This window comes from Microcaecilia unicolor, chromosome 13 (genome assembly GCF_901765095.1).
Source record: "Microcaecilia unicolor chromosome 13, aMicUni1.1, whole genome shotgun sequence".
Lineage (NCBI taxonomy): Eukaryota > Metazoa > Chordata > Amphibia > Gymnophiona > Siphonopidae > Microcaecilia > Microcaecilia unicolor.
The window spans coordinates 34,691,717-34,835,895 of record NC_044043.1 but is presented as its reverse complement, the minus strand read 5'-3'; positions in this window follow the sequence as shown (position 1 = coordinate 34,835,895).

Here is a 144,179-nt window from a genome sequence, read left to right as displayed (position 1 = left end):
GAGCTTGCTCTTGGGCCTCCCATAACGGGGGAGAGGAGGACATGGGAGGGGGCGGTCCAGTTCAGAGGGAGAGGGGGGGGAGTGAATGTAGGGCGAGATCAGGTTCCCGGGGTGGGGGGGAAAGGAGCTGCGGAGGGACAGGGAGTGGGAGGTGGGGAAGGGTTGGGGGAAGGGCGGAAGCGGCAGGACGGGGCAGATGAGGGTTGGACGCGGGTGTCAAAAAAACAACGGAAGGTGACGGGGGTACGGGAGGAAGGGGGAGGGGAGGCAGGAATGGGGATAGAAGTAGAGAACAGATTTAGGGGATTGGAAGATGAGGGAGGGGGTGACGAACTGGCAGGAGAGGAAGGAGAGGATGGGATGAGCCGGCAGGATGGGTTGGAAAGCATGGCAGACGCTGGAAAGGGAACAGCGGGTAAAAGGAAGAAGAAGAAGAGGGAGAAGGTTTTGAGGGACGAAGAGGAGGAAATGGTAGTGGAGGAGGTCGGGGAGGTGGGGGGCAGATTGGGGGGGGCTGAAGGGAGGGTGGGGGAGAGAAGGAGGGTAGGACAGGAGGCAGGGATGAAGGCAAGAGAGGAGAGGGAGGATGGGCTGGAGGCAGGATTGATGGAGGGGGTCAAAGAAGGGGCAGAAGGGGCGGGAGAGGAGGCAGGGGGGGAGGGTCAGTGGACGACTCCCAAGGAGGGAGGGAGGTGGGCGAAGAAAAGAGGAAGAAGGGGAGGAAGAAAGTAAGGAAAGGGGGGGGGCTTTTTGAGCTAGGGGTCCGGGACTGGGCGGACGAGGAAGGGGAGGGTGAAGGGGAAGGGATCCCTGGAGGTAGTATGGAGCAGAGGGAAGGTAGCCAGGAGGGCGGGGGGTATGGAACGGCACAATGATGGCTGGACTGCTGTTAACATTCGCCACACTTAATGTGGCTAGTGTCGCCTCCCAGAGGGCGAGATGCTTGGCGTTCGATGGCCTCTCTGCCGTGGCGGTGGACTGTTTTCTTCTGCAGGAGACCAGGCTGCGAACGCTGGAGGAGGTTCGGCGGGCAAAGCAGGCCTGGAGATGGGGGCCCTCTATTTGGGGTCTGGCAGGGGAACGGTATGGGGGGATAGGCATCCTCTTCAAAACATTTAAAGTAGAGATCCAGAGGGTGGTGGAGCTGGGAATTGGGAGGTGTCTGGTGTTAGATGTGAGATTGCGGGGGGGGTGGCTTTGCGGGTGATTAACATCTACGGGCCGCAAAGCAAACGGGGAAGGGCAGCACTGTTTGGGAAAATTCGGCCGTACCTTTACACCTCACGGCAGCTAGTTTGGGGGGGGGGGATTTTAACACAGTCCTGAGGAAGGAGGATAGGGGGGGGAGGGCGGCGCAAGTAGGTTACGATGGGGTACGGCTAGCAGGGATCATGAAGGGAGCGGGATTGGTGGACGCGCACATAGAGTTTGGTGGTGGGACGCAGGGTTTCACTTTTGCCCGGGGCACTTGTAGAAGTAGAATCGACCGGTTTTTAGTTCGGGGAGGGGCGTGTGGGAAGGCACCAAGGGTGGTAGAGGTTGATTTCTCAGACCACAAGATGGTGCTGGTCGAGCTGGGGGGAGGGGGGATTCACGGATTGGGGAAAGGATTGTGGCGTTTAAATCAGAAATGGTTGAGGGAGGGGGTGTTGTACCAGGAGTATCTGGAGTTTCTGGCAGACCAGGTATCCATTCAGGGTGTCTTCCCTTCCCTAGGGGACTGGTGGGAAGTTTTGAAACACCGCACCAGGGGGTTCTTTCTCCGTCAGGCGAGGAGGCAGGGGAGGGAGGTCACCCGGCTAGGAACTGCTCTGAGGAAGCGAAGGGACAATTTGATTTCCAGGGGAGGGAAGAGGGAGGACATTGAGGCCTTGCAGCAGGAGGTGGAACGGGTACAATACAATCGGTACTCTTCCCTCGTCTATGAGCGGGACTTCGGGAAGCTGCTCAGCCCGAACCCTTATGACTGCTGTAAGGAAAGAAGGGAGAGGAGGGTGGTAGAGGGGTTAAGGGATGAGGGGGGGACGCTCCAGCAGTCTAGGGAAGGTATCTTGCAGGTGGTGGGGACCCACTTTGGGCGGGTCTTTTTGGACCAACGGTTGGGGGAGGAGGCCATGGCGAGGTACATTGAGGAAACCCCAGGGGTGGGTAAGGGGGGGCCTCATCTTCGGGCCTTGCTGCGGCCGTGGACGCTGCGGGAGGTACAGGAGGCCATTGGGGCCTTGCGGCGCAGGACGGCGCCGGGGCCAGACGGACTCCCGGCAGAGTTCTACCAGCGGTTTAGGGATCAGTTGGCGCCAGTCTTGTTGGCAATCTGGGAGGCGGCACGAACAGGGGGATCCTTGCCTGAGTCGATGGGGGCATCAGCTTTGGTCCTCCTTAGCAAAGGCAAGGACCCCCAGGATGTGGCAAATTGGCGGCCGATTGCACTTCTGAACACCGACCGGAAGATCTTCGCTCACATGCTCCTTGCCCGCATGAGGAAGATCTCCGGGGAAGTGCTGGCAGCCCCGCAGGGGTGTGGGGTCCCGGGAAGGGGGGTGCTAGAGGCAGTGGCCTGGGTGAGGGAGGGCCTGGAACGTAGTCGGGTGGGAGAGGGCAGGCTGGTCGTGGCCTTGGACCAGGACAAGGCTTTCGACCGAGTGCAGTGGGGTTTTTTATGGAAGGTCTTAGACCACTATGGATTCCCGGGGGAATGGATCGCGCAACTTCAGTTATTGTATGCGGGGGCGCGATTCTTTCCCCTGGTGAATGGATGGAGGGGGGCGGAGGTGGGGATCTCGGCGGGGGTGCGGCAGGGGTGCCCGTTGAGCCCCCTGCTGTACGCTTTCGCCATTGATCCCCTGGTGAGGAGGCTGGAAGGGGGGGGGGGAGGACGGGCTCAGAGGAGTGGAGGTAGGCAAAGGGAATGTGTTGCGAGTCATCGCCTATGCGGACGATATCACCGTCTGGGTGGCGGATCGCAGGGAGGGGAGGAGGCTGCAGGAGACCCTTGCAGCATACTCCCAGGCTTCGGGGTCTCGGGTAAACCTGGGCAAGAGCACCAGCTTGTGGGTGGGGCCAGAGGGACGGCGGTTTAATTTAGGTGGAGGGTTCCCGGATGGGATAGAGAAAATGAGGGTTTTGGGAGTGTATTTTGGGGGAGGGGATTACGGGCGGGAAAATTGGGAACAAAGGATAGCGGAGGCGAGGGAGAAGGTGGACCGCTGGAAGGGGTGGCGGATGCCCATGGAGGACCGGGTCCGGTTGCTGAAGAGCCAGGTGGTCCCCATGTTCCTGTTCCTGAGCTACATCTGTCTCCTGCCGGAACGCTGTTTCACGGCAATTTACAGCGTGTTCTTTCAACTCCTGTGGGGGAACAGGATGAACCCAGTTCGACGTAATTTCACTTACCGGTCGCGGGAGGAAGGGGGGGTGGGAATGGTAAACCCAGTTTTGCTATTCTCCTCCCTCTTCATCCAGTTTAACCTGGGGCGGGCGGGGGGTCTGAATGCCCCAGGATGGGTACACAGTGTTGTCCAGTGGTGGGAGGGATTTTGGGGTCCTTGGTTGGGGGGAGGTAGGGTGGGACGGTTGCGGAAAGGGTTCCCGGAGGGGGTAGGCTACTATAAATCTTTGGTAAAGCTGGTTCGGCTGTGGGACATTACATGGGAGGAAGTTAGGGCAGGGCAGAGGGAGATCTGGGTGGAGCGGGTTCGCTCCCAACGCTTCTCCTCTCCCCTGGCTCTTAGGGATGCTCCGGAGCCCGTGCTGAGGCAGGGCCTGCGTTTTATTTCATCCAAACGCATCCCACACAAGTACAGGGACATTGCTTGGCTGTCCCTACATGGCAGGTTGTATGTTAGGGCAAACCTTCGGTGTAGGAACCAGCAGGACCGAGACTGCCCGAGGGGGGAGTGTGCTGGCCGGCTGGAGACCATGGACCACTTCCTGAAGGAGTGTCCATTCTCCGTAGCGGTTTGCCGGAGAGTGGCTGCCTTGCTGGCCATCCCCAGCTTCACGTCCTACACCTATGCGGACTGGGTGTATGGGAGGCAGGGGGAGACGGGGCGGCTAGAGCCAGGTACCGCCTTTCTAATCTCAGTTATCATCAGATACTGCCTATGGATGGCTCGCTGCGGGGTGTCCCTGGGCCAGGAGTGCAGGTCTGCTGAGCAGGTCTCCTGGGACGTTGTCCGAGCTGTCCAGGAAGTGGCCCGATGGGAACGGGTGGAGGTGGGGGTAAAGACCTTTGGGGTTTGGTGGAAGCATGTACGCTTGAAGTTGAGTTGAATGTTTGGGGGGGGGGGGTTGGGGGGGGACGGTTTTTTGTGTAAAATTTGCATTTTTGTATAAAAGTATAGAGGGGCTGGCTTTATAACTGCACAGTGTAATGTATTGAAATTTGATTTTCCGCTTTCATTTAATAAAGGAATTCTCCAGTCTGCCGAACAAGATAACTCATATGTGCTACTTTTTGTGTATACCTTACCTTGATTTGTATCTGCCATTGTCAGGGCACAGACCGTAGAAGTCTGCCCAGCACTAGCCCCACCTCCCAACCACCAGCCCCGCCTCCCACCACCGGCTCTACCACCCAGTCTCGGCTAAGCTCCTGAGGATCCATTCCTTCTGAACAGCGAAGGTGACTCAATAAAATGATGATGCTGTATGTGATGTAGAAGATTTATTGGTCAACAGTAGTGACTCGACACAGCCGTGTTTCAGCCCACTGGCCTGCCTCAGGAGTCTATGCATAAGAACATCAAAATTACATAAGAAAGATAGAGTAAAAAAACACTGCTTTCATTTTTCTTTCTTATGTAATTTTTTTTATTCTTATGCATAGACTCCTGAGGCAGGCCAGTGGGCTGAAACACGGCCGTGCCAAGTCATTTGGTGCTGACCGAGAGTCGTTATTGTTGACCAATAAATCTTCTACATCACATACAGCATCATCATTTTATTGAGTCACCTTCGCTGTCTCCTTTGTGGTATCATCCCCACACAACCATATTCTATAATTCCTTAGCGTCCCTCCGGACCGGCTCAGATTGTGACTGATGAGTTGTGCACACCTTCCAGCAGGTGGAGACTGAGATTACTGGGCCAGTTCGGAGGGACTAAAGGAAAGCAAATTAGCAGGTAAGGTCTAATTTCTCCATAGTGCCCAAAACCCGGTACCAGAAAAAAACATTGCTAAGCACTGTTCTATAAAGAGTGTTTGAGCTTTATAGAATAGCGTTTGGAGCGAATTCCCACGCCCAGCTCTGGGTGCAAGACATACACCAACTGAAACTTGGTGTAAATTCCAGCACATGTTGGCATGGATTCCCCATATGTGAAGCGTCTGTTCACGCTTTCCAAAAATACTAGGACTAGGGGGCATGCGATGAAACTACAGTGTAGTAAATTTAAAACAAATCGGATAAACTTTTTCTTCACCTAACGCGTAATTAAACTCTGGAATTTGTTGCCGGAGAACGTGGTGAAGGCGGTTAGCTTGGCAGAGTTTAAAAGGGGGTTAGACGGTTTCCTAAAGGACAAGTCCATAAACTACTACTACTACTACTATTTAACATTTCTAGAGCGCTACAAAGTGTACGCAGCGCTGTACAAACACAGAAGAAAGACAGTCCCTGCTCAAAGAGCTTACAATCTAATAGACAAAAAGTAAAGCATTTAAATTTAAAATATTTAAGCAGTCAAGCACAAGAGAACAGTCACAGAAGGACAGAAGATGTTGAAGGGTGGTCAGTGTGATTAGGTGTAACTCTGGTTGGAGTAGTGGGAGAAGGTGATAGAAGAATAGAAATGGGTGAGGTAAAGTAATGAGTGGGTTGATAGGGAGGTTATATAAGACATGTCACTCTAGGGGTGGGTGGGTAGAGGGGTAGGGTGGGTGGAAGCAGGAGAAGGTATTCTCTGCAGCCTATCTGTGAGATGGAAAATGCTCTCTGAAGCAGGGTTGCCAGGTGGAAAATTTTTTTCCAGCCCACTGGAGCCCAAAAAACAGCCCAAAAACCGCCCAAACACAAACCCCGCCCCTGACACCCCCACCCCCGCGTCATCACCCCCGCCCCCGCCGTCATAAACCCCGCCCCCGCCGTCACCGGCCCCGCCTCCCACGTCACCGGCCCCGCCTCCCCGTCATCGGCCCCGCCTCTTACGTCATCGGCCCCGCCTCCCCGTCATCGGCCCCGCCTCCCCGTCATCGGCCCCGCCTCCCACGTCATCGGCCCCGCCTCCCACGTCACTAACCCCGCCCAAAACGTCATTAACCCCACCCAAAAACGTCACTAACCCCGCCCCCCCCGCGGCCGAAAAAACCGCCCGAAGCACAAAAACCAGCCCAAAAAACCGCAACCCGCCGCGGGCAAAAATTTCCCGCGGCGGGTCGCGGAAAACCGCCCAATTGGGCGGTAAAACCGCCCACCTGGCAACACTGCTCTGAAGCTGCTGCTATAAGTTGTTAGTTTTCTCTCCCTGAAAGAGATCCAAGCCACACCCACGAAGTTCAAAGGGGAGGAAATGGCAGTGCTTGATGAAAAAGAGAGCTCAGTTTGATAGGAGATATACTATAGGATGTCATTCTGAGGCCAGGCTAAGTCTAAAGCAGGAGAAGGTATTCTCTGCAGCCTATCTGTGAGATGGAAAATGCTCTCTGAAGCTGCTGCTATAAGCAGGGTTGCCAGGTGGAAAATTTTTTTCCAGCCCACTGGAGCCCAAAAAACAGCCCAAAAACCGCCCAAACACAAACCCCGCCCCTGACACCCCCACCCCCGCGTCATCACCCCCGCCCCCGCCGTCATAAACCCCGCCCCCGCCGTCACCGGCCCCGCCTCCCACGTCACCGGCCCCGCCTCCCCGTCATCGGCCCCGCCTCTCACGTCATCGGCCCCCGCCTCCCCGTCATCGGCCCCGCCTCCCACGTCATCGGCCCCGCCTCCCCATCATCGGCCCCGCCTCCCACGTCATCGGCCCCGCCTCCCACGTCACTAACCCCGCCCAAAACGTCATTAATCCCACCCAAAAACGTCACTAACCCCGCCCCCCCGCGGCCGAAAAAACCGCCCGAAGCACAAAAACCAGCCCAAAAAACCGCAACCCGCCGCGGGCAAAAATTTCCCGCGGCGGGTCGCGGAAAACCGCCCAATTGGGCGGTAAAACCGCCCACCTGGCAACACTGGCTATAAGTTGTTAGTTTTCTCTCCCTGAAAGAGATCCAAGCCACACCCACGAAGTTCAAACTGTCAGTGGGGAGGGTGAGGGGAGGAAATGGCAGTGCTTGATGAAAAAGAGAGCTCAGTTTGATAGGAGATATACTATAGGATGTCATTCTGAGGCCAGGCTAAGTCTAAAGCAGGAGAAGGTATTCTCTGCAGCCTATCTGTGAGATGGAAAATGCTCTCTGAAGCTGCTGCTATAAGTTGTTAGTTTTCTCTCCCTGAAAGAGATCCAAGCCACACCCACGAACTGCTACTAAATGGACTTGGGAAAAATCCACAATTCCAGGAATAACATGTATAGAATGTTTGTACGTTTGGGAAGCTTGCCAGGTGCCCTTGGCCTGGATGCTGGGCTCGATGGACCCTTGGTCTTTTTCCAGTGTGGCATTACTTATGTACTTATGTACTTATATTCTATAACACTGCACCCATATTTTAGGAATGCTCGTGACCGGCTCATGCCCATCCCATAGCCACACCCCCTTTGGGTTGTGCGCTATGGGAGTTGGGTGCCCAGTATGTGCACAAATCCTAATGGCTGCCAATTGAAGTCAATAATTGGTTGTTAATTATTGTCGTTGATTACTTCATTATCCAGTTAGTTGTGCGTGCATCTTGGATCACTGCCCAAATGTGGGCACCATATATAAAATCTGGGCATTAGTATACAGTTAGCACGCATTAACGGGCTACCACACAAATGTGTTAAGGGATTGTGCAGTCATTTATCTGTTACTGTATGTTTAAACCACTTGTTATTGCATTTTGGGAATTTTTCTATTGAGGGAGCGCGTCATGGACGGAGAGTGGGCATGGAAGCTTTAGTCAGCTAGCACATTAACGTTAGTGCACTCTTAACTGGCAAACGCAGCAGGGCCACGGAGAGGGAGCGGAGAAGGGGCAAAATTCCCCGGGCCCAGCCTCTAATGGGAGCCTGGTGCTGGGGTCTGTCTCTCTCCTGCTCCTGTCTGAACCTAGATTATTACGTTAACGCGATAACCCTGTCCCAGCACACAGGAGCAGGAGAGAGACAGACCCCAGCACCGGGCCCTCCTTGGAGGCTGGGGAGGAGCAGACACACTGATGCAGGAAGGTAGGGGTGGGGGAGGGCGATGGCGCCCCGAGCGAGCGAAGCGTGACGGTGACGGCTGTGTCCTGAGTGGGGGGGGGGCTGCGATGGCCCTACCCTGGGTCCGGCTCTATCTCTCGGTGGGCCTATAATGCAGAGTTAACGCAGAAGCACTCAGTATATAGTAAGTGGTGCTGCATAATGTCCTACAGGTACTGTGTACTAATGGTTACAAAAAATGACCTCAAAAAATAGAGAGAACACCCCCAAAATTTGCCGTATTAAATATGGGCTTAGCATGCTGTAAAATCCTGCATTATTATTATGTGTTAAGCACAGATTTTAACGTGCTTTAGTAAAAGAGCTCCTTTTTCTCTGTTAAAAAAAAAAATCTGTATTGAAGGCCTATGGCATTCCAACAGCGGTGAAAACCTCAAGGTATTCCCAGCAGGTTTGAAATACTGCTTTTAAGAAGCAGTGTGCAAAATCATTATCTCTCACAACACTGAGAATTCATTTCCAATTTCACTATCAACGAAAAATGACAAATGTAGGTTGTAAGCAAAGACAGATGGACTCTCTGAATTACTTACACTGTAGACAGATTTTGTGTGACATATCAGCACTCATTAAGTCTAAAGGGAAGAAAATGAGTTTTTGACTACATTTACTAAACCAATAAAGCTGGCAAAACACCAAGACAGTTTTACTGGATTAATTGTTTTATAACTGTTTTAATTAAAATAGCTCACTATCTGATTAACCTAAAAGTTTTAATTTCTGCAAAACTGCCAGACAGATGAGACATTAATATTTTACATTAACCATGGAAATGTGAGCAACTGCCCGCTTTTAATGAAGTAAATAGTGCTGAGGGAATAGGTTGGTGTAAGGTCTCTTCCATGGGAGGAAAAACCCATGACTCAGAACTGTACTGGAGATGGCCCAGTGCTCTGTGTTAATCCCCTTATCACTGTGGGGGAGGGGGTGAGTAGGGATCCCTACATGATCTGGAAGAGGAGAATCACCAGGGCTGCAAACTGCAAGCCATTGATGAGAGGAGGCTGATACTTCCTGCAAATAAACTGTGCAACCTCAGTCTCTTTCTCCATATGGACAACTGCCATAGGCTCAGCAAAGAACAGTCTTGGCTGAGCTTTTAATAAGGATATTAGGCACCTTAAAACAAGCCATCACCCCCCCCCCCCCCCCATAGAGGCCAACCAAATTTCAGTTTTGGTTACAGTGCCAAAACTGGCCCCAAATACTTTTTCTGTCTAGTTTTGGTTTTGTTTGAAAGGTTGCGGTCGTGGTTTCGGTGTCAGCTAAAACTGACTGTGTTTTTTTTTGGTGGAAGCCGAAAATTTGTGCTTTGTCCTGTTTGTCTCCCTCCTTCTCCTCCGAATAAGAGTTGCCATTCCCCCTGCCCACCTATAGGTGCTCCCCTTGAGCCTATTTTACAATCCTTGGCTGTGTAGGGGTGTAGTCAGGGCAGGAGTGATCCCCAGTTGCTCCTGCCCGTGCTGGCTGTACTCTCAAAATGGCTGTCGCAAGAGGTCAAGGCAGCCATTTTGAGAGTAGAGCTGACATGGGCAAGAGCAACTAGGGATCACTCCTGCCCTGACTACACCACCAGACCACCAGGGATTGTAAGGTAGTCTGGGCGGGGAGGGGGGCTTCTCTTTGTATTTTTTTGTGTGTGTGTGTGTGTGTGTAATGTGATTGCAAGTAATGCAGTTATGATCATCCATAGTAGTTTAGATGGTATATTGAGTGCTCTAAATAAATGCTTTTGATACAAAAGTTTAGCAGGAATTTGTCTGTGCATTTGGAATGATAAGCTCCTTAGGAATTAGCTTCTCTCTGGAGATATAGCACAGCTGTCTCTCCAAATGCGGCACAAAATCAGCCATTGTAAAAGCACTGTGGCTTTTAGTTTTTATTAGGTGAGGCCCATGTATGCAGAGGCTGTTTTGCTTAGAGGTAAAATACGGTCTTTCATTATTTAAATTTCTGGCTTAGATACTATTCTGGTGATTCTAAACAGTTTACAGACTCTGGTGGGTATGATGAAGATGTAGCATTTCAATCAAACTGGTGGCGTGAAGAAGCTTGATTCAATTTGAAAGGAACTTGCAGTGATTGTTTTCTAGCACAAGTACTGGTCAGCTTATAGTGTTAGTAGGGAAATAATATGATGCAATGACGCTAAAAAAACATCCCGCACATTCCTTAATCTTCACTTCCCCAACTGCAAAGGTCTAAAGTATAAACTAACGCATGCATCAACCTTTTCCTACTTGAGCATACAATTCTGGAACGCGCTGCTGCGTAACTTAAAAATGATCTGTGAACTAACTAACTTCCGCTAACTATTGAAGACCCATCTCTTCAACAAGGCACACCACAAAGATCAACAAATGTGAACTCCTACACATTTATCCAGAACTGCCTTACGATATTTGCTGTTATACTATCATCATACTTTATCATTATCACGTTTCCCCAAGATCATTTTGCAATACTAAATATCTATTTTCTTACATACTTCCACTACTCATGATATATTGTAAGCCACATTGAGCCTGCAAAGAGGTGGGAAAATGTGGGATACAAATGCAATAAAAAATAAATATTAAAAATCTATTTGAGAAATATATTGCTCTTGATTGTAATTTTTCAGAGCATGTACTTCTCGCATTCAGTAACTTCAATGTGCTTTTTAAAATTCTAGATTGTGCATCTAGCATGTATAATGTCCACAGTGTAGACCAGTGTCTGGACTCCCTTATCTTATTTTAGTAAAAATATGTATTATGCTTGTTCTTAATCAGTTTTGTAACATCTTAATGCTGCTTTCTCTTGTTAGTTGTGCAAGTTACTTGGGTAAAGTTATGAAAAGCTAATAATCATGATTTTCTTTACATGTTCTCACAAAGTTCCTGTCTCAGAGGATATTTAACTACATCTGCATTGTCTTGGGAACCTAAATTTGCCCGATTTGTTGAGAAGTCCTTGTTAAAATGTCTGTGCCAGTTATCAGACTGTGCTTGCAGTTCCTGGGACTGGATGGTAATAATCTCCTGTGGGTTTAGCTCTGACAATCCCCACTGAGCCTCATTCACATTGAAACAAGCAAATTTTAGTTTTCGACTTGAAACCAGGTGCTAAGTTTTGGTATCAGTGTCGGTTTCAGCCGAAACTGGAAAAGGCAGTTTTGGTTGGCCTCCACCCCTCCCTCCCATTAATCTTTCAGAAATAGCCCACTTTCCCTATGAGACTTTGATAATTTAATTCAACAATCATAATTACTTCAACATCACCCCTCTCAGAACAATCACATATTGTAAAAACACATATTGTCGGGCCGATATTTTCAAAGTGATTTAACTGTCCATAATTGACTCCTGACTGGTTAAATCAGTTGTTCGGGGCCAACCAGTCATATTCAGCAGCAGTTGACCAGTTAGCACCCAACCTAAAACCAGCTATTTTGGGATGCGGGGGGGGGGGGGGTGTTCTGGGGGTAGAGTCAGCACTTGGCTGGCTAACTACCAATATTCAGCACTTAACCGGCCAAGGTAACCACATAAAAGTCAGTCCTATCTTTATGTGGTTCACCGTAGCTGGTCAAGTGCTGAGTATTGCAGTTAACTGGCTATGTTTTCGTTGGCTCCGTAAACCCGTAAATTCAATGCTGGAGCCCAGACATGGCCCTAGCATTGAAATCCCAGGGATAGCGCCAGTGACGGTCAGCAAAACGCTGAGGACTTCCGGCTGAATATCTGCTCCCACACTTTTGAATATTGAATTATGTTTCTTTGTTGTATATCAAACATATAAACGGCGAGTGACCATACTCACTCGCAAATGCGCAGTAGAGACTTCCCTCTCTGTCCCGCTCCCGCGTCAATACGTGATGATGAGGACGGGACAGAGAGGGAAACTGCGCTCCCCCCCCCCCGAGGTCGCCGCCACTGGTAACCCCCCCACCTTGAGTCACCGCCGCCACCACCCCTCCACCCGAGGTCGCCGCCACTGGTGCCCCCCCACCCGGAGTCGGCGCTGCCGCCACCCCTCCACCCGCCCCGTCTCATCCCTATTCAACTTACATCTCCGCAGCAGGCAGATCAGCTGAGCTGCCGTTGGCCTTCCTTCCCTGCCTGTGTCCCACCCTCGCCGACGTTACGTCACACGAGGGCGGGACACAGGCAGAGATCGAAGGCCAACGGCAGCTCAGCTGATCTGCCTGCTGCGGAGATGTAAGTTGAATAGCGATGCGACGGGGCGGCGAACTCGGGGGGGGGGAGCGGACAGCGGCGACAGCCCGTTTTAACGGGCTCAACAGCTAGTATATATATATTTTCTCCGAGGACAAGCAGGCTGCTTGTTCTCACTGATGGGGTGACGTCCTCGGCAGCCCCTCCAATCGGAATCTTCCTAGCAAAGTCCTTTGCTAGTCCTCGTGCGCCCGCGCGCACCGCGCATGCGCGGCCGTCTTCCCGCCCGAAACCGGCTCGAGCCGGCCAGTCTTCTTTCGTCCGCACTCGGTACGGCTGTGTTTTTTGTCGTGTCGAGCCCCGGAGAGTCGACCTCGCGCGTCCGTGTTTTATTGACGTGTTTTTCTTCGGAAAAGTTTCTATATCTGTCGGGAAGTGCTCCGAAAACCCCCTGGGGTTTCATTTTCCCCTTCCCGTATTTCCAGTTTTGCCCCGGTAAGTTTTCTTTCGTCGTCGGGGTAGGCCTCTTTTCGGCCTCGGTCAAGATTTTTTCTCCCTTAAAGTTTTGGTGCTCCAAATTCGTCATTTCGGATTTTGACTTCGCCGGCGTGATTTTTCCGCCCATGACATCGAAGCCTTCCAGCGGCTTCAAGAAGTGCACCCAGTGCGCCCGGGTAATCTCGCTCACTGATAGGCACTCTTCGTGTCTTCAGTGTCTGGGGGCCGAGCACCGTCCCCAGAACTGTAGTCTGTGTTCCCTGTTACAAAGGCGGACTCAAGTAGCGAGATTGGCCCAGTGGAACGTTTTGTTCTCGGGCGCTTCGTCGGCATCGGCACCGGAGGCATCGAGTGCATCGACGTCGTCAGCGTCCGGACCATCTTCCTTGGCTGCCGCTCCATCGACTGCATCGAGGCATCGGACCTCTGCATCGGCGCTGAGGCATCGGGCGACTGCATCGACGTCGGTGGTACCGAGACTTCGTCTGCTGATGTCGTCGGACGGAGGTGCATCGTCAGGAGTGCAGGTGAGGGCTGTCCATTCCCCTGCTGGTGGCGGTGAGCCTTCGGGTGGGTCTCCTCCTACCCTGAGGGCTCCTGCGGTACAGCCCCCCCGGGATCGACCCTCTTCGGTCTCGGCCCCGAGGAAGCGACGGATGGATTCTACGTCCTCCTCGTCGGTGCCGGGGAGCTCCGGTGACATGCTTCGGAAGAAGTCGAAGAAGCATCGACACCGGTCTCCTCCCCGTGTCGGCACCGAGAGCTCTGGGTCGCCGAGGGATTCGGCACCCAGCAGGCATCGGCACCGAGAGGACCGCTCACCCTCTGTTCAGGAGGTGTCGATGCGCTCCACTCTGGACAGCCCGGAACAGCCTCCTCGCCCGGAACAGGTTCTGACGTCGACGCCTGCATCGACCTCTCAGCCTTTTTCTGCAGCCACTCTGAACGAGAGCCTCCGGGCCGTTCTCCCAGAGATTCTGGGAGAGCTGTTGCGCCCTACCCCTCCGGTACCGGCGGTGCTTGCGCCTCCGGTACCGTCGAGCGTGGCGCCGGCTGGTCCATCGCCCAGGTTGAGGTCCCCGACGTCGGTACCGCGTGCGGTGCCGACCGCGGCCACCTCCCAGGAAGGCTCCCCGACTACGTCGGCGGAGGGAGCTTCGCCGATGCGGGCGAGGGAGTCTACCTCTCGACGCCCCCATCGTGGACGTGGCTCCACGGAGTCGAGCCGGGCGAGGTTGCAGACACAGGTCCGTGAACTTGTGTCTGACACCGAGGGTGAGGCCTCGTGGGAGGACGAAGAAGACCCCAGATATTTCTCTGACGAGGAGTCTGAGGGTCTTCCTTCTGATCCCACTCCCTCTCCTGAAAGGCAGCTTTCTCCTCCTGAGAGTCTGTCTTTCGCTTCCTTTGTCCGGGAGATGTCTACGGCCATCCCCTTCCCGGTGGTTGTGGAGGACGAGCCCAGGGCTGAAATGTTTGAGCTCCTGGACTATCCTTCTCCACCTAAGGAAGCGTCCACTGTTCCCTTGCACCATGTCCTGAAAAAGACATTGCTTGCGAACTGGACCAAGCCATTAAGTAATCCCCACATTCCCAAGAAGATCGAGTCCCAGTACCGGATCCATGGGGACCCAGAGCTGATGCGCACTCAGTTGCCTCATGACTCTGGAGTTGTGGATTTGGCCCTAAAGAAAGCTAAGAGTTCTAGGGAGCATGCTTCGGCGCCCCCGGGCAAAGACCCTAGAACCTTAGACTCCTTTGGGAGGAAGGCCTACCATTCTTCTATGCTCGTGGCCAAGATCCAGTCTTACCAGCTCTACACGAGCATACACATGCGGAACAATGTGCGGCAGTTGGCGGGCTTGGTTGATGCTCTTCCCCCTGAGCAAGCCAAGCCTTTTCAGGAGGTGGTCAGGCAGCTGAAGGCGTGCAGAAAATTCCTGGCCAGAGGAGTTTATGACACTTTTGATGTTGCGTCCAGGGCCGCTGCTCAAGGTGTGGTGATGCGCAGGCTCTCATGGCTGCGTGCCGCCGACCTGGAGAATAGACTCCAGCAGCGGATTGCGGACTCGCCTTGCCGTGCGGACAACATTTTTGGGGAAAAAGTCGAGCAGGTGGTAGAGTCTCTCCACCAGCGGGACACCGCATTCGACAAGTTCTCCCGCCGGCAGCCTTCAGCATCTACCTCTACAGGTAGAAGATTTTTCGGGGGAAGGAAGACTGGTCCCTATGCTTCTGGTAAGCGTAGGTACAATCCTCCTTCCCGACAGCCTGCGGCCCAGGCTAAGCCCCAGCGCGCTCGCTCTCGTCAGCAGCGTGCGCCTCAGCAAGGCCCCGCGGCTCCCCAGCAAAAGCAAGGGGTGAGCTTTTGACTGGCTCCAGCAGAGCATAGCCGACATCCCAGTGTCTGTGCCGGGCGACCTGCCGGTCGGGGGGAGGTTGATAGCTTTTCACCAAAGGTGGCCTCTCATAACCTCCGATCAGTGGGTTCTGCAAATAGTCCGGCAAGGATACACCCTCAATATGGCCTCAAAACCTCCAAATTGTCCACCGGGAGCTCAGTCTTACAGCTTCCAGCACAAGCAGGTACTTGCAGAGGAACTCTCCGCCCTTCTCAGCGCCAATGCGGTCGAGCCCGTGCCATCCGGGCAGGAAGGGCTGGGATTCTATTCCAGGTACTTCCTTGTGGAAAAGAAAACAGGGGGGATGCGTCCCATCCTAGACCTAAGGGCCCTGAACAACTATCTCGTAAAAGAAAAGTTCAGGATGCTTTCCCTGGGCACCCTCCTCCCCATGATTCAGCAAAACGATTGGCTATGCTCTCTGGACTTGAAGGATGCCTACACTCACATCCCGATACTGCCAGCTCACAGACAGTATCTGCGATTTCAGCTGGGCACACGCCACTTCCAGTACTGTGTGCTACCCTTTGGGCTCGCCTCTGCGCCCAGGGTGTTCACAAAGTGCCTGGCTGTGGTAGCAGCGGCACTTCGCAGGCTGGGGGTGCATGTGTTCCCATATCTCGACGATTGGCTGGTGAAGAACACATCCGAGGCAGGAGCCCTGCAGTCCATGCAGATGACTATTCGCCTCCTGGAGCTACTGGGGTTTGTGATAAATTACCCAAAGTCCCATCTTCTCCCAGTGCAGAAACTCGAATTCATAGGAGCTCTGCTGGATTCCTGGACGGCTCGCGCCTATCTCCCAGAGGCGAGAGCCAACAACCTGTTGTCCCTCGTCTCGCGGGTGCGAGCGTCCCAGCAGATCACAGCTCGGCAGATGTTGAGATTGCTGGGCCACATGGCTTCCACAGTTCATGTGACTCCCATGGCCCGTCTTCACATGAGATCTGCTCAATGGACCCTAGCCTCTCAGTGGTATCAGGCTGCTGGGGGTCTAGAAGACGTGATCCACCTGTCCACGAGTTTTCTCGAATCCCTGTATTGGTGGACAATCTGGTCCAATTTGACTCTGGGACGTCCTTTCCAAATTCCTCAGCCACAAAAAGTGCTGACCACGGATGCGTCTCTCCTGGGATGGGGAGCTCATGTCGATGGGCTTCACACCCAAGGAAGCTGGTCCCTCCAGGAACGCGATCTGCAGATCAATCTTCTGGAGTTACGAGCGATCTGGAACGCTCTGAAGGCTTTCAGAGATCGGCTGTCCCACCAAATTATCCAAATTCAGACAGACAACCAGGTTGCCATGTACTATGTCAACAAGCAGGGGGGCACCGGATCTCGCCCCCTGTGTCAGGAAGCCGTCAGCATGTGGCTCTGGGCTCGCCGTCTCGGCATGGTGCTCCAAGCCACATACCTGGCAGGCGTAAACAACAGTCTGGCCGACAGATTGAGCAGGATCATGCAACCTCACGAATGGTCGCTCAGTTCCAAAGTAGTGTGACAGATCTTCCAGGCGTGGGGCACCCCCCTGGTGGATCTCTTCGCATCTCGAGTGAACCACAAAGTCCCTCAGTTCTGTTCCAGGCTTCAGGCCCACGGCAGGCTGGCATCGGATGCCTTCCTCCTGGACTGGGGGGAGGGTCTGCTGTATGCTTATCCTCCCATACCTCTGGTGGGGAAGACTTTGTTGAAACTCAAGCAAGACCGAGGCACCATGATTCTGATTGCTCCCTTTTGGCCGCGTCAGATCTGGTTCCCCCTTCTTCTGGAGTTGTCCTCCGAAGAACCGTGGAGATTGGAGTGTTTCCCGACCCTCATCACACAGGACGAAGGGGCGCTTCTGCATTCCAACCTCCAGTCTCTGGCTCTCACGGCCTGGATGTTGAGGGCGTAGACTTTGCCTCTTTGGGTCTGTCAGAGGGTGTCTCCCGCATCTTGCTTGCTTCCAGGAAAGATTCCACTAAGAGGAGTTACTTCTTTCAATGGAGGAGGTTTGCCGTCTGGTGTGACAGCAAGGCCCTAGATCCTCGCTCTTGTCCTACACAGACCCTGCTTGAATACCTTCTGCACTTGTCTGAGTCGGGTCTCAAGACCAACTCTGTAAGGGTTCACCTTAGTGCAATCAGTGCATACCATTACCGTGTGGAAGGTAAGCCGATCTCAGGACAGCCTTTAGTTGTTCGCTTCATGAGAGGTTTGCTTTTGTCAAAGCCCCCCATCAAGCCTCCTACAGTGTCATGGGATCTCAATGTCGTTCTCACCCAGCTGATGAAACCTCCTTTTGAGCCACTGAATTCCTGCCATCTGAAGTACTTGACCTGGAAGGTCATTTTCTTGGTGGCAGTTACTTCAGCTCGTAGAGTCAGTGAGCTTCAGGCCCTGGTAGCCCAGGCCCCTTACACCAAATTTCATCATAACAGAGTAGTCCTCCGCACTCACCCTAAGTTTCTGCCGAAGGTTGTGTCGGAGTTCCATCTGAACCAGTCAATTGTCTTGCCAACATTTTTTCCCCGTCCTCATTCCTGCCCTGCTGAACGTCAGCTGCACACATTGGACTGCAAGAGAGCATTGGCCTTCTATCTGGAGCGGACACAGCCCCACAGACAGTCCGCCCAATTGTTTGTTTCTTTTGATCCCAACAAGAGGGGAGTGGCTGTAGGGAAACGCACCATATCCAATTGGCTAGCAGATTGCATTTCCTTCACTTACGCCCAGGCTGGGCTGGCTCTTGAGGGTCATGTCACGGCTCATAATGTTAGAGCCATGGCTGCGTCGGTAGCCCACTTGAAGTCAGCCACCATGGAGGAAATTTGCAAAGCTGCGACGTGGTCATCTGTCCACACATTCACATCTCATTACTGCCTGCAGCAGGATACCCGACGCGACAGTCGGTTCGGGCAGTCAGTTCTTCAGAACCTGTTTGGGCTTTAGGATCCAACTCCACCCCCCGAGGGCCCTGTTTGTTCTGTTCCAGGCTGCACTCTCAGTTAGTTGGTAAATTTTTTAGGTCAATCTCAGTTATGTCCTCGCCGTTGCGAGGCCCAATTGACCTTGGTTGTTGTTTTGAGTGAGCCTGGGGGCTAGGGATACCCCATCAGTGAGAACAAGCAGCCTGCTGTCCTCGGAGAATACCTTCTACAGGTATGTAGCATTCGCTTCACACACACACATAGATATAGATACCCGAGTAAATGGACTATTTGAAAATTTCACCTTCTCTGTGCAACTGTTCTTTGAGTTGGTGTGGCTGTAAGGATCTATTGTATTGCATTGACTGCAGCTGGTCTTTTCTCGTCCCGTCCCCCCACCCCAACCCTCTGATGTTGCTGCACTGGGCAAACAGCTAGTCTGTCTAATAGTGAAGCCAGCCCTGAGCCTAACTTTAGAATCCAGAGGGGGCTATTTGTGCAGTAAATCTACCTTCTCATACCTCTGTACACAATCATGGAATAACCTACCGAATGCTATAAAAACAGTACACGACTTGACTACCTTCTGGAAGTTGCTAAAGACGCACCTGTTCGAAGAGACTTACATAAAGAATTCTCTTTAATAACTTCACTCCAATCTACACCAGAACCAACTTATACTGATCCCTTTAATTCGATTATTTTTTAATCATATTATCATCATTGATTATTATATCTTAACCTGCTCTCAATTATATGTTATGTATTATCATTCTACTGTCCCTACTTACCTGAATCTGTTAAAGAGATGCCTTTGCAGCATAATATAAGCCACATTGAGCCTGCAAATAGGTGGGAAAATGTGGAGTACAAATGCAGCAAATAAATAAATAAATATATTTTCACTATACTTCTGAAGTAAATCTGTACACCTTCCCCCATGAGACAAAAAAGTGTGTAGCCGTTAATGGACAGTTTGTGGGCATTCTGAAATGTATTCACATAGTTATAGAATATAGCCCACTGCGTAAACCTATGCGCCGGGATTTACGCCACGTTTTCACTGGTGTAAATAGATGCGCATAGATAGTTCTAGGCACTGAAAGTTCGACTAAACGTATTCTATGATTGGCGCCTAAACCTACGCAGCAGTTATAGAATACGCTTTGTCAGTGCTGATTTTTTAGGCACCACATATAGAATCTCCCCCTACATTTCAAGGGCAGTTCTATAACAGAGATCTACCTTCTTCCACCTCTTTTCTGGAAACTCTTGCACCAGGCTATGAGCAGGGCCGTGCCAATACGGTAAGTGAGGTAAGCATGGCAGTGGGGCGCCGTCATTTGGGGGGCGCCGCCGCACCATGCTTACCTCCTTGCCCTCCCACTCCCGTTGCCCAACTGCCCGCGCTCTCTTCTCTCCTGCCGCAAATCCCTTTTTCTTTTTTTAATACTTTTAATTTTACCTCCGTCCGGCAGCGCAGCGTCAGTGCAGGAGGCGGCGCTCCCGGTCTAGCATTCCCCTTCGCTCATGTTCCGCCTTCTTCTGACATCATTTCCTTGACGTCTGAAGAAGGCGGAACATGAGCGAAGGGGAAGGCTAGACACGTCGGGAGCGCCGCCTCCTGCAGTGACGCTGCGCTGCCGGGTGGTCACGGAGGAAAAAAAAAAGAAAAAAAAAAGAAAGAAAGGGAATAGTTGCTGGAGAGCAGGGGAGAGAGAGGAGCATGCAAGGGCAGGGTTCATGGAAGGGAGAGAGAGGAATTGCTGGATAGGGTCAGGGATGAATGGAGGGGGCAAGGGACAGATGGGCATGGATTGATGGGAGGGTAGGGCTCAGGAAGAGAGGGGAATTGTTGGATAGGGATGAATGAAGGGGGCAGGGGACAGAGGGGTATGGATGGATATGGATTGCAGGGCAGGGCTCAGGGAGAGAGGGGAATTGCTGGATTGGGTGAATGGAGGGGGCAGGGGACAGAGGAGCATGGATGGGCATGGATTGGGAGGGCAGGGCTCAGGGAGAGAGGGAAATTGCTGGATAGGGTCAGAGATGAATGGAGGGGGCAAGGGACAGATAGGCATGGATTGATGGGAGGGTAGGGCTCAGGGAGAGAAGGGAATTGCTGGATAGGGATGAATGGAGGGGGCAGGGGACAGATGGGCATGGATGGATATGGATTGCAGGGCAGGGCTCAGGGAGAGAGGAGAAACTGCTGGACATAAAGGGGAGGGAAGAGAGATGAAGGAGATGAAATGAGGGAAAAGGAAAAGAGGAGAAAAATTGCACATGGATGAAGAAAATAGGCAGAAGCTGAGGACCAGAAATGAAGAAGAAAGGAGGAAAGGAAAGAAATAAATGAAAAGGAAGCCCTGGAAATGGAGTTAAGAGGACAGATAGCCGCAGAATCAGATACTGGGCCAGCATGATCAGAAAAAGAAAGTCACCAGACAACAAAGGTAGAAAAAAATCATTTTATTTTCATTTTAGCGTTTGGAATATGTCCACTTTGAGAATTTACATCTGCAATCTTATTTTGCAATGTATAGCAATTTGTTTCTAAGAATATTGCTGACAATTCCTGTCAGTGTGGTAAGTGGTGAGCGATCATTTTCACCGGGGGGGGGGGGGGGGGGGGGGGAAGGGGGGCGCCAGAGACCCTTGGCACGGCCCTGGCTATGAGAACCATCACCTTTCTCCAGATACAAATTGTGAATAAGGATCACTGGTAACTCTTTATGTTTAAAGCAAAATAGCATCTGCACAAAACATGACGATAATCTCTAGGTGGTGGTGACATCGTTTAACCCAAGAAGGAACAAGGTTTCATGCTACTTAGCCTCAGGATAAACAGTGGCTTTCCTCAGGTCTTCCTTAATGATGGTTTATAGACTTCACCTCCAGGAATTTGTCTAAACCTTTTAGGAGTAAGTTCCTGTTCTTAACTATGCCTTGAGTAAAAAAAATATTTTTCCTGTTTCTTTAAATGTACTATACAAAAAAAACAAAAAGGCACACAACTGCTTACAAAACAGTAGATAAAAAACAACAAAGCAGTGGAATCAAATGCATTTATTGGAACAATACCCGACGTGGCCACGTTTCGCCCTCAGGCTGCGTCAGGGGTATAAACTATAAAAACAAAACACAAGTATAAAAACATGTATAACCATACATATTAACAATGTCATAAGCATGATTCAACTAATAAAAGGCAATTATATAAAAAGAGATTTAACATATATAAAACAATCCTTTAAGAGTTCTAAAAAAATATTTATACATGATATCATCTATAAAACAAAATATTTATAATTATCATTAAAATCATACATCACATAAAATTTTTATCAGAACATCTACAATTACTCAAATCACATTTATAACTCTCAATAAAAAATGTTAAGATCATACAATTAGAATCAAAACATTTCAATGAAGAGGGGAAGAAATTTCTTTATACATACCTATCAAAGTGTATGTAAATATATCATACACACTAGTAGTTCCAAAAATCTAGTTCTACACAGATATAAAAACAAAAAATAAAAATATCATCAGACAAGAAGCATATCTAAATGTGCACAAAACTTTTAAAAGACTCTAGACATTCTAGTTTCTCCACTGGTATTCTTAACACAAAACCAAAAAAACTCCTTAGAAATAACCAGTCCACATTACTGCTAGAGGCAGGAAACAGGAAACAGTTCACTGAATAAAAGAGTTCTCACAAAAATATAACAACAGAGGAAGCACTGCAAGCACTCAATCTTAAAAACAACATCTAGTACATCTCCACCAGATCACAGCTAGACTCCCTACATATTCCAAAGATGTGCAAGATGAACAGAAATAAAACAAACACTTACCCACTTATCTGCTACTTCCAACTAAACTGATATGCATTAGCATTACTAGCTTCTGAGACCCATGACTCATATAGCATCATAAGGTTAAAGGTCATCTCTAAACACATTGCAAGTATCTTAAAGGGCCAGATAGCTATTTTACATTGGAGAGCCAGATTTTAAAATAAACAGTGCTTAATTGTGAAATGTTCATAAAGGTTACAAAACTAATGATCTGAATTAATAAAAGCTTACAAATGGGTATAAACACAATGCTTTCAAAACCGAAAACTCTAGGAATAAATAACCTGTCCACATTTCTGCTAAGGCAGGTAACAATTCACTGAATGAAAAACTTCTCACAAAAATGTAACAGCAGAGAGTGCTTGCAGTGCTCTCTCTGCTGTTACATTTTTGTGAGAAGTTTTTCATTCAGTGAATTGTTACCTGCCTTAGCAGAAATGTGGACAGGTTATTTATTCCTAGAGTTTTCGGTTTTGAAAGCATTGTGTTTATACCCATTTGTAAGCTTTTATTAATTCAGATCATTAGTTTTGTAACCTTTATGATGCTATATGAGTCATGGGTCTCAGAAGCTAGTAATGCTAATGCATATCAGTTTAGTTGGAAGTAGCAGATAAGTGGGTAAGTGTTTGTTTTATTTCTGTTCATCTTGCACATCTTTGGAATATGTAGGGAGTCTAGCTGTGATCTGGTGGAGATGTACTAGATGTTGTTTTTAAGATTGAGTGCTTGCAGTGCTTCCTCTGTTGTTATATTTTTGTGAGAACTCTTTTATTCAGTGAACTGTTTCCTGTTTCCTGCCTCTAGCAGTAATGTGGACTGGTTATTTCTAAGGAGTTTTTTTGGTTTTGTGTTAAGAATACCAGTGGAGAAACTAGAATGTCTAGAGTCTTTTAAAAGTTTTGTGCACATTTAGATATGCTTCTTGTCTGATGATATTTTTATTTTTTGTTTTTATATCTGTGTAGAACTAGATTTTTGGAACTACTAGTGTGTATGATATATTTACATACACTTTTGATAGGTATGTATAAAGAAATTTCTTCCCCTCTTCATTGAAATGTTTTGATTCTAATTGTATGATCTTAACATTTTTTATTGAGAGTTATAAATGTGATTTGAGTAATTGTAGATGTTCTGATAAAAATTTTATGTGATGTATGATTTTAATGATAATTATAAATATTTTGTTTTATAGATGATATCATGTATAAATATTTTTTTAGAACTCTTAAAGGATTGTTTTATATATGTTAAATCTCTTTTTATATAATTGCCTTTTATTAGTTGAATCATGCTTATGACATTGTTAATATGTATGGTTATACATGTTTTTATACTTGTGTTTTGTTTTTATAGTTTATACCCCTGACGCAGCCTGAGGGCGAAACGTGGCCACGTCGGGTATTGTTCCAATAAATGCATTTGATTCCACTGCTTTGTTGTTTTTTATCTACTATTTAAATGTACTATTACATAACTTCATGGTGTGTTCCCTAATCTTTGTACTTCTGAAAGAGTAAACAATCAATTTGCAGTTACCTGTTCCACTCCACTCAGGATTTTATAGATTTTTGTCATCTCAGTCCTCTCTTCTTCAAGTTGATGAGCTTCAGTTTCCTTAGCCTTTACTTATATGAGAGGAGTTTCATCGCCTTTATTGCTTTGGTTGCCTTTCTCTGTACCTTTCTAATTCAGCTTTATCGTTTTTTTGAGATGCGGTGACTAGAATTGCACAAAATACAGAAGATGCAGTCTCACCATGGAGTGATACAGAGGCATTATGATATTCTCTGTTCCTTTCCCAATTCCTAACATTCTATTTGCTTTTTTTTTCAGCCACCGCCACACACTAAGCAGGAGATTTCAATGTATTATTCATGATGATACCTAGATTCTTTTCCTGGAATGCCTAATGTGGAACCTAGGGGCCCCTTTTACGAAGCTGCGGCAAAAGGGTGCCAGCGATGGCATCAGCATGTGTTTTACATACGCGCCGAGGCCCCCTTTTACCGCAGCTGGTAAAGGGGAAGTCTCGACTTCCTGCAGGAAATGGCCGTGTAGCATGTAAAGCACTTGCTGCGCAGCCATTTCGGTTGGGAGTCCTTGAGGTGGCAGTAAGGGCTCCTGCGTTAACCCGGCAGTAACCGGGTAGCGCGCGGCACTGCCTGATTACCGCCGGCTACACTCCAGTGCTAGAAAAATAAATACATTTTTGTAGCGCTGGAAATGACGGTGCACTAGAGGTGGGAAGGGCTGCTGCGGTAGCCCGGCAGTACTTCCTGTGTAGCGAGTGGTAAGCCCGCATTGGGCTTACCACCGCTTAGTAAAAGGAGCCCCTCGTGTCATGTAATCGTAATTTGGGTTATTCTTCCCAATGTGCATCAGTTTACACCCATCCATATTAAGGGCCTCTTTTATTAAGCATTGCTGCACGGGAACCGCTAGCGCAGCTTGATAAAAGAAGTCCTAAATCTCATTTGTCATCTGGATGCCCAGCCTCCCAAAGTCTTCCTACAGTTTCAAACAGTCCAAATGCGATTTAACAGCTTTGAACAATTTTGTGTTATCTGCAAATTTGAAAACTTTGCTTGTCATTCCCATTCCCATATCATTTATGAATACGTTAAAAAGCACTGGCTCAGTACAGATCCCTGTGACACTTCCTCAAATGAGAAAATTTGCCATGTAACCCTACTCTCTTTTGGCCAGGTCCCAGTTCATAACAGGACATTGCCTTCTACCTCATGACTTTTTAATTTCTTCAGGAGTCTCTCATGAGGGAATTTGTCAAAAGCTTTCCGAAAGACCATGTACACTATGGGAGTGATTCTTTAATAGGGCACCTCCATATAGACACCTCAATACTTGCAAGGGAAGCTCCTATTCTAAACTCCAATTTTGTTACAGAATACTAGCGTAATCCTGCATTAGCACACTTAAATTTAGGCATGATTATTTACACCAGATCTAAGGCTGGCTCAAATGGCCACACCTACTGTGCCAAGGAACAAACATTTGATGCTCCAAGGCTCATCGAATAACAAAGGCCTAATGCTGCTTGATGAATTCCCCTCCTGCAGTGGCAGCCCAAAGCAAGATGCCGCATGAGGCAGGGCTGATATGCCCCTCCCCCACCCTGGGCCAAGGTCTGGCATCTCCCCTCTTCCTTTCTCCACCACAATCCCCGATTTTACCTTCATTTTATGTTTTTAAAAAGCCAGTGGCAGCGATTCCCTTATGCTACCCTGCTGCACTGGCCTCTTCTCTACTGCGGCCACCTCTGAGGAAACAGGAAGTTATATCAGAAAGGCGGCTGCAGTAAAGGGAAGAGGGCCGACATAAGAATAGCTTATGTTCTGGGCTTCCAAAGTGGTATTTTTAAACAACATCCATGCCTGATTTAGGGGTCCTTTTACTAAGCTGTAGTAAAAAGTGGCCTGCGGTAGTGCGAGCTTGTCTTTTGGATGGGCGCTGGGCCAGTTTTCACTGCTTCTAGAAAAAGAGGCTTTTTTTTCAATGGGCTGGGAAAAGGGCCTGCGGTAAAATTGAAACCAGTGCGTGCCTATTTACAGCCTGAGCCCTTAATGCCACCCATTGATCTAGCGGTAAGGGCTCACGCACTATACGCTCGGTGACCGACCAGCGTGTGCCAACTGCTGTTTAACGCTGGAAACGCCGCGTGCGGTAGGAAATTAAAAAAAATTAATTTGTCCAGGCGTTATGGGTGCACACCAAATCTGAAATTACCATCAGGGTTGCATGCTAGCCTGGCGGTAGCCTCATTTAGGTATGCGCTGCGTGTATGTAGAGCCTACCGCACCTATGTAAAGGGGCCCCTTAAAGTCTTAACCTTTGCATCTGAGCCTTTCAGCTTTATTTTTTAACCATTTTCCTCATTTTATCATAGTTACCATTTTGAAAATTAAATGCTGCTACTGTAGATTTCCTTAGTGATTGCACTCCAGTTATTGTTCTGTCCTCTGACAGCCTCTCACTAGTTTATAATGTGACCCTGAAATGTGTTCAGTGCCTTTACTGTAATTCTCACTTCTAAGGATCTTCATCGCTGCAGTTCCCACTGCAAAGATACGTGAGCAATGCATTGTGTGTAATGTAGTTCACAGGCAATGCAACCACACTTGCCTATCTGTGTAAGAACTGTTACTATTGGTTTGTGCTACTGCCTAGACCTCCTCTCTTTCTCAGCCAAGCTTGGCTCCTTTGTCTACCTGCTGTCATTTCCTGGTCATTCTTACTATCTCTGTCCTGAGAGGTCAGCCAGGTATGACCTTTCCCTCCAATCGAGGGCCGTCCTCTAGCACCTCCCTCGCCAACTGGTGGCAGGCTCTGTCCCTATTGGTCCTTACCTCCTCCTCCCTGAGCCTGTGTGAGGCTTCTTGACCTCCTTGTCCGTTTCGCCATGAGGCATTCTCCATCTTGCTTCAGACCAGCACTTGTCCTGCTTCCAACTCCCTGGAACGAACTAGGTTTTTTACCTTGAAAATATCTCCTCCCTAATGAGATATCACACTCTCCAGTCACCCAGCTTTGAACCACTTCTATCTGCTCAACTATTTCTCACCTCTGCAATAAAGCTATCTCTCTTCAGATCTCCACTTCCACCCACTGAAACAGCTCTCAGGATTACGGAGTCTCTGTGCCCTGGGGCAATACTTCAGAACATCTGACTGTGAGTAAATTATCTGTGATTTATTCAATAAAGAAACTTCAGAAAAATAATAGAGACTTCAGGTATGTTCTGGTGTTCCAAGGTTATACTCCAATTTATCAAGACTTTACAGTAACAAGTTTTTGAGAGTCTTGACAGTTATTAAGTCAAATTTGATCACGTTATGATCACTGTTTCCCAGTGGACCCAACACTGTTACCCCTTGTACTAAGTCCTGCATTTCACTAAGGAATAGATCCAATACAGCCGCCCCCCCCCCCCCCTGTTTTCAGTTCCTGGACCAGTTGCTCCAAGAAGCAGTCAACTAAGAATTTTACCTCCCTAGCACTCCCTGATGTTAATGTTAATCAAATTAAGGTTTATTATAAAATTGTATAGTAGAAGTAAACAAAACATAAATGTGTTTCTCTTATTTTTGACACAGACAAATGAGAAAACCATTTTCCCTTGATTCAGTGATTATTTCTAATGATTAAGGATTCACTACAGGCTGGTTCCTTTATTGAAAGAGAAAGATCTCAATTTATAAAATTCAGAAAATGGTAGAGAGGGGTGGAAGAGGAGAGGGCCTGAGAACCATCTTAAAAATGGGACTGAGGCTGGCCTGGTAGTGTAATTGCCCTGCTGCTGTGCAGGAGACCCAGCCTCCTCGTGCTCCTTGGACTGAGGTATATCTTTGAGGTGGGATTCACAGTTCTTGGGACATTGTGTTCCAGAACAGCACTTATCAAACTTTCTGCGGTCACAACCCCATTATCATGGCCACAGAAAGTACAAGACCTCCAGAGGTGCAGGCCGATGGCATTTCTATGAACAGACATTCAGGTTATGACCCCAAATGCATGTTTTGCGACCTTATTTGGTTGCAACCCACAGTTTGGGAAGCCCTATTCTAGAAGGAGCCAAGCATGTTCACTGTGCTGGCTTGGTTAGTTAGGAGGAGAAGAGGGTTAAATTGGGGTGGGGGAGGGGGAGCAATAAAGTACCTACAAAAAATAATAACGGGTTGTGTGTCACACTGGAGGATATTTCCTATTGCATTGAAACTCAAATGATCAAGAAGAAGATGCCGAGCCAAAAAAATAAAGAAAAGTAACAGAAACGGTCTCTATTTAGTGACATAACTATGTGGTAATTCTAAACATGTTGAGGTTTCTAATTCTATTTTCTTAGAAGGAAAGAGCTGGGCTATAAATTTCATCACTGCTTGGGATGATGCATTAAAAACACAAGCCTTAGAGCAGCCGTCCTTAGAGACCTGGTGTTATGCGAACATCCTACAAAGGCTTGTCAGTCTGTCATTGCTTAATTCCAATTAAAAATAAATTTAGTAGCCTGATTTAGATAAATTAAGCCTGTCGGTAAATGAGGTGGACACAGAAAGGAATTATCCTATCTGTATTTTGTTGTTACGTTAATATCCAGCTGTTTCCAAGCTCCAGACACCTCATCTGGGAGACGGCCTAGAGGGGATATTTATTTTTGGCAGCTACTCTCTCTCTATTACTGTGTGTTGTATGAAAACACTGTACAATAGTACCTCAAAACAAGATCCTCTTTCAGCTGATACTTGAATGTGGGCCCATCTTCAGTAACTTTGTGCTGCTGTCGACATGAGAAAGTACGAATATGTGTGTGTGAGCAGGGCTGCCAAGAGACTGAATCGGGCCCAGGGCAGGGCTGACACAGTTGCCTCCCCCCACAATTGTCGCCGCTGCCACCCCCCCCCCCCCCCAGATTGCTGTCGAAATACCTTGTTGGCTGGCGGGGATCCCGAGGCCCCGCCAGCAGAACACGTCTTCTGCCAATTGCCTGCCCTTGCGGCTGCTTTTTCTCCTGGGGCGTGCTCGGTTTCAAAACCAAGCATGCGCCCTGAGAGGAAAAGCCGCTGCTCAGCTGGGCAGAAGAGCAGCGCTGGAGTTGCTCCTCTGGGTCCTCCGCGGTCGCCAAAGGGGGCCTGGTTACGTCGCCGGAGTTTTCTCTCTTCTGCTCCTGTCGGGATGCAATCACTTGGTTCACGGAAAGAGAGAGAGAGAGAGACCCCGGCGTGGCACCGGGTCCCCCTTGGAGGCTCGGGCCCGGGGAATTTTGCACCCCTGCCCTCCCTCTTGGCGGCCCTGTGTGTGAGAAGAAGAAGGCAGGATATTGATGTAGTGGAATACAAGGGGTAAACATGATGCTGTTGGCAGAATGTTGGGTACTGTGGTAAACCTACAGTAGTTCAGGAGGAAGGGCTCAGGGAGAGGGGCAGAGCAGGCGGATTCTCTCCTCAGGGTCTCAACTACAAACCTCCGGCTCCTGAGGGCAGAAAGACCACTCTTCCTCAGAGGTACAGGCAACCCAGGATCCCGGGAGGGGACAAGGACTACAGTTCCCAGAAGTCCCGGCAGCCACCAGGGGAAGCAGGGAGGGAGGAGAAGGAGAATTACAGGTCCCAGGAGGCTGTTGGGGAAAAGGAGGATGGGAGAATGGAAACTAATGAGGCTAATGGGGAACAGCTGGGGAACATAAAGGGCGAAGAGCTAATGGAATGGGAGACAGAGCCTGGAGGAGGTGAAGGAGCCCAAGAAAGAGAAGCAGGGGAAAATGAGCCCATGGATATCTCTGCTCTGGCTCAGGGACAAAAGAGGAATTTAAAAGGCTTTATAGGCCACTTTGTTGAGCCATTTGAAGGGGGCTTGGGGGAGAGGTTGGCCGCAGCACAAGGAGGCTGTGCAAGCCAAATGGCAGGGAAAAAGACAGATAGCAAGCAGCTCCTTCTGTCTGGGAGAAAGGGGGGAAGGGCTGAGTTGAACTGGAAAGAGGACTTTTTTGAGAGCAAAAGAATTGTGTTTCAGGTGCACTGAGAGGGGAGAAATAAAGGGCTGTGTGAGGAGGGGAGGTAGAAAATCCTAGGTGCAGGCATGCCAACTATAAAGATTGCAGAGACTGACTGAAGCCTGGGGGAACCCTGCCTTCATTTAAGGAGTGACACTGGCGGGTGTGGAACTCTAAATGGGAGAAATAGAGCAAGTCTCAGTACAGCATAAAGAGAAAAGGGAGAGAAGGGTCCTGAAGGTAAAGGGATTTGTGGAGCTATTCAAGGACTGCATGGAGGCCGCGGAGTGGAACTGAGGAACCCAGCATTCAGGAATGGAGGAGAGGAGCTGGAGGGGGGGGGGCCACTGGGGCAGCGTGATGACAGTACTAACAATGTAGTAGGGATTGATATGTACTTTGCACTATTTGGTTGTAAGCCCAGTGATGCTTGCTTTTGCATTGGTATTTGTTCAGATAATAGTATTTTCCAAAGAAAATATAAGTACCTACATTGCTTCCTTAACTGTGAGATTGTCAGATCCTCAATAAGCTCTTCTGACAAAACACTGTAGAATATAATATATGTTGCTGCAAGTATGTTTTGAAGAGGGAGACAAAGTGCTTCTGTGGTATTTCTCCCTTGAAAAAGCCCGAGGGCGAAACGGATCCCCGTAGGGAGTCATGGAATTGGGAGTTATGCAGCCGGATCAACTGTGAAAGCTAAGTGACTCTATATATACAATTTTGTTTTTGTATTAATTTTTGTTGAGCATTTAAAAAGAACAAAAATATATTTTTGTAGGTTTTTGGCCAGTGATGATATACGTGCAGCACTCAACAGGCCATTATATCAATTGAGCAGCTGGGTCTTTTTGAGGTCTTTTCCTCCTTTTTCTTCAGCAATGTATATAATATTCTACAGTGTTTTGTTAGAAGAGATTTTTGAATTTTTGTAGATGAGTTTTTTTTTTCTTTTGAAGAGATCTTCGGTAAGGACAACCATAGGGACAGGAAAGGGCAAACATTTGTTCCTTAGCATCCCTCCGGACCGGCCCAGGGTTGGACTGATGGGTTGTGCACGCCTTCCAGCAGGTGGAGACTGAGAAACTTCTGACTCTAGAGAGCGCCATAGTTTGGTAGTTTCCCTTGATTTTTGGCCATTTTTTTTGTTCGCTTCTCACATTTATTTTAATAAAAAAATATTAAAGGATATTAAAACGTTTTAATGCTAGATAATCAACTCAACATATGTTAATTCACAGGTTAATGCAGGTTAAATCAATGTAGCTTGTACTTTAGGCCCCTAAATAAATAAATACAGCAAATGGGAAAAGTAATGCAAAACATTTTAACATGTAATTTGTTAGCTCATTTTTCCCACATTAAGGGCTAGATTCTATATATGGCACAAAAAAAATCAGTAAGGCACGGTTTATAGAATTAACTAGCCGTTAAGCCCGTTAAAACAGGCAAGATTTCCAGCTACCCTCCTCGCCACCGCTCCCTCCCCCCTCCGTGCCGGCCCCCCTGCACTGACCTAACAGCGCCTCTCACCTCCGTGTGAAAGCGCTGCAGGCAGCAGCAGATCGCTCTGCTGCTGCCTGCAGCACTTCCACACGGAGGTGAGAGGCGCTGTCAGGTCAGTGCAGGGGGCCCGATACGGAGGGGGGCAGGAGCGGCGGCAGGGATGGGGGGAGGGTCGAGGTTGGTGCGCGCGATGTTCGTTTCCAGGCTCCAGCGGCAGCGTCCGACAGTCCGACTCCGTTTCCCTCTCTGTTCCGCCCTCTGACGTCATCACGTCTTGACGAGAGGGTGGGACAGAGAGGGAAGTCTCTACTGCGCATTTGCAGGTGAGTCAGTCACTTGCCATTTATATGTTTGATGCTTAAGCAGACAGGTCGCAAGTAAACGTAGGCGTTGCCATTAGCACCCATGAAAATGTGGTGCAAATGCCCATAACTCAAAACCACCTTCATGACAGGACAGACATGATAGAGAGGGATATGGGGTAGAATTACAAAAATGATAGTAAAGAGGGTGAGGATAAAACAAATAGAGAGGGTCCTGCAAATCAGGCTAACCCTGGACTGAATGATCGGGAATGGACCACACTTATCCAGCACACCATTCTCAAGGGGTCTCTGATTTATATAAGGGCAGGCAGTACCACGTTAGCCTTCCCAGCAAGGGGGATGCTCTAACTAAATGTTACACCCCCCCTTTGTATTCTAAGTTGGTATGATCCTGAATACAGGCACACAGTGGACTACAGAGGGTCCTGCAAGGATCATTACACTATACTATAGGAATGAAAACTGAATTACCACTGCTTTTATTATTTTTCTTCTAGACAACATTTCCTGCATTGTTGCTGCCATAGTTACATATTTATGTGAGTTTTAAGGTGACTTTCAAAACCATACTTTCTAGTATTCTTGAGAAATTGCTCGCAGTATTTACCCTGCTAGTTGAAACATGCCAGACCATCTGTTCTTAATTACATAAATGCATTAAATTCAATTTCAGACTCTGCTTTAAATACTAGGGCTAAAATTCATCCTTTGGAAAACGTTCATTTGTGCAGTCTAAATTTATGACATGTAGGCATTATTCTCCCCCTCCCTCCCTCCCCCTCAACCCCCTCAAATACATTTTAGAACATCATATTTAAAGTTTTTGATGTGAGAGTGCAGGAGTTATTTTAAGCTGTTTCTTTATCAAAACAGGTAATAAATAGAAAAAAAACAAAACATGGGAAAGAAAATAAATTGATACCTTTTTTATTGGACTAACTTAATACATTTTTTGATTAGCTTTCGAAGGTAACCCTTCTTCTTCAGATCAGAAATAAATTCTTTTCTTTCTATTTACAAAACAGAAAGGGACCCTTTAACTAAGCTGTGCAAAAAGGTGGCCAACGCTATAACTAGTCTGTGGGTTTGCCTTTATGCTGAGGCCACCTTTAGCGCAGCTGAAAAATGGTTGAGTTTTCATTTCCTCAATTAGGGGTCCTTTTACTAAGGTGCGCTGAAAATGGCCTGCCCTAGTGTAGGCAGGTGTTTTGGACGCGCGCAGATCCATCTTTCAGCGCACCTGTAAAAAATGCCTTTTTTTTGGACTGATAATGGTTGTACGGCAAAATGAAAATTGGCGCACGTTTGGGTCTGAGACCTTATGACCACCCATTCACTTAGCGGTAAGGTCTCGCGCATTAACCAAGCTGCAATGTACAATGCCGATTACCACCTGGTTAGCGTCATGCGTCGGAAAATAAAATTAATTTTTTCGGCACGTATAGTGGACGCCTGAAAAAAATGAAATTACTGCCTGGGCCATGCGGTAACTGGGTGGTAGTTCTGAATTGGTGCACGTTGGGCTCACATAGGTTCCTGCATGGCTTAGTAAAAGGGTCCCTTAATGACCACACGCTAATTTCCCAATATGCATGTCCACAATACGCGCCTACAGTACCGCAGTCCATTTTTCATCCCACCTTAGTAAAAGGACCCCTTATTTATTTATTTTTAAATTTATCCTTTGAAAAGAACTCTAGGTCTGATCCAGAAAGCTATAGACTGTGGAGCCTTATATCAGTGCTGGGCAAAATGGTAGAAGCTATTCTAAAAAAAATAAAGGGGCTGATATTGAAAGTGGTTTAACCAGCCAGGAACTGCTCCTGGTTAGTTAAATCACTTTTTCAGATCTAACCAGTCATTTTCAGTGGCATTTAACTGGTTAGAGCCTCCGGAAATAACTAGTTAGCACCTAAAGCAACATCGGACATTTTGGGAGCCTTACAGGGCAGAATCAACATTTGGCCAATTAAGTGATGATATACTTTGAGTGGAGGAGTGGCCTAGTGGTTAGGGTGGTGGACTTTGGTCCTGAGGAACTGAGTTCGATTCCCGGCCCAGGCAGCTCCTTGTGACTTTGGGCAAGTCACTTAACCCTCCATTGCCTGCCATGAGTGGGAAAAAGTGTGGGGTACAAAAAAAAAAAATTTGTACTTAACTGACAATGGTTTAGCTGGATTCGGGAAAAAAGAAAATTCAGTGCAGAAGCCTGGATATGTCCTGGGATTGAGTTTCTGGGCATAATGCCGGCGGCAGTCACCAAAATGCTGAGCGTCGCTGGCTGAATAAAATTCTGACCATGCACATAGACATGGCTTAGTGGGTTTAGCTACTGTAGACATTTTAGTCTGGAGAAGTGATTGTTGAGTATATATTTACAGCGTGTAATACTTCTCGCCAAGTCTAATGCCGACGACGGATTGTAGGATTCTAGAACATATACTCTTGCAGCATTTTCTTTATCACACGGACAACATTAGGAGCCTTTCATGTACAGACTCCTAAGGAAGGCCAGTTGGCTGAAACATAGCCGTCTCGTGTCTTTGTTGTTGGACAATAAACTTTTAGACTGAGTCGTTGTTGTTGTTGGACAATAAACTTTTTGACTTGAGAGCATTGTCTACACATTTCTTGAGCTGTTTTCTGTGTGTTTTCAAGTCTGCGAGGACTTGTGTTCTTCTGTTTCTACATCAAAACCCATTTCTAACTCATTTCTAAAAAACAAACAAACACTTTTTCTATTTTTTTTTTTTTTCAGATTATGTTGCTATTAGCACCCAGCAACTGAAAATATGAAAGTGAGAGCACTTACCACTTCCTATTTAGGATGAACTAAGTGCTCCTACGCTAACCTCACATTAACCAATTAGCACACGGTAATGTGGCTATAATAGCTGGATAATACTTCTACGCCCATTCCCACCCACTCTCCGTCTATGACTCGACCTCTGCAAAAAATAATACAAATAAATAAACATTTCGTAATTAGCACATTCAAACAGGAAACTACTACAAAATGCTTTAGTACATCCTGCAGTAATGGACCCTTTTACTAAGATGCTTAGGCGCCTATGCGCGTAGAGCGCATTTCAAATTTAGAACTACCGCCTGACTACCGTGTGCCCCAGGCGGTAATTCTAATTTCTAACGTGTGTCCAAAACGTCTGGCAGAAAATAATTTCTATTTTATACCGCATGTCGCTAACTGGGCGGTAATCGGCAGTGTACGCGTGCTGATTACCGCCTGGTTAATGTGTGAGACCTTACTGCTAAGTCAGTGGGTGGCGGTAAGGTCTCAGGCCAAAAATCGACGTGTGATTTTTATTTTGCCGCACGTTTGTTTTCGGCAAAAAAAAAAGACCTTTGCAGGTGCGCTGAAAAATGGACCTGCGCACATCCGATACACACGCCTACATCAGCGCAGGCCATTTTTTCAGAATGAAACACCTTAGTAAAAGGGCCCCTAAGTGTTTTTCGGTGTGCTAAGTCCACATTAGGCCTTAGTTCACCTTAGTAAAAGGGCCCTTTAATTAGCAAGCTTGTATTTCTATTAGTGCTCTTGATTCTGTAATTTATACTGGATGCATTCAGATATTTAAGTACTGTACTTTTATGGTGGTATTTCAGAATCCATTGATCAGTTTAATTCTATGTAGAACTAAAATAGTATTTTAATTTGTACTTTCACTGCATTTAGTAAAGACATTTGCATTGTATTGTTTATGCTGACTTTTGTTACATCATATAAATAGCAAAAAATAGCGAGATCAACACGCTTTTCTTTTTGCTATTTATATACTTTTTTCCACGTAGTGGATGTAGTTTCTCCACTTTTGTTGGTTTTTTTGTTTCATCATGAAATGTATTGTTGTAGTTACTTAATGTTTGCATTTTTATTTGTCATGCATCGTATTTTATGTTGTTGCTATACACTGCTTAAGGCCTTTTTTTTTGTTATGCATCAACAAATATAAGAAATAAATACTAAAGTTGGGTGGGTCCAGAGCCTTATGAAAGTTGGGTTACTATAGTTTTACGGTTTTTGAGAGGGTAATTATATCCAGGGCTGTGCCAAGGGTCTGTGGGTCTGTGGCGTCCCCCTGCAGAGGATCAGTTGGCGCCCCCCCCCCCCTTGCAGACGAACAGTTGGCGCCCCCCCGCAGACAAACAGTTGGCACGCGCGCGCCCCCTTCCCCCCCGTGAAGGTGATTACTGCCCTCCCATCCACGCCTCTCTCTCCCCTGCCCTCCCGCTCCCATGTCCCAACTGCCCACCTTCTTCTCCCCCCACAAGATCCCTTTTAAATTTACCTCCATCCGGCAGCGAAGGCGCAGCCTCAGTGAAGGAGGCGGCGCTCCCGACGTCTCTACTAGTCTTCCCTTCGCTCAATGTCCCGCCTTCTTCTGACGTCATTTCCTTGACGTCAGAAGAAGGCAGAACACTGAGCGAAGGGAAGACTAGTAGAGATGTTGGGAGCACTGCCTCCACTGACGCTGCGCCTTCGCTGCCGGACGGAGGTAAATTTAAAAAGGATCTTGTTGGGGGGGGGGGGGGGAGAAGAGGGCGGGCAGTTGGGACATGGGAGAGGGCGAGGTAAGCATGGCGCTGCTTACCTCACTTACCATATTGGCACAGTCCTGATTATATGCTAAGGAATTTGATTGTTTTGTTTGCTCTCATCCTGGCATTCCCCTCCCAAGTCTTAGCAGGCACCCATAAACCTAATTTAATAGTCCTGGTGGTCTAATGACTGTCAGGGGGGGGGGGGGGTAGGAGAGAACTCCACTCACTCCTGCCTCTTGCGGTTTCCAGTCCCATGTGCACATCCATCTGGTGTACTCTACCCTGTTAGCACACATTATTTTGTGCCAGTCCTATGTTTTTACTGTTTGGTCGACACGTTAAGGGGTCCTTTTACTAAGCCATGCTAAAAAAAAAAATGGCCTGCACTATTTTTAGCAGGTGGGTTTCCCACATGCTGAGGCCACTTTTAATGCAGATGTAAAAAAAAATGTTTCCATTAATGGCCACGTGCTAATTTTCCAATTAGCGTGTGGCCATTAGCGCGGGAGCCCTTACCGCCACCCATGTACTAGTAGGTAAGGGCTCCCATGCTAATCAGCAGCGTGCAGCAATTTGCCGATTAGTGCAGGGCGTTCCTCCCCCAACATGCCCCCCGCTTAGTAAAAGGGTCCCCTAAATTTGCTAAGTGCACAGCTGTAACACAAGCTTACTGCATCGAATCCTGAGTTAGCTGAAGATGTCACTTTACTTGCTGATTAAAGTTTATTGCTTATCAATTATTATTATACTGTTTCTAAATTGGCACACATCGAAACGGTTTACGGTACATCGATAAGCAAAAAGAAGAAAAGAATTCCATTAGTTGATAGGAAAGAGCAAGCACACAGACAGACATTCAGACCAGACAGAGAGAGCCAGACACGATTCAGTACAATCCTCTTCAGTAGTTCATCGTTATCTCACATCCATCCTTACAATATACAGTGTCCATTATTCAGAGGCAGTCTTGCTCGTCACAGGGTCAGTTGAAGGATACTAGTTTTCAAAAGCCAATTGAAAAAGGTAGGTCTTTAAAGAGGCACGGAAAAGAGTATAGGACTTCTCAAATCAAAGATGCTGTGGAAGGGAATTCCACAAGACAGGTGAGAGGAAGAAAAAAAAGTAGAGGATTGAGTTGACTGCCACCTCGCCTTGGATGGATGGGGCAGGTTTTTCTGAAAGGTGATGCTGTGAATTAGCACAAGTTATTCCCTGCGCTGAGATCAGTCTGCACCCATCGAGCTGTTGAAGAAATTCAAACACTGCTTCATTTAGCTTCCCAGGGTGAGTTCTCTGTTCACCCAGACTTTTGTTCAAGTGGTGAGGAGGACGTGTAAAGCTGACAGATACATCACCCAATGCAGCATGATAGGCCATTAGAAGTGCAAGAAATTACACAGGCAATTCAACCAGACAGATGAAATTTACACCATATGCTACAGTATCATCAAATATAGGATCCATATGCTTTTGATGAGCAGGGAAACGCTCTGTTATCTCTTGAAAAAGAAAGTGTTTGTCCATTTTCTGCAGTTAGTTTGCTGCTGCCAGAGTGATCGTAAGAGTGTTAAAGGTCTATATCTTAGACTCCAAAAATTCTTTTATTGGTTTGACAACTTCCTCATGCCCTTTAGAGCTTCCTACTCAACTGGAACTGGTCTTAACACACTTTTTGGCAGGGTCATTGTCAGGTCAGTGCCGTAGCGAGGGTGGCTGACACCCTGGGGCGGGTCACCGCTGCGCACCCCCCCCCTCCCGGGTGCAGCACGGTGCACCCCCCCTTCCGGAGCGCTTACCACTACCATAGAAAATGGGGCAGGCGGGTGGGAGGGCCATTCTGCCCGGAGTGCACGTCGCTGGGAGCTGTGTCGGCTCCACTGGTTCCCTGCTCTCTCTGCCCCAGAACAGGAAGTAACCTGTTCCGGGGCAGAGAGAGCAGGGAACCAGCGGAGCCGACACCCCCCCGGTGGCATGCACCCGGGGCGGACCGCCCCACCGCCCCCCACTTCCTACATCACTGAGTGAGGTACAATAGGTACTTTCCTGTCTCCATAGGTTAAGTCTAAGGAGTGGAGTAGCCTAATGCTGCTGCTCCTTGTGATCTTAGACAAGTTACTTAACCTCCCCATTTTCTCAGGTACAGACTTAGATTGTGAATGCTCTTGTGGACAGAAAAATATCTCGGGACCTGTTTACTCAGGTGCAGTAGCGTTTTTAGCGTATGCTAAAAATTAGCGTGCGCTAACTGTATAAGATGCCCCATAGGAATATTAGCACGCGCTAGTTTGCTTATTTCTGCACATTAAACCGTGTGTTACTGAAATATTTAGAATTATTCAGTCAGAGGGCATGGCATGGGAGCAAAGAGTATGCGTGGAAGCATTAGCCAGATAGTGCGTTACTCTGGCTGTGTGCTAACTAGTTAACGCAGAACCACTTACTGCTGCCTGAATAAGAGGTGCTAAGAGCTTCCGCAGGAGCTGGGAGCAGATACTGCAGGTTAATTTGAATATTAATGCATGACCTGCAGTACAAAATAGTAGGAATGCTTCTTCAATTGCAGCATTAATTTTGGGCTTGCTGGTTGTTAAACTTCTGCATTAGAGCTCATGAAACCCAAAACAATACATAGGGTTGACAACTAGATCCAGATTCGCCTGAGAGGGTTGATCTAGTCCTGGGCTTACCCCATTGCATGCAGGGAATTGCGGTTCTGATTCCCCCATTGGATTCCCTAAGAAAAGCAAGGTTACAAGTCCCTGCATGCATTGGGGTAAGCCCAGAACTGGATCAATCCTGTCGGGCGAATCTGAATCTAGTTGGCAACCCTAATCTTAATAGAAGGGCATGTAAGTCTCTAGGAGGCCGATATTCAGCCCGCGAAAGGCAGCCCACCTAAGTGCTGCGATCTGCACTGACCCCGGATATTCAATGCCAGGCCATTTCAATGCTGGACCAGGGTTTTTTTTTTTGGTTGCCTCAAATTTATCCAGCTATATCAATATTCAGTGTTGGCCGATTTCGTTAAGAGAGACAGCTGATCATAGTCTGTTCAAGAAGTCCCTAAAGACTTACCTATGTGATCGATCTTACTCCTCTGCTGCTTGATTACCTGCAATCCCGTATTCCTCCTCCTGCTGTTTCCCTCCCTTCCCCTCATCTATCTTATTCTCTGATTTGTACTACAATTATTATGTTGTTCTTTTCACGAAATGTTGTAAGCCACATAGAGCCTGCCTTAGAGGGATTATGTGGGATATAAATGTTCACAATAAATAAAATAAATAAATAGCGGCGAAAGATAGAACTGCTGTTTCTGATTTTGGCTGCATATTGCTGGTTATCGAGCGATATAGCTGGTTATCTTTTCAGCGCTAAACAGCAATATTCAGAGATAACCAGTTACCTTGCACTGAATATTAGCGGTTAGGCACTGAAATGCTGTTTAACCGGTCAGCAGCCATATCGGCTGGTAAGTCTTTCATTGACGTAAGGGTTTTGTGCTTCATTAGGTGATCATAAGTGTTCTATTTATTCGCTGTGTGTGCTTGTACGTATATTGCTATATCTTTAGTTTGTGCAGAGCTGCCAAGGTACCTAGTTCCGGGAAGAAAACATTTTCACCACTGCTGGTTTTAAACCTATATCCCAGAGCAGTGTGGTATTTGTAGTCCCTTATTCTGCTCATTGAAATCAGTTTCGGGTCCCTAATACTTCAAAATGAAATTTTCAGAAACCCAGGACTGATCTAAAATCTCCCTCCTAGACCTGGGTAACCTGGAGGTTCTTATTGTGACAATCACATCTCCCTGGGGATGGTGCAGGGAGAGCTGAGTCCCCTGGAAGTGCCCAGAATGTCAGTAGAGAGGGCTACCAGGAGGAGTGCAATTATGAGACGAGGAAGCAGTCTCCCTGGGAAATGGATAATTTGCAGCCAAAATTGCAGTCTTACCTAAGCACAATTTATTTTGCATTCAGTGGGAGACTTTGCTTTGCAGGTCATCTCCCATATTCCCACTAGAGAGCAAAGAACTCCTGATCTGCAGCCTCCCCTTGCACCAGCAGCAGGATATGTGTTAATAAGATGTCATCATCTGCTGCCAGGGGACCAGGCTTGAGATAACCACTGCAACATTTCACAGCTGTTATTGTGAGACTGGTCCTGAAGCAGGAGGAGTTGACATGTTATTATAGCATCTCCTGCTTCCTGAAGGGGAGATGTGTTAGGGTTACCGCTCAGGTATGTCAGGGGGTGAAGCCAGATGGTGTTGCTACCGCTCAGGTATGTCAGGGGGTGAAGCCAGATGGTGGAGAGGGTGGGTCTGGGGACGTGCTTGTGGGGAGTGGGCAGAAGAAGGGCATCGCTTAAAATCTACTCAGTGATCAGATGCCTTGGCAGCTCTGCTGCAGGGAACTGAAACCTGACTGCCTAAAGCAGTTGGCTATTTCTTCAAAGGCCCACAGTTTGGGTTCAAAACACTAGTTGCCCTATGGTAATCATGGAGTTGGGAACCTCCTTAGAGCTATAAACTGATATAGTTTCAAGTTCAAGTTTCAAGTTTAATCAGTGCTTTCTATCCCGCTTAATATTGATGCCAACTAGGCGGCTTACAATCTACATAGTAAAAGGAGAAAGAAAAGGAAGGGAAATGAAAAAGAGAACGGAAGAAGAGGGGTAAGGGAGGATAAACTACAATATTCATGATAGGAAAGCAGGAGAATAGGGGCACAGACTAGGTAAGGGGTTGACCAGAGGGCCTACGGTACCTGTGTCTGACATTAGTGGAATGATTCCTGGAAAAGGTAGGTTTTCAAATCAACCTTGAAATGGTCCAGGACAGACTGTATTCTGAGGTGTTCTGGAAGCTGGTTTCATAACTCAGGGCCTTGCACTGAAAAAAATGCAGCAACTTATCTTTGCATGAGTGACTTCTCTAATTGTAGGGATGACCAGACGTTGCTGTGTCAAGCAACCAGTGGAACATCTTCAGAAAGGAAATTACATGGTTATAGTTGTGGGTGCAGTGTATAAGTTTGGTGTTCTGGATAATTTGAAGATGGTAGAGATCCTTGGACATGAGACATTTATAAAGTGAATTGCAGTAGTCAGGCTAGCTTATAATTAAGGAATGGACAAGGGCATTGAGTACCAATGGCTGGAGTAAGTAACGGATAGAATGGATCAGTTTTAGCCTATAAAATGACCAGTGGATGACAGTAGAGAGTTGCTTGTGAAAGGTGAATTTGTCGTCAAAACAACTCCAAGAATATGGACACTGGAGGCCTGAGTAATAGGAGTGCCAGAGAGGAGTACAGGCGAGGCAAGAGAGTTGCCATTATTACAGCCAAAAAGAAGCAGGGTAGATTTCTTAGGATTCAAAGCCAATTTATTTTCCAGGAGCCAGTCGGTGATCTGAGTGAGCTTAGAATTGACGATTGAGATGTATGGAGGACTTGAAGGGTCTAAAGCAGTGGTTCCCAAACCTGATCCTGGAGGCACTCCAGCCAGTCAGGTTTTTGGGATATCTACAATGAATATTCATGAGAGTGATTTGCATGTGGTGGAGGCAGTGTATGCATATATCGCTCAAGGATATTAATTGTGGATATCCCAAAAACCTGAGCGGCTGGAATGAGTCCGGGACCAGGTTTGGGAACCACTGATCTAGAGTATAGAGTAGTTGGATGTCTTCTGCATAGACAAATGTATTAAATCCGAGAGAATGTGCCAAGAACAGAAGAGGGGCTAGGAAAACATTCAAAAGTAATGGGGACAAAATGGAACCCTGTGGTACCCCAGAAGCAAAGATTGTATCAATGTTAAACTTCATTGCTAATTTATGTTGAACAAAAGGATTATTGTCTGTTTATGGATAAATTTAAAGTCTTAAGAGGTAAGAGGTTCTATGTGGTTCTGGGATGTGAGTACCAATTCACCTACCAGTGACTCTGTAGAAAGATACAGATATAAAAGCTTTGCTTGTATTCAAGGTTCCTTGTATGACTTCTGAGTTCTTTTCAGTTCAATAAACCTTTCAAATACAACTGCTGTTCATTTTTTTAAATGTGAAAATAATATTTCTTTATGAAAATCATAATTAAATTCTGAGACAGTAAGTACATTATTTAGAAATGTTGCCTTGGTAGGTATTTAAAAGCCAAAGAGGCCTTGGCTAAAATATTTTATAAGCTAATTTCCTGCAGTCCAATTTGGTTAATTAAATTTTGAAAGGTTAACTTTATTATACAGTAGCAGAATATACAAAAATAATATCTCTTAACTTCTGGGAGTGAGTAAGTGGAAGGACGTTTCCTGTTAGACTCTACTAGGACAGGATGCTGGCTTTGACGATCCAGCATGACATTTATTCTCTGTCTGCCCTCCACATGTTGCATGCCCAGCTGACAGAGGATTTGTTTTTCTGGTCCTGGGCTGGAGGGAAAGTGTCCTCCTTAGCCCTTTGCCATCTGGGGTTGATCCCGTGGTTACAGCTGTGTTCCTCCCACCCGGGGTCATCTACGTCTCCTCTGTACAATACCCAAACCCTGCCGGCCTTTTCAGCCATCACATACAAGCTTGAATTCTCCGGGTCCCCTGAGCCATAGGGGTGACCCTGTTTCTCTACTTGTTTAATAAGAACCCTGATCATACAGCCTCTTCCCAAAAGATCTTCTACACCTTGTGAGCTGGTGGAAGTTATTTTTTGTTACATTTGTACTCCGCGCTTTCCCACTCATGGCAGGCTCAATGCGGCAGGCAATGGAGGGTTAAGTGACTTGCCCAGAGTCATAAGGAGCTGCCTGTGCTGGGAATTGAACTCAGTTCCTCAGTTCTCCAGGACCAAAATCCACCACCCTAACCACTAGGCCACTCCTCAAGGTCTTAGAGGCCCCTTTTCCTAAGGCGGTAAGTTTGTCCATCAGCGCATGCTACTCCCGCGATAACATTAAAAAATTTTGTTTTGCTGCAGGAGGCGTGTCTGTGGGCAGACAGTAGACATGCCTGTGGTAATTGGGCAGCACGGACACATTACTGCATGCTACCCGATTATCATGGGAGTAGTGTGGGAGCCCTTACCACCTCCTAAGTAGGTGATGGTAAAGGGCTCCCGGCGGTAATGGCCATGTGCTAATGGGAAATTAGCGTATGGCCATAAAAAACCCCAAACACAGCCATTTTACTGCTGCACTAAAAGTGGCCATAACACACAGGAAACCCACGTGCTGACAGCAGTGCTGTTCACTTTTTAGCATGGCTTAATAAAAGGACCCCTATATTTGGTACAGCAACACTAGCTAAATTGTTTGCACTATTTAACGCTTAGGGGTGAATTCTGTATACCAGGGGCGTAGCCAGACTTCGGCGGGAGGGGGTTCCAGAGCCCGTGGTGAGGGGGCACATTTTAGCCCCCCCTTGCGCTGCTGACCTTCCCCCGCCGCCACCACCAACTTTGCCTGCCCCCTGCCGACGACCCTCTGGACCCCCCCTTCTGCCGCCAACCCACCGTCGCCTACCTTTGCTGGCGGGGGACCCCAACCCCCGCCAACCGAGGTCCTCTTCTTTCCGCAAAAGGCTTCCTTCTGTTTCTGATGTCCGTGCAGGACGTCAGAAACAGAAGGAAGCCTTTTGCGGAAAGAAGAGGATCTCGGCTGGCGGGGGTTGGGGTCCCCCGCCAGCAAAGGCAGGCGATAGCAACGGCGATGGCAGGAGGGGGGGTCGAGAGGGTCGTCGGCAGGGGGGTCCAGGGCCAAATCTACAGGGGCCCAGGCCCCCCCAGGCCTCATGTAGCTACGCCACTGCTGTATACAGTGCTGAAAAAAATCGGTGTCGAAAAAAGCACTATTCTGTAAGCCACACTTAAAAGTTAGGCATGGTTTATAGAATAGCGCTTATGCCCGGGAATCACGCCTAACTTTAGGCAGGGCCATTTGCACCAGCTAAAACATGGTGCAAATGTAAGTGCCTGCATTAGGCATGTATAACTGTTATTCTATAACAGCGTGCAGAAATACTTGACTCTCCCATGACTCTCCCATGTCCACACGCCCCCTTTTGAACTCACGTTAAATTTAGACACAGATTCTGCGTCTAAATTTACATGCGTATATTTCAATTAAATCTAATTAGTGCCAATAATTGGTTGTTAACAAGCTAATTCGTTCATTCAGTTAAATTGCGTGCACAAATTGGGCGAGTGTCCAAATTTGTGCATTGCAATTTGTAGCGACTTTTATAGAATGAGGGGATTAGTATGCAAAGTTGCGTGCACAAATTATGGAATAGTGCCAATTATATGCATAATTTAATTGTTAAGGGGCCCTTTTACAGAGTGGCAGTAAGCCCAGTGCAGGCTTACCACTTGCTCTTTCGGGACTACTGACGGTCCAGTGCTGCTGCCGGCAGTAGTCCTGCCCCGAGTGTGTCATTTCTCGGGGGAAAAGAACCCCCCCAGAAATGACTTGCGTGGCAGTAACCTGGTGGTAATCAGGCATCGCCGTGCGCTGCCCGGTTACTGCCAGGTTAGCGCGGGAGCCCTCATCGCCACCTCAGTGTATGGCGCTAAGGGCTCTCTGTCGCATGGCCATGCGGTAAGAGTTCTCATACTGCATGGCCACGTGTGCCTGGGGGCTTTTTTTACCCGCTGCGGTAAAAAGGGCCCTGGCGCACGGGAAAAACAGCCCCCACTGCCAGCGAAGGGCTCTTATTCCCGCAGCTTGGTAAAAGGGCCTCAATATTAACTGTTAGTTGGTGTTTCCAAGTTTATTAAAAAAACTTTGTATCCCACCGATAAAAGCACGTCAGAGACAAGAGTCTTTCTTCCAGCTTAGAGAAATAGAGAGGCAGGTATTGTTTTCTTACAAGTAATAATGCAAATCCTGCTTTAGAAGCATGCCAGTGACTTCTGCAAGGTTGTGTATGTTTCTGTGAAAGGAGCAGTTGCCCTTTATAGGAGATGATCTGCTGCACATAAGAGCTTCAATGAGTACCGGTCAAGAGTAGGAGATAAGATCATGCCAGAGTGTGGCAGTGGTGGTAAAAAGCATGCTCATAGCTTAATCTTTTTTTTTTTTTTAAAGCTATTCATTAGAGATCTTGGACTCTAGAAATGGAAAATGTATCTGCTTTTTTGTGCATAGATGTTGTATGGAGTCATTCTGGGCAGGGATAAAGTGGTCTGTCAACGGTACTCCAGTATTGTTTGAAATATGATTAGATGCTTTCTAACCCTGATTTGTAAAACATAGTGGGAGGCCCATAGAAAGATGCGGTGGACATGGAATCCCAGCCTGTTTCTTTGGCGAGTTGTATCAGTGAGTGGATGCTGGTGGGATAAGACGCCTTTCTGCCTGTTTCGATGTTTAATGAAGTGAGGTTTGTGATGTTAAAAGCTCAGTTCATTTTTGGTACAGGGAAATAAAAGGGCTAGAGCTACAAAAATAACACATGTCGAGATTAACTGGTGAGACTGCACGTGCTTAAAAATGTAATAATTTTCTGCAAGCGAAGGTAAGGTTTGCATCTAATATGTAGTATCGTGGAATTTCTCCCCATTTTTGCTGTGTTATTTTGGCATCTATTTAGTGGTGTAAATCTAGGCACTTTGAACTTGATTTTTTAAACAAGAGACCTACGAGGAATTCAGGAAGCTGCTTACTTTTTAAAAAGACAGTAGAGGCGCATATGTGCCTGAAGCTGTGTAAATGAGTGTGTTCTGTACATGGGTACCCGCATATTTTGTAAAACACACATGTGATTCACCACTGTGCCCCTTGGAACAAACGCAAGTTCAAGTTCAATTTATTTGATGTACTACAAATCTGTTGAAAAATAGAAAAAAATTCCTTGTCATCAAGCAGATGAATCCATTACGAGTGGGTTGTGTCCATCAACCAGCAGGGGGAGATAGAGAGCACTGAAAAACCATAGTGCCTCATGGCCAGCTAGCTCCATCTGCCTCTCAGTATTCTCTATCTCCCCAGCAGGGTGGTTGCAGCTTGTTCAAGCTCCTTCAGAAAATCTGCCTGGGGTGGCTCCTGTGCTTTTGCCAGTTGCAGCCAGGGGTGTTGTGGCTGATGGTGCCCACTTTAAAGGCAAATAGGTTAGCCCTTTCCCTGCCTTACCCGGCCCCCGATGTGGAAGTAGACAAATAGGCAAGCCCTGTCCATGTCTTTGCCCACGCTGTGGATGCAGGCACATTTAGTTCGCCCTTTCCCTGCCTTTCCCACGCTACTGATCCTCCGGAGTTGGAAATTTGCCTCTTTCGCTGTTGCCTCAAGCTTTCCTCACAGCGTTAAAAAAAAAAAAAAAAGTTGCGTCGCGCTTTGGCGCTGCAATCCCAGAAAAGAGGTTTTCTTCTGATTGTGCAGCGTGACCGGAGCTCGGAGACTCGGTCTGGTGAGGTAAGAGCATTTTGTAGCTCCTCCGGGGAGGGCCCGCATTTGTGACAATTTTGGCGCGAATCCGCCATTTTGAATTTCCGCCGTTTTCGGCGATGGCTGCTGAGAAAGTAAAGCGCTGTTCTGTTTGTGGCAAGCACAAATCTGCAGCGGGGCTCTGCAAGGCATGCTTTTCAGAAGGTAGAGCCGGCCCGAGCATGGCGAGCGATGTTCCTTCCCGCTCCGTGGAGCTGGCAGTGGGCGCCATTTTGGAACAGCATGGCGCGACCCTCGCTGAGGCGGAGGGGTTTGAGCCTGGAGGGGCGACTCATTTAGAGGCTAATAAAAGAGCTGTTGAAAGTCGCCAGGGCTATGGGGCAATTATACCCTCTAAGTGAGGAGCATTTGGCGCGCCTAGCAGTGCCTAAAGTGGATGCCCTAGTCACGGCTGTGACAAAGAAAACTACCCTCCCAGTGGAAGGAGGAGTTGCCCTGAAGGACATGCAGGACCGTCGCCTGGAGGCAGCTATGAAACTGTCCTTTGAAATTTCAGGCCTATCCTTACGGGCGTCTGCATGCAGCTGCTACGCTGCAAGAGCCTGCCTCGCTTGGTTACAGCAGGCAGTGGAACAGCCCAGAGATGGAGCGGAGCCCCTTACAGAGGTGGCACCGCGGATGGAGTCGACCTTATCATTTTTACCTGACGCTCTTTATGATCTGGTCAGAGCTTCGGCTAAACAGATGACTGTAGCGGTGGCAGCTCGCCGTCTTCTGTGGCTACGGCATTAGGCAGCTGACATGGCCTCTAAGCAAAGGTTGGTGAAGTTGCCCTTTCAAGGCCTTCTCCTGTTTGGTGAGGAGTTGGAGAAAATTGTGAAAGGCCTGGGGGATTCCAAACCCCAGCGCTTAACCGAGGATAGGCCGCGGCCTTCTTCCAAGGGTCAGGCGGTTCCCTCCTCTTACAGACCTCGCTTCCGTGAAGCTAGAAGGTACCGCCCTGGGCGTTCTGCTGGGTTCACTTCGCGTGCCTGTTTTCAGCAGAGGAACTCCTTTCGCTTGAACAAACGTTCCGCAGCAGCAGGCTCAAGACCTGGAGTTCAAGGGCGACCCTCTCAATGATGGTGCGCTGGCCCCCTCCTCGATTCCTGTGATAGGAGGATGACTTTCCCTCTTTCTCGAGGAGTGGGCCAAGATTTCCTCAGATCAGTGGGTCTTGGACCTGATCAGAGAAGGCTACAGAATAGAATTCAATGCCCCGATAAGAGATGTGTTTGTGGAGTCCCGATGCGGTTCTGCCGCCAAACGGGCGGCGGTAGAGGAGACCTTGCAAGGCTTGATTCACATTGGGGTGGTCTCCCCCCGTGCCTCCCGCCGAATGCGGCTCTGGCCGTTACTCCATTTACTTCGTGGTGCCGCAAAAAGGAGGGTCTTTTCGGCCTATCCTAGACTTAAAACAAGTCAACAAGTCTCTGAATGTGCGACATACCAATTTGGCCCCGCACCAGAGGTTTCTGCGTTTTGCAGTGATGGGAAAACATTTCCAGTTTCAGGCCTTGCCTTTTGGCCTCGCCACAGCTCCCCGAACCTTTTCCAAGGTAATGGTGGTAGTAGCTGCTTTTCTCAGGCGAGAGGGTATTTGGGTTCACCCATACCTAGACGACTGGCTCATCAGAGCAGACTCTGCAGAAGAGAGTCATCAGATTACATCCAGAGTGGTCTCAGTACTGCAGTCTCTGGGCTGGGTCCTCAATATAGCCAAAGGTCACCTGACCCCCTCTCAATCTCTAGCATATTTGGGGGTCCGGTTCGACACAGCCTCGGGGATGGTCTTCCTACCTGAGCAAAGGCGGTGCAAGCTTCAAAACCAGGTCCGTCTGCTCCTGAGGATGCCTCGCCCGCGAGCTTGGGACATAGTCCAGCTGTTGGGGTCGATGACGGCCACTTTGGAAGTGGTGCCTTGGGCGAGAGCGCACCTGAGACCTCTGCAGTGTTCCCTGCTTTAAAGGTGGTCTCCAATATCTCAGGATTATCAATGCAGACTCATGTGGCTCCCTGCGGCCCGGCTCAGTATGGAGTGGTGGCTCTCAGACAGCATGCTGCGGTGAGGAATGCTGCTAGCGCTCCCCGATTGGTGCCTGGTGGTAACAGATGCCAGCCTGAAGGTCTGGGGTGTACATTGCCGGGGAAGCCATGCCCAGGGTCTTTGGACACCCGAGGAGTCGGAGTGGTCCATCAATCGCTTGGCGTTGAAAGCGATTTTTTAGGCGCTTCTGGCCTTTCAATTAACCCTGGAAGGATTGGCTGTCAGAGTTCTGTCGGACAACACGACAGCAGTGGCCTACATAAATCGCCAATGAGGCACTCAGTGCATAGCACTAGCCGCGCAGGCCGCGCAGTTTTGTCCACTGGGCCGAGCTTCATCTGCAGTTTCTGTCAGCAGCTCATATTGCAGGTCAGAGCAACGTGCAAGTCGATTATCTGAGCAGGAATCAAATCGACCCAGTGGAATGGGAACTTGCAGATGAAGTATTCCTGTAGATATGTACCAATTGGGGAAAGCCCGTAATGGATCTTATGGCGTCAAGCACAAATGCCAAAGTCCCATGCTTCTACAGCAGACGGAGAGATCCTCGTTCGGCAGGGTTGGATGCCTTGGCTCAACCCTGGCCTCAGGGCCTCCTGTATGTGTTCCCTCCGTGGCCCTTGATAGGGTGCGTGCTCCTGCGGATTCGGCTACACCAAGGAGAGGTGGTTCTCATTGTCCCGGATTGGCCCAGGAGGCTGTGGTATGCGGACCTCTGGCGGATGGTGGTAGAGGACCCCCTGCCATTACCTCTGGTATCGAACCTGTTGTCACGGTGACCATGGAGGTCGCCTGCCGCTTTGGTCTTACAGCATGGCTATTGAGAGGGCACAATTGAGAGACAAGGGATATTCCAGTAAAGTCATTTCCACTCTCCTACAGGCCCGCAAGCGTTCCACTTCCATGCCTTATGCCAGGATTTGGCGTCAATTTGAGGCTTGGTGTGCTTCTAAAGCGATTACACCCATGCGGGCTTCTATCTCGCCGATACTTGACTTTTTGCAGGATGGTTTACAAAAAGGCTTGGCCCATAATTCCCTGCGTGTTCAAGTGGCAGCCTTAGCATGTTTTTGAGGGAAGGTCTGTGGCTTTCTCTGGCTGCTTGCCCAGATGTGACACAGTTTCTTCGAGGGCTGCTTCGGCTCCGTGTCTGGCCTGGAACCTGGGGTTAGTTTTAAAGGCCCTTCAGTGTTCGCCCTTTGAGCCGCTTAGGCGAGCTTCGGAGAAGGATGTGACCTTAAAGACGGTCTTTTTGGTGGCCGTGACATCGGCGAGACGAGTATCTGAGCTCCAGGCGCTGTCCTGTCGAGACCCATTTCTGCAATTCTCAGAGTCCGGAGTAATGGTATGTACGGTGCCTTCCTTCATGCCTAAGGTGGTTTCAGCGTTTCACCTAAACCAGCCTATTTTCATGCCCTCCTTTTTTAAAGAAGAGTTTCCAGAAGCCTACGGGCAGTTGCACCTTCTGGATGTGCGAAGGGCTCTTTTGCAATATCTGCGCATGTCAAATGCCTTCAGGACCTCTGACCATCTTTTTGTTCTTTTGTCAGGTCCGCGCAGAGGGTCTCCAGCGTCTAAGGCCACTATAGCCCGTTGGCTCAAAGAAGCTATCTTTTCAGCATATCTGCTATCTGGCTGGCCTCTGCCTGAAGCCTTTAAGGCACATTCCACAAGAGCGATTTCCTCTTCTTGGGCTGAAACTGGAGCACTCTCTCTTCAAGAAATATGTAGTGCAGCTACTTGGGCTTCTAAGCTCTCATTTGCCCGACATTACAGGCTGGATGTGGCTGCCAGGAGAGACGCGCATTTGGAGCACAAGTGCTGGCGCATGGTGTGGTTTGTTCCCAGTCCACCCTATCTAGGGATTGCTTTGATACATCCCACTCGTAATGGATTCATCTGCTTGATGACAAGGAAGGTAAAATTAGGTTCTTACCTTGGTAATTTTCTTTCCTTTAGTCATAGCAGATGAATACATGAGCCCTCCCTCTGTGGTTCATTATGTGATTCATGTTAATTTTATGTTCAGTTTTTCCTGTAGATATGTTCCCTCATTGGGAGAAGTTGGAAAATAGTCTTCAGGATTTCTGTTCAATTACAGGAGGATGAGTCCATTCCCTCCTTTGACTTATAGCTCCAGTTTTGGGGCGTTCATCCGCTGTGAGGAAAGTTCATGTTATTATGCTTTGCGGTGTAACACTGCTTTGGAAGCTTCAAATACTGAGAGGCGGATGGAGCTAGCTGGCCATGAGGCACTATGGTTTTTCAGTGCTCTCTATCTCCCCCTGCTAGTTGATGGACACAACCCACTCATAATGGATTCATCTGCTATGACTAAAGGAAAGAAAATTACCAAGGTAAGAACCTAATTTTCCCATCTAAGTGGTTTACAAAAGTAATGCTAAAAGTAACATGGAGGGAGTAATTAAAAGAAACAGACCATTGCAAAAACTAGACATGCATAAAGACACAAGAAGGCAAAATGTGTCAAGAAAGCAACAGAAAATGCAACACTGCCATAAAAGGGACACATAGAAAGGAAAGATTACAGTATCTACCAAAGGGAAGCTTGGGAAGGAGTAACACAATAGGAAAGTTTGGGACAAGAGTATAAATGTAACCTCTCAAAGGGAACAGAGGTTCCTTTCCATGATGACCTGAAATCATAAAGAGACCCTTTACATAAGTACAAAAAGTATTGCCATACTGGGAAAGACCAAAGGTCCACTGAGCCCAGCATCCTGTTTCCAACAGTGGCCAATCCAGGTCACAAATACCCAGCAAGATCCCAAAAATGTACAAAATATTTTATACTGCTCATCCCAGAAATAGTGGATTTTCCCCAAGTCTATTTAATAACGGTCTATGGACTTTTCCTTTAGGAAGCCGGCCAAACCTTTTTAAAACTCCGCTAAGCTAACCGCCTTTACCACATTCTCTGGCAATGAATGCAAAAAAGTTGCTGGCGCTGTTGTCCGCTGATTTCCCAATTAGCGCATGACCATTACAGCAGGAGCACTTACCGACACCTATTTTGTAGGCGCTAAGGGCCTCCCTACTAACCCTGTGGTAATCAGGCAGCAGACAGCAATGGGCCCACGCTATCCAATTAGCACAGGGCATGACTACTCTCCACCCATAGTCATGCCTCCCACGTTGAAAATTAAAAAAAATATTTTCATCATGGGATTAGCATGCACTAATGGACACACTATCACAGAACGTCTCAGTGTATCTTGTAGCAATGCTTTTTGCCGTGTGGTAGGCACGAACTAGTGCCTGCTGTGACTTAGTAAAAGGGCTCCAAAATAAGGTAAACTATAGAATCATTCAGGAGAGGCATGTGGAAAATAGAAAAAAACTGTGAGTTTATAGCTGAGACTTAAATTTCTCTAGCTATGATTCAAGTCTAGGGTAAAAGGCAAGATTATTCCACAGGGTTGGGGTGACCACACTAAAGCAAAAAAATTTCTATTAGGGTCCAGGCATATTTGCTGGAAAGAGGAAACAGAAGGCATAGTTGAGAGGATCAAAACACTCTCACTGGGGAGTAAGGAACAAGAAGGTTAGCTAGAAAAGTGGGAGACCAGAGGATTGAAGATGGTGAGTTAAAATGTAAATCTTATATGGAAGCCAGTGTTCTGTAGAGAAAAGTGAAGAGACATGATATTTCTTTTGGCCATAAAGAAGTTTGATAGCCGTATTGTGAATGATCTGCATGCAGTCTGTGGATCTGGTAAAGTAACCAGAAGTGAATTACAGTAGTCTAATTTAGAGAGAACAAGGGTATGCAAGAGAAGGCATAAAAAAGATATTTCCAGGAGAGATTGAATGGAATGTATTTGCCTAAGGGTGTAGAAGGAGGTGGATACCACTTTAGAAATACGAGAATGAAAAGACTATGAGTCATCAATAGTTACACCTGCTGCCCAATATTCAGCACTATTTAACAGGCCAGGAATGGCTCCTGGCCCATTAAATAGCACTTAACTGGCTATCCACTGAATATTCAGCGGAGGATAGCCGGCTATCTCCTGCTGATATTCACAGTCAGCACACGGGGCCTTATTCTATAAAGGTTATGATCCCAAGTTTACGCTCTTAAATTTATGCTCCTAAATTACAAGCGTAATCTATGCTTCTAAATTTATGCTCCTAATTTAGGGCCTATGACGCTAATAGATTTAGTATACATTTAGGAACAAAAATTAACAATCCCAAATTTATGATAATAAATTATGCTCTTAAATTTAGGAGTGTAAATTTAGAAGCATAACCTTTATAGAATAAGGCCCATGGGTGGATTCTATATATGGTGCCTAAAAATCCACACGGAAAACATTTCCGCCTAAGTGTGTTCTATAAGTGGCACTAACATTTAGGCGTGGTATATAGAATATGCTTAGTTGATATCCCATTGCTTGTCCATTTACACCAAGATTTAGGTGCAGAGGGCCATAATGGAGTGGAGGAGTGGCCTAGTGGTTAGAGTACTGGTCTTGCAATCCAGAGGTGGCCGGTTTAAATCCCATTGCTGCTCCTTATGATCTTGGGCAAGTCACTTAACTCTCCATTGTCTCAGGTACCAACTTAGATTGTGAGCCCTCCTGGGACAGATAAATATCCAGTGTACCTGAATGTAACTCACCTTGAGCTACTACTGAAAAAGGTGTGAGCAAAATCTAAATAAATAAAATAATCTATAACTATGTGCATAAATTTCAGAACACCTACAAAACACCCATAACCAAGCCCTTGTGTGCACATGTTAGAAGTTAGGCGCAGTGTGTTACAGAATACACTTAGCAAGTTGTGTGCATAAATTCTAATTATTGCCCATTAGTGCTCATTATTGATAAGTGCTGTTATCAATACTAACTTGTAAAGCCAATGAAGTTACATGCGTTATAGAATCTGCCTGAACTGTGGTGCAGATCTCTAGGCACGCTATATAGAATCCAGGAGATAGTGGCCAACCAACTATATTTCGTGATATATAGCCGGGTAGCCGTGAATGCTCAAATGCTGACCAGCTAAGTTTTGTGGCCAAATAGGGAGGCAGGCCGGCTAAGTCCCTAGATATTCAATTCTGGGCTGTTTCCTGTGGCTAGCATTGAATAGCTGGGGTTTTTGGGGGGAAACATAAACTTAACCAGCTAAGTTAATATTCAGTGCTGGCCGGTTAAGTTTATAGCAGCCAAAGATAGGCCTGCTATTTACGCGGTCTGATATGGCCACTTAACTGGCGACGTGCTGAATATTCGTGACTAGCCAGCTATATTGTGCGATATATCTGGTTAACCACTATGCACAGATCACAAATATTCAATGGGAGATAATTGGCTATCTGTTCACAGATAGCCAGTTAAGTGCTAATTAACAGGCCAGGAGCCATTCCTGGCTTGTTAAATAGTGCTGAATATCAGCTGAATTGTATTTCTATGATACATTAGAGCTTTGTTTATGTTGTTTTATGTGATTTTATGTTTTTTTTAAATGTATGTTTTATACTGTAGCCCACTTTTAGATTCTTGAGGTAATGCGGGCTATAAATATTTCACATAAAATAAACAAGTAAATAAAAAAAATAAAAGTGGATACCAAATTCACACCTAAATAAGCAGAATACTAGTGCATACACATACCCACTTAAATGTCAGTAATCTGTGACATGTCCAATAGCATGTAGTTTGTAGGTGGACAAAGTGTGGTGGGGCTCACACACACTGCTTTAAGGTATGCGCATGTCTAAAGAATCTAGACATAAGCAGTTACACCAACTCTATAGCCAGCAGTGTAAGTGCTTATGCCTAAATTATATACAGTACAGTCTCAATTATCCAACGTAAATGGGACTCAGCCATTGTCGGATAATACGGAAAACAATGTTAACCCCTTAAAAAAATTCACAGAAAACTTAACTTTATGCGTAAGAAACAGGCATAGGGGATTGTTTATTAACACTAACAAGCAGCATGTGAAGTCAGAAAACAAGAAGAGAACCTGCGCCCTTCTTAATGGCAACGCAGTGATGTCATCGGAGGGGCTATCGGATATGCCGGATGGTCAGATTAGCAAAGGTTGGATAATCAAGACTATACTGTATTCATATTTGATCTGCAGGACGTCAGACTCACAGAAACAGAAGCCTGCGCGGCCGCGTTGCTGATTTGCAAGGGCAGGCTTCTACAGGGAATGTTGCTAGTGGAGGAGTAGCCTAGTGGTTAGTGCAGTGGACTTTGATCCTGGGAAACTGAGTTCAATTCCCACTGCAGCTCCTTGTGACTCTGGGCAAGTCACTTAACCCTCCATTGCCTCTGGTACAAAATAAGTACCTGAATATATGTAAACCGCTTTGAATGTAGTTGCAAAAAACCTCAGAAAGGTGGTATATCATTTCCCTTTCCACAGTGGGTAAAATGATTTTTTTTTTTAATGGAAATGGCCTTGTGGTAAGTTAAGCCACCGGGGCTTAAAAAAAAAAATATATTGTACGAGTGCTGGAAATGGTGGGTGGCATACACCGGCACGACCGCTGGACTCCTGCAGTAGCCCATCAGCAGGGCCGATTTGCCACGTGCCATTGCCACGGTAGCCCTACTGCGGCTCTGTAAAATGTTTTTTGTTACACAGTCTATACATCCCTCCTTGTAAGTGACATTCCCGAATAATATTCTTCTGGATTCTAGTTAAAAAACAAACAAACCAAGAGACAAAAAATAAATCCTTGCTGTGTTATATCCAGATAACATACAAGTAACACATTCTGGGCTTCAAAGTTTAAACACTAAAGCATAGTGGAAACCTTACCTCCACCCTCTACCTCCCCCTCCTCCCTAAAAAAAAAGCCAAATGAAAAAAAAAACCTACAGGCATTTTATATAAATGCTATAGCATAAGATCTGTAAGTTCACAGAAGCATATTTTTGTCTGTAGAACGCCAGTGGTCTTGATGTAGTCTTTTCAGCATTAGCCAAGGGCATGAACAGTGTAGGCTCCACAAACAGATGGATACCATAAACGCTGTCTGCAGGGGGTTGGAATAGTGTTTGTTTTTCTTAGCCTCTCTCAGACTAATCAGATGTATTGAAATAATTTATCTTCAAGCACATTCATTGTATGTTCAAATACACGTATATTACTGAGTTATAGGCTCTCCCAGTCCCACATTTACACAGCATGGTGGCATATTTGTATGTGTGTTCATTCATAAATATACAGTATTTTGTGGTGCTCTGATCTATAAACCTGGAGTTATATGCCCTCTTTCTGCTTCTTTTCATTGTTTCTAGATAAAGAAAGCTTATATAGGCGAATGACACACATACCCCCATATTTGATACGTTTGCATGACCGGTTTTATGCCTAGTGTACAAATTTGCATGGGCAACTTAATTTATTAAGTGGCTGTTAATTGGAATTATCCAATTATTGGTTACATTGGTGTTAATTGGTACCAATTGGCATTTGCATGTGCAACTGCCCTTAATCACTGTTCTAGCAATTTACTGAGAGGTTTTTCATTGCATTTACTGTGTGGTAACTACAAAACCTTAGTGGAGATTAATACAATTGTGCATTTTTTTCTGTTGTGCGTTAGTGAAAACTAAGGCCAAGATGCACTAACAAATCGTTAAAGACCATCCCTTACCGATTCCCTTAGCGAATCGGTAAGGAATGGGCATGCATTAAGGAAAGGGAATGCAAATGAGCTGCTCGTTGTAGCTCACTTGCATTCTCTATTCCATCGGTAAATAGTCGGCCAGTTGACTGTTTACCGATGGAATAGACGAGCTGCCCCCCCCCAGGTCCCTGCCGCCGCTCCCCTCCCCCCTGCATTGAAATGACAGCTTCCCGCAGCCCCTGCCTCCCCGCCGCCCCCCTGAGGTCCTGGCCGCCGCTGCTCCCCCCTCCACCTGCCCCCCTCCGCCTGCCACCGGCCAGACCCCCACAGCGCCTCTCACCTCAGTGTGAAGGCGCTGCAGTGAGTAACAGCTGATTGCTTCCCTTCGGACTTCCCTCCTTTCCTGTCTGGCCAGCCCTCGTCTGATGTGTTTTGTTCTTTTTGCTAATTTTACCTTCATTTTTTTATTGGGTTGTTTATTTTTATGATTCTATATTTTACATGTGGTTCTTATGTGAAGCACACATTTTTTGTTAAATATGCGGTTTTTTTTATGATGTATGATATGTTTTTATATGTTTTTAGAACATCATTGTGACCCCTGAGGCAGACGTTCTGTTGTGCCGAAACACAGACCGTGTCGGGTCCTGTTGTACAAGCATTGAATAAAGCATCTTTTAAGCACCAGTTCCTGTGGTGAAGTGTCCATTGTCCATTCTCTATTCCTATTTGGTTGGACTTTCTACTTGGAGGTTTTTTCCCTGTTTGTTCGTTGTTCTTTATGTTCTGTTACACATGAACATATGCTAATGCACAATGACAAATACAGACATGAATGAAAAGTAAAATCCAAATTAAATGGAATGAGAAAAAATAAAATAGACAAATATATTTTGCCTGCATACCCCCCCTACAAACCATGGAGATATAGTTAACTGCATTCCATGTTATTGGCCATGCCATTCATGCAGGGTAGCATTTATTGGTCTGCGTTAACCTCAAGGTCACCTTCACTAATGTGTTGGGAAACCCCCACCAGTTAAGTGGTTTTACATCTAACACCCTTTAACTTTGGCTGCTAATATATGTTAGGTGCAAAAACTTAGCTGTTAGTAAATTCGTCCCTTACAGTCAAACCGGCCTAATATTCATTAATGTTTAAGCTTAATTGTTTAACTTCTCTTCCAAGAATGATTACATACCTACCTCTGTAGCTTAGATAGGGCACTGTGATGTGTTAATTCTGGAGATTTCTGGGGATCAGCTGATTAAGATGTGAACACTTCCAAGTAGGGAGAAAGGATAATGTGAGATGCCTTCAGGTGCCTTCTTCCACAAAATATGAGCAGCCAGGGTGACTGTATTTGGAATTAAATTTGATATGAAATAATACCCTTAAGCCTTGATTGTGAAAAATTCTCAAGCTGCACAAATGGCAGCAAATCTGAAGATATTCAGCCTAAGACTTGTTTTTCTTCCTTAAGCTGCAAATAAAAAGATATTTGGGCCAGATCAAGTCATTTATTTTTCTGTGTACTTATAAATATGCATTACTTTGTGACAGCTTGCAAGCCTCAGAATTTCAAGAATGGAAACTTTAGCTTTCCAGCATACTTCACGTTATCACATATTCTGGTTCTCCGAAATTAAAGTCTATTAAATATAGATATTAATATCTATTAAAAATAAATGGGAAATATATTTTTAGGGTGACCATCTAGCTCCATTCTGAAGGGGGAAGAATCTCTCTTGGGTTTACTCTCATTGGACTTTTTCCAGTTCTTTAAGTTCGTAAATGCAATTGCAGTAGCATTGGAGACTACCTAGCCTATGAATTTTGACTTTTAAAACCAGAATGAAAGAATGAGAATTTTTAAGCTGGTTGACCTTGTTAGTACAGCGGACCTCTCAGTTGGGGCTGAGAGTGACCTCAGTTACACAGATTTAGTAATGTGTGTGGCCCAAATATGTAACTCTATTTTTCAAATAATTTTTCCCGTGATAAAAAAATGACCAAACAAATAAAACAGATTCCCAGAAACAATACAGTAATGAACACAAAACAGATGTTTTCTGACTGCCTATCCCTCGTACGTAGCATTGTTGCTTTCTGCTCCAAATGTACCTTTCTCTACTCTCTGGGGTCCTTTTACAAAGGTGCGCTGAAAAATGGCTTGTGGTAGTGTAGGCGCAGGTTTTGGGTGCGTGCCGATCCATTTTTTAGTGTGCCTGTAAAAGAGGCCTTTTTAAAATTTCAGGTGAAAATGGACCTGTAGCAAAATTAAAATTGCTGTGCATCCATTTTGGGTTTGAGACCTGACCACCAGCCACTGACCTAGCGGTAAAGACTCACACGGTAATCGGGCGGTAATGACCTACGCACACCAAATGCCACTTGGCGCGCACCCACTTGGCGCATGCCAAAAATGAAATTGCTGTAAGAGCCACACAGTAATTGGGCGGTAACTCCATTTTGGCGTGGGTTGGGTGCACGTAGACGCTTTACACGGCTTAGTAAAATGACTCCATGTGATTTATATTTCTGCGTTCCCCAGTGCTTCCCTTCTCATGGATTTGGACAGGTCAGGGTTTACCCAGCACTTGGGCCCTGCCTCCTGTCTCCTATGAAGATCAAGCACTTAGCATATCCACCACCCTCCAGCTTCTGATTCTTTCCCCATGAGGACTGTGGGCTAGCAGCATCTTCACTTTATCTTTCTCTTCTGAGGGAAAGATCTCCCTGCTAATCTATCCCTCTTCTTCTTTAGGACATTCCATGCCTGAGGGGCAGCTGTGTACTTATCTGGCAATCCCTGATTTTCCTTATTCTCATGTGGGTACAGGTCTCTCGTCAACTTAATAAGCCACAGGTAACAGTTGTAGACTACAGTGGCAACCCCTCTGCTTTCTCCTTCTCTTAGCCTCTAGATCAAGGAGACAGGGCTCAGATGATGCCCAGTGTGGGAAACCCAGCCTGTGTAGTTCTATCTCTCTCCTTGCTGGACCCCTGCTAGGGATAGAAGGGCCTCTTCCTAAACTCCGGGTTATCTACTTCTCTTGAAAAGGTAAGGCTGGGCCACTTTCTCAGAATCACTAATCTTGGCTGGCACTACTCTGGAGCAGGTACCCAGAATGTTCCTCCTGCAAATGTATTGGAAGGCACATTTCGGCATTCTGCAGCGTGAGGTAGGCTGAAATACTTATTTTGTAAGAAATCATGCCTTGGTTGGGGGGGGGGGTGGAGAGGGAGAGGAGAGGATAGAAACTGTGTCTGTTGACCTGCACGGGGAACCTTTGGCTGTTTTTGTGCCTGGCACTACCTCAGCCATCTCCTGTCCACTGTAATGCAATCCAGACAGTGAGACAGCTGGAGCAGTGTCAGTTGGGTAGAATGAAAATTCACTGTGTAGTCTAAAGGGGACATTGAAGACAAACATGTGGAATACCAAGGAAATGTTCAATTTTAGTTGTTTGCTGCTGGATGTCTGATTTGCTGCTTAAACAGCAGATCCAGTAGTAAGAGTGCAGAACAAACAGAAAATCACTTAGATTAGTAATTACTCTGGACACATTTAGCTAGGGGCATGAAAACACTATTTTGGACCATTATGATTCAGTCCTGGCTGTCCACAAAGAACGAATATCTATATTTATACTAAGAGCTATACCAAAGATCTGGCTGAGTATTACACAAAATAGATATCTGCATATATTCTGTTAGGGTTAGATAGGGTTAGATTTTTTTTTTTTGTAATTATCTTTATTAGAACCACACAATGTCAAGAGCACGAATATGTGTAAAAGGAAATATAACAATACAGCATGGTAATTTTTCAAGTTTCATCCTTACCCCCCACCACCACCCTCTTCCCCCCACCTCCCCCCCCCCCCCCCCCATAAATTCACTGCAAGAGATCAGACCGCACATGTTGTTTCTTCATGGCAGTCTAATCCGCAAATAGTAACAAAACAGAACCTTAGTATCTTCCCCCCTTCCCCAATAGGGTTAGATTTTTAATGCAGATGTTTGCACATTTAAATTTTTTTCTATTGTAATAAGCTAATTTATGCACAAAAACCAGAGCTAAGACATAACTTCAGGTATACTCTTATTATTATTATTATGTACTATAAGTAAAATTTGCTTTCAAATTTAGTTTTTAATTGTACTTACATTTTAACACCAGGGGCTTGCTAGTTCATGGACTTCTGTACTGGCACCTCATGAGCCAGGGCATTCTTGACCTGGGCACCAAGTTGTAGAATGAAGAGAAAAGCCTTTAGAGTATTCCTGGTAAAGAAAATTCATTCATAGAATATCATTACACAAATCTTTTCTATAATGTTTCCCTTCCGTATTATTATTGACATGATGGGGAAACATACAGGCATATTGATTTCAAATACGCTTGTCCAGAAAAAGATGGTTGAAAGCTGATCACTATTGTTGGTAGGGGTGTCCTGAGAAAAGCATAGTTACAATCCACAATTCCCATTTTGTAAAGTCAGCCAATTTGAAGCACTCAAGATGCTGCCAGTTGGCACATTAGTGATGCATAATAAAATGAGATGAAGAAAATGATGGTGAAATGTGTCCAGTTTATCTAGAAGAGTCAATGAAGCTATTGAACAAATTTAACATGACACGACAGCAGCTGGATTGCATTCTTTGGATGCTGAACTGAAATACATTTTTGTTTGACGGCATATGGAAAACCTATTATTTGTCTCTGAGGACTATAGTGTTTGAAGCCAAAATAGAGCTTTTGGTACAAATGACATGTTCTGATTGGTTTCTTGCTCAAGGAATAGAGAGGTGTGGTAGCCGTGTTAGTCCACTCTTAAAGGTTATCAATAGAAATCAAACAAAATAAAACATGGAAAAGAAAATAAGATTATACCTTTTTTATTGGACATAACTTAATACATTTCTTGATTAGCTTTCGAAGGTTGCCCTTCTTCGTCAGATCGGAAATAAGCAAATGTGGTAGCAGATAGTATATATAAGAGAAACATCAAAGCATTACTTTGACAGTCTGACAGAGTGGGAGGGTCTGGGTTTTCTAGCCCATTATAAACCATAAAGTTGTATTTCTCTGTTTATCACCCTCCTCTCACCTACCAACACCCATCCTGTTAGAATATCAATGAAATGCTTTGATGTCCCTATGCATACCCCCACCCTCCCACTCTGTCAGACTGTCAAAGTAATGCTTTGATGTTTCTCTTATATATACTATCTGCTACCACAATTGCTTATTTCCGATCTAATGAAGAAGGGCAACCTTCGAAGCTAATCAAGAAATGTATTAAGTTATGTCCAATAAAAAAGGTATCATCTTATTTTCTTTTCCATGTTTTATTTTGTTTGATTTCTATTGCTCAAGAAAGGATTTTATCCCTGATAATTTTGACTTCGAATCTCAGACCACAGAGGGATGATATCAGTTGTCTTATTTTGGAAAGAAAACACACTCTTGGGGACTCTTATTTCTTGTTAACCTGAGGAGAACACTATCAGGCTTATTTTTGAAAGAGAAGGGCGCCCATCTTTCGACACAAATCGGGAGATGAGCGTCCTTCTCTCAGGGTCGCCCAAATCGGCATAATCGAAAGCTGATTTTGGGCGTCCTCAGCTGCTTTCCGTCGTGGGGACAACCAAAGTTCACGGGGGCGTGTCGCACCGTAGCGGAGGTGGGACTGGGGCGTGATTAAGAGATGGGCGTCCTTGGCCGATAATGGAAAAAAGAAGGGCATCCCTGACTTGGCCAACTTTACTTGGTCCATTTTTTCTTGCGACCAAGCCTCAAAAAGGTGCTCGAACTGACCAGATGACCACCGAAGGGAATCGGGGATGACCTCCACTTACTCCCCCAGTGGTCACCAACTCCCTCCCACCCTAAAAAAAAACTTTACAATTTTTTCCAGCCTCTATGCCAGCCTGAAATGTCATACCCAGCTCCATGACAGCAGTATACAGGTCCCTGGAGCAGTTTTAGTGGGTGCAGTGCACTTCAGCCAGGCGGACCCAGGCCCCCCCCCCCCCACCTGTTACTCTTCTGGTGGTAAATTTGAGCCCTCCAAAACCCATCCGAAACCCACTGTACCCACATGTAGGTGCCCCCTTCACCCTTAGGGCTATGGTAGTGGTGTACAGTTGTGGGGAGTGGGTTTTTGGGGGGCTCAGCACCCAAGATAAGGGAGCTGTGCAACTGGGAGCAATTTGTGAAGTCCACTGCAGTGCCCCCTAGGGTGCCCGGTTGGTGTCCTGGCATGTCAGGGGGACCAGTGCAGTACAAATTCTGGCTCCTCCCATGACTAAATGGCTTGGATTTGGTTGTTTTTGAGATGGGCGTCCTCGGTTTCTATTATTGCCGAAAACCAGGGACGACCATCTCCAAGGTCGACCATCTCAACATTTAGGTTGACCATTTCTAAGGTCGACCTAAATGTTGAGATTTGGGCGTCCCCTACAGTATTATCGAAACGAAAGATGGACACCCATCTTGTTTCGATAATACGGGTTTCCACGCCCCTTCGCAGGACCGTCCTGCGAGGACACCCTCATGAAAACTTGGGCGCCCCGTTCGATTATGCCCCTCTACGGTTTCCCCAGGTTGCTGAGGCATTAATTCTAAGGATGTTGTCACACTGGCTTATCATGTAATCTTGTTTCCTCTGGGTGCCAAGAACAAGTTTCAGAGCTGCAAGAAGACTGAGTCAAGGTGAGGGTTACAAAGGAAATCTTTGTGAACAGCATCAATATGCCTCTAGCTCACATGTTAAAGCAGCCCCCTAAGATGCCATGTCTTTTTGCCTTTTATGTTTCACAAAAATACAACTCGTATCATTGACTGCAAACCACATACATTTGTATACAGTAAGAAGGAATAAGTATTTGTTATACAATCCTCCATATTGAATCCCTACACCCCTTCAAAAACGTATCTTCACTTCCAAAAGTAAATGCCTACAAGGCCATAATAGAATGGATTGAACAGTCTTCTAAACATCTCCCCTAGCAACAACCCCCCTACCCATCCTTCTCAACAGAACCCCACTAACTTCTAATCCCCCAGGATTATACTTTTTAACCCCCCTTCTCCCCCTTCTTCCCCTTCTCAATATAACTTAAGCAGGTGCAAAGTAGTTCTATAAGAGACACTCGTGGGAGAATTCTTTCAGAATCTCACAGTATTGCTTGCTCCCAGGGGCTGTCACATGTTCAATCAGAAGAAAATGTAGATCCATTCCCCATCAAACTTAATATCTAAGCAGGTATCCGAAGCAACAAACGTAAATGACACCGCAACTCACTCTTAGTAGTACAAGAAGCTGGATTTGAACCCTAGTGTCAGTTTCCGTTCTCCTGTCACACTCTTTATAGCTTCTGAGTGTCTATGTGATTTTTAGGGTAATGACATGTCATGAGTGTGATTCTGTTCTGTTTTCCGTGCTCTCTGGTTAAGAAACAAAAAAGAGCTTTTACATAAGAACATTAGAATAGCCATAGTGGGTTACACTAATGGTCCATCTAGCCCAGTATCCTACTTCCAAACAGTAGCCAATCAAATCATGTACTCAAATAAAACAAAAGTAACATACCTAACCAGGGACACACAAGACTTTGCCCTGACAGTAAAACTGAGCATTCAAGATGACCTAAAAGAATTGCATAAAAACATGAATTAAGAGCCCTATATGCTTATAAAAGATGGAGCAGCAGGTTATACAACTCCTGAGGAGCGCTGGAATGCTAGGATAAATGAGAGGAGGATAAAAAAGAGGATTTAAACTTACCTCAGCAGCTTCTTAGTCACAGATAGCAAAGCAACAGCGTCACACGTCTGCTCTGTTACTACAAGACACTTGGGGGGTATGTTTATTAAGGTGTGCTAGCGTTTCTAACGCGCCTGTAAAGTTAGAGCGTTAAACACTAACACATCTACATTTCTAACGATCCTATAGTGCACCTTAGTAGGAGTGGCCTAATGGTTAGGATGGTGGACTCTGGTCCTGAGGAACTGAGTTCAATTCCCACTTCAGGCACAGGCAGCTCCTTGTGATTCTGGGCAAGTCACTTAACCCTCCATTGCCCCATGTAAGCCACATGGAGCCTACCATGAGTGGGAAAGTGCAGGATACAAATAAAACAAAAAACATAGGCATTGATTCCTCTTTTTTTTTTTGGTCAGCCCATAAATGTGTAGACATTTTCTGGGGGCAGAAAATAGATATAGTTTGGGCAGGATTGATACTGATGTGTGTACATTATACAGTGCACACACCTATGCCAACTTTTATTAGTACACACATACACATGTCTGTTGCTTTGATCGTGTCTCCCCTTTGCTTCAGTATCTTCATTGGCTTCCTGATGAACAACGAATCATCTGTAAAACACTGCTGCTCACTTTTAAGGCCCTTTGAGTTGGTCTCCTCGAATATTTCGCTTCTGTTACCATCCCTACTCTCCATCTTGCTGTCTCCAGGCCCTGAATGACCACCACCTAGTTCTTCCAGGTCCAAAACAGGCAGTTTTAAAATCCACCAGATACCTAGTTTTCTTTTTCGCTGCACCTTTTCTTTGGAATTCCATGCTGAATGATCACTGACAGTTTAAAATTGACCTAAAGTCATGGTTTTTACTTTTGCTTTCAGCTGGCTCGAGGGATATTGTGTCGATCTGTTGGGTTAAACCTTTCCCTTTGCCCTTTCCCCACTCCTAACCTCTGCTGAGACTTCCCTTGCCCTTTATTTTTCTTTTATAAGATTCTCCCTGTGTTTGAGTTTCTCTCCTGTCAAAATATTGTAGTTTCTTTTTCTCTGTGTTCTGTTTTGTCATTTTAAACTGTAAACCGCTTTAGTTTGCCAGTTAGGAAAGGCAGTATAGTAGGTGAAATAATTGAATGAATGAACAATTATGTCTGCCTTGGAAAAGGTATAAATGTGCATGCCTAAATTACCCTGGAATCTTTTTAAGAGGGCACCTAGATACCCATTATAAAATTACCCTTCCCCTGGCAATTAAGGCGTGTTGCAAAATAAAAGCCCCATTTCACGTAGGTCATTGAGTTAGGAGTCAAAACATTCAAGTCAAGATGTGCCCAGTTTGCACTGGTATTTTATAGCAGACTGCAGAATGCAGGGCCTTTCCTAAAATATGTCTGACGCTGCCAAATACACGGGTATTTATTTGCACATTCATCAGGAACAGCAATTTTCAAAGCTGCATATAGAAAATGGACATTGCCGAGCAGTTTCCACATACTGTATAAAGACTGGCACACATATAGAGTTGCAAAATATAAACTTAGGAAAACTCTTTGAATGTAAGCATATATGTAATTAGGAGGAAAAAGCCTCAAGAAGCACCTCTTCGTTCCACAACCGTGTCAAGAGAGCTAGGACTTCGTCATCACTGGCAAAAACCCTCCTTGTTAATAGTGTGTAAAAAAACCACCTGATTCAACACACTCTTGAAATTCAAGTGACAACAGTATTAATTGGCACTTAGCTTAAAGAATTGAATCTCATCGTTGTTCTGACTCTTCTTTTCCCTCCTATTCTTGATGACCGTGGTCAGTGTTGGCCTTTGTTTCGCCAATGCAGCGTTAGAACCACTAGCCAATCCACAAAAGTCCATTCAGTTTGCCGACGGTTGCAAGAAGGCCAACGTTGACCACGGTACAGTGTTCTGGTTTGTAAAGTGCTGCCCTACAGGCGTGACATCTTATTGGCATGGCATTTTTCATATGGCGCCTATGTAAATGAAATCTCTTCTTTAGCATCTGACTGGTTTCTCCAATGTAGCAGCCTTCGTTGCATTTTTTACACTGAATAATATACCACATGGAAGATGAGCACGTGAAAGATTCCTAATGTTGATATCTTTCCTTGTGAATGACCGTGGTGTCCTGTGAAATGTTTTGGCCTAGTTTGCAGCTGGATATATTGCAAGGATGTGTGGCATTCTTTTCTTTTTGAGTCTGTGTTGGGAGCTTACTTCTAATTAGCTTGTGTTTTAAGTTGGGTGGCTGTTGGAAGGCCAGCACTGGTGGGGATGGGAATATCTCTTTTAGTAATTCATCCTCCTAGAGTAGAGGCTGCAGATCTTTTATGATTTTTCTTCATTTTTCAGCTCGGGTTGTATGTCACTATAAGGGGGATTCTGTCTGTGGCTTTTTTTTCTTTGTACTATAGCAGATTTTTCCCTGGGTGTTTTGAGGGAGGAGGCAATATTCTTGGAGATTATTTTAGGGTTGTAGCCTTTCTGTTCGAAGGATGCAGTCAGCGTTTCAAGGTGTCTGTACCAGTGATTTCATGGTAAGAATCTTAAAAGGGAACTTTAAAACAATACAGGAACATAAGACCTTTGAAGTAAGAATGATAAAATATTTTGACACCCACCAGACAGGAGTTAACAAAGATCTGGGTTTTCTAGCCCATTATAAACCATAAAATTGTACTGCTTTGAAAATTGTACTGCTTTGTCCTGTCTTCATGCATATCTCCCTGTCTCTCTTCCTGTCTCTCACCTATCCACTCCCATCCTGTTTGACTGTCTCTGGAATGCTTTGATGTTTCACTTATATATACTGTCATCTACCAACATTTGCTTATTTCCGATCTGACAAGAAGGGCAACCTTCAAAAGCTAATCAAGAAATGTATTAAGTTATGTCCAATAAAAAAGGTATCATCTTATTTTCTTTTCCATGTTTTATTTTGTTTGATTTCTATTGAATACCTCTCCTTTCAAGGAACCCATCTTTTTTTGTGCATGCACATTTTTTTCTATAGTATTTTAGATACCACATTTGTCAAGTGTGTTTTTTTTCTGGGTCCTGTAGAAGAGCTAACTTTTGATGTCAAGGATAAATCGGCTTTGCAGTCTGATCTTTGGGTTCAATTCAAGATGTCCATTTTTCTGTGGCAGCCTGTGAGAACAAATTCTTCCAGCCTCAGAAATGCAGAAAAACAAAGGATGGTAGACTGCCTTATCTGCTTTCCCTAGCTCAAATGAAAAGTCAGCCGCTTAACATACATCTTGAGCTCAGTGTTTCTTTAATTAGCAGCAAAGACTGGAAGGAATGCAATTAGCTGCAGTGGCAAAGAATGGATGAAAGCTGGCTCGAGTACTTTCTAGTAATCAGCACTGTTTAAAGGCACACCGACCCGAAGGGTGCTGCCAGAGTTCTGGTAACAAAGCAGCTTTCTGGAGCTATGTATAAACTCCTTTTTAGAAAAGAAGTCTGACAGAGCCGACTCCTTATATCTTGTCCTGTAGAATACCTTGATTGCATTTCATTGGCTTATAAGGCAGAATGAACCCTTTGATAGGCGCTAGGCAAACAGTGCATTAGCTCAGCTATCGTAGTATAAATACATTTTAAAAGTCACAATAAAGGATCTATTCTCTCTCTAATGTTTAATTTGTTCCTGAGTAGGAAGACCATCGCCTTAAACTTAACTGCACTAAGACGACTGAGTCCGGAATGTCCCCTATTGATCCCCTCTTTATTTGGCTTTTCTGTTGTCCCCATTGACTCATTTAAATATGAATAGGGATAATTATAGATTCGGAATTATCTTTTGGACCTCGCCTCTCACATGTGATTAAATCTGGCTTGTTTGCTGTGTAGCAGTTCCGTTCCGTATGAAGGTATGTTGGTTTTGATTCTGTACACATTCTGTTTCATGCTTTTCTGTTCTGTAAAGTGGATTATTGCAATGCAGTTTTCACTGGTATCCTAGCTTATAGATTAAAGCATCTAAAGATCTTACAGACCACAGCAGCCTGCTTTTACTACCGTGCCCGCCGTTTTGTTCACCCAATTCCTCCTTTATTTCATTTACATTGGTTACCAATAATGTATTGATTCAATTTAAAATATTATTGCTAATTTTCAAAGCGCTTCTTGATCATACTTGCAGTTATTTATCTACTCTCACTATTCCATACCAACCTTCATGTACGTTGCTTTCTTTCCTTTTACTTTACTTTATTTTGTTCCTTGATGACTTGTCTTCTACTGTCTCTTACTGTTACTTTTATGTTTGGTTGAAGGAGTGAGTTGTTTCTTTCCTATTTTGATTTGTAGTTTTTTTTTCTTTATTTCCTATTTACTTGTTTTTAGATTGTTAACCGCTTTGATGTGCTAGTCAGAAGCAATGGATCCACAGAAGCTTAGCGGAGATTGGGTGGGAACGCCGGTGGTGGGAGGCGGGGCTAGTGGTTGAGAAGTGGGGCTAGTGCTGGGCAGACTTCTACGGTCTGTGCCCTGAAAATGGCAGATAATGGCAGATACAATCAAGTCAGGTATACACATAAAGCAGCATGTATGAGTTTATCTTGTTGGGCAGACTGGATGGACTGTTCAGGTCTTTTTGTGCCGTCATGTACTATGTTACTGTGTAGCAAATTTTAATAAAGTATAAACTACATGAGCATCATCTTGCATCTCCTCCCCTTGCCTTGGCATGCTTGGATATTACTAGGCAATGTGCATTTTTTCTTTTTAGCTCCATCTTTATGGAACCAGCTTCCCAGGGATCTTCATGCTGAGGAATCCCTTACTAGGTTCAAATCTTTATTGAAAACCCATCTTTTTAGGATTGCTTTTGAGCAGTCTGGATTGGATCTTGTCAGAGATTATGATCCTCCAATCTTTTTGATCTCTGACTGTCCTGTCCAATATTGTAGTTAATTTCTTTTCGCATGTATTTGATTTATTGTAGACTGCCTTGATCTGTGAGTCAGTGAATGGCGGTATGTCAAATAAAATATAACCTAACCTAACGGGGCCTTGCCGGTTCTGAGTGCAGAGGAAGACCACCAGAGGAGGAAGTAGCTGTGCACTGACTCCTCCTGCCCACTAGAGGACAGTGCACAGGGGGAGGTGGAAGGGAGATAAAACAGAGTTTTGTGGGCAGCAGTGGCTCCGTCTTTTCCTCCTATCCTCCACTGTTCCTTCTGCCAGAAATTGACTTACCACAGCTCTCCTCAGCCATCTAGGCATCTGCAGCCGAGGGTAGAATTTCAGCAGTAATAGGAAGGAAACAGCAGTACTGACAGCTCCTGTCCACCCATAAAAATTTCAGCCTAAAGGCAGGCGGTCCTTTCTTTGCATCGCTAGGAAAACGTCTGTGCATCAATCAGAATGCATATTTGAATAGTAATTAGCTCATTAAAATAACTTTGCATACAATTCTCATTAGCTGCTACCATGACAGGAAAATAGCCTGCAGAACCCGTTTGTGCATGTCTTGCTGAACTCAGTGCTCACTAATCCGGCTAGAACCAGTATAAAAAGCACATTGCTGGCTCGCTAAGTTTTGTGTATCTGGGCCTCAGTCTAGGTGCCCCAATGTCCTGTTCTTAGCACCAATTCTATAATGGAATCTTGACACCAAGATTCCATTATAGAATGCTGGTGTAAATCGACATTAACGTGCACATGATGGCAGCTATAAGTTGGCATTCCTGTGAGGCGTGCATTCTATAAACTATACACGCAGCTGGGAGACACCACAGTGCTCTGATCATGTGCCCTCTTTGCAGTTAGGTGCCATGGCACTTAGGTGCTACCTTATAGAATGACACTAGTTGCACATGGGTGCCTAACTGTCAATTGCGCTTTTGACACACCTAGGTGGAGCCTACCTGTAGACACCACTTTAATATGTACTGTTTGCAAACAGTGTGAATCTAAGTACATAGCATTGCCGTTCTGGGACATACAGAAGGTCCATCTAGCCCAGTATCCTGTTTTACAACAGTGGCCAATCTAAGTCATAAGTACCTGGCAGGATCCGAAAAGAGTAAATGGATTCCATGATGTTTATCCAAGGAATAAGCCGTGGATTTTCCAGAAGTCCACCTTAATGGACTTTTCTTACAGAAACTTGTCTACCCCTTAAACCTATCACTTGTATGTTTGTTGTGCATATCCATTAAACAGTCTAGTTAGCTGTATCTCCAGATAGTACCAGGCTAGGGGACTTTCAGCTCATTCTTCTAGTGAAAATGTATGCTGTCTTGTTGAATTTCCCGGGCTCAATGTAGGTAAGAAATTGAGGGTCCCTTTTACTAGGCTGCATAAGCATTTACGTGCTCCAAAGTGGAGTTACCGCCTGGCTACCGCATGGCTCTTGTGGTAATTTCATTTTTGGTGCACGTCCGATACAAGTGGCCGAAAAATAATTTTTATTTTCGGACGCACGTAGGTCATTACGTCCAGTTACCCTGTGAGACTTTACCGCTAGGTCAATGTCTGGCAGTAAGGTCTCAGAACCAATATGGACGCACGGCAGTTTTCATTTTGCCGCACATCCATTTTCGTCCAAAATTTTAAAAAGGCAATTTTTGCAGGTGCGCTGAAAAATGATTCTGCACATGCCCAAAACACGCGCCTACACTACCGCAGGCCATTTCTCAGCGCACCTTAATAAAAGGACCCCTGATTGTTTGCTTCACTTTTACACCCCACTGTTACATGAGTGTCTTCTGAACTAACCTTGTGTTCTCTCAATGCATCATGATAGGTTTCAGAGTTCAGTATGACAGTCCAACACAGTTGGTGAAAAAAAATCCCCTTTGGGTGGTCCTTAGGGTTTCTATATTATGACTTTTCTCTCAAGCATTTTTGCAGACCTTTTTTAGCGATGGAAGATCAAACTGTAGAGGCAGAGAAAATGTGCCTATTCATCTGTGCATTGGCCTTGATTACTTGGTGCCGCTCCAGTCGTCTCACCGTTTGAACTGTGAGAGGCTGGGGATTCTACAAGACTCGGGCCCTGCATGCTTCAAATCAAGAGTTGGCTGGAATGATGCCAGGTTATTAACTAGAAGGCAGTAGGAGGGTCTCCCTCCCCTTCCCCCAGTTAGTAGGAACATTGGCCACAGAATTTTCTAAGTGTTACAGATGTGGCCTACATCATGGATCCCTAGTCATGCTTACCAGTGTCAGATGTGGTAATGAGAGAAGGTGAACAGCCTTGCAAAAGACAAGTGGTCAATTGAAACCGAAATGGAGTAGCAGTTTTGTTTTTCCTTGCTGAGGTTACAAGCGTTAGTGGAGGGGAAAATTGCATCACCAACTGTTAGGCCAGCTGGATGGCATTCAGTTAACATACAGCATTACAGCAATTCAGCAATCAAATTAGTGCAACTAAAATAGTATTTCTTTGTTTTCTTATTGTTTTATTGACAAGGTGAGACACACGTTCCGAGTATTCAGTTGCTCCTTCTCGATTCTTTGCAAGTACCAGTGCTTTTTCCACAACATCTAAAGAAGGGACTTACAGTGATCTTGAAAGCTCCCACATACAGCTTTATCCTTAGATATTTTCTTATGTTGGTCTGATTAAGGGCTACTTGAATTTTTTCTACTCGCTTCCATTTCGCAACCTATCTGTACTGTTCATCTTGTGGACTGAGTTTGAAACCATCTCTCGCTCTGTGAAACGTAGCTTGTGCTTTCCGCTGCATCCTCGCCACTGCAGTGAACCTGACACTCAGTACACAAGAGTCATGCCAAGACTAACAGGAGAGGTGCCTTAGCTTGAGATCTTTGGCAGCATTCATGTTTGGCAGTGTAGCTTGCTTGTTATACCAACATCACTCAACCGTCTTTGGGCACAATGCCCAAAGTGGATACCCATAACCTCTATGTCCTGTCATTAATTATCAGCTTGTTTGTGTCAAATGAAATAAAATTAATATGTACATTAATTTTGTTTATAGTTTCTGTTTTGTATTTGCTCTGCTGTATGTGTATTGCAGGAGTCCTTAACTTTGCTCTTTGAAGTACCAAAAAACAGGCTTGATTTTCAGACGTCCCAAGTGAAAATTCATTGCAGTTTTTTCTGTATTTTTGGGCCAAGAGCTGAGTTTGTTTGCGTAAGTTTTTTTACTCTATAACAAGACCTGCAGGGCAGTAATTCTCAGTCTATTCCTCAAGACACGCCCAATCAGTTGGTTTTTCTGGATATCCACAATGAATTTGTATGAGAGAGAGCTGCATGCTTCCACCATTGAGTGCAAATCTATCTCTTGCATCTACATTATGGGTATCCAGAAAGCTTGACTGGCTGGTTGTGTCCTGGGGACCGGGTTTAGAAATTATGGGCTGGATTCAGTTGGCGCTGAACAGTGTCCTATAAGAGTTGTTCTGGGATGGGTGCCCTTTACTGAATAGTATTTAGCTCCGGGATGGATTTACACCAACTGAAACCTGGTGTAAATCTTGGTAAGTTAGGTGCAGATCCCTGGTTAATCAGCAACATTACATGCATCTTTAGTGAATGCCCCATGCTCCGCCCATGCTCCTCCCATGGCCACACCCCCTTGTGAGTTCAAAGCTATAAGATTTATGCATGGATCTTTATAGAATAGCGCTTAGCAAGCTATGCACACAAATCCAAATTGTTGACAATTAATGCCAATAATTGTGTCTTGTAGAATCCCCAGCCTCTGGTGTCCTTTTGCTAATGCTTAGTGCACGCTCATGGAATTAGCATTTGTAAATGCTAAAAGCTTTTTAGCATTTAGCATGTGTTAATTCTGTTAGCATGCACTATGCTTTAGTACTACTACTACTACTTAACATTTCTAGAGCGCTACTAGGGTTACGCAGCGCTGTACAGTTTAACAACAAAGGAAGGGCCTCTCTGCGTCTCGAAATGTGCTGGACCAGTTTTTCCTTTTCTCTTTATGAAGAGATTTAGCTCTGATTATTCTAATTAAAAGCAGAAGTTTGTCTTGCGCATTCATGGGCTGATGATTGTAAGCAAACGCAGGCGCTAGAGGCTGTTAGTGTCATACTAGTGCCTGCATTTGCTAGCTCCCCATGATCAGAGCCCCCGAGTGCGTGAAACAATGCGCTTGTGGGCTCTGAAACATGTAAATCAGGGCTAAACTTATTTATCCTCAATGATCAGCGACCAGCGCGCCAAAGATTGGCATGCTGGCCGTGGCAAACCCTACGCCAGCTTGGAGCTGGTGTTAGGGTTTGCAGACCATTGAGGAGGAATGGTGAGCCCTGTGTATTCATTTGCATGCTAGCAGGCCCCCATTCCCCCCAATACAGCAGCCCCCTGCAGGAACCTCAGGCCGAACCCCCCCCCCCCCAACACAGGTTCATGGTGGGCTGGAGATCCGGTGGGTGTCCAGCCCCCCTAACCCCCCCATCATTCCTGAGATGTCTCTGGTGGGCCACAGTCAATCCCCCCCACCCCCTACCATAAGTTGGAGGAGGGAAGTGGTCTCCCTCCTCTTCCATCGGTGGCGCCTGCAAAATGGCGGCGCCCAGCCCTGCCCAGTGCATCCTGGGATTCGCTGGGCGAGGCTTCATACTATATAAGGGGGTTCGTTGGTCACCCACTGGGCCACCAAGGACATCTGAGGGATGTTGGGGGGGGGGGTTATGGGGGATGGAGACCCACTGGATCTCTAGCCTCCCCTGAACTGTGTTGGGGGGGGGGCGGGGGGCATAGGTAGTTGGGGTCTGGTGGTCTTATGGACCTCCAGCCCGTGTTTGACAGGTCTGGGCTTTTGACAGGCACAATCTTCCCGCACTTCTTGCCCATGATCAGAGAGAATTGCGTGCTTAAATTTGCATGCAGTTATCTCTGGTCATAGGTCTGGTAAAGCCTCGCGCTGTTCCAACTCTATTTTTAAGAGCGCTGTTTGGAACAGGGCGGGGCTTTTGATCATCTGCCCATCAGTTGTGCAAAACAAGGAATTCCTTAGCGTCCCTCCGGACCGGCCCAGACTGAGACTGATGGGTTGTGCACACCTTCCAACAGGTGGAGACTGGGCCAGTCCGGAGGGTCTAAAGGAAAGCAAATTAGCAGGTAAGGTCTAATTTCTCCATTTCTTATCCTACCATTTCAACCCTTATCTTTTCTGTTCCGTGTCCCATTCTATATTCCTTTTTGTTTGTTAGGGAGAAAGGCGTGGTAGGGCTAACACGTGGGTAGCGTGCTCCAAATTGCCACTACCGCCGGGCTAGCACATGCTCCCAGCGGTAATTCTGAGTTTGGCATGCACCAAATCCTGCAGTAGAAAATAATTTTCTATTTTCTACCGTTGGGGTTGTTGCCGGCGGTAATCAGCAATTGGCATGTCCTGCATGGTTACCGCTAGGTCAGTGGGTGGCGGTAAGGGCTCAGGTTGTAAATAGGTGCGTGCTAGTTTTAATTTCAGCATACACCCATTTCCTGGCCCATTAAAAAAAAACCTTTTTCAAGCTGTGGTAAAAAATTTTTTTTTCCAGCTTTCGCACAAAACACACACTTACACTTCCGCAGGACACTTAGTAAAAGTACCTCTAGGTGAATGTGGACATATGGAAGCTGGAGTATAGTTGGCTAGTTTAGCTGATCCAAACATTTGTAATGTTTTCTGTGTTTGTGGGTGAGCCTCAGCTGGAGAAAAAAGTTTTCTAAATACTGCAATTAAGAAAGGTATAGGGGGCAATTCTACAAAGGTAACCCAAATTTTGGTATTAAAATGCAGGTTGCTGAGTATGAATTCTATAATGGTGTTTGGGCACCCAGATTCCGCTATAGAATAGAGCTTAAATAGGTATTTGTGTACCATTTAGGCACCATCACTTGCACTCCAGTGGCATAGCCAGGAATTTTTTACAGGGGGTGCGTCCTCTCCACCGCCTCCCCGCGCTACTCTCCCCACCCCTTCCCACACTGCCCTCTCCCAATACCTTAAAATCCTCTCTGCTGCAGTCTTCACCCATGCAGTGGCAGCGGCACTCATAGGCTACCTGTGGCCTGCACTGAGACTTCCTCCCTGAACCGTCCCACCCTTCACAAAACAGGAAGTTGTGTCATAAGGGGCAGGATGGTTCAGGAAGGAACTTCCGGTGCAGGCTGCATGCAACCTATGAGTGCTGCTGCTGCCTGGGTGAAGATTGCAGGAGAACGGATTTAAGCTGCTGACAGGGTCTGATTGGGGGTGCGTATGCAGCACACTCACCTAATATAAATACGCTACTGGCCTTCTCCTGTGAATCCCATTGTTCTCTGTAAGCTGAGCAGGAGTCCTCCACCTATAGCCCTGCCAGTGGGTGGTGCTGTTTCACTTTCACATTTTCAATAGCGAGGAACAGGCAAACTCTGCCGGATTCCAGGGAACCTGCCTAAAACTCAATATTGAAGCACCATCCCCCACTGGCGGCAGTGCAGTTGGAGGATTCCCGCTCAGCTTAAAGGAACAGTGAACACCCCCTTGCAATTACGTGTTTTGGTTTGGGGTAAATTCAAAAAATGACACTGAAATTTAGGCACTGGGATGATGCATGCTGAGTGCAAATTCTGTAATGGCTGCGTACGCCTGGTAGCGCTATACAAATGTTAGTAGGAGTAATGGTAGTTCTGCATGGAACTTGTACTATAAAATACTAGCATAAGTTCATGGGCACTTACACATATCAAAGGCTGGTGTAAACACATGCAAATCTAGGCGTATTCTGTTTTGCGCACGCAAAATTTGTTAAGCCCATCAGTGTAGATAATTGGATGTTAACAAGAAATTATCTGTACTAATTAGCACTAATTAGAATTTACACACACTACTTGCTAAGCGTATTCTATAACGTAGTCTATGTAAATTCTACCCAGTGGATCCCAAAAGTGGGCATGGCCATGGGAAGAGTTTTGGCGGGTCATAGGCATTCCTAAAGTTTACAAGCAATGTTATAGAATAACCTGCTCTGCGCCTAAAGTTAGACGTGGTTATTTGCACCAGGTTTTCATTGGCATAATTTGCTGCACCTAAATTCTAGTCGCATGGATAGGTTTAGGCGTATTCTAGAAACTGCGCCTGACTTTAGGCACTGTTTATAGAATACACCTAAGCGTGTTTTTGATCAGCACTGACATTTTTTAGGCACCGTATATAAAATCTAACCCTAAGGGGTCAATATTCAGCCATTGGCCATGAGCGTTTTGCTCACCGTCAACCGCATTACTCCCGGATATTCTAAGCCGGAGCTTGTGTTGTCTTTGGCTTTGAATATCCGGTTATTTTTAAACCAGCTAACACATGTTTAAGCTGATATTCAGCCCTTAAGCAGCCATGGTTTACCGCTTATTCATTGTGACATCCCCTTAGTACCCCACCCCACCCCCCACCATTCACACTGACAAGGTCAATTATATGCCGCCTGTTCAAAAGTTGGCTGAAATAAGTTTTTATACATATATGCTCCAAATCGAAAAACAAAAAATGTTGTCTGTCAAAATGCGCTCAAATGAGAACTTATTACAAATTATACTAAACATATTTAATATTTATCTCTATTCCCGTGTGTTCTGTTTGTACAAATAACAACATATCTATATCTATATATCTATACCTATTCCTTTATGTTTTATTTTGTGCATTAAAGACATCAAACAAAATGTAAAAGCCATCATAAATGAGTTAGAAATACATACTTGTACAATGTTATTACACACAAATAAACTACCACTACTGCTACTTATCACTTCTATAGCGCTACAAGGCATACGCAGCGCTGTACACCATACACGAAAATACAGTCCCTGCTCAAAGAGCTCACAATCTAAATAAACCTTGCTTTTCTCAAGGATGTGGTAACAGCGGTTAGTGTATCTGGGTTTAAAAAAAGGTTTGGGCAAATTCCTGGAGGAAAAGTCCATAGTCTGCTATTGAGACAGACCTGGGAAGCAACTGCTTGCTCTGGGATTTGTAGTATGGAGTTTTGCCACGATTTGGGTTTCTGCCAGGTACTTGTGACCTGGCTTGGCCACTGTTTGGAAAACAGGATACTGGGCTAGATGGACCATTGGTCTGACCCAGTATGGCTGTTCTTATGTTCTTATACTTAAGGGCTGAATATCAACAATTAAGCGACCACTTTTTTCAGCGGCTTAGTAACAGAACCGCTCCCAGAACACCCCCAACATAACTGGCTTTGAGTTTGGCGCTAACTGTGATACTCAGCGGCACTTAGCCGGTTAAGTGTCGTTGAGCATTAGCAGCTAGCCCTGACCAAGCAATTTAACTGGTCAGCGGCCGGCTAATTCGCTTTGAATATCACGCTCTAACTTAATAGTGTTAGGAAGAAAATGCATTAACACATGAGAAATATTAGGTCTGGCGTCAAGTAAATTTTATGTAACCACAGGGTTTATTGATCAGTAGTTTTCTAGGCTTTTGTCAGCATGGACAAGGTGCTTTGCAGACACTTTAGGGTTGAGGTCTGGCCACTCAGCCGTTCCATAATGCTGCCACCTTTGTTCACAGAAAATACAATTCTGTTTATAGGACATTTTAGAAACTTCCCTACTACCAAATACCTGAGAAAATTATTCTTTTTTTTTTTTTATTGAGTAAAACATACATTTTTATTAATAGCATGTAGGTGTGTGTAACATTAGCAAGTGCCTAATCCTGTTAGAATCCTGGGAGACAAGTTCTGGAAGTGTTAGCCTCAGTGGGAACAAATGTTAAGGATCTAATGAATGGGTCTACAGGGGAGATTCTGATCACAGTGAAAAATGAGTCATGGATGCAGTCTCCATTGTTAACCTACTAGGAGCAAGAGGCTTTTGATCTATTGTTGGAATTTAAAGGGCAATATGGCTTTGTCTCTGTTAGTTTGTCATGCAGGCTCATTTGGGAGACTAAGGAGAGCAATATGTTAGTTTTTAGCTTTTGTAGTGCTGAGCTGGAGTCAGACCTCCTTGCAAAGGCCTTTTGTATTATGGACAACGGGAGATATGATTAGGGTAGAGAGGACCCAAAGTAAGAAACCTTCTCCAGGGGCTTAAACCAGTGCTTCAGCAAATGCTTCCTGCCAAACAGTGAACTTTAGAACACTAGCACAACCACATGAAGCATGAAGATGAAGTGAAAGTTTGGGTAGAGCTGATATGCACTCCGTGTGGACAACCACATGATGAAGCACGAAGGTCAAATAAAAGTTTAGCTAGAGAAGATATACATGCATATGCCTAACCACATAAGGCATGAAGATCAAGTCAAAGTTTGGGTAGAGAAGATATACATGCTGACAAAGATCAATAAAGAAATTTGGAAAGGAAATACAGGGCTCTTTAGTGCTAACAAAATTAAGGTGCACAGGAACTGGGAACTGGGAACGCAATCCTTTTTGTGGATGATACCAAGATTTGTAACAGAGTGGACACCCTAGAGGGAATGGAAAACATGAAAAACGATCTGCAAAAAGTAGAAGAGTGGTCTAATGTTTGGCAATTAAAATTCAATGCAAAGAAGTGCACAGTGATGCATTTAGGGAGTAGAAATCCAAGGGAGATTAGGCGGTTAGAGGCTGATATGCACAGACAGGACAGGGAGAGGGATCTTGGGGTGATAGTATCTGAGGATCTGAAGGTGGCGAAACAGTGTGAGAAGGTGGTGGCTGTAGCAAGAAGGATGCTAGGGTGTATAGAGAGAGGTGTAATCAGTAGAAGAAAGGAGGTGTTGGTGCCCCTGTAAAAGTCGTAGGTGAGGCCCCACCTGGAGTATTGTGTTCAGTTTTGGAGGCGTATCTTGCTAAAGATGTAAGAAGAGTTGAAGTGGTCCAGAGGAAGGCAACAAAAATGATATGGGGATTGCGCTAAAAGACATATAAGGAGAGACTGGAAGACCTGAATATGTATACCCTAGAGGAGAGGAGGAACAGGGGAGATATGATATAGACGTTTAAATACTTGAAAGGTATTAATATAGAAACAGATATATTCCAGAGAAGGGAAAATGGTAAAATTAGAGGACATGAATTGAGGTTGCGGGATGGTAGACTTAGGAGTAATGTCAGAAGATTCTTTTTCACAGAGAGGTTGGTTGATGCCTGGAATGCCCTCCTGAGGGAGGTGGTGGAGGAAAAAACTGTGGCAGAATTCAAAATGGCGTGGGATGAACATAGAGGATCTCTAATTAGAAAATGAATGGTATAAAAAAAACCCAAAACTTAAAGGGTTGCATATGTGTTTGCATGTCAAGTGGTGCTTAGATGGTGGTGATTTGTGTCGGCGGGTGCGTCTGCTTACAGTGCTACAGCGATCTTCGCGGAAAGCGTCTTACCCGTTCCTGTGATGGGAAAGAGAAGGGGTAAAGTCAGGGACCCTCCCTCGGTCCCTGGCGGGACACCGCAGCTTCAGCAGACGACACTGGAACGGTTTGCAGTAATACCCGGCTTGGAGAAGGATCTTACTCTCGCTGCTCGAGCCAACACATCGATGCTGGCCGACAGTGTAAACGGGGCTTCCTTAAGCCCTGTGATATGTGCAGCGCCCCCTCAACCAGGAAGAGAGAGTTTCCAGGCAAGTCCTGTGACTTCAACCCCATGTGGACAATGGAGTGCACAGGGAGGGAATTTGCTGGCAACTGGGACAAACGCTGGAAGTTTGAGTGGACAAGAGAAGACATCGGCTCACACAGCGAAGTCTGGAATAGTGAGTATTTTGGAACAAGCTTCAAAAGCACCTCTTCCTGGTATTATAAAAGGGAAATTTGAAAAACCGGCTGTAGTGACATTAGAGTCACTTTGGGACTTGAACTCCACAAACTTCTCTGCATTACAAACTTTAATATCAAAAAATTCTGAGACAATTAAAGCCTTGGCAGAGTCTGCATTAGCACAGATACAAGTTAATGAAACCCAAGCTGCTGAAATGAAAGTTCTCTCTGAAACTGGGGAAAATGGAGTTGGTGGAGCAAACTTTGATTAAAGAAAAGAACTTTGCTTTGAGGCGCATGGAGTTTCTGGAAAATCAAAACAAAAGACTTAATTTATGGTATATAAACTTTCCTAGATCACCATTGATTTCACCAGTTCAAATGGTAAAGAAATATCTAGTTGATATACTGGGAATGCCTGATAATTCACTGCCGCCAATTACACGTGCTTTTTACCTACAAGTTACTGGTAAAATACCAGATAATTTGAACTCTCAGGGTGCAATGAATTTAACAGGCTTCCTAGAATCATCACTAGAAGTGATTACACAAAGAACTACTTTGTTAGTTACATTTGCATTGGAGATGGATAGGAATGCTGTGCTAAAATTATCTTTGAGTCATTTAGATTCTTTGTTTATGGGTTCAAAAATAAGAGTGTTTCCAGACCTATCAAGGGAAACACAACAGAGACGTAAAATGTTTCTTTCTTTGCGACCCAGAGTTATTGCTCTGGGGGCTAATTTTCTTTTGAAGTTTCCCTGTATTTGTAGAATAATATTTCAGACAAAACAATATCAGTTTTTTGATCCCAAACAATTGGAAAATTTCTTAGTAAGCAGAGAGGATATTAATGTGCGAGTTTAAGACCATAATGTAACACTGTATAGCAGCTTTGAGTTAACCCTCCGGGCATGATACAAGTCTTGATTTAATGATGGAATATTTGTTTCGTTTTTCTTTATTTTATTTTCCTTATATCTTAGATTGTTTACCTGAATTATGTGGTCGATAGAAAGAATTGATTTTGTGGAGATTTGTTCTTTTTTCAAATAATAGTGAATGTTTTGTATAATATCATTTTGAAATGAATGTTATGATTTGTTAAATCTTAATAAAGAAAATTAAAAAAAAAAAGTGGTGCTTAGATGGCAACTCTAGCTGTATCAACTAAGGCTGGTGCTGGGCTGGCTTGTACGGGTTTGAGTGTTGCATGTTGGAATCCGGTTTCGGATGGGTTGGAGAGAGCTTTGATGGAAACTCCAGTGATTTGGAACGTGAGGACAATGCCGAGCAGACTTTTACAGGTCTGTGTCCTGCAAATGACAAGATAGATTCAGATAGGATTTGACGGCAACTCCAGTAGTTGGAACATAAGGACAGTGTCGGGCGGACTTCTATGGTCTTTGTCTTAGAAACACCAAAGAAAGACCATGATCAAGTATATAATATCATGTTCATTGTTGATTTAATCTAGAATTGAGAATGAATGTGATTGTTGGGCAGACTGGATGGATATTCATCTCTTTATCTGCCGTCGCTTACAATGTCACTATCCTTATTTTCGAAGGAGAAGGGCGGCCATCTTCCGCCACAAATCGGGAGATGACCGGCCTTCTCCTAAAGCCGGCCAAATCAGTATAATCAAAAGCTGATTTTGGCCGGCTTCAACTGCTTTCCGTCACAGGGCCGGCCAAAGTTCAAGGGGGCGTGTCGGCAGTGTACCAAAGGCATCATAGGGCGTGGTTAAAAGATGGCCAGCTTCGGCCGATAATGGAAAAAAGAAGGCCGGCCCTGACGAGCATTTGGCCGACTTTACTTGGTCCCTTTTTGTTCACGACCAAGCCTCGAAAAGATGCCCGAACTGACCAGATGACCCCTTACTCCCCCAGTGGTCACCAACCCCCATCCACAAAAAAAAAAAAAAAATTTAAAAAACATTTTTTTGCCAGCCTCTATGCCAGCCTCAAATGTCATACCCAGCTCCATCACAACACTATGCAGGCCCCTGGAGCAGTTTTTAGTGGGTACTGCAGTGCACTTCAGGCAGGCGGACCCAGGCCCATCCCCCCTACCTGTTACACTTGTGGTGGTAAATGGGAGCCCTACAAAACCCACCTGAAACCCACTGTACCCACATCTAGGTGCCCCCCGTTACCCTTTAAGGGCTATGGTAGTGTTGTACAGTTGTGAGTAGTGGGTTTTGGGTGGCTCAGCACCCAAGGTAAGGGAGTTATGCACCTGGTATCAATTTGTGAAGTCCACTGCAGTGCCCCCTAGGGTGCCCGGTTGGTGTCCTGGCATGTGAGGGGGACCAGTGCACTACAAATGCTGGCTCCTCCCACGACCAAATGGCTTGGGTTTGGCCGGGTTTGAGATGGCCGCCATTAGTTTCCATTATCGACGAAAACCAATGGCGGCCATCTCTAATGCCTACTTCATTTTGGTTGCCCTTCTTTTGACTGTCTCCACTCCATATCTTAGAGGTACAGCCATCTGAGCCGGCACAGCACTCTAGATGAGTTCTCGCCAACAACCTAAACAATGGAATAATCACTTCCTTTTTTTCTGTGAGGGATGCATCTTCTTGTGTACCTCTGTTCCATTTGGCTGTGGCTACTACTTTGCCACACTGTTTGACATTCCAGCTTTGTGGGTATCCATGTCTCACCTCTTCATTATGTACCATTCCCTTGGATTTTTACATACCTGATGCATAGCAGCATTTTTAGTATTGCGATATGGTAATGGGAATGCATCTTTAAATGGAACTAGGTTCAGTACAGGATGAGACAAATGGTTGTGCATATGTTAAGCCAAGATGATTTGTGAAAAGTCAAAGTACTTAGTGAGAAAAGTAATCTTTAGTCCTTTTTAGAAGCAGATTTGGACCTGGTAGTTGGTTGCTAAAATACGTTTTAGAGGTTATGTGCTAGAATCCCACTTTCTTGGTGGTCATTGGTCAGTATCTAGCTTGACCTGGGGGCAGGACTGGCCCAATTGTATCTTGACACCCTAGGAGACACTTTCAACTCTGTGTCTCCACAAAGGGCTGCTCAAGACCCTAGCTTCTCTCCCTCCCCCCATAGTCCCTCCCCCCAGTCCATCTCCCCCCTCCCCCCCCCCATAGTCCATCTCCCCTTCCTTTCCCTAACTCCCCCTCCAGCATTTCCCTTTCTTTTCTAACCCTTCTTCCTCAGCGTCCAGCTTCTCCCTCTTCCCTTCTTCCTGCCAGGCCTGGTGCCACGCTACCTACTCTGCAGAGATGGGAAGCAAAAGTAAATTCTGAGTGGTGAAAGGCCTCAAGTACAGGGCCATACTCAAGTGCCGCCATACCTCGCTTTTGTTGACACAAACTTCTTGAGAGGGGAGTGGGACAGAGCAGGCCTTGAGTACAGATTGTGCTGAAAGGCCTGCCACAGATAGCATCTTTAAAGTATTGCTCTCCAGTTGTGCCAGTGCCATTCTGCCGCTCCCCCTCCCCCCCATACAAATTCTGCTGACCCAAGAGGAAGTCTAGTCTGTATAGCAGTAGGTTGTGTCCTGCTGAGGAGTGGATGCTGTTATATACTGGTAACATTTATAACATCTGTATACTTTTCTTTTATTGTGCTTACTGAGCAGACGCACTCTTGATAGTATTATAAAAATCAATGAATTTGCATTTCATATAAAGTCCTTGGGGCCAATATTCAAAGCGATTTAAGCAGGCAGGAGCCTTGTCCTACCTGTTTAAATTGCTTTCTGCCACCTAAGTGGGGATATTCAGCATCACTTAACCAGAGAGTGCCACTGAGTATTCCCTCAGACTGCCCAACTAAAAAGTGGCCAGGTCATGAGCAACGCTAGGGGTGGCACTAGGGAGGAGCCCCAGGTTATGCGAGTGCCGGCAGTATTCAGTACTGGCACATGCATACCTAAGTGGCTTAATTTAGGACAGCTCAACAGCTGTCCTAAATAAGGCCGCTTAGCTATGCGGATGCTGGCTCGGAATATCGGGCTGGTACCTGCATAACATTTTTGTTTTTTCCTTTAAAAAAAAAGCCCAAAGCTCCATCTCACCCCCCCCCCCCCAACCAATGTCCCCTTTTTCCTTCCTTTCCTTCCCTCTACTCCAGCTCGTGTCAGGAACCCCCCCCCTCAGAAAATCCCTTCCCCGCCCCCAAATTAGGCCTTCCTCTCAGGCCTACCTGTATCCCTGGTGGTCGAGCGAGGTCATTAGGAGCAGGAGCACAGCCCCCTCACTCCTGCCCTTGCAGCAGATCTCTAAAATGGCAGTCGTGACCTCTTGTGGCAGTTTATGTATAGTACAGTGAGTGCAGCGAGAGGTCGTGGCATCCATTTTAGAGAGTTGCCACAAGGGGCAGGAGTGAAGGGGATGTGCTCCTGAACCCAACGATTCCACTGGACCACCAGGGGTATAGGTAGGCCTGGGGAAGGGCCTACCTGCATGGCTGTGAGGGCAGGGTTCATCCAGGGGGGGGGGCTTGACGCAGGCTGAGGGGGGAGGAAAGAGAGGACATTGGTAGGGGGAGGGCAGAGGGGTCTCAGGGGCTTTGTTTTTTTTTGCAGGAACAAAAACTTTATGCAGGCCCGGCCCGAAATTCAGCTGGGCCTGCATAAGTGCTGGTGCTCAGCCTGCCAAAAATTATCCCCCGATATTTAGTACCGGTACCGGACATGCCTAGGCATTGAGTATCGGGGGATACTTTAGCCAGTGACGGTCAACATTTAAAAAAAAATGCTGACTGCCACCAGCTGAGTATCAGGGAGCTTATCTCACAAATATCCAGTGAGATTTATATCCTGAGCATAATAACCACAATCTGACAAAGGTTAGAGAAAATTAGGTGTTATTAAAGAATATAGTGCAAGAAATAAACCTATGTGTTCCTGACAAGTATTTAGAAAGCCAGCACTACTTATATAAATAAATAACTTGTGACAGATCTAAAGTCATATTGACATACAGTGCCTTTTTGATGTTGTCTGCTGAATGTCATGCTTATTCAATTTTTCTGTGCAGATGCACCGCACCCTCGTTATAACGCGCACCAACACAAATTCAGTTACAATGCGTTAGCGAGTTTGACTCACAGAAGTTTTCTACCTTTTGCTAGATTATAATTTGATTAAAAACATTTATTTGAGTCTTTATTTTTTTGATCAGGTATTGGCAAGCTAAGACACGTATTCACTAGCCTTTCATTATAACATAACCTTCGTTATTGGGTGGTACTGACTCTGGCTCCGTAGTTCCACGTTATCTCGAGGGAGCAGTGTATTTTATCTTAGCTACAAAATCTGGCTATGTGGGAAGCAGTTAACCCATTTCCTCTTGATTCAAGTCTTTTTAAGTAATCTTGTTTCTTCAACCATGTCTTTATTGAACGGAAGCAGACGTTCAGAAGAAACCTGGTGGTGATTTCATGCATAAAAGCCTACAAAATCGATTTCCCAAGAGGCATTTGAAAATATTGTATGTATAGACAATTGTGTTTAGTGGGTGAGCAAGGGGGTGTTTTTTTTTTGGGGGGGGGGGGGTCATGTGAGTGTATTGGATTGATTTCTGCAGACATTCCATCTCACATGATTGCTTATGTGCCATGTAAAAATCTTCTTGTTTCATTCATTCCTGAGTGGTACTGAGGGTGCAAAGCAGAGCAGTGAGCTGGGCAGCATCTCCTGTACTGTCATGGCTGATTGAAGGCCTGAGATTTTCAAGATAGTTTTTCAAATTTGTAGCTCTCATGAGGTAAAAAAAAAAGAATTGCAAAATTAACTTGCAGAGCTATTATTAGTAATATATAATTTATATTTAAAAATTGAGCGTGGTACTGAAAGATTGGAGGGTGGCCAATGTAACACCAATTTTTAAAAAGAGTTCCAGGGGTGACCTGGGAGATTATAGATCGATGAGCCTGACATCAGTGGTGGGCACAATGGTAGAGATTGTTATAAAGAACAAAATTGCTGAGACATATACAAAGGATTAATGGGACAAAGCCAGCGTGATTCATGAATTTAGTCAAGGGAAATCTTGCCTCACCAATCTACTATATTACTTTGAAGGGGTGAATAAGCATGTAGATAAAGGTTGAGCCAGTTGTATATCTGGATTTTCAGAAAGCATTTGACCAAGTACCTCATGAATGACTTATGAGGAAAGTAGAAAGTCATGTCCTATTGTGGATTAAGAACTGATTAAAAGATAGAAAACAGAGAGTAGGGTTAAATGGTCAATTTTCTCAATGGAGAAGTATAAATAGAGGGGCTCCCCAGGAGTCTGTGCTGGGACCGCTGCTTTTTAATATATTTATAAATGATCTGGAAACAGAAATAGCGAGTGAGGTGATTAAATTTGATGAGGACACAAAGTTGTTCAAAGTTATTAAATCACACTAAATAGATACGTGAAGGGGATGGAGTCAAATCATCTAACCAATAAACACAATAACTCACACCTCAAATTGATAAGTGAAAACACTTCTATTCAAAAACCACACAAGGAGGAAAATGCCTCAGTAAGTCAGACCTGTTATATTGGCCACAACTTGACTTTGATACAATCATTGGCAAATAAAAACCTCCTGTGGCAAGTCAAATGTATTAATCTTCTTCTTATCCAAAAAGTTATTCATGTTTCCTTTTTATAAACAATAAATATAGATCTCAGCAAAAGAACTTGTGCACTTCGCTTAGCAAGTTCCTGCTGCCCTGCCTCACAGCGTTTCTTTGCAACCTCATCCACAACCATGGGATGAGGTTGGAAAGAATCCAGAATAGGACACTACCATGACTGTGGATGAGGTGGAGGAAATGCATGCAAATCTCTCTCATGAATATTCATTGTGGATATCCTGAAAACCTGACTGCCTGAGGTGCCTCTAGGATCAGGTTTGGGAACCACAGGGCTATGGGTTACAGCATAAAGGTAGGACTGACATTTTATGCGGCCTTATTTATTTTATTACACTTGCTATACTGCCAAAGTGCCTGGGAGAGGCATCTAAATCCTTCCTTGGTCTCTCCCGCACCCACAATGATTAGATGGCTAGAATAAGAAAGTGGCTAGATGTCGGGCTATGCCCTCCACTGCCTTTGGTCTGACTCCTGCTTTAAATGACACGGATGATTCAGCAGATGCTCTCCTCCTTCTCTTGTTGTAGAATCAGCAGAGGCGGGACAGAAAGATGACTGTAGAGAAAGTTGGGATAGAGAGCTAGTGTGGAGGTGAGGGTTATAAGAAATGGAGCTGGGGATATAGGAAGGGGATTCGGGGATGGAGTTTGGATAGCGGTTAGTATGGAGGGGTTTTGTGAAAGGGGCTGGGGGTTATGTGGCGAAGGGGATGGGAGATGGCATGTGTATGAGCACCTGAGACAGGGACAAAAAAAGAGCACAGTTTAAACAGAAGACGATGGGGGTGGGAAGGTGATCAGGGGATAGGGAAAGGGGTAGGGATAAAGAGTAATGTGACTACTACTACTACTTAACATTTCTAAAGCGCTACTAGGGTTACGCAGCGCTGTACAAATTAACATAGAGGGACGGTCCCTGCTCAAGGAGCTTACAATCTAAGAGACAAGTGAACGGACAGTCCGATAGGGGCGGTCAAATTGGGGCAGTCTGGATTTACTGAACGGTAAGAGTTAGGTGCCGAATGCAGCATTGAAGAGGTGGGTTTTAAGAGGGGGGAGAAAGGCTGGACACCTAACTCTTCTCTGCTTCTGCCCCTCCGCAAGGGCTCAGAATCTCCTCCTGTCCCATTTGTGTGCCCCTATGATCTCAAGATCTCAGAATTTGTGATCCCTCCTCTTCTGTCTACATTACCAGAAATGACCTAAGGGTATAATACCCCCTAGGCAGACCTTCAACTGTTCAGTATGCCCCTCTGCAATTGTAAAGCATTTCCCTATCCTTTCCCCAAGCCAGGCATGGCAGAGAGTCAGTCTGTCAACCTTTTCTGAGGCTTTTTCTTTCCAAATTTATGATATATATGTTTGAATTTAGGTAAACACATAACTAATAATTGAGTGATTCACAAAGTATGTTGTGACAGTTTTAGTTTTGTTGTTTCAGGTACTCTGGTCCTATTTGAATATTTCATTGCTTAATAATACCAAAAGACACCATGAAAAAAGCAATTGAAATCACCAACTACCGACCAGTAGCATCCATCCTGTTGTCAGTCAAACTGATGGAAAGCATGGTAGCCAAACAACTAACAGACTATATAAACAAATTCTCAATTCTACATGAATCACAATGTGGTTTTTGCTCGTTACACAGCACAGAAACAGTGCTACTCACTCTCCTAGCCAAATTCAAGCAGGAAATAGCAATAGGAAACAACATTTTGTGTATTATGTTGTTGAAATTAGCACAGAGGGTTTACTTCACTTGTTTCTGCTGTACACTTTAAACTTTGGCTTAACACTTGGGGCTGTCTCTTTGGAATGAATTGTGGCAAGAATTGAGGTGGTTTACGTTCCATAAAAAGGTAAACGCTTGGCTTTTAGTCAATATTATGAATCTGCTGTTTATTTGATGTTATGTGATTATATCTTGATTTTTGTGTACTGGTTGTTGTATTCTAAACTATCAGCATACCTATGGTGTGAGGTGGTCCATCAGATGAAATAAATTAAATCAAATCAGTTCCAAAAGGTTTTTGATCCTAGGTGTTAATACACGCACACACCCAGAGAAATGTAACTGCAAGTCTTTATACATCCTGAAATTAACAGACCTTGTACATTGTGATAAAATTATCTGATTATTTGCTGCCCTCATGGTTTACAAGTAAATTCTACTATCAGCATTGCTCTAGATTGGTGGTGATTGCATGACATGAATCTCCTATGTTGTTTGCTGTGAAATGTGTTTTATTCTATTTTGATGAGCATTTAGTAGACAATTCGTTCTTAATAAGCCAAGTGTGTTGTCTTTCGGACCGTTACTAATCTGCCTTCTATCTATGGTTTCCTCAGCTCGAATGGTTTCTGTAAAATGCATAACATTAAGGACACAAAACTGATACGATTATCCCTGAAGAGGATGGGCCTCTAAGTACTGTCTTCAGAGAAAAAGCAAGAACAAGAAGCAGCTAAAACCTCTCGGGTATAACCAGCTAATGAATGCAAGGGATGCTGAGCTCCCAGATGTCCTCGTGGCAAAGGAAGACTCGCTCGGGGTTAACCACGCTGCTCATCAGCCAATAAGATAAAGAATACACTAAGGCATTTGAACATATGGCAGAGTGAACAGTTCTAATGTGGAAGCATCTGAATTATAAGCAGACTGGTTTTTAGGAGGTGGAAAGTAAAGTTCGAGAAATGAAATTGCAGTTCTGCAACTAGTAATCTGTAACCCACCATTAAAACTGTCTACAGCAGGGGTTCTCAAACCTGTCCTGAGGGACCACCAGCCAGTCTGGTTTTCAGAATATCTCTAATGAATATGCATCACAAAATACTAAAACAGGGTATCTATATTCCAATATAGCTGTACAGCAAGCTACTGCTAAAAATATCAATCACAACTATGCACAGTTGCAAAACTTTTATTGTTATCAAATATCCAAACCTACTATTGCACAATACATTATAATTAAAACCTTAAAAATAACTATCCACACACTGCAATCTCACCACTCATACAACACTCATCAAACTCACAGGGATTCCATTGACACCAATTCATAGCGACATCCAATGGACATCATAATTATCATGTAATACATAACATAGCTGGCACCAGGACAGAAGAATTTAGAATGGCTTATCTCGGCAGTGATTCAGCTAACAAAAACCGCAGTCCTCCACAAATTGGCTGAATTTCTGTAGATAGTTCACCCTCAGTTCTCCATCAGATTCAAAGTTTTGCAAACCCGACACGAGTCCCGCTGAAGATATTGTGAACTCCAAACTTAAGCAGCATCACATATGTATCCTTCTACCAGTAATCTCTTATTGTTGCCGGCACCAAATGTCTCAAGGCATAACCATTATCAGTTGGCCAAGATTTATCCAAGTACAGGAACCTTTCTGACTTCAGATTGAACTCCCATATCCAGCATGACCCTACACGGTCCGTGCGTCATTAGGGATCTGTACAGTTAAAAAAAAACAACATCAATTGAAACACCCTTACCCACCACATTCACACTAACAATGAAATCTGCTAAAGCCCATCATTTTGAAAGTGTCTTACTGGCTAAAATGGGTAGCTGGGTAGCTGAGAAACTCAGTCACGCTCCCATGCTAAACAGCGGGTGCGTCTCCAAAGGAAGCCCACGCATCTGTATGGAGCGTGGCGGGAAAAGTCCTCCTTAAATCCCCTCCCTGTCAAACTGCTAACCATTCAATTTCCCTGTTTAAACCATAGGGGGCCACAGTGTTCCATTGAAAAATCATACGTTGTTCCTTTCTTAACAACATCAGTGAAACATTACCACCCCTAGGGGTTGTCACCATATGTAGAACTACAAATTTTAAGTCTTGAACCTCATGACCTTTAAGCTGCCAATGAGAGACAAGGGGAGCTTCAGTGCGCTATAACCGCAGATTGCTCAAATGCTGCGTAATACGAAACTTCATCTTACGTGTGGTCTGACCGATGTACCATAACCTGCATGGGCATACAATCCCGTACACGCATTGGGTGGAATTACAATCAGTCTGACTATATAACTGGAATCTCAGCCCCTGCGAATGTGGAATCACCACTTCCTTCGTTTGTAAAGCATTTTGACAGTAAATACATTGCCACATCTATAGTCCCCCCTCATTCCCTCATCACACTTGAAAAATGCATTACCATCCCTTGCCTGGGAAAAATTCATTACCATCTCTTGCCTCACTTAAATTGCGCCCTCTTGTAAACGCAAACATCGGCGGCTGTTGAAATTGAGGATGAATTGCCAGCATACCCTAGTGTTTTTTTTTAATAATCTGCACTAGCGATTTGGATACATGTGTATAGGGTAATAACAAGTGAGGCAAGAGGGGGACTTTGATGATGCACCTTTCCTCAACCACTCCAACTGGGCATTAAATGCTTGCTTAGCTGCCTTGCGTAATGTTCTAAAAGGATACCCACAGTGCTGAAAGTGGGCCACCATCGCATCCGCCTGTTTCCGAAATGTGGAACACGAGCTACATAATCTCCGTACCCATAAGAGCTGGCTACCTGGGATGCTATCTTTTAAATTCTGGGGGTGATGGCTACGATAATCTAGGATGGAATTGCGATCAGTGGATTTTCGATAGGCACATGTATCAGTCCAACAAGTATTTACATCTGGAAAATTTAACACTAGATCTTCCTATATGGTGCTCATACTGGATATTACTATCTCAAATCCATATATTCAATGAAATGTCCTAATTCCTCCATGTTCCCCTTCCATATAATGAGAATGTCGTCTATATATCGAAGCCGTCCCACAACATCTGAAAAAAAGCATGATGGATATACATACATATTTTCAAATTGGGCCGTATATAGACATACCACCGTGGGGGCAACGGTGGCCTCCGTGGCGACTCCTTTAATCTGATGGTAAAATTGCTGTCCAAAAACAAAAAAAATTGTTATAAATAACTAACTTAGCCATGTCCAACAATAGGGATGTCATATTGGCTGATACTGCTAAAGTGTTAATCAAACTTTCCAGCATCTCAACCGCTGCTCTCTGGGGTATGTTGGTGTATAATGCTCTGACATCCAGGTTTACTAGTGTGATTATTGGTGATATTAATTTCTCAAACTTATCTAACAATTGAAGAAGATGGCCTGAATCCTTCATATAAGATGTAATATGAGTTAAGCAAGGACGCAGATGAAAGTCCACAAACTGGGACAGAGGCTCAAACAGGGAACCACGACTGGAAACAATCGGGCGACCCGGAGGGTGGATAAAATTTTTATGAATCTTCGGGGCAAAATAGATGATGGGGACTCTAGGAAACCGATTGTACAAATACTTAAACTCACATGTGGAAATTATCTCAGCTTGAAAAGATGCAGTGAGTAAAGAAAAAAACCTGTTGCTGATACCTCGCCGTTGGATCAGCATCCAACTTCTGATAAAATGGTTCGCATCCCAGGCAGCCAGCTCTTATGAGTATGGAGATTATGTAGTTCCTGTTCCACGTTTTGAGAACAGGCAGAAGATACAAACTGCCCAGCAATAGGTTAGTACTTTGTAATAAGAACATAAGGATAGCCATACTGGGTCAGACCAATGGTCCATGTAGCCCAGTATCCTGTTTTCCAAACAGTGGCCAAGCCAGGTCACAAGTACCTGGCAGAAACCCAAATTGTGGCAACGTTCCATGTAGAACCCCCAAAGAATAACAAGATTTTGGAATTCTAGAGTGACAAGATTCCATGCAGAAACTCAAATAGTAGCAACATTCCATGTAGAACCCCAAAGAATAGCAAGATTCTGAAATCCTAAAGAGTAACAAGATTCCATTCAGAATCTCAGAGTAGCAACATTCCATGCTACAAATCCCACGGCAAGCAGTTGCTTCCCATGTCTGCCTCAATAGCAGACTATGGACTTTTCCTCCAGAACTTGTCCAAACCTTTTTTAAACCCAGATACGCTAGCCGCTGTTACCACATCCATGAGAAAAGCAAGGTTTATTTGTGTGTAATAACATTGTATAAGTATGTATTTCTAACTCATTTATGATGGTTGTTACATTTTTTTTATGTCTTTAATACAAGAAATGAAACATAAAGAATGAGTATAGATATATGTATATAGATATGCTATTTGTACAAACAGATCATACAGGAATAGAGATAAATATTAAATGTGTTTAGTATAATTTGTAATAAGTTCTCATTTGAGCGCATTTTGATAGACAAACTTTTTTTTTATTTGGAGCATATATGTATAAAGACTTATTTCAACCAACTTTTGAACAGGCGACATATAACTGGCCTTGTGAGTGTGAGTGGGGGTGTGCTACTAAGGGGATGTGAGAATGGATGAGTGGGGGTGTACAATGGAGTGTGAGAATGAATGAGTGTGAATAGGGGTGTATTGCTGAATAGGGTTTGAATGGGGGGTTTTCTGCTGAGGGATGTATGAGAATGGGTGAGTGTGTAGGGGTGTTTTGCTGAGGAGTGTGTGTGAGAACAGATGAGTGCGAGTATGAGTGTGCTATTCTGTGGTGTGGGGGTGTACTGCTGAGGGCTGAGTGTGCGTTGAGGTGTGCTACTCTGGGGTGTGTGAGAACAGGTGAGTGTCAGTAGGGGAGTGGTACTGAGGGGTGAGTGTGAGTTGGGATGTGCTATTCTGGGGTGTGTAATTGGAGTTATTTTGCTGAGGGGTGTGTGAGAACGAGTGAGTGTGAGTGGGGTGCTTTGCTGAGTGCTGTATTAGAATGGGTGAGTGCGAGTGGGGGTGTGTGAGAATGGGGTGTTTTGCTGAGAGGTGTGTGAGAAAGGTTGACATTGACATTAAGTTTAATACTCCCTTAAATCGGAAAATGTAGAGACTGTATCCCCTACCCTAGCACTAACTTTTCTTTTCTGATCATTTTGTTTAGGTTGATTTTCTTGGTTGGTTGTTTCTTTCAGTCTAGCAAGTGCCTGCCATTTGGCTTTTCCTAGTGGTTAGTGTAGTGGACTTTTATCCTGGGGAACTGAGTTCAATTCCCACTGCAACTCCTTGTGACTCTGGGCAAGTCACTTAATTCTCTATTGCCTTTGGTGCAAAATAAGTACCTGAATATATGTAAACCACTTTTGAATGTGGTTGCAAAAACTTCAGAAAGGCAATACATCAAATCCCATTTCCCTTCCCTTCTTTTCAAGGGCAGAAAAAATTAAGCCAGCAAAAAGGCTGTCCTAACTTAAACTGCATAACTCTCTAGAAAGGAGCTGAATATGCATCAGTCACCACTGACTACATATTCAGATAGTGACACTGAATATACAGAACAGATTGAAACACGGCAACTAATGATTTTTTAAAAATATGGATTACAACACTTTTTCAATATTCATTCAAACATAAATTGGCAATGCTTCAGATGTGCATTTAAAAGGAAAGACATTCAAGATTTGTTTGAGGCAGGGCCATAGCCAGGGGGGGTACAAGGGGAGTGGCCGCTCTCCCTAACAGATTTTGAATAAAATTGAATAAAAGTGCAGATCAGCCCGTCAGCTTCACCCTGCCGACTGTTTTACAAAAGATATTCTTCCTATGACATCAAAAACTGTCTATACTTCTGCTCTGAAATTATGAGCCAAAGGAACCAGAAGGGCGATAGTGCCATCCACAGAGACAGAAAAAGAAGTTTCTATCCTGGCTCTGGTAAGGTGTTGGTGAGGCATCCAGGCAGCTGGTTCTGTTTGGGAGGTATTCAGTGAGGACAAAATCCATATGGCTTGATTTCATTTCATCAAACATTTTTGCTGCTTATAAAGAGAGTCTTACTTTCTCAGCTGAAGTTCACATCATTTTCTTTTTTAATGATTTGGAAGATCCTGCCTGCATGACAAGCCTATTGAGTTCTTTTCTGTATCTTTCTTGATTCTGTCTTGTTCTCACTTAAGACCTATTGAGCCAGCACTCATAATCATTTGAGAGATATTTAAATTAGGTAGCATGGGTGGTGACTAAAGTGAGGGCAAGCTTTAGTTGTTTCTTGCCCTTCGATTGTGCTGACACATTTATTTGAGCAAGCTCTTTGCACTTTCTTTGCCCAGTTCCAGATGTAGCGGACACGAGAATGACCTTTGCTTGTTCAAAAAAGGGATAATGAGCTTCATGAATATTTGAATGAGACAGATAATGTATTCCTTCCCAAGGAGGTGAGCCTAACTAAAATTCCTCATTATGTGCTTATTTGTCTTTGCAAAGAAGTTTCTCAGGAGCAAATTCACGATAGCATACAAGATATGTGTTCTACCATCCCAAATAGCTCTTCGCCTCAGTCTTCTTCTCAACTCTAAATAGCTAAATCGACCCCTAAAGAGTTTGTTCTGACACCGAATCCATGGTTATTTTGTAGAAGCTGAATGTAGAGGCTGTGATATTAAACTCCTGACTGTGCCCAACCGCTGCATCAAGGCTTTTTAATCAGCTTGCTTCTATTCAAGTGTACAATCTGTATATATATTTTTTTCTTATTACATCTGCAGGCTCTTTGGTTTACAGACGAGGAGTTCTTGGAGGGACTAATATCACTTGACCATCCTAGCGTACAGAATTTAAAATTTAATATCTCACTGCGGGTCTACCCTTTGCTTTGTGCAAGTCTAGATTTAGATTAAACCTGGGAGCTTTCAGTTAGATATTGTGGTGGGAAAAAAAAGTGATTTTCTAAGAGTAAAGACTCTATACTATGTAAACCAATGACATCTTAAAGAATTCAATCTGCTTCTTAATGGAAAGTTGGCGTTAAATACTTCAGCAGTGACTGATAAAGATTTGCTGAGACAGGTCATTAGGAACTTGAATATTGTTTGAAATCTGCTTCTTACATGGCTAAATTGGATTTAGAATTCCACCAGAGACCCAGGGCAGAGTCACAGGATATAAAATGATAGGGATGTTTCATACAAAACTGATTTTTTGTCTGTAACATGGATGTAAAGATACTGCTGGTTGTTTGGAAGGGGGGTGAAAGCTTTTGATGGCAATTCTATAAATTTCCACTCCTGTGCCACACGCTCAGTGCTAGTTATATGACAGCTTCTTGGCGCCAAGAAGCTATTATTGAATTCTAGTGTAAGTTGGCATTGGGTAAGTTGGGACCGACAAGCCAAGGGTGGCCTAGTGGTTAGAGCACCAGTCTTGAAATCCAGAGGTGGCTGGTGTTTGCACAGTTGAAGATAGGCTCCCTCCCTGCTCTCTCGGCTCCACTTCAGGAAACCGTGACACAGGACTTTCTTGAACTTCCAACCCTCTCGGTTGCGGGGGAATCGTTCGCATGACGGGGCTGAAAGAAACCCCGTCTTCACTGTCGACCAGCTCGTTAGTTCCGGTCCCGATAGCAGGGGGTGAGGTTTGACTCGGCCCAGACACCACTCCAAATTGCTCAAGCGTCGGCTGCTGTAGAAGGTGGGTTCCACTCGGGGTTGAGGGATTAGCCCGGGTTTTCCCTCTCCTTTTCCCCATAATCTTAGGGAATCAGAGCCTCCCAGCAGCGTTCATACAGAGACAAATTGAGCGCGTCTGGTACAACAGCTCTCTAAGCAGCCATCTTGGATCAGCTGGTTGAGGCCAAGTGCACAGCTTTTACTCTAATACAGTAAACAATCTCCGAAATGTCATCCACCATGTAGAAACACAGGCCCTCCTACAATTTCACATAATCTGCTGTTGCTGCTTTAACAACTGTGAATAATTTTGCACCACCTGCAAATGTCACCTCACTTGCTGCCCCTTTTTCTAGATATGGAATGTGAATATCCAAAAAGAGCACTGGTCCCAATACAGATCTCTGGGGCACTCCACTGTTTACTGTACTGACAAAAGTGACCATTTTGGGGGCGGGGGAATAAATCAAGTGGTGTTAAGAGCCTTAACATGTGTTATTTGGACCTTAATGTGACCTAAAGACTCCTAATGCCACTTGACTAAAAATACCGCTATGATATTTAAATTGTCATGGGTAAGATAATGAGATGCAAATATTTCCTTATATGGAAATATGACCCTAGTGGTAGTCGCGTGAGACTATCGCTAGGGGCACCATTTTGACTGTGGTGCAAGACTGGCCAGGAGCAAATGGGCATTGCTCCTGGACGAACACCCCCTTGAACCCCCACTGGAGATAAGGTAGTCCTTATCCCGGGGTGGGGGGGCTGGCTTGTTTTTATGGGAATCAGCAGGCTTTGTGGCGGGATGTTATCATGGAGGGGGCTGTATATCTGGAGTAACCCTGAACTGGTGGCTTGGGAACATCGGGCTGGGGCTTTGCAGCCTGATGGTCCCAGGTCTGATGTGAGATGGCTCACGGGCAGCATTATTATCCTGACCAGGAATTCAGCAGCCTACAGTAACTGAATCCCGTGGGGCATCAAGGTGCAGTAAATGGCAATCTTTTACTGCATCTTGTTGAATTCCCCCCTTAGTCCTACAGTCTGTTTTCACGATGAAATGGAATGAAGCAAAATTCTGTTGAAATGCACAGTGAAATAAAAGCACAGCCCTAGATTCTAGGCATCACGTACTAGTTACACAAACTAGTTATACACCTCGTTATTTTGGATTTCTTTCTCTCCATTTCATTAGGTGTCAAGATTTATCTTTTTATGGGCTTCAGCTTGCTTTTCATAAGCCTTCATAAAATCCTTCAGTATGGAAAGTGACCACGATCACTTGGTCCTAATTTACTACAGAGTGCCATGGATGCGTCGTCAATTGGGCCTTCCTTAGACTGGAGGATGCCGTTGAGTATTTCTCTTCACCGTTCATTTACTTTCTTATCCAGACAACATAAATAATAGTCCCAGAATGTGTATGTCAATAAAATAGTACATTTAAGATGTTCAATTCTAGCTTCAAGGCAAATATCTTTGGAAGCCTTTCTGATCAATGTAATTGTTTTTTAAATGATCTTTCTTGATGCAGTACTTGCAGAACACTAGATTAATTTTTGTTTTCATTATTTAATTTTTAATTGGTTTTCACATTCTGTTGTTGCCTGGTTATCCTCGGGGTCATTTCCTGAAGCAATTTAACCAAGCTTGAGAAACTCTTGTTTGTAATAAGCCATTTAAAACCAATCATGAAAACCATGGGTAGAAGAACAACATAGTTTTATTACAAGTGGTAAATAGAAGTCATCTTCAGTACACAGGAAAATGGTTTATTTAGGTTTTCTCATAAAGAGGTAAAAAGGAAATTTCATTTCGAAGTTTTTAAGAGCTGAGGTCCTGTTTGTTTCCAGTAGGAAGAGCTGAGCTGCTACATTTCTCTGCCCCTTAGATGGGAAATATTTTCATTGGATAAGTTTAGTCAAATGTGCAGATTCTTCATATCTGTAAATTATGGGGGGCAAGTTTCAAACTGCCTGCAAAGTCTGAATACTGTATAGCTGTGGTTTTTGCACCAGGTTTCCCAGTGAAAATACTCACCGCTTTCACTTTATTTATTTATTTTCATTTATTGTACATTTATACCCCACATTTTCCCCACAGTTTTGCAGGCTCAAAGTGGCTTACAATGCACTGATAGGCTATCGCCAGATTAGAGGTGGTACGGTACAGACAGATGGCTGCAGTCGGCGGGTCAAACGAATCCCCCTGAATGCATATCAATTCCATCAGTCAAAAATAAAGTGCCAAGGCTCAAGTGCTGAGGATGTGAGTTTGGTTCCCCCCATCCCCCCCCCACCCAAAAAAACACGGTGCAGGCTAGTTGGAACAGGGTATAACTTTGAAAACTATGTCAGATTTTTGTGGATATTTTTAATTGAAAAAGCACATAGATTTGAAAATATAATTGATTTGCATCTTATTTATCCTCTGAGCTAAGTACCTTCTCTCCCGAATTGTCTCTTTTCAGTGAAGCTAAAATTGTACATTTGTGGAACCAAGTTTCAAGTAGCCCTTTTGCCCAGGTACATGGCATTTACACAGGTAAAAAGTTCTTAAAAATTAGCCTTCCCATAGTTGAAAAATTTCAGATTATGATTCATCATAAGGAAATGCATCTGACTGGCACCAATGAGAAATGAAATTTGTAAAGCTAAAATGGAGACGTTCAGTCTGGACAAAGTTTAAGCTTACTACAGCTTAAAATGCCTTACTGCAGGGCGGGCTTAAGCATCCCATAGTCATTTTGGCATTGGCACACACTACCCACATGCTAAAAAATAGATTTTGGGGATCACTTTTGAAATGGAAAAATGTCCAATAATTGGCGCAAAGCAGCAGGTGGACTTTTTTTTTTTTGCCATTTTTTTTTTTTGCCAAATCTCTATTTTCGAAACTCATTTTTAGATGTTTTTCTATTTAGTTCATATGCAGTGCATCCAAATGACAAGGGTGTATCAGGGATGTGTTGGGGGTGGTGTTTGGGCATTCACAAAAACTTGCATGTTATTCTTCCATAATGGAACAGAGCAAAACCGTCTGGGACTAAAAATGAGATGTTTTGGTCTAGACTTGTTTCAATCACGACTAAGTCACAAAAAGGTGCCCTAAATGACCAGATGACCACTTGAGGGATTAAGGCATGACCCCCACTTATTCTCCCAGTGATCACTGACCCCCTCCCACCCCCCAAAGATGTGAAAGAAACACATCTAAAGCTGTCATAAGGCTGATATGGCCAGGCCTATTAGAGCAGCAAGCAGGTCCCTGGAGTAGCCTAGTGGTCGGTGCGGTGCACTGTAGAGAAGGGGACCCAGGCCCATATCCAACTGTTACACTTGTGGTGGAAAGTGTGAGCTCTCCAAGACCCACCAAAAACCTACCTTACCCACATATAGGTGACACCTGCAGCTATAAGGGCTATTATAGTGGTGTATAATTGGGTACAGTAGGTTTTTGGTGGGTTTTGGAGGGCTCACCATATATTATAAGGGAGTAACGGTGAGATGTGTACCTGGGAGCTTTTATGTGAAGTCCACTGCAGCACCCCCTAGGGTGCCCCACTGCTCTGTTGGGATGTCTATGTGACCAATCTAGTATGAATGCTGGCCCACCATACATCCCAATGGCTTGTTTTTGTATGTTTTTCCCTTGGATTTTTCCCCCCCAAAAATGGTCCAAAAAGATGTACGCAGCACAAAAAACCATCTAGCAAGTGGCCATTTTCAAAACAAAAAGATAGATGTTTTTCTGGTTCAAAAATCGCAATGTTCACCACTTGATTTTTGGATGTTTTTGGCAAAACGTCCAAAATCTGATTAAGATGTCAAGTGCCCCTCTTTATTTTTTAGTACTGGCGACAGGTCTGAGAGTGGAGAGCAAGGCATGTTCTGCGCTAATTGGGTAGCGCAGCTACATTGTCATGAACTAACCGATGAACGTGTGGTTAGCACATGAGCCCTGACTGCCTACAAAATAGTTGGCGGTAAGGACTCATGCACTGATGGCTGTGCATTAATGGAAAAATTAGCGCATGAAAAAAGCAAATGAAGGAGAAACTCTAGTCCTCATGAACATGTAAACACCAGCAAAAAAGCGAGGAAACAAAAATTAGCGCATGGCCGTTAATAGGAAAAATGGGAGATTTGGCCATTTTACTGCTGCGGGAAAAATGGCCTTAGCATGTGGGAATGACCCGCTTAAGTACATGCTAAGACCCCTTTTTACCACAGTTTGATAAAAGGGCCCTTCAGTTTGGCAATAAAAATACAAGGCAGGAATAAACAGGAAATTCTGATGGGAGCTATTTAGTGAAAACTATTTCCAGCAGGAAGATGATAGCCTCTAGAATTTTATTTTAAATTAGGTTGGAATTCAAAGAAAGGACTTTTTTTCTTCAGTCTGGCTGACGTTGCAAGTTCAGAAGAGAGTCTTCTCTGTGCAGAGGACTCCCCAGGCTTGGGACTACCTTCAACTCCTCAGGTCAATGGGAGCAACTGAAGTTGGTTCCCTGGGTGATGTCTCATATATTTTACTTATTTATTATTTTGATTTTCTTGCACCTTTTTCAGTAGTAGCTCTAGGTGAGTTACATTCAGGTGTACTGGGTATTTCCCTGATCCTGGAGGGCTTACAATCTAAGTCTGTACCTGAGGCAGTGGAGGGTTAAGTGACTTGCCCAAGGTCACAAGGATTTGAACCAGCCACCTCTGGATATCAAGCCTGGTATTTTAACCACTAGGCTATTCCTCCACTCCTTTTGTACTATCTTGTCCCCAATTAAATATCTGCATTTGGCCCCTCAGCTACATAGAAAGTATTAGCATCATATCTGTGCTATTTGAATGTTCAATTGCATTGCTAATTAGATATTTGATTAGTATTACGCTGACATCATATTATATCTATGTTATTTGAGTATTCTTCCATGCTGTCTATTATGGTATTGTACTGACATATTTTCAAGTTTACCTCATTTGTTGTATTTATGTTTATATTTGGTCATTTTGCTATTATATTAACAAAATTGTAAGTTCTTATGTTAAACTGGACCTGCTGTACACCGCCTTGGGTGAATCTCTTCATAAAGGCAGTTAATAAAGTCCAATAAATATACATACATTTTAGAAATTTTGAAAAAATGCACATGAGTGCACTGCCCACCCCATCCTCACTCCTGGGACCTCCTCTTTGATATTCATATACAATGACACACATATTTGAAGGTGCAAGTTTCATAAACTCCAATTCTGCATAAAAAATACCTTTCCTTGTCATCAAGCAGATGAAGCCATTACGTATGGGTTATGTCCATCAACCAGCAGGGGAGATAGAGAGCACTCAAACTTTCACAGTGCCCTCTTGGCCAGCTAGCTCCACTGCCTCTTCAGTATTCTCTATCTCCCCTAGCAGGGTGGCTGCAGCTTGTTCAAGCTCCAGAAAAATCTGCCGGGAGTTGGTTCCTGGCTTGCCAGTTGTTAACCGGGGTGTTGGAGGCTATAGCAGCTTCACTTTAAAGGCACATAGGTTAGCCCTTTCCCTGCCTTACCCATACCTCTGTGGATGTGGACATATTGCCTTGCTTTCCCTGTCCTTACCCACCAACAGTGGATGCAGGCATATAGGTTCGCCCTTTCCCTGCCTTTCCCACTCATCTGAGCCTCCGGAGTCTTCAATACCTCTGCTTTCCTCACAGCTTAAAAAAAAAAAAAAAAAAAAAAAAAAATGGAACAGAGGTTTTTTGACCTGATTTTCAGCAGGATCGTAGTTGTACACTAGATCCTTTGAGGTAAGAGTGTTTTCCAACTCCTCCGGGGTGGGCCTGCGATCGGGGTGATTTTGGCGCGAAACCGCCATTTTGGATTTTACCGCCGTTTTTCGGCGATGGCTGCGGACAATGTAAAGCGCTGTTCCACTTGTGGCAAGCGCAAATCAGCAGCAGGGCTCTGTAAATCGTGCTGTACTGGTGTAGGAGCTGGCCCGAGCATGGCGAGCGATGTTTCTTCCCGCTCTGAGCTGGCAGCGGGCGCCATTTTGCTTACACCGCAGGGAGCGGCCTCCGTGGACACGGAGAGACCTGAGCCGGGTGGGGCACCTCGAGATGAGGTTATTTGAGGAGTGGCTAGCACCGGACAGGATTTGGGTGCCCAGGGTGAAATTTTCCCCCCGGATTTTGTGCTTTTGCTGCATAAAGCATACATGATGAAAAGAGCTCTTCCTCAGGGGTCGCCTGAGGCTCCTCTGATTGCCCCCCCGATAGATTCTGGCCTGGGACTGCCCAGTGAGGTTTTTTTCCCGGATGTTTGTCCTAAAGATAAGCGCAGAAGGGTTAATTCCCCTTCAGATTGTGGTGCACCTTTTTCCCCCCCGTGGTCGGGGTGTGAGGATTCGGAGAACTCTGACAGACGTTTTGGTCTGAGGAACCAGAGTCAGGTGCGGATTTACCACAGGATCTGGATGATCCCTCCGCGGTGAGGATTTTCCACCGTGATGAGCTGCCAGCGCTTATTTCAGATACCCTGCAGGTCCTCTCGATAGAAGATCCTGACAGTGGCATGGCCTCCTCGGGTAATCCCAGGATGGCTAGTACCAAGAAAGCTGCTCGGGCCTTCCCTTTGCATGACTCCATCCTAGAGCTTGTTTCGGCTCAGTGGGCTGACCCCGAGGGACCTTTAAGAGTTTCCAGGGCTATGGGGCAGTTATACCCTCTGCGTGAGGGACATTTGGCTCGTTTTCAAATGCCTATAGTGGATGCCCTAGTCACTGCTGTGACAAAGAGAACTACCCTCCCTGTTGAAGGAGGTGTTGCCCTGAAGGATGTTCAAGACCGTAGGCTGGAAACAGCATTGAAACGGTCCTTTGAAATTGCAGGTCTCACTGTTCGGGCGTCTGCATGCAGCTGTTATGCTGTTAGAGCCTGCCTAGCTTGGCTGCAACAGGCAGTGGCTCAGCCCGGAGATGGAGCGGAGCCCTTCTTGGATGTGGCTCCGCGGATGGAGGTGGCCTTGTCCTTTCTGGCTGATGCCCTTTATGACCTTGTCAGAGCTTCGGCTAAACAAATGGCAGTAGCAGTGGCGGCTCGCCGTCATCTGTGGCTACGACACTGGGCAGCGGACATGGCCTCTAAGCAAAGGTTGGTGAAGTTGCCTTTTCAAGGACTTCTCCTATTTGGTGAGGAGTTGGAGAAAATTGTGAAAGGCCTGGGTGATCCAAAACCCAGCGCTTGCCCGAAGATAGGCAGAGGCCTTCCTCTAAGGGCCAGGCGGTCCACTCCTCGTACAGACCTCGCTTCCGTGAAGCTAGAAGGTACCGCCCGGGGCGTTCTGCTGGGTTCACTTCACATGCCCGTGGTCAGCAGAGGAACTCCATTCGCTCGGACAAGCGTTCCGCAGCCGGTGGCTCAAGACCAGGAGTTCAGGGGCGACCCTCTCAATGATGGTGCGCCGGCCCTCTCCTCGATGCCTGTCATCGGAGGACGGCTTTCCCTCTTTGTCGAGGAGTGGGGCAAGATTTCCTCAGATCAGTGAGTTCTGGACCTGATCAGAGATGGATACAGAATAGAATTCAACGCCCCAGTAAGAGACGTGTTTGTGGAGTCCCGATGCGGTTCTGCCGTCAAACGGGCGGTGGTGGAGGAGACTTTACAAGGTCTGATTCAGTTAGGGGCAGTGACCCCGGTGCCTCCCGTCGAGCAAGGCTGCGGCCGATACTCCATCTACTTTGTGGTGCCGCGAAAAGGGGGGTCCTTTCACCCTATTCTGGACTTAAAAGAAGTGAACAAGTCCCTGAGAGTGCGGCATTTCCACATGGAATCCCTGTGCTCCGTCATTGCGGCGGTACAGCCAGGAGAGTTTCTCACGTCTCTAGACCTGAAAGAAGCTTACTTGCACATACCGATTTGGCCCCCGCACCAGAAGTTTCTGAGGTTTGCGGTGTTGGGAAAGCATTTCCAGTTCAGGGCCTTGCCTTTTGGCCTCGCCACAGCTCCCCGAACCTTTTCGAAGGTAATGGTGGTAGTAGCTGCTTTTCTCAGGCGAGAGGGTATCAGGGTTCACCCGTACCTAGACGACTGGCTCATCAGAGCAGACTCTGCAACAGAGAGCTTACAAGCTACAGCCAGAGTGGTCTCAGTACTGCAATCTCTAGGCTGGGTCGTCAATATGGCCAAAAGTCACCTGACCCCTTCACAATCTCTAGAATGTTTGGGGGCCAGGTTCGACACAGTCTCGGGCTATGTGTTCCTACCTGAGCTAAGGCGGTGCAAGCTTCAGAATCAGGTCCGTCTGCTCCTGAGGATGCCCCGCCCGCGAGCTTGGGACATTGTCCAGCTGCTGGGATCGATGACAGCCACGATGGAAGTGGTACCCTGGGCGAGAGCACACCTGAGACCTCTACAGTATTCCCTACTCCGGAGATGGTCTCCTATTTCTCAGGATTACCAATGCAGACTTACTTGGCTCCCTGCGGCCCGACTCAGCATGGAGTGGTGGCTCTCGGACAGCATGCTGCGGCGAGGAATGCCGCTGACGCTCCCCGTTTGGTGCCTAGTAGTAACAGATGCCAGCCTGAAGGGCTGGGGCGCACATTGCAAGGGGAAGCATGCCCAGGGTCTATGGACACCCGAGGAGTCGGAGTGGTCCATCAACCGCCTAGAGTTGAAAGAGGTGTTTCAGGCGCTTCTGGCCTTTCAAGTGACCCTGGAAGGATTGGCTGTCAGAGTGATGTCGGACAACACAACAACGGTGGCCTATATAAATCGACAAGGCGGAACAAGGTGCAGAGCACTAGCCGCGCAGGCTGAACTGATTTGCCACTGGGCCGAGCTGCATCTTCAGTGTCTGTCGGCAGCTCATATTGCAGGTCAGAGCAATGTGCAGGCCGATTATCTGAGCAGGCATCAGATCGATCCAGCAGAATGGAATCTGGCAGACGAAGTATTCCTGCAGATCTGTGCCAAATGGGGCAAGCCCGTGATGGATCTAATGGCGACAAGTGCCAATACCAAAGTCTCGTGCTTCTTCAGCAGACAGAGAGATCCTCGCTCGGCGGGGTTGGATGCCTTGGCTCAACCCTGGCCTCCGGGTCTACTTTATGTGTTTCCCCCATGGCCCTTGATAGGGCGCCTGCTCTTGCGGATTCGGCTGCACCCATGAGAAGTGGTCCTCATCACCCCGGATTGGCCAAGGAGACCTTGGTATGCAGACCTCCGACAGATGCTCCTGGAGGCTCCTCTGCCGTTACCTCTGGTACCGAACCTGTTGACTCAGGGACCGGTAGCCATGGAGGACGCCGGCTGCTTTAGTCTTACGGCATGGCTATTGAGAGGGCGCAATTGAGGGATAAAGGTTATTCCAATAAAGTTATTTCCACTCTCCTGCAAGCCCGCAAGCGGTCCACTTCCGTGGCTTATGCCAGGATTTGGTGCCTGTTTGAGTCTTGGTGTGCTTCCAGAGCCATTGCTCCAATGCGGGCTCCTGTCTCGCCGATTCTGGACTTTTTGCAGGAAGGTGTACAAAAAGGCTTGGCCTATAATTCCCTGCGGGTGCAGGTGGCAGCGTTGGCCTCCCTTCGTGGTAAGGTGGAAGGCGTGTCTTTGGCTGCTCACCCAGATGTGGCACGGTTTCTTAGAGGGGTGCTTCGGCTCCGACCTCCAGTGCGAGCACCCTGTCCAGCTTGGAACCTGGGGCTAGTTTTGAAAGCCCTGCAGGCATCTCCTTTTGAGCCGCTTCGGTGAGCATTGGAGAAAGATTTGACACTGAAGGCCGTTTTTCTGGTGGCCATTACCTCGACGAGACGGGTGTCAGAGCTCCAGGCGCTGTCCTGTAGATACCCATTTCTGCAATTTTCAGAGTCCGGAGTCACGGTTCGGACCGTGCCTTCCTTTATGCCTAAGGTGGTTTCAGCCTTTCACCTAAACCAGCCTATTTTCTTGCCCTCTTTTTTAGAGGAAGAGTTTCCAGAATCTTTTGGGCAGCTGCACCTTTTGGATGTGCGCAGGACTCTGCTGCAGTATTTGCGAGTTACTAACTCTTTCAGGACTTCTGATCATCTGTTTGTTTTGCTATCCGGTTCTCGCAGAGGGTCTCCAGCGTCTAAAGCCACTATTGCCCGCTGGCTCAAGGAAACTATCTTTTCAGCTTATCTGCTGGCAGGCAGGGTTCCGCCTGTAGCCTTTAAGGCGCATTCTACTAGAGCGATTTCTTCCTCTTGGGCTGAAACTGGAGCACTCTCTCTTCAAGAGATATGCAGTGCAGCAACATGGGCTTCTAAGCTCTCCTTTGCCCGACATTACAGGCTGGATGTGGCTGCCAGGAGGGATGCGCGTTTTGGTGCACAAGTGCTAGCGCGTGGTGTGGCTTGTTCCCACCCTACCTAGGGATTGCTTTGTTACATCCCATACGTAATGGCTTCATCTGCTTGATGACAAGGAAGGGAAAATTAGGTTCTTACCTTGGTAATTTTCTTTCCTTTAGTCATAGCAGATGAAGCCATGAGCCCTCCCTGTATGATGGTCTGTATGCTGTGAATCTGTTTTCAGTTCTGTTCTAATTTCCTGAAGTTCCTTCCTTGGGAGAAAGTTGGAAAAACAATCTTCAGGATTCATGTTCAGTTTAAATTTAGGAGGATGTGTTCATTCCCTCCAGGAGGCGCGTGTGTTCCTCTCCAGTTCTATAAATAGGAGGATGAGTTCATTCCCTCCAGTGTGTTGGGAGGATGTGTGATTCCTCCAGGAGGCGCAGTGTGTTCCCCTCCACTTATACAATAAGGAGGATTGAGTTTATTCCCTCCAAGAGGATGTGCATTCCCTCCTTTATGAGTTCATGCCCTTGGATGGGCCATCGTTCGCTGTGAGGAACAGCTCTTGTGATTCCCATTGCGGTTTGCCATACTGCTTTGGAAGCTTCAAATACTGAAGAGGCAGTGGAGCTAGCTGGCCAAGAGGGCACTGTGAAAGTTTGAGTGCTCTCTATCTCCCCTGCTGGTTGATGGACATAACCCATACGTAATGGCTTCATCTGCTATGACTAAAGGAAAGAAAATTACCAAGGTAAGAACCTAATTTTCCCTTTTTAAATGTTTTTTCTTATGTTTGATTATGTTCTAATTGGTGATATCTAAAAGAGCACATGTGGTGGTCTTTTTAAATTGCCTCGATAGATTCAGTTCAGTTCAAAGAGGACAGGTGCATACATTTCTGAAATCACTTACACCATTTGGCTGAACCTAGCGTGCTTGTTTTGCCTCCTTGGAGGTGGTAGTGATTAAAAGGAAGGATACTCGGAACTTTCATTCTTTTTCATTCCTAGACACGTGCTAACAGCAATTGGTGATCTGGCATGTAAAGTTCAGAGCTCCATATGCTTTGCAGTTTCTATAGAGACACAGAGGATGTTATATTCAGGTTTTGGCCTCACAAGCGCTGCTGTTGGCAGTGAAGGCCATTTAAAGAAAAAAGTGGTCAAGGATTTCTTTAAGTTGTGTTTTGACGAGTCAGTTTTCTCCTTCTTTTCCTGTAGGCTGGTGGCTTAGTGAAAACCAGAACCTTCTATTTGAGACCCCCCCCCCCCCCCCCCCCCCCCCCATACCACATACACACACACCACTAACAAGGAGAAATTAGACCTTACCTGCTAATTAGCTTTCCTTTAGTCCCTCCGGACCGGCCCAGGATTGAACTGATGAGTTGTGCACGCCTTCCAGCAGGTGGAGACTGAGAAACTTCTGACTCTAGAGAGCCAATAAGAGCCCTAAACCATGTGACCCTAGCCTCAGTATTTTCTCAGTTTCCAGCAGGTGGTAGAAGGTGAGCCCATTAGTCTCTCTCTTTCTCTGTGCCTGGGGAATCCAGTATAGAGGCTAGGAAGAGAGCAATTTTTTCCTCTCCAGCCTCTGGGGAGCTAAACTTGGGGGTCCCTCCTCCAGTTCCTCCCCATCTCCCTTTGGTGCAGGGAAGGGTTAACCCTTTCGGAGGAAAGGTGTTCAGCCTTTGGGAGAGGCAGCCACTTTCACTTTTGATTGAAAAAAAAAAAAAAGCACCAGTTGTTACCTTTCCTCTCCCCCAGGCACAAATGAGCAAGCAGCTCCACTGATTTGTGAGCCTGCTTCAGTTCCTCTCGTCTCTCGGCTCCTGTTGTGAAACATTCTACATCCTTTCCCAACTCCATTAGCCCACTGAGCCAGTAATAGGCCTCCTTCATATAATCACAAACCCTGGGACACTAGTCCCTCTAAACTGAGTGGGAGTCCTCCACCTACAGTCCTGCCAGTGGGTGGTGCTGTTTCACTATCATATTTTCAATAGTGACAGACCGGCAAGCTGTACAGGACTCCAAAGAACCTGCCTGTCCCTAGCAATTGAAAACACAATATTGAAGCAGCACCCCCCCCCCCCCAATTGGCAGAAATTCAGTTGGAGGACTCCTGCTCAGTTTAGACGGAACAGTGCTCTGGGGGCAATTCTGTAAAGGGCGATAAAATTAGGTGCCCAAAATCAGTGCGCTAAGATAGTATTCTTTAACAGCATCTAGGCACCCAGATTCCATTACAGAATAGAACCTAAGTTGAAATTTGGTGCCAACATTTTGGCATCTAACTTTAGGCACCCATATTTACACCATATAAATGTGGGCACCTAACGTTTGGTACCTAGGCACACAAGTAACATCTGTAAGTTTGATGACCTCCATCCGCTGAGTGGTGTGGAGTGTGTGGAGGTGAATTGATTTTTCACTCATTCAAGAAGTACAAAGACCAGGGGACACTCAATAAAATTGCATGGAAATACTTTTAAAACAAATAGGAGGAAATATTTTTTTCACTTAACGGCTAGTTAAGCTCTGGAACTCCTTGCTGGAGGATGTGGTAACGGTTAGCATGTCTGGATTTAAAAAAGGTTTGGACAAGTTCCTGGAGGAAAAGTCCATAATCTGTGATTGAGATAGATACAGGGAAGCCACTGCTGTCCCTGGGATTGGTAGCATGGAATGTTGCTACTAATTGGGTTTCTGCCAGGTACTTGTGACCTTGATTGGCCACTGTTGGAAGCAGGATTCTGGCCTAGATGGACCTTTGGTCTGACCCAGTATGGCTATTCTTATGTTCTAAGTGTCTGTCTGACCCACCCATTCCCCACCCACACGCACAACCCATTTGTAGTTAGTTACACGCTAAAGCATTAGGCACTAACTTATAGAATAGTGTGTAAGTATAGTTAAACACCTAACTAGCGTTTACCCCCCCCCCCCCCCCCATTGGTTGTTTACCTATCATTTGACTGCATAAAGTTAGGTACGACCTTGTATGAGTAACAGAGAAGCTGAGGGTATTCAGGGATCTGTACTCAAACTTGTGGTTGCTTTAGGGATATGTCTTGTATCCAGGAAGAGTCACCTTTTGGTCCAGAGAGAACAGCTCTACCAATTTGCTTGAAGAAGGCCCTCCTTGTTCCAACATAGTCCTCTTATTACCTCTACTTGGCTTAGTTTGTTCCACAGTTAGAGGGGCCTCCAAGAAAAGAGGAGGGATTTCAATGGGAGAAGGAGAGGAAATCGGTGAGGGAAAGAGATTTTTGGTAAGCTAAAACCAAGAACAAATGGAAATAGGATGGCAGGCACTGAAGTTAGAGAGCAGTTCTAAAGTTTGCTCTGAAGAAGATGAAAACAGTGAATCTCTCTAAGGCAGTGTTTCCCAAGTTTAGTCCTGTAGTACCCCTTACCAGGTTTTCAGGATATCCACAATAAATATACTTGCAATAGAAATATACATACAATGGAGACAGTGCATGCAAATCAAGTCCATGCATATTCATTGTGGATATTTTGAAAGCCTGACTGGCAAGGGGTACTCCAGGACTGGACTTGGGAAACACTACTCTGAGGCATGTGGATTTAGAGCAATTTGTGTCAATCTGTATATCAGCTAGTGTCTTTCAGAACATGGATGAGAAAACCAGTGGCGTTGCTAGGTGGGGAACCAGGGGGGCAACCTCTTCCCCCAAATGGACTTCAGGCAGTGTCAGCACCTATTTTTCAGCCAGCCCGTCATATTTACACTGTGCATGCGTATGCCTCTCCGCTCCCCCCTGGCATCACAACCTGGCTATGCTCTTGGGGAAAACCATAAGTACAGAAAGCAGCTGGTCTCAGTCTAGTTCCTAGTGAACAGGTGTCCATACCACTAAAGCCCCCAATATAATCAGCACCAATTGGCAGCCTTTTATTCTTGAATGAATGAAAGAAATTCCACCAGAAATTATCTTAAATGGTTTCTAAAAATATTTTTTTGTTTTTTATTATGCGGTGCTCAGAATTTGCCTAAGTGCCATTATACCATAGAAAATGGTTTTGGCCCGTAGCAACCCACCATCATCGCACCAGTCCTTCCTGCCTTCCTGAATTCTTAAACTTTATAATTGTTTATTGACAAAAATAAATTATCAGGGTCACTTATCTGTAGACATTCTACTGGTCCCTGATGGATTGTATTCTCATGAGGTGGGTCCCAGGCGTTCACCCTTGTGTGCTAGTAACGTGAAGATTAAAAGATTGTCTTTATTCTTGACAGATTCAGCAGAAGAGATGATCTTGGATAAAGTAGTGTAGTAGTCATGCTAGTTCACTTTAAAGGCAGATAAAGAAAAATGAAACAAAAATATGGTGACACCTCTGTGGCCTTATGGTCATAATAATAAGAGGAAACTTTAAAACAGTCCAGGAGCGTAAGACAATTGAAGCTAAAACAAGGTACTTCACGTTATGAACCATAAAATTCCACTGCTTTGTCATCTTCTAATCATCACCCATCCATGTCTCCCTCTGTTCTGCCCCCTCTCCCACCTTTCCTTTTGGGATGTTCATTAGGATGCTTTATGATTTACTTATATATTTTAGTATTTCCTTCTTTTGCTCTTACTGCCTTGACCTGAGGAAGGAGGTTATGGTCTCTGAAGTCAGCCCAATAAAATCATATCATCTTATTTTCCTTATTTGGTTTTATTTGTATTTATTAACCAGCAAAGAAACCAATGATTTAATGGGCATGGAAAGTGATTACTGTCTTACCTTTAAGGGTAGCCCTTCCAAAACCGGCTAAAGACACAATGGCAGGCAAAGCTGGGAATGGACCTGTATTTGTAAGGGCATCCATGGCCCATATGCTTTTCCGACAAGTAAAGCAAATTTCTAGCTGTAACATGGCTCTTCTTTTGAGCATAGTAGGACTGTTCTATCAGCTGAGATACCGAGAAGATCAACTATTTAATAAATTAGTTTAATACACTCTTTAATCTCAGCTCCTAATGAGGGACAGCAGCACTGGACTGAGAAAAGAGAATTATTTGTGATACAAGCACTGAGAAGGGGGACACTAAAGGAATAAGTGGGACAGATTATTTATTTTTTGATGTACTGCCAATCTCATAAAAGCTTCAAGGCCGTGTACAAATTGACTTTCAAGCAGAACTGCAACAGAGCAAGAAAGGACAATGCAAATTCATAAAATGACAAGACTGGAAACAAAAGGGAGGGGAGTATGAATAGGACATTATCTTAATATCCAGAGAGACTGATCTTATCAGGCCAACTAAACTGATAGCAGAACAGGTGCCTAAACACAGGGAAAATAGGGATGGAGAAGGGAAAAGAAAGTTGCTGTCGGGTCAGGATTATGGGGAATATCTTGCTAGAAAAACTTCAGTGCTGCTAAATGTGTATATTTTTGATCCTGTTTCATGGTAGTGTTATTATTAGGTTTCAATTTGCTGTTTTCAGATTTTCCTCTTTCGTTGTATTTATATTTTTTAGTTGTACATTTTACTATTGTTATACTGTCATCAAAATTGTACAAAATTGTAATGTTAAACTGTACCTACTCTACACCACCGTGGGTGAATCTCTTCATAAAGGCAGTTAATAAATCCCAAATTAATAAATAAGAAATCAAAAACCAAGTTTTCAAGGAAAGTTCAAATTTCTTATGAGATACCATTGGGTGTTATTTGTTGATCCATAACACATCCTCCTTGGGCCTCAGTTTGCCTAGAGAGATTAATCTTCTCTAGAGCTAGCTTCCTTAGGCATGAGTTGAAGTGCTGCTCTTGGTGTAGCACCATTGGGGTCAGTCATTACTAATTACCCTTTACTACACTGTTTTAATTTCTTGAAGGAACAGTAGTTTGATACGAACTCCCACAGAAGGAACATTGATAGGGTTCTTACCGGTAGTACTAGACAGTTGAAGCATTTTGGATGTTTAAAACTGCATTCTGGGTACCTAAAAAAATGAGTGCTAAATGCTATTCTATAAATGGTGTCCAGATTTGGGTATAAGCAAAAATAATATTGGAAAAGCAAAATTTCCACTCCAGAATCTCGAAATGTTGTACTCTTAAAATTAAGAGAGAAAAGGCTAATTTAACTTGCTTATATCAGCCTCAACTGACCGGGGAAAGCCATAGACCTTTACCATAGACAACCCCAAAAGGGGTTTAAAAAATAAGTGAAGACTTTTTTGGCATGCCAGGGTCTTTCCTGAGGAACAAAGGGCCCTGTTTACTAAGGCACACTAATGTTTTTACTAGAGACACCCATATATTCCTAATGGTGTCTCTAGTGTTAGCGCCTGTTAAAAACGTTAGCACGCCTACAGTGCGGCTTGGTAAACAGGGCCCCTCCTGTAATCTGGATCCCCCTCCCTCCCCCAATGACAGGATGCTCTTGACTAAGTCCCACCCCACTCTCCCATTCCTGTAGCCCCTCCTCCCCTCACCGGGGCTACCTTATATATCCCTGGTGGTCCAGGGAGTCCTGTGGGTATGAGTGATGCTCACTTGCTCCTGAATGTCATGGCTCCCGTCTCAAAATGGACACTGTAACATATAGCAGCAGCCTCGTGGTACTAGCCAGTACCATAAGACTACTGCTAGAGGTCACAGCAGCCATTTTGAGGTCAGAGCGAGAAGGACATCATTCTTGTTCGTAGGACTCCCTAGACCATCAGGGATACAAGGTAGGCTTGGGAATCTTACAGTGGAAGCGGGTTCCTCAATTGGTGCTTCCTGTCATCGAGGGTGGGCGGGAGGAAGGATCCAGATCAGAGAGGGGCACTAGAAACGTGATGCTGCTGTCTGGAAATTAACCAGGCACTGGTCAATATTCAGACCCCCAGTAAATCACTTTGAATATTGACTGATACATGTGTGTTTCCTGTGGAATACACCTGTATACGGAAAAAGAGAGGTGCATATGTGTTTTTATAAAATACAAGGGACAACGCAGCAGAAATCGTGGTTAGGTTGAGATGGTGGACATGTTCATGGGCAAAGTACACATTCATTTTATAAACGATGCATGTAAATTATGACTCTGCTCTGCCCTGAATCTTCCAAGCAGGTTGTATAAACGCAAATTTCTTTTGTTCCTGCGAAAAATCCTTTATAAACTTACCCCTCAAGTATCTATTTCTACAATACTTTATTAAAAACAGTAGAAAGGGACCTTTTCTAATAGGGTTGTGTTCTGAAATCATATGACGGGTAATTACAGTCTTCATTTACAATAGTATTTTTAAAGAAAATTTTGCAAGTCTTTCTGTAAAGTGGAGCATAGCATTTTCAACTTGAATAATAATAGTAATAGTAAAAACGCTTGTGGGCTAGTAGGTAACCAGGCCAGCCGAGGTAGGAAATATAGTGCAGTCCACGTAACAGCGTAAATGTAATGGTTAGGTGACTAGCAGTCATCCGAAGAGCTGGATTGGCTGTCAGATTTCATCAGCTCGGTTGCCTCTAAGCTGCACATCGTGGTTCCAGTTTTCGTAGATCAGTGCAGGCCAGTCAGTGAAAGCGTAGCTGTCTGTCAGCTCGCTTGTTCTTTTTTTTTTTTCTGACATTTCTCAAAGATAATGACAGTGGGATCCATCACTGTCCCAGCTTTCAGCTGTCTGAGTTAACAGTCAGCTAACAATTTTCAGGTACATAAATTATAGTGACGTGGCCTTTTCTCTAGTCCCCGCCAGGGATTTCTGCCACTTTCGTTTGTGCTCCTGACTGCATAATAAGATCTAAATAAATGATTATTCTCGCCCCTTTTTTTTTTTTTCCCTTTGAATTCTGTGCACTATAATTTGAAATACTTTCAAAGCTTGTCCTTCTAAAGATTTGAACAAAGTGAAATTTTACAGACAATAAAGGTGTTGCTTCTTTTGAAAGCAAAATTGTTTAACTACTGAAGGTTTTTTTTAATCCCTTCATTTGAAAGTATGATTTCAAATTTTATTTACATTTGCATGAGAGGCGTGAAACCCTATTTTGCACAGGGGCAGAACATGGCAAAGGGACATCAAAGGTTGGAATGTGTTCATTTCCCCTGTATTTTACAAAAGGCTCTGTCAAGCATGAAGCCTTTTGTAGAATACATATAAAGGTGCCAGGCAACATATACTGGAGCATCAATTTCACAAAAGTATATGTGCAAACGGAGCGACATCTCTCGGCAGCTTCCACATATTAATGCCGCTACTTAAACTTGTGGAGGATAATTTTGTAACAGTGCGTCTTGATTAAGTGAGCTGGAAGGCCCCTTTTACTGAATCGCATTAAGTGCTATCGTGTGCTTAACGTGGGAAAAAAAGCTTTCCGCAAAGCATGCTAAAATGTTTTGCAATAATTTGCCTGTCAGCATATGCTAATCGTTCTTTATTTTTTTAAATTTTTTTTAAGGAGGGGTCATGTCATGGGTGGGAATGGGTGTGGAAGCAGTATCCAGCTAGAGAATTCATATTAGCATGTTTTAACTGGCAAACGCAGAGTTGACGCGGGAGCACGTATGGAGTGAATTCTGTAAATGGCGCCTAAAAAAAATCGTCACCGAAAAGCGGTATTCTATAAACAGTGCCTAAAGTTTGGCGTGCTTTATAACAGTGTTTCCCAAGTCCGGTCGTGGAGTACCCCTTGCCAGTCAGGTTTTCAGGATATCCTCAATGAATATGCATGAAAGAGATTTGCATATAATGGAGGCAGTGTATGCAGATCAAGTTAATGATTATTCATTTTGCATAGCCTGAGAACATGACTGGCAAGGGGTACTCCAGGACTGCACTCGGGAAGCACTGCTTTATAGAATAACGCTTAAGTAGAGAGGTCGTGCGTAAATTTAGGTGCCACCATTTGCACCAATGAAAACGTGAGGCAAATTCCCATGCCTTAATTTACGCATGGAGCACCGTTGTTCTATAATTATGTGCATAACTCAAAACCATGCCCCCCCAATCCACCCTGAAATGCCCATGACCCTCCCATTTCTGCACCTCCTTTTACGGGCCATGCGTGAATTTTAGACGCGCAACTCCCAATTCAATATAATTAGTGCCAATAGTTGCTTGTTAAAAAAGCCAATTATTGGTACTAATTGGCTTGCTATTTTGTTAAATTGTATGCGCAAATAGCGGTGCGCCTATATTTGCACGTGCAGTTTTTGGAGACTTTTATAGAATCAGGGTTAGCGCGTTAATATTTTTGCAGGCCTCACATGCTAATGGAAAAATTAGCATGTGACCTGCCAAAAAGAAAAAAGCCATATTTTCGGGACATGGGAGTGTCTCATGTTAGCAGGCGCTAGACCCATTTTTTAGCACATTTTAATAAAGTGGCCCCTTAATATGCCCCTTTGTAAAATACTAGTGTTAATCCTGCAGAGATCATGCCTACGTTGCAGGTGTGGATATTATGAGGTACACTGAAGAGATTGCCAAAACTTAGGAGCTAAAAATATGGGTACTAAGTGCCAATTCTGTAACCGCAATTGCGAGTGAATTTGCCATTATAGAATAGGGTGTAAGTCGACATGCGCATGCCTAACTTGAGATGTGAGCACTTATACCATGTCAAAGGCTGGGGTACATGCTGGCGCCTAAAGATGGAAGTTGTCCAAGTAAGTGATAGTATTCTGTAACTAATACGCCTAAGTGCAAGACACGCCCCTGATCCACCTATGGGCACACCTCCTTTGTAGAAGTGCACTACAACATTTAGGGGCCTTTTTACTAAGGTGAGCTGAAAAATGGCCTGTGCTGGTGTGGATGCGTGTATTGGACTTACGCGGGTCCATTTTTCAGCGCACCTACAAAAAGCTTTATTTTGGGGAGCGGAGGTCCAAAAATGGACATGCGGCAAAATAAAAATTGGTGCTTGTCCAGTTTGGGCTTGAGACCTTACCACCACCCATTGACTTAGTGATAAGGTCTCGCGTGTTAACCAGGCGGTAATCGTCAGCACACGTACGCTGCTGATTACCGCCCAGTTCTGCGCATTGAAATTTTTCCAGCGCGCGTACTGGACATGCGTAAAAAATGAAATTATCACCCAGGCCACGCGCGGTAGCCGGGTGGTAGTTCTCAACTGGCATGTGTTGGGTGGCATGAGCACCTATGCGACTTAGTAAAAGGGCCCCTTAGGTGCTATGTTTATAGAATAGTACCAGTTTGCAGTTACATACATAACTACAAATCAGGGGCGTAGCTACATGGGGCCACAGGGGCATGGGCCCCCACAGATTATGCCCTGGCCCCCTCTACATTTGACCGCCCCACCCCACCACCGCATCAGGTACCTTGTTTGCTGGCGGGGGTCCCACCAGCCGAAGAGTCTTCTTCATCACCGGTCAACTCCGGTGCCTTCATTGTGTGATCATCTGTTTCTGACGCCTTACGTCCTGCACGGGGCTACAAGCACAGTGCAGAACATAAGGCGTCAGAAACAGATGATTACACAACGAAGGCGCCGGAGTCGACCGGCGGTGAAGAAGACTCTTTGGCTGGCAGGGATTGGGGACCCCTGCCAGTAAACAAGATACCTGATGCAGCGGTGGGGCAGAGGGTGGCGATGGTGCGGGGGGGGGGGTTGCAGTTACGGCGGTAGGGGGGAGGGTGGGGGGGTGAGGCGGCTAAACAGTGCCCCCTCCACCTCGGGCTCTACCCCCCCCCCCCCCCCCCCCCCGCCGAGGTCTGGCTACGCCTCTGCTACAAATTAGTGCTAATTAGCACCAATTAATGCCACCTAAGGGTTATTATTGGTACTTAATGCCAATTGGCACATAGTTTAACAATTAAGTTAGACACAGAACTGACACTGTTCTACAAAATTGCACGCCCAGTGGTGTGCCTGCTTGAGCGGAGGAGTAAAAGTCCATGTAAAGATTATCAAGATCTGCATGTAAATTAAGAAATTTTATAATCGATACAGATACTTCATGACTCCACCCTGTCATTTTCACATATAGCACAGCTGATATTATAGGGGCACAGAGCAGATATACACATAACCATTAATTAGTGCCAAGTAGCATTTGTTAAGGTCAATTATATAACTAATTAAGTCAATTAATTTACGTGCCTACCTGACCCTATGCAAAACTGCGTGTCCAGTTACACGTCTTAATTTAGGTACCATTTCTGGAATTTGGGGCTAGGTGCACATTCACAATGGTTTCTGAATGCACAATGGTGCTCTCCTTGTAAATAGTGTGCACTGTTTATCAATAAACAATAAAACATTCATTTTTGTGTGCTTTCCACTTGTTTTCGTTTGATAATGACATACAATGACATGAGATATGTCGTTCTCATTTTCTTTATCGTTACAAATGAATGTTCGTCCCTAATAAATAAGAGAGTGGTATCTAGTGCCATATGAATACATATTACTGATATTGTAAAATATTTGAAAGAATCCTGAGTTATTTATTATGTAAAGTTTAGTAGTAGATAATTTTCACCTGGGTTTTGATTGGATGATTACAGTTTAAATATATGTTTGGAATTACAAGGGAGATTTTATAAGTAATTTAAGGATTTAGTACATTGTTTTATGTGCTCAAGTAGTTTGTCACTGTGAAGCTATCAGCAAAATGCAGATTACCAAGTGAGCACTGCTTGGATTGGTTGTAGCTTTTGACAACCAATGAAAAGGATTTAAAAAAAAAAAAGCTATCACACTTTGTATCACCGTGACAATCCTTGTCAAGATGTCACATTGGGGTTTTGGGTACCTCTTCCCAGGTCTGTGTACACTCAAAGTGAAACAAATTGTGAGCACACTTTGGTTTGTCCCAGGATTAAAGTCCTCAAAAGTCAGTCATGCAGGCTTCCTCTTTGTACAACTTAGGCCTGTGATCTTCATCCTTTATCTCTGATTTGTAACAGTTCATCAGCAAGCCTCACATATGCAGATTAGCCTGGTACTTCCCTGCAGTCTCAGCATATGTAAATTTGATTGAACAACCCACAAAAAAGGGAAAGGAAAAGGGATAAAGGAAAAATTGCCAGTCTATTTTTTTTATTGGCTTTCTCTTTTAGTTTAGTCTGTATTCTAACACAACAGGACCTTGTTTCTTGCTCTTTCATGTGTTTCAAACATCCAGTTTCTTGTCCTTTAGGCCCCACTTTAGAGTTCAAGAAAAGGGCTTCTGTTTAAATCCAAACTAATCTTCTACTTGAGGCAAAAAAAAAACTAAAGTATCTCGTTATAGGACCTTTTTCTTTCCCAGGGAGTTCAGGAAAGAAAAGGAGGAAAGCTTCACACCAGCAATGTCTTCTTAATCTGACCTTAGCCCCCCCCCCCCCCCCCCCCCCCCACACACACAAAACTGGATACCTCTGGATGTCAAGACCAGTGCTGTAACCACTAGGCCACTTCCAGCCATTTTATAAGTTTACTAGTAAAAAAGGCCCGTTTCTGGAACGAATGAAACGGGCGCTAGCAAGGTTTTCCTGGGAGTGTGTATGTTTGAGAGAGAGAGCCAGAGTGAATGTGCGGGTGTGTGACAGAGTGAGACTGTCTGTGTGACAGTGTGTGTGTGAGAATGAGAGTGTGTGACAGGGCCCCCTCCCCTGTTCCTAATGCCCCTCACCCCGTTCCCTCCCCTCCTTTTCCTCCTCTTTCCCACACTTTGGGTTCCTTAAGGCTTTCAAAAGTCTATGTACCCCCGTGGCCCTAACGCCCAGTATCCGGATACCCCACCGCTTTCCTCCTCACCCCTCCCTCAAGATGTAATACTTTCACGTCCTTCATTTTTTTAAAAAAGTGTCCTATCTACCCTGTGTACAAATGCCCGGCATTCAGATTGTGTTCCTCTCGTAAATTTTGATTTCTTTCATTCATTCATTCAGAACTTGCCCCCCCCCCCCCCCCCCACTCTGAACACTTTTGGTTCCTTCAGTCTTTTAAAACACTCCTATGTACCCTGTGTGCTAATGGCCAGCACTGAGATTGTTTTCCTGTCCCAAATTTGCATGTCTTTCAGTCATTCACAAGTCCCCCCCCCCCTTCTCCAGTTTAACACTTTCGTTTCCTTCAGTCTTTTAAAACTCTCCTATCTACCCTGTGTCCTAATGGCCAGCATTCAGATTGTTTTCCTTTCCCAAATGTTCATGTCTTTCAGTCGTTCAGAACTCCCCCTCCCCCCATTTAACACTTTCGGTTCCTTCAGTCTTTTAAAACTCTCCTATCAACCCTGTGTCCTAATGGCCAGCACTCAGATTGTTTTGCTTTGCCAAATTGTCTGTCACTGATGTCACTGAGGTCAGTGCGTGCCTGCCTAGCAGACCACTTCCGGCAGGCATGGTCCCAAGCACATCCTGTTGGAGGTGAGAATTATTATATAGGATATGAAGACCAGGATAAAGTATATTTGAGTTACAGTTGGACATTGTGGGGTTGGTTGATAGCTTGGCTTAAGTAAGCAGGAGAGGTTCCTGTATTGCTTAAACCACACTTGGCGTCCCGGCTGCTAATATTCAGTGACACTTTACTGAGTAGTTCTGCTAAATATAAGTTCTGACTACTACTACTACTACTACTCATCATTTCTATAGCGCTCTGTCGCACCGGCGTTTTAGAGTAGATCAGGGGCTTGGTTTTCAATTACACACGTAATTATAGAATATGGGGCGACGCGTGTAAATTTAGGTGCCAGCATATGCCCCACATTTTCGTTGGTGCAAATGGCGGCACGTAAGGGCGTCTTTGACTAAGGTGTGTTAACGTTTTTAGCACGCACTAAAATTGTGGGCGCGCTAAACGTTAGAGATGCCCATAGGAATGCATTGGCGTCTCTAACATTTAGCGCGCCCACAGTTTTAATATGCGCTAAAAGCATGAGCGTGCCTTAAAAGGCGCCCTCAGTTTACGTGTGACCCCTGCATGTAAGTGCTATTCTATAAACAGTGCCTAACTTTCAGCACAGCTTATAAAATAATGCTTTTTTCTACACCGATTTTTTGGGTTCCCTGTATAGAATTTACCTCAATATGAATTCAGTGTACTTTTAGTTATAGGAAAAATATATTTCATTTTGCAATACATTACCACTAGCAATCCCTACAAGGTGTGTTATCAGCTTTAAGGATCATAACTTTAAATAAAAGATGATAATCTGATGCTTTATTTTTTTATTTTTTATTCTTCTCATCTTTAGAACGGTGGTTTTGATTGAAGCAGGGATATATTTAGTTTAAAAAGATTATACTCGTACATTACTACAGTGTATCTTTTTCAAGATGTGGGGCCTGATATTCAGCCAGTGCCGATCAGTGTTTCGCATGGAAATTCAGTGCATGGCCATGTCTGGGCTCCGGAATTAAGTTTCTGGGTATATGGAAGTGGCAAAAATATACCCCCCCCCCCTGTTTACTAAGCCGGGCTAGCGGCTGCCATGCTCTAATGCCAACACAGCCCATTTACTTTGAATGGGCTGTGTCGGGATTGCCAGCCCAGCTTAGTAAACGGGGGGATACCCAGTTAAATGCAAGTGTTTTGTGCAGTTATTTTAGCTGGCTAAGTGCTGAAAATTGGTACTTAACCGGCTAATGCCAACTCCACCTTCGTAACACCCCAAAATTAGGCGGTTTCGGTTTAAGTGCTAACTGGGCATTTTCAGTGGCACCATCCAGTTTAATACCACTGATAATACCTAATTAGCCCCAGACAGGTGAGTTAAACAGCCAGAAGCGTCTTCTGGCCATTTAAATTGTTTTGAATATTGGGCCCGTGCTCTTCAGATATGCACACAGTCCTGCCCGTGAAGTTTCACCAGAGACATATGTAGGCTCTGTTACCTCCTTTTTAAAAAAAAAAAAAAAATGTTATAACCATAATACAGAGAAGGTAATATATAGGAATTATTTCAATCAGGTAATTCTATTCTCTTCCTTAGACCACTAAATAGGGAGAGTGAAACAAGACAAGGAGTTAAACAGTAAACAGAAAATAAAACGTGGTATTAACCTGTTTATCCCCAGATAGTACTCATCTAATTCATTATTCCACATTGATCATCTGGTTGGCTTCTTCAAGCCCAATATGGTGTATAGTCAAATCATTTCATTGAAAACATACTTATCCAATATTAGTTAGAAATAATACATCTGATTACATTCTTTCTCTTTTAAAAACCAGAAGTTATTTAACAATACATATACTTAAGTCTCTAATTCAGATCCCACTGATTAAAGTAATCCCAGTTTTCACAGGCTTCACTCCTTTTAAAGTAATAATTGAATGTTACCTCCTTTTTTTCTCTGCTGGCTATTCCTCTCCCTCTCAGCCTAGGTATCCTTCTGGCCTTTGCCAGCACCATATATATATTGTTACAGTTTTTTGTCTCTTAATATACCACATTTCCTGCAAATATTGCAAGGCGGTTTACATTAAAACCTGCTTGGCCACCTTAGGATCATCAGATTCAGGGCCGGTCTTAGCAAGTGCGGGGCCCTGTGCAGACCAATTTGTTGGGGCCCCATCCTAGCCCCGCCCCACCCTAGCTCCGCCCCATTCAAAAGATTATGGAGCTGACAGCGGGCTCAGCCGGGGGGGGGTGGGGGGTGGGGGGTGGGCACCGGTGGCGGGAGCAGAGCGATCATGATGATGAGGTCTGAGCAAGCAGGGCTTGGAGAGGCAGAGTTGAGGTGCGCCGTGCGGGGCCCCCTAAAGCGCGGGGCCTATGCGGCCGCCTTGGTCGCCTCTGCCTAAGACCGGCCCTGATCAGATTACATATAGAAAAGGTTGATGCAGAAAGCAATTAATAGGCATGGGCAGGTACCTAGCTTTTGTAATGCAGCAGCTTTCTCCTGTCCCTTTGTTGGAACCAGGGATGGGATCTGGCCCTATGAGTCTTCATTCCCAGCTAACCAGGAATTTTTCACCTATGTTATATCCCCTTCCAGTTTTAACCCATTCATTGATGTGATGGTCTATGACCATGCACCAGGGCTTCATCCAGGACTCTGCAATCATGATCTCTTACTCTGATTCCCCCTCCTTGGGGGCTCTGAAGGTCACCCCTATAGCACTCGCAACCCTAGCTGACCAGAAGACCTGAACCAGTAACCAAACTCAGGTCTTCCTCTTGCTCATCACTATCATTATCAAGCCACCCTGCCTCCCATTTCTTAATAATCCCAGCGACTGTTTCCATGGATTACTCTCCATTGTAAGCATGCAGCATACAAAGCAATATAGTTCTCAGTGCCACCTGTTTCACTAAGGCTTGGTTGGGTTCACAGAAAAGCATGTTTCCAACAGATGTATTAGGGCAATTCATTCTGGCGTGAGGTTCCACGGAGGAAGAGAGTCCAGTCTGAAGTTTACACAATTCACAGCATATTTACTTCATGCTCACAGATGAAAATGAGTCTGCTTGAGAAGAAAACCATGCTCCATCCCTAGGTTTGTGCGTGGTGGTTAAGGGATCACCTCCTGGCAGGTCCTACTATATTGAGGGTTTCAGGACAGGTGGAAGCCTTTCCTGGCTTAATGCAGTTCACATTTCAGAAAGGAATGGGAGCAATTAGAGCCTGCAGGCAATCTGTTTAGCCATTGTCTTTAAGATCTGTGAACATCAAGAGCAAGGCAAACACAGGTGCAGCTTAACAACCTACAGTATTTTCACTGAGCAGTGGGAGTGTAAAAATTTAATTTTAACTTGTAGCCCAGGCAGGTACAATTCAAGTCACAGTGCAGCAGCTCATGATATGAAACCCAAAGGTCTTATTTCTGCAGAATGACTTCTGTCGGCAGAGAGCGCCTTTAAAATAAAATGGCTCTCTGTGTATTCAATATTTCGAAAGGAATGTAATACCTGCAGCTGTTGCTTACTTACTCTTTTCTGTTAAGGCTTATTTTTTTGCACTTTCAATCGAATGGCTTGTGCATGGTTCTCCCATGGAGGCTGGCTGCGGCTGACCATGTTAGCAACAGACACATTTCACAGAAACAATCACACAGGCAGCTTCATTTTGAAACGTAGCTACAGGTAAGCCAGTACCAAGTTTCCCATCACAGGTCCTGCCATTTCTGCAGGTCAGCAGCATGCTTGGAAACGGGCAGGTAGACCTATCTATATGTGTTCTTTCCTACCCCCAACTGTTTTTGCCGTGGCTAGATTTAATTACCTTTTGGGATGCAATTTGCACTCTGTGGTATCTAACCGTTAATAACCCATTACAAAAAGTACAAAGATGAGATAACACCTTATAAAGTCAACAGGGTATGATGCATTTAAAACGAGTAGGAGAAAATCCTTTTTTCAGTCAATGCATGGTTAAGCTCTGGAACTCGTTGCTGGAGGAGGTGGTAACAGCACTTAGCATATCTGGATTTAAAAAAAAAAGGTTTGGACAAGTTCCAGGAGGAAAAGTTCATCAACTGCTACTAAGGAAGTCACTAGAGAGCCGCTACTTATCCCTGCTGCTACTTGAGATTCTGCCAGGTACTTGTGACCTGGATTGGCCACTGTTGGAAACAGGATATTGGGCTGGATGGACTATCAGTCTGACCCTGTGCAGCAATACTTATGTTCTTAGGTAACATTTTCCTCTACGTATCTTGTCTTGCCAAGCGATATGACTTTTAAAGTAATTTTAGTGTGTTGAAATACCCTGGAGTGAAACAAAGCATTACGGACTGTAACCATGTCAGGAAATTCACCGTTGCAGCTGTACCGATTCAGACTATAACATTTGCTGCTCCGCTGCTTGCAGTGGCACAAATAGGAGGCCATTAAAGTTGTCACTGTAACCTAATGGCTAATGTAATTTGGATATTGCATGTCTCTCCCTCACTAGTACAGGTTAGGTATTATTCAATATCTGGCAAATACCCAACTGTAAATCTTAAAGAAGCAGAGGGAGCCTTAACCGGTGAGAGACTCAGGAGGCATCTATAAGAAATCTCAGCAAGGCGACTAGTAGGAAACATGAAATGAGGAGATGGAGAAAAGGGAATGCACATCGGAATGCATGAATGAAAAGATATTAACACTTCAGCTTCTGTACACATGGGGGGGGGGGGGGAGACATACTGGGGAGGCAAGGTGTGCAAAATCTCTGCAAGTGAAGACAGTGTCTGATAAAATTGTGCCAAAATAGTTCATTAACCATGCCCCCCCCCCAAAAAAAAATAGCAGATTACAGAATACAGATGATAATGGAGACGTTAAGACTATTGGATACACTTGTCCAGGGGCGTAGCTACTGGTGGGCCCAGGCCCATCCAATTTCGGCTCAGGCCCACCCACCCAAGCGCACACACTGCAGCAGCCTTTTTTCACATTTTCTACTGTGTGACGTGAGTCATCGCGTAGCATACCACGGCAGACGGCAACCGCTCAGCTGATCTCCAGGCTCCAGCGAGTCCAGCCCACCTACCTTTTGGGCTTGCAGAGGCAGACTCGGAGTCAGCAGTCGGCACTGAAATGCAGGTCGCGTCGTGGCACAGCTCATTTCATCCTACGCGGTATGACCCGACCGTATGATGTGGCTGTGCGTGGCGGCGTGCTCAGCCTTGCTCTCACTCCGCTCCGTCTGCTCACTCGTGCACATCAGGGCAGGCTAAAAAAATAGCTGCATGTAGGGTTGAGCTGCTGAGCATTGAATTAGTGTGAGCCTGGCCCTGGAAACGTGGGAAAGGTTCTTTGAGAATCGAGTTCCAGTCTCGTCGGTACCGAACCGTGGTGCAACTTTACTGCCGAGCAGCTGCCAGCCCAGCCCACAAGCCCAGCACAGCAGGTAATAAAATTTTAAATCCTTTTTTTTTACATCATACTTTTAACATCATCCCCTCTCTCTCTGTCTCTCTCTCTCTCTTCGTCTGTATATATATATATATATATATATAGTGCCCACCCATATTAGCTCCGGGCCCAGCCAAAATGTCAGGTCTGGCTACGCCACTGTTGTATCCATTTCTGAACACAAAACAGAGACAGAGTATATCTACTAGGTATATTTTGGGTTGGGTTTAACTCACACCTTTACAGTAGCACTTCAAGCAGAGTTACATTAACATACAGTGGGGGAAATAAGTATTTGATCCCTTGCTGATTTTGTAAGTTTGCCCACTGACAAAGACATGAGCAGCCCATAATTGAAGGGTAGGTTATTGGTAACAGTGAGAGATAGCACATCACAAATTAAATCCGGAAAATCACATTGTGGAAAGTATATGAATTTATTTGCATTCTGCAGAGGGAAATAAGTATTTGATCCCCCACCAACCAGTAAGAGATCTGGCCCCTACAGACCAGGTAGATGCTCCAAATCAACTCGTTACCTGCATGACAGACAGCTGTCGGCAATGGTCACCTGTATGAAAGACACCTGTCCACAGACTCAGTGAATCAGTCAGACTCTAACCTCTACAAAATGGCCAAGAGCAAGGAGCTGTCTAAGGATGTCAGGGACAAGATCATACACCTGCACAAGGCTGGAATGGGCTACAAAACCATCAGTAAGACGCTGGGCGAGAAGGAGACAACTGTTGGTGCCATAGTAAGAAAATGGAAGAAGTACAAAATGACTGTCAATCGACAAAGATCTGGGGCTCCACGCAAAATCTCACCTCGTGGGGTATCCTTGATCATGAGGAAGGTTAGAAATCAGCCTACAACTACAAGGGGGGAACTTGTCAATGATCTCAAGGCAGCTGGGACCACTGTCACCACGAAAACCATTGGTAACACATTACGACATAACGGATTGCAATCCTGCAGTGCCCGCAAGGTCCCCCTGCTCCGGAAGGCACATGTGACGGCCCGTCTGAAGTTTGCCAGTGAACACCTGGATGATGCCGAGAGTGATTGGGAGAAGGTGCTGTGGTCAGATGAGACAAAAATTGAGCTCTTTGGCATGAACTCAACTCGCCGTGTTTGGAGGAAGAGAAATGCTGCCTATGACCCAAAGAACACCGTCCCCACTGTCAAGCATGGAGGTGGAAATGTTATGTTTTGGGGGTGTTTCTCTGCTAAGGGCACAGGACTACTTCACCGCATCAATGGGAGAATGGATGGGGCCATGTACCGTACAATTCTGAGTGACAACCTCCTTCCCTCCGCCAGGGCCTTAAAAATGGGTCGTGGCTGGGTCTTCCAGCACGACAATGACCCAAAACATACAGCCAAGGCAACAAAGGAGTGGCTCAGGAAGAAGCACATTAGGGTCATGGAGTGGCCTAGCCAGTCACCAGACCTTAATCCCATTGAAAACTTATGGAGGGAGCTGAAGATGCGAGTTGCCAAGCGACAGCCCAGAACTCTTAATGATTTAGAGATGATCTGCAAAGAGGAGTGGACCAAAATTCCTCCTGACATGTGTGCAAACCTCATCATCAACTACAGAAGACGTCTGACCGCTGTGCTTGCCAACAAGGGTTTTGCCACCAAGTATTAGGTCTTGTTTGCCAGAGGGATTAAATACTTATTTCCCTCTGCAGAATGCAAATAAATTCATATACTTTCCACAATGTGATTTTCCGGATTTAATTTGTGATGTGCTATCTCTCACTGTTACCAATAACCTACCCTTCAATTATGGGCTGCTCATGTCTTTGTCAGTGGGCAAACTTACAAAATCAGCAAGGGATCAAATACTTATTTCCCCCACTGTATATAGGAGCCTGGTATTCAAAATGATATTAACCAGGCAGGAGAGGCTCCTGCCTAGTTTAATCAATGTGATGGGAGGCAAATCTGGATATTCAGAGGGCTTAGCTGGATCTTGCAGCTGAATGTCTGGGTAAATTGCTGCAGGACTACATGTCTAGGACAGACCTGGAAGTGCGTAGATTAGGTTTGGCATTGAGGGCCTTATTCTATAAAGGTTATGCTTCTAAATTTATGCTCCTAAATTAGGAGCATAATCTATTTTGTAGCATAGAGTATGCTCGTAATTTGGAAGCATAAATTTAGGAGCATAACCTTTATAGAATAAGGCCCTGAATGCCCAGGTCATAAGAACATAAGAATAGTCATACTGGGTTAGACAAATGGTCCATCTAGTCCAGTATCCTGCTTCCAGCAATGGCTAGTCCAGGTGACAAGTATCTGACAGAAACCCAAATAGTAACAACATTCCATGCTACCAGTCCCAGAGTAAGCAGTGGCTTCCCCCATCTCAATAACAGACTATGGACTTTTCCTCCAGGAACATATCCAAACCTTTTTTTTAAACCTAGATATGCTAACCACTCTTACCACATCTTCCAGGAATGAGTTCCAGAGCTTAACTATTCATTGAGTGAAAAAAATATTTCCTCCAATTTGTTTTAAAAAGTATTTCCATGTACATTTTTGAGGGTCCTTCGTCTTTGTATTTTTTGAAAGAGTAAAAAATCAATTCACTTCTACTCATTTTACAACACTCAGGATTTTGTAGATCTCACTCATGTGTCCTCTCAGCCATCTCTTTTCAAAGCTGAAGAGCCCTAACCTGTTTAGCATTTCCTCATATGGGAAGAGTTCCATCCCGTTTATCATTTCGGTTGCTTTTCTTTGAACTTTTTCTAATTCCACTATACTTTTTTTTTTTTTTAATATGATGACCTGAACTGAATGCAGTATTGTAGGTGAGGTTTCACGATGGAGCAATACAGAGCGATACAGTAGACAAATTCAGCCCACACTGGTAATCACCTTCCTTGGGGAGCTTACATTCCAAAATGCCCATTTAATAAGCCACAGTAAAATGGCTTGTTCCTGAGACCACCGCTAAGAAGTTGATGTGGCCATTTTGAAACAGGGAACTACCAGGACAGGCGGATCCAGGGAGCACATTCACCCCCTACAACCCACTGTCTGCAGCACGTACCAGAGGAGGGTATGGGGAATGGTGGGATAAGGGGATAGTGTTGGGGGGGGGGGCAGTGTATTTTGGAAAGGGATCAAGTGGTTGGAGGAGAGATAATATTAACAAGCAATCAGAGGTAGGAGAATCGGGAAGTGAATTTTTGGAAGGAGATGGGACATGGCTTTCTTTTTGAAAGTTATGGTTCTTTTCAGAAAATGTGAGCATTTACCCCAGTTTTTACAGATTTTTTTGTTGTTTATTACACAGTTGTATTTCCCTGGATTCTATATGGTGCGATTTAAGTTGCACACACAAATATGGTCGTATTTTGTGGAATTTGAACTTGGACCCTCATTCCCAGCCCAGTGCTGTAACCATTAGGCTACTCCTCTGCCCTGTGCTGGCCATTGCCGCTGCTTTATGTAATTAAAAAAAAAATTTTTTTACAGTTTGGTTATTGAAGCTTTCTTTCTGTTTTGTAAAGTCTGTGAAATAATCATAAAATGTACTTGCATGTGACAGTGTTTTTTTCTGTGATGACGACCCTTCTGTGGATAGTTGGGTGTATAGGGGCAGGATAGGAGAAGGATGCAACTGTAGGTGTGGCAAGGGTTGGGGCATAGAGCAGGGTAGGTGTCAGGTTTTTCTTTGTCAAAATGCTGGCAACTCTACTAAAAGACCTGTTTTAAGGTACATCTGGGAGAGGGGGATTGAAAGAGAGGGTGAGATACCAAACCGCGGGCAGGTGGGAAAGGAGGAAGAGATGCTAGATGACACCGCAAACTGGGTGGAAGGAGGCAGGTGCAATTAAGTTTATTAATCATGGTTATTTTTTTTTTATTACGACTAATAATATTATTCAGAATTTCCCGTTCTGCCCTTATTTCACCCCTATACCACCTGGGTGCTATCCAGATAACACTGGGGTGATCTGTAATAATTTTCAGTGATATATAGATAACTAGATCCTGCAGTGCCTGCTAGATTCTATCTGTTAATGCTGTGGTACAATGTTTTTAAAACTAAGTGGAAAAGACTATAGAAATTAATTGATAAACTTTGCTTTTTATATTTTTATTTTGCCTATCACTAACCAACAGTTCCTCATTTAAACCCCAATCTTTAAAATAGTGTTTACTTACCAGAGAAATGTCTTCTCTTGGAACTTCTCATCTCAGTCACATATGCAGAGCATGTTCAGACACTGAGCAAATGCTGAATAAGGGATCAGAGAGTAGAAACAGAAATATGCAGACAAAAACTGAACTGAAAACTCCAAGAAGCTAGATTCTGTATGCAGTGATACAAACAAAGGCATCTCCATTTGTATTGTGCAAAATGCAAGCTGTGTCAGATGCATATTTCCCAAACCTGAGAAAAGACTTTCACTAAAGAATAAGCAGGAAAATCTTTGTATAATACCAGGGGGGAAATGAGACAAACAAAAGCTATAGCTGGAAATTATGCATTCGATCACAGGCTAGAAAGATAATCTGGCCAAGGACAAGATGGTACGGAACTGCAAGAGAACATATTGGAATTCTCCTTATTAATGTCCTTTGTGTAACCTGTACTTTTATCTTTTTGTGGTTTTTTAAACACTTTGGGGTCGGTGTTAAGCCACTGGTAGGCAGCTTTAAGTCGTTCACAACCGCAGGCTGAGTTAACCCCAGATATTGAATGCTGGGCCTAATGGTTAGTGCAGCAGGCTTTGATCCTGGCAATCTGGGTTCAATTCCCACTGCAGCTCCTTCTGACTTTGGGCAAGTCACTTACCCTCCGTTGCCCCAGGTACAAAAACTTAGGGGCCCTTTTACTAAGCCGCAAAAGCGTCTATGTGTGCCCAGTGTGCACCAAAATGGAGTTCCCACCCGGCTACTGCGTGGCTCTAGCGGTAATTTCATTTTTTTGCATGTGCCCGATACGCGGGTCTAGAAAAAAATGTTTATTTTTGGATACACGTATCGGACACGCGCAAGTGGCATTTGGCGTGCGTAGGTCATTACCATCCAGTTACCACATGATACTTTGCCGCTAGGTCATTGGCTGGCGGTAAGGTCTCAGTCCCAAAATGGATGTGCGGCAATTTTCGTTTTGCCTCATGTCCATTTTTTGCAAACGTTTTTTTACAGGTGCGCTGAAAAATGATTCTGAGCGTGCCCAAAACACGTGTCTACACAACTGCATTTTTCAGCGTGCCTTTGTAAAAGGGCCCCTTAGATTGTGAGCCCTCTAGGGACAGAGAAAGTACCTGCATATAATGCGTACAGTGCTGCCTATGTCTAGTAGCACTATGGAAATGATTATTATTTATTTATTTAGATTTTGCTCACATTTTTTTCAGTAGTAGCTTAAGGTGAGTTACATTCAGGTACTCTGGATATTTCTCTGTCCCAGGAGGGCTCACAATCTAAGTTTGTACCTGAGGCAATGGAGGATTAAGTGACTTTTCCAAGATCACAAGGAGCAGCAGTGGGATTTGAACCGGCCGTCTCTGGATTGCAAGACTGGTGCTCTAACCACTAGGCCACTCCTCCAGTATTAGTAGTAGTAGTAGTAATGTCTACCCTCTGGCATTGAATTTCCAGGTAAGTGCAGTAACCTGGAAGCTAGCTATGTACCAGGCAGTATTCAGATTGGTGTGTGGTTAGCTTGGTGGATTAAGTTAAGACAGCCTTTAAACTGTCCTAACTTTATCCACTTAAGTAAACAGTTATCAGACTGAATATCACTGCTGACCGGTTAACTGCTGGCTCTACCCACGCTCCACCCCTAACCTAGTTGGTTAGGGTTAGACTCTATATATTGAGCATCTAAAAATTCATCGCTGAAAAAAAGCGATATTCTATAAACCGTGCCTAAAGCTCGACAATAGTTTATAGAAGAGGTTGCGCGTAAATTTAGGCGCCGCTATTTGCACCAACAAAAATGTGGTGCAAATGCCTGCACCAAAATGTATGTGCGGAGCACCGTTATTCTACAAATACGCATGTAATTCAAAACCACACCCCCCGATCTGCCCATGACCCTCCCATTTCTGTGTCCCCTTTTTCGGGCCACATGTACATTTTAGGCGTGGTCCTGTGCCTAACTTTATGCAGGTAAGTCCCAATTAATGCTAATTAGTGCCCACAATTGCTTGTTAAAAAGTCAATGATTGGCACTAATTGGTTCATTCTATTAAATTTCGGCTGGAACTTAATGCTGAAAAAACCCAATGCCTAATACTCACCTCTCAACGTAATAAGAACAAATTTACCGCCATTAATACACTAAATCTGAACCTTCCAATTTCGGATACCCTAAAAATTCTTGGAGTTACCATCGATCGACACCTAACACTCGAGAACCACGCGAAAAACACAACCAAGAAGATGTTCCACTCAATGTGGAAATTAAAAAGAGTAAGACCTTTCTTCCCAAGGACTGTTTTCCGTAACCTGGTACAATCAATGGTGCTTAGTCATCTAGACTACTGCAACGCACTCTACGCCGGCTGTAAAGAGCAAATAATTAAGAAACTTCAAACAGCCCAGAATACCGGAGCCAGACTCATATTCGGTAAGACAAAATATGAAAGTGCTAAGCCCCTACGAGAGAAACTACACTGGCTCCCACTTAAAGAACGCATCATGTTCAAAATATGCTCCCTAGTTCACAAAATCATACACGGAGATGCACCAGCCTACATGTCAGACCTGATAGACCTACCATCCAGGAATGTCAAAAGATCATCCCGCACATTCCTGAATCTACATTTCCCTAACTGCAAAGGTCTAAAGTACAAACTAATGCACGCGTCTAAACTTTACTTACTTGAGCACACAGTTATGGAATGCATTGCCGCGCAACATAAAAATGATTTACGAACTAATGAACTTCCGCAAACTATTGAAGACCCATCTCTTTAACATGGCATACCACAAAGATCAACCAATGTGAATATACACTACTCCTCCACATATATTCAGAACTGTCTTATAATAGTTGCTACTATCATGTTTTATCATTATCATGTTCCCAAGATCCTTCTGTATCACTAATTGTCTATCTTCTAATATATGCCCACTATTCATGATGTATTGTAAGCCACATTGAGCCTGCAAAGAGGTGGGAAAATGCGGGATACAAATGCAATAAATAAATTGCACGCACAAATCGGGGATGTGCCTAAGTTTGCATGCACAATTTTATAGAATCAGGGGGTTAGTTCTTTGGCATTTATCTGGTTAAATGCCACTGAATATCCAGGAATGACCAGCTCAGTGGGGTTTAACTGGGCAGGTGCCTCTCACTTTTGAATATTAACCCCTTTGAGGGCACTTTTTTTTAACAGTTATAACATTACCAGTGTTCTTTCCCTGTGTGCTTACATTAAATAATCTGCCCAAAAACTCCAACCCCAGAGTAAGCCTGTGCATGTTTATCCTGGTAGAAATTGTCACGTAAGTGTTAATCCCATCTCTTCTTTTCATTCTCTGCCCTAAGTAGCTCTATTGCGTTAATATTCAAACACTGTATTTGGAGTGTTTAAAAAAAAAATTAGAAACAGAGAAACATGACTGCAGATAAAGGCCAAAAGGCCTATCCAGTCTGCTCATACTCTGAAACCCCTAACTCTTCCTTTTCCTAAGCGATCCCACGTGCTTATCCCATGCCTTCTTACATTCTGACACAGTCCTTGACTCCACAACCTCCACCGAGAGGCCATTCCACGCCTCCACCACCTTCTGTGAAATAATACTTTCTTAGATTACTCCTAAGCCTATTTCCTCTTAACTTCATTGTATTCCCCCTCGTTCCAGAGTTCCAGACTGTGACATTTAAATATAGTTTGTGTATTCAGCCATATGGTATGGATAGCAAGCATCACTGAACATACATTGAGGGGCATAATCGAAAGGGGCCGCCCATCTCCGGGAACAGCTACGAGAAGGGGCGGTCCCAACCATATTATCGAAAAAGATGGGTGGCCATCTTTTCTTTCGATAATACGGTTGGGGCCGGCCAAATGCCTAGGATTTGGGTGGATTTGAGATGGCCGGCCTCGGTTTTCGGTGATAATGGAAACCGAAGGCGGCCATTTGGTCATGGGAGAGGCCAGGATTCGTAGTGCACTGGTCCCCCTCACATGCCAGGACACCAACCAGGCACCCTAGGGGGCACTTGTAAAAATGAAAACAAAACATTAAAATACCTCCCAGGTGCATAGCTCCCTTACCTTGGGTGCTGAGCCCCCCAAAACCCACTCCCCACAACTCTATACCATTACCATAGCACTTATGGGTGAAGGGGGGCACCTAGATGTGGGTACAGTGGGTTTTGGGGGGGGGGTTGGAGGGCTCCCATTTACCATCACAAGTGTAACAGGTGGGGGGGGGGGGGTTGGGCCTGGGTCCACCTGCCTGAAGTGCACTGCACCCACTAAAATCTGCTCCAGGGACTTGCATACTGGAGCTGGGTATGATATTTGAGGCTGGCATACAGACTGGCAAAAAAAGTTTTTAAAGTTGTTTTTTTTTTTTTGGTGGGAGGGGGTTGGTGACCACTGTTGGAGTCAGGGGAGGTCATCCCCGAATCCCTCTGGTGGTCATCTGGGCAGTTCGGGCACTTTTTTGGGACTTGGTCGTGAAAAAAAAGGTTAAAAAAAAAGCGGACCAAATTTTCGCTATGGCCACCCTTCTTTTTTCGATTATCGGCCGAGGACAGCCATCTCTTAAGCACGCCCCTGTCCCGCCTTCGCTACCCTTCTGACACGCCCCCGGGAACTTTGTTTGTCTCCGTGATGGACTGCAGTTGGGGGCGCCCAAAATCGGCTTTCGATTATACCGATTTGGGCGCCCACAGGAAAAGGGCGGCCATCTCCCAATTTGGGTCGGAATATGGCCGCCCGTCTCTTTCGAAAATAAGCCTGATAGTCAGCACTGATTGCTGCTAGAATTAAGAACATACTAGGACCGAAGGTCCATCACACCCAGTATCCTGTTTCCAACAGTGGCCAATCCAGGTTACTAGTACCTGGCAAGATCCCAAAACAGCGCAATACAAACAGTGGATTTTCTCCATCTTATTAATGGCTTGTGGACTTTTCTTTTAGGAACTTATCCAAACCTTTAACCCTGCTTTTACCATATTCTCTGACAACAAATTCCAGAGTTTAATTACACATTGTGTGAAGAAATATTTTCTCCAATTTGTTTTAAATTTACTACTTTGTAGCTTCATTGCATGCACCCTAGTTTGGAAAGAATAAACAAGTGATTCATGTCTACCTGTTCCACTCCAGTATCTAGTCCAGTGATTCCCAATCCTATCCTGGAGGTACACCTAACCAGTCTAGTTTCCAGTGTATCCGTAGTAAATATTCATGAAAAGATTTGCATACAGTGAAAGACCCGGGGACTGCAGAATATGTCCACGTTCATTGTGTCTATCCAAAAAGCTGAATGGCTGGTTGTGCTGCCCAGGTTAGGCTGAGAAACACTGGGCTAGTGTATGAAGTTGGACACTTCAAATACATCTTTCCAGAATCCCTAGAGGTGTGTGTGAGGTGCATTGTGCATTCCACAATGCCATGTCTTCTCTGATGTCCCAAATGGAAAATGTGTGGTTCACATGAGAATGACATTGTCATACAGATGAATACACCAGCCAATTGTGATCAAGAATCATGTTGTCATTCAGAAGAACATCAGGAAACACACATCATTCTCTACATATTTATTTCCATTTTGCTCACACCTTTTTTCAGTAGTAGCTCAAGGTGAGTTACATTCAAGTACACTGGATATTTCTCTGTCCCAGGAGGGCTCACAATCTAAGTTTGTACCTGAGGCAATAGAGGGTTAAGTGACTTGCCCAAGATCACAAGGAGCAGCAGCAGGATTTGAACCGGCTACCTCTGGATTGCAAGACTGGTGCTCTAACCACTAGGCCAGTCCTCCACTCTTATAAATTTTGTTTATTACATCATCTATAGCAGAGCAAGAGAACATTTCTGGCAGCTGTACAGAGGAAACTGCCACGAACCACACTGACAGTCGAAGAAAGGGGAAATCACCATGCACAGGCCTATCTCTGGCTCTCTCCTGCACTCAGTGGCAGCTGAAATAACAGCATCAGAGGATGTGCTATTTAGTTGAAGTCCGACATATGTAATAGATTATTCAATATTGGTTTACCCTGTTATGTCAGGCTGACAGCACCGCTTAATGTTAATCAGACATTCTGTGTGCACATCAATTTTGAGCTTTGTACAGCTCAATAAAATTATTACAACTCAATATGTTTTGATCCCTGTGTCAGATGCCTTTGGTTTGCTAATCTCATCTTTCATGTTCCCCTTGTATTTAATTGCTCAGTTACAGTATCGCGTTCAGTGCTTCTGGAGATAACCGTTAATACAGGGTTTGCGGTACTGATATTCAGTCGCTCCCATTGCCTTGAATATCTGTAGTCCGTTTACACTGTTATTTGAGGTTATTTATAAAACAAGAACGGTTGCTGTGGTTGTGAGGGAGGAGCAGAGAAATCTAGTTTCAAAATATCCAGCATGAAGCATATTGCTGATACAGGGGCCCTTTTACTAAGGCGTGGGAGGGCTAAGGAGCGGGTAACGCACCAGATCGGCAGTACCGCCAGGCAAGCGCATGCGCCCAGCAGTAATTCTGAATTTGGCGTGTGCCAAATCCCGTGGTGTAGAAAATAATTTTCTATTTTCTACCGTGGGAGGTGTTCCAGGCGGTAATCAGCAGTTGGTGCGCGCTGCACGGTTACCACATGGGTAGAGTGTGAATCCTTACCACTAGGTCAGCAGGTGGCGGTAAGGGCTCAGGCCTTAAATAGGCACACGCTGGTTTTAATTTCAGCGCGTGCCCGTTTCCCAGACCATTTTAAAAACAGCCCTTTTTCCCATCCGTGGGGAAAAAATGGTCCAGTGTGTGCCCAAAACATGCGCCACACTACCACAGGCCACATTTTACCATGGCTAAGTAAAAGGACTCCACAGTAATTACTTGGGATGAGCAAATATTTGAAACAACATGCAACATTTTCCATTTCCCATGTTGTTTTAATCCAAAAAGATAGAAGAAAATCCAAAATTTCATTTTTTTTCTGCCAATAGTGAGTGGTAGTGCATATTAGTGCACACTTGTTCAAATTGTGTACACTATTGCTCCATATTTGAACTATTTGAACAATAATGTGCACTTACAATAGTAGTAGGGATAGTAGACGGTATGGACAAAGTAGGGATAGTAGACGCTATGGATTGTCCATATGGTGTTTATCTGACTTAATTTTTCTTTGTTTCTGTTTCTATATGTTTACGTCATGGTTTTTCAAGAAAGCAGTAAAAACCTGGCATTCCCTAGGCGTTGGGCAGCCATATTACTACTACTACTACTACTACTACTTATCATTTGTATAGTGCTACAAGATGTGCTCAGCGCTGTACACTTGAACATGAAGAGACACTCTCTGCTCGACAGAGCTTACAATCTAATTAGGACAGACAAACAGGACAAATAAAAGATAAGGGAATTACTAAGGTGGGAATGATAAAGTATGGGTACTGAACAAGTGAGTAAGAGATAGTTAAAAGCAGCATCAAAAAGGTGGGCTTTTAGCCTAGATTTGAAGACGGCCAGAGATGGAGCTTGACGTACCAGCTGAGGGAGTCTATTCCAGGCGTATGGTGCAGCAAGGAACGGAGTCTGGAGTTAGCGGTGGAGGAGAAAGGTGCAGATAAGAGAGATTTACCCAATGAACTGAGTTCTCGGGGAGGAGTGTAGGAAGAGATGAGAGTGGAGAGGTACTGAGGAGCTGCAGAGTGAATGCACTTATAAGTCAATGAGAGGAGTTTGAACTGTTTGCGGAAACGGATAGGGAGCCAGGGAAGTGACTTGAGGAGAGGGCTAATATGAGCACAACGACACTGGCGGAATATAAGTCGTGCAGCAGAATTTTGAACAGATTGAAGAGGAGAGAGATGGCTAAGTGGGAGATCTGTGAGAAGCAAGTTGTAATAGTCTAAGCGAGAGGTGATAAGATTGTGGATAAGGGGGGGGGGGTCACATGATGCTCTTTAGCTGAGCGGACATCTCTTGGCAAAGCTCCGCTCCAGCCACCCCAAAATTATTTAATTTACTTGCGAGATCTTCCCTATGCTGGGCTAGAAGAGTCCGGTCGGCGAGACTAAGTCCAGGTGCACCTTGTGACGGAGCTCAAGCCCATTTTAATGGTAGAGTAAGGGGGTTATGCCCGCGAAGACCCTGCGGACAGGAAGGCACTGCGCACAGAACTTGGGCCTCAAGATGGCGGTGATGTAAGCGAGTCCTCCACAGGGCAGTCTCTCAGCAGAGACCACTAAAGACTTAGTGCAACAGATATCGACAGTGCTTGAGGACAAACTATCTAAGCTGCAAATGTCGGTAGGTCAAATTCGGGACTCCTTGGAGCAGCAGGGCGCACGTATCCAACAGGCGGAGGACCGTTTCTCGTGCCAGGAGGATCGTGCTGAGACGGCAGACATGAAGATTTTAGCGCTTGAGAAACAATGCATGCTTCTAATGCAACAAGTCGATGACCAAGAGAATAGAGGAAGGCGAAACAATCTCCGAATCATAGGGTTACCTGAAACTGTAAAAGAGAAGGATCTATGGAACTTCATTGAGACGTGGCTGCCGGAACAATTGAGCATACAGTTATCAGACAGGGTGCTGAGAGTCAAGAGGATCCACCTAGTTGGTGCTGTGCGTGAAGGGGAACAGTGCTCGAGACCTGTGATGGCCAGAATACTTAATTATGTGGCTAAGGAGCAAGTGTTACAGGCATACAGAGGAAGGAAATCGCTTGACTACAACGGACATAAGCTACTACTTTTCCAAGATTACTCGGCACGTGTTGCTGATCAGAGGAAGCAGATGGGCCGACATTGTAAGCATCTGTTTGACAAAGGAATAAGATTTGCACTATTGTACCCGGTGAAGGTGTGTGTGGTGCACAATAATAAAACTATCTTTTTCACAGAGCCTGGAGCTTTAGGCACATTTGTGGACAAACTGCAATGACTGGCGGGGATGCGCGATTTCTCTTTACAGCACCACACCCGCGCTGATCAGGGGTTTGATGTGCTGGTTCACTCTGCTATTGCTGAGGAACCTGACGGCGACTAGGAACATGTTTGTACGTTTGGGAAGCTTGCCAGGTGCCCTTGGCCTGGATTGGCCGCTGTCGTGGACAAGATGCTGGGCTCGATGGACCCTTGGTCTTTTCCCAGTATGGCATTACTTATGTACTTATGGGCCTTCACCTGGAGCTCGGATGAGCCTGAAGGCCATACTAGACATCATGCTTCTTTCATTATTAGCTGGTTGGTTCAAGCGGGGTTTAGTTTAAGCTCGTTTAAGTCTGTTACTGATTTTGTTTAAGTCTGTTACTGATTCAGAATTAATATTCCCTGGAAGATCTTACTTTTACTGCTCATAGAAGGGGTGGGGGGGGCATGGAAGGGTTAGTGGTGTGAAGGAAGGGGAATGTTTGTTGTGCTTTTGTATGGGTTATGTGTGCTGGTATTGTTGGTTCCTTTGGTGGGTTGTCATGAGGGGGAAGGGAGAGATTGGATTAGTTTCTGGTGGGGGGGGGAGGGGTAACATGGGGAGTTAGGGGGGGACAAATGTAATACATGTTCATTGAAATCTTATAAGCTACAAGGGGGGAGATTGACATTGCAGGGTGAATGGAGGGGGAAGTCTCTGCTTCATGTTGTTAGCTTCACATCTGTCTGAGGGACTCAGCTGGGAGGTCCCCTGGGCATGTTGAGGATAGTGGTGTACTCGTTTGACCCTCGGTTGCTGACGGTGCTCCATGGTTGCTCTTAAAGTAGTATCACTAAATGTGGATGGTGTCCATTCTCCTGTAAAAAGAGCTAGAATTTTACAGGTGCTTAAGAGACTGCGTACAGACATAGCATTTCTACAAGAAACTCGTTTGGAGAAAGCAGAACACCTTAAACTAAAGAGGGACTGGGTGGGGGATCTCTATTTTGCCGCTTATAACAGGAGGGGATTTTAACATCACTAGTGACCCGCTGATAGACTGCAAGCCGTCCAAAAGACCATCCAAAGGCCATGAAGGGAAAGGGGTAAACTTCCTTATTCAAGAGTTGGGGGTAGTGGATTATTGGTGCTTGCATCACGTAGATGAGCGTGATTATACAATCTTTTCCCACCCTCATGGGGTCCATGCACGCCTGGATTACATCTTACTTTTGCACTCTTTGGTTCGGGGAGCTGTTCAGGCAGGGATAGGGACACCTGATGTTTCTGACCATTCCCCAGTGTGGGTTGAGTTAGAGTGGGGAGATAGGGCAGACACGTTTCGCTGGCGTATGAACACTGCTCTTTACCAAGACCGGGAGTTTCGTACATATCTACGTCAGGGGTGGTTGGACTGCGTTGCTGAGAATGATGTTCAGTCCGTGGGGCCTCGTGTTTACTGGGAAGCGGCTAAAGTGGTGCTTCGAGGTAAAATCATAGCGTATGCTGCATCTTTGAATACATGCAGGGAGCATAAGATTCGTGTTCTTACAAAGCAACTGGGGGACGCTAGGAGAACTTTTATTCTCAGCCCATCTGATGTATCCCGCAAGGCCTACTTTGATGTTAAGAAACAGCTTCAGGTGGTGCTGGACGCTAGAGCTCTCTACAGTATCAAGCTCTATAAATATTGCCTACACCAATGGGGTAATGAGACTGGTAAATTGCTGGCTTCTTTAGTGAAGCAGAGGTCAGCAAAAAGTTACATCGGTCGAATCAGGGATGCTGCGGGAGCCACACACACATGCAGGGAAGCCATATAGTCACTATATAGTCACCTGCTACACCTCAGTCACTACCTATGGCCCCTGTCCATGTTCTCTTCCTTGCCCTGTCCCTTCCTAATCTTCTTTCCCCCCCACTCCCACTGTCTACCATTAGAACTACCCGCTGCCCTCCCACCCTGCCCGCAACCACAATACCCTATTCACCTCCATCCCTCACCTCACCATCCCTCTTGTCCCCCTCCTCCTTCCTGGCTCTCAACCTTCGGCACTTCCTTCCTGCCATTAACCCATCCCCTTTCCTCCTAAGTACACCCCGTCTTCGTCGCCTTCGTCGCCCGACCTCCCCCACCCTCCTCCGCACTCTCTTGCTCCTCCTCCTGCTATCCGCAGGAGACATTAACCCTAATCCGGGTCCCCCCCACCTGTCCCCATCCTATCCTTGTGAACGGTCCCGCGATGTTTCCAATCTCGTCTCTATTCCCCTCCTTCCCCCCTCCTCCCTCCCCTTCTCATGCGCCTTGTGGAATGCCCACTCAGTCTGCAACAAACTGCCTCTCACCCACGATCTCTTTATCTCTCGCTCCCTTCAATTGCTCGCCCTAACCGAAACCTGGATCTCCCCGGAAGACTCTGCCTCAGTTGCAGCCCTCTGCCATGGAGGCTATCTCTTCTCCCACACGCCCCGCCCAATCGGCCGCGGCGGAGGCGTTGGGCTACTACTATCACCCTCCTGTAGTTTCCAACCCCTCCACCTACCGCAATCGCACTGCTTCCCATCCTTCGAAGTCCATTCCATCCGGCTATTTTACCCGCTACCACTCAGAGTGGCAGTCATTTACCGCCCCCCGGATAAATCCTTCCCTTCCTTCCTTACCGACTTTGATGCTTGGCTCTCTGTCTTTCTTGACCCCTCATCTCCGTCCCTCATTCTCGGAGACTTTAACGTACATGCTGATGACCTATCCGACCCCCATACTTCTAAGTTCCTCACCCTAACATCCTCCTTCAACCTCCAGCTGTGCTCCACCACCCCTACTCACCGTGACGGACATTGTCTTGACCTCGTCCTCTCATCCTCCGGCTCACCCTCCGATTTCCACGTCTCAGCTCTTCCTCTCTCCGACCATCACCTGATCACATTCACACTTCTTCACTCCCCCCCCCCCCACCCCGTCCAACTTTAACCACCACCTCCAGGAACCTCCAGGCTATTGACCCCTCCACCCTATCATCTACTATCTCTAATCTCCTCCCCTCCATCACGTCCCTCGTAACTGTCGACACAGCGGTCTCCGCTTACAATACCGCTCTCTCCTCTGCTTTGGACACCCTCGCGCCATCCATCTCCCGTCCCACAAAGCGCACCAATCCCCAGCCCTGGCTGACTCCTTGCATCCGTTACCTTCGCTCCTGCACCCGATCCGCTGAGCGCCTCTGGAGGAAATCTCGTACCCTTTCAGACTTCCTCCACTACAAATTCATGCTATCCTCCCTCCACTCCTCCCTATTCCGTGCAAAACAGGACTACTACACCCAATTGACCAATTCTCTCAGCTCCAACCCTCGTCGTCTCTTCACCACCCTTAACTCCCTCCTAAAAGTGCCCCCCGCTCCTACTCCCCCTTCTCTCTCTCCTCAATCACTGGCCGACTACTTCCGCGACAAAGTGCAAAAGATCAACCTTGAGTTCACGACCAAACCTCCACCTCCCCTTCACCCTTTAACCCTCTCCCTCAACCAACCTACCCAGGTCTCCTTCTCCTCCTTTCCTGAGATCACCGAGGATGAAACTTCCCGCCTTCTTTCCTCCTCGAAATGCACCACCTGTTCCTCTGATCCCATCCCCACCAACCTACTCAACACTATCTCCCATACTGTCACCCCCGCCATCTGTCGCATCCTCAACCTCTCTCTCTCCACGGCAACTGTCCCTGACACCTTCAAACACGCTGTTGTCACACCTCTCCTAAAAAAACCTTCACTTGACCCTACCTGCCCCTCTAACTACCGCCCCATCTCTCTTTTACCCTTCCTTTCCAAATTACTTGAGCGCGCCGTTCACAGCCGCTGCCTTGATTTTCTCTCCTCTCATGACATCCTCGATCCACTTCAATCCGGTTTTCGCCCCCTGCACTCGACAGAAACAGCACTCTCTAAAGTTTGCAATGACCTGCTCCTGGCCAAATCCAGAGGTCATTACTCCATCCTCATCCTCCTCGATCTTTCCGCCGCGTTTGACACTGTCAACCATGATTTACTTCTTGCCACGTTATCCTCTTTTGGATTCCAAGGCCCTGTCCTCTCCTGGTTCTCCTCTTATCTCTCCCACCGCACCTTCAGGGTACACTCCCATGGATCTTCCTCCACTCCCATCCCATTATGTGTTGGAGTTCCCCAGGGATCTGTCCTTGGACCCCTTCTCTTCTCAATCTACACCTCTTCCCTGGGCTCGCTGATCTCGTCTCATGGTTTCCAGTATCATCTTTATGCCGATGACACTCAGCTATACCTCTCCACACCTGACATCACCGCGGTGACCCAGGCCAAGGTATCGGCCTGTTTATCCGACATCGCGGCATGGATGTCCAACCGCCACCTGAAGCTGAACATGTCCAAGACCGAGCTCCTCGTCTTTCCTCCCAAACCCACTTCTCCTCTTCCTCCACTCTCTATCTCTGTTGATAACACCCTCATCCTCCCCGTCCCATCTGCCCGCAACCTCGGAGTCATCTTTGACTCCTCCCTCTCCTTCTCTGCGCATATCCAACAGACTGCCAAGACCTGTCGCTTCTTCCTCTTCAACATCAGCAAAATTCGCCCTTTCCTCTCTGAGCACACCACCAGAACTCTCGTCCACGCTCTCATTACCTCTCGCCTTGATTACTGCAACTTACTCCTCACCGGCCTCCCACTCAGCCATCTATTCCCCCTTCAATCAGTTCAGTACGCTGCTGCACGTCTTATATTCCGCCAAAACCGATATACTCATATCACCCCTCTCCTCAAGTCACTTCATTGGCTTCCAATCAGATATCGCATACAATTCAAGCTCCTCCTCCTTACCTACAAGTGCACTCAGTCTGCGGCTCCTCACTACCTCTCCACCCTCATCTCCCCCTATGTTCCCGCCCGTAACCTCCGCTCACAGGACAAAGCCCTTCTCTCAGTACCCTTCTCCACCACTGCCAACTCCAGGCTCCGCTCATTCTGCCTTGCTTCACCCTATGCCTGGAACAATCTTCCTTTACCCATACGCCATGCCCCCTCCCTACCCATCTTCAAATCTCTGCTTAAAACTCACCTCTTCTATGCTGCCTTCAGCACCTAACCGCTCTAGATAGACAGAATGCCCCTATCTATCCACTCTATCAGATTAACTGTTCACTCGTCCTCTAGATTGTTCACTTGTCTTTAGATTGTTCTCTTGTCTTTTAGATTGTAAGCTCTTTGAGCAGGGACCGTCCTTCTATGTCTAAATTGTACAGCGCTGCGTAACCCTAGTAGCGCTTTAGAAATGCTAGTTAGTAGTAGTAGTAGTAGTAGAGTTTATCTGGTTTTACACCAACCTCTATGGTAAGAACCCCTTTTCAGTTGAAAGATGTGAGGAGTTTTTTTTACCAAAGTGAATCTTCCATCAGTGACGCCAGACCAATTGGCGCTTCTCAATGCGCCTCTGTGAGGGATTGAGGTGCAGAGAGTCATTAGGCAGCTGAAGTTGGCTAAGGCACCAGGTCCGGATGGCCTCGACACTGAATTCTACAAAATTTTGCAGGATCTGGCGTTCCCTTCCTTCATCCCAATGTGTGAGGATTTGAAAGACTTGTGCACTATGGGCCCCACCTTGAATCATGTTTATATCACAGTCCTCCCCAAGCTGGGAAAGGATACTGATCTTGTGGGATCTTATAGACCTATCTCATTGCTAAAAAGGATGTCAAGATATTGGCAGCAGCTTTGGCGTCCAGACTCAATTCTTTTCTGCCCCTCCTAGTTTATAAGGACCAGGTGGGATTTCTCCCGGGAAGGTATGCTTCCGCCAACATACTAAAGGTGAGCCGTATGTTGCTGGAGGGGAGTCTCAGGTCGTGAGATGCCATTCTGGCCAGTCTGGATGCAGAAAAGGCTTTTGATAAAGTGATTTGGGAGTATCTGTTCTGGGTACTACAGCGATTTGGTATTCGGGGGATATTTCTAGACTGGATTCAAGCACTCTATAGTAACCCCTCAGCTCAGATTATTATCAATGACACTCTGACTGAGACGTTTTCGCTGCATGGGGGAACCAGGCAGGGATGCCCACTATCCCTCCTTTTAGTTATACTGACTCTGGAACCTCTTGCGGTGCAGATTCGTCAGGACCCTGCCTTGAAAGGGGTGTCCATGAGGGGGGGGGGGGTAGGGAGTATTGAATCAATCTGTTTGCGGAGGATATGCTCCTAGTGCTAGACAATGTGTCCTCCGGCTTGCCACAGGTTATGGCCATCATACGGGAGTTCGGTGCATTCTCCGGCCTTAGTATACATTTTGGGAA